Source organism: Parasteatoda tepidariorum, chromosome 9, assembly GCF_982258835.1.
Source record: "Parasteatoda tepidariorum strain Cologne lab strain chromosome 9, Ptep-v5.0, whole genome shotgun sequence".
NCBI lineage: Eukaryota > Metazoa > Arthropoda > Arachnida > Araneae > Theridiidae > Parasteatoda > Parasteatoda tepidariorum.
The window spans coordinates 96124933-96245780 of NC_141763.1; the positions used below are offsets into that span (position 1 = coordinate 96124933).

The 120848-nt window shown below is 30.1% G+C and overlaps 5 protein-coding genes across 11 annotated transcripts; 3 read left to right on the forward strand and 2 right to left on the reverse strand.

Moving 5' to 3' along the window:
- Nucleotides 1–238: 238 nt before the first annotated feature.
- LOC107447833 (ADP-dependent glucokinase) lies at nt 239–14966 on the reverse strand. Its single transcript, XM_016062868.4, has 5 exons — nt 14220–14966; nt 11140–11430; nt 8311–8447; nt 5369–5639; nt 239–1631 (listed from the first exon to the last, which is right to left on the reverse strand). Exons 1-5 carry the CDS (start codon nt 14630–14632, stop codon nt 1235–1237), a joined length of 1509 nt encoding a protein of 502 aa, XP_015918354.2. The 5' UTR covers nt 14633–14966; the 3' UTR covers nt 239–1234.
- Nucleotides 14967–15025: 59 nt separating this feature from the next.
- Nucleotides 15026–61144, forward strand: Oseg1 (intraflagellar transport protein Oseg1). Its single transcript, XM_043055293.3, has 29 exons — nt 15026–15223; nt 18421–18648; nt 18972–19048; nt 20847–20980; nt 22807–22886; nt 24769–24847; nt 27415–27606; nt 28077–28215; nt 28697–28755; nt 28846–28983; nt 31213–31350; nt 32849–33013; nt 34245–34364; nt 35581–35699; nt 37714–37867; nt 37947–38102; nt 40179–40348; nt 43935–44106; nt 46305–46407; nt 49011–49157; nt 50725–50828; nt 50956–51056; nt 51710–51875; nt 53051–53162; nt 54154–54279; nt 56359–56429; nt 58152–58316; nt 60523–60656; nt 60991–61144. The coding sequence occupies exons 1-28, from the start codon at nt 15165–15167 to the stop codon at nt 60619–60621; spliced, it is 3573 nt and encodes a 1190-aa protein (XP_042911227.1). The 5' UTR covers nt 15026–15164; the 3' UTR covers nt 60622–60656; nt 60991–61144.
- Nucleotides 58191–119332, reverse strand: LOC107447799 (uncharacterized). 4 transcript variants are annotated; one of them, XM_087152437.1, is made up of 5 exons: nt 118639–118771; nt 114572–114802; nt 109326–109553; nt 106998–107228; nt 58191–58306 (listed from the first exon to the last, which is right to left on the reverse strand). In XM_087152437.1, exons 1-5 carry the CDS (start codon nt 118754–118756, stop codon nt 58275–58277), a joined length of 840 nt encoding a protein of 279 aa, XP_087008563.1. In that variant the 5' UTR covers nt 118757–118771; the 3' UTR covers nt 58191–58274. The 4 variants fall into 4 exon arrangements, with proteins under 4 accessions (XP_087008563.1, XP_015918313.3, XP_087008562.1 ...); XM_016062827.4 differs by lacking the exons at nt 58191–58306; nt 118639–118771 and adding exons at nt 103763–103887; nt 119185–119332; XM_087152436.1 differs by lacking the exon at nt 58191–58306 and adding an exon at nt 103763–103887 and having other exon boundaries at nt 114575–114802.
- LOC147804373 (THAP domain-containing protein 1-like) lies at nt 62665–64445 on the forward strand. The gene is made up of 2 exons (XM_087152439.1): nt 62665–62878; nt 64051–64445. The coding sequence occupies exons 1-2, from the start codon at nt 62808–62810 to the stop codon at nt 64388–64390; spliced, it is 411 nt and encodes a 136-aa protein (XP_087008565.1). The 5' UTR covers nt 62665–62807; the 3' UTR covers nt 64391–64445.
- Nucleotides 86903–101745, forward strand: LOC107447700 (uncharacterized). 4 transcript variants are annotated; one of them, XM_087152438.1, is made up of 2 exons: nt 86903–87027; nt 101145–101745. In XM_087152438.1, the coding sequence occupies exons 1-2, from the start codon at nt 86998–87000 to the stop codon at nt 101568–101570; spliced, it is 456 nt and encodes a 151-aa protein (XP_087008564.1). In that variant the 5' UTR covers nt 86903–86997; the 3' UTR covers nt 101571–101745. The 4 variants fall into 4 exon arrangements, 1 of the variants encoding a protein (XP_087008564.1); XR_006226346.2 differs by lacking the exon at nt 86903–87027 and adding an exon at nt 87079–87218; XR_006226347.3 differs by lacking the exon at nt 86903–87027 and adding an exon at nt 87161–87294 and having other exon boundaries at nt 101145–101586.
- Nucleotides 119333–120848: the final 1516 nt, after the last annotated feature.

Here is a 120848-nt window from a genome sequence, read left to right on the forward strand (position 1 = left end):
AAAAAAATAAAAAGAAAGAAATGCTTCCCAAACAATTTACACCAGAAATTGCATGAATATTTAAATCTCAACAAGACATAAGAATATCAAGAGGGGGAAAAATTGTATAAAAGCTAAAACAAAAACTAGTCAAACATGTTTTTTTTCAACCTAATGATTTTAAAACAGGGTTGTCAATCACTGGTAACATTTATCGGATGACGGCATTTAACTTTTTAACACAAGATTTTTTTTAAAAAAAAAGGAAAAATAAATAGCTGATAGTCCTTCGAAAGCGTAGCAAATTTAACTTCAGTTAGTATAATGATGAGAAGTTGAGCATAGCTACGAGAATACTCAATTATTATAAGGATTATTTTGAAAGTTATATCTCCAGTATTCATTATCTTCTTAATATATATCTGTAAAAGGTCCCCAAAATAATAAGAAATCGCATTCGAATCCAGTTTGTTTGATTAACTGATTACCGTGCGTGGTGACAAAATGGAACAACAAAAAGTGGACACGTTAGCATTAAAAAAAATGGGGACCTTTCTGTATTCACATGAACAGCAATCTGTTTCAAATGTTGTAAATTTGTTGTTACCAACGGAAAATAAGAGTGTATCCAAACTGAAATTCCCAAATATTTAAAAGAAAGAAATGTGTTTATTCACATTTTCTCCCTTTTTTCTTAGCATCATAAATATTTTTACAGTAATTTCATAATTTTTTCAAAGAAAATTTTTCATATTTATTATAAATTTATTAATTTAAGAATACTTACTTCTTAATTAAGAATACTTACTTACTTCTTTCTATTCTTTTTCAAATCATTATTTGATATTTTGTGTTCACCCGCATTCAATGTTTTCACACAACTATCATTTGTAATGAATACTACCATGAAAGACAATTGTTTGGGGTTCTAATGTAACATGTTTCTAAAACTAAAATGCAGGCAGTAACTGTTAGGAATTAAAATATGCCAAAACAATGAGAAATCTTCAGCAATTGACAACCCCTTACAAAAATAAATAGAATTCTCGTCAATGGCAGAAATAAATTGGTAACAAAAATCAATTAAAAAATATACATATTTAGCTACTATTTGAAACAAAATGTTTGACTAGAGTTTTGAAAAATTAAAAATTGGCCAGTAGTTAATTTTTTCTTATTGGAATAAAAATAGGAATGTAGCAAATACTTTCAAAATATAAAAAAAAGTTAATCTATACATATATATTATTTACAATTAAATTTGCAACACAAGCCCAGACGAAGAGATGTTGTCACCCCCTCCTCCAGTTTGCAAAACATCTGTACAGACTAAAACAGGTGCAATACACACCGTGTAATTATTTTCATCCCAGCAAGACACAGGATCCTTTGGATCAAAAGGAATACGGCGTGAACCCGGTTTTGAGCTGGTGGTGAAGGCGTCGTCCATCAGTAACTTAGCCTTGTTAACATCAATAGTGTCTGAGCCACAGGTATGACGGTTTGCTGTGAGTGCTGCCTTAGCCGCTGCTGCTTTGATATTTTTCCAAGGTGAGTTCTTTTGAACCATAAAGGCTTGGAATGCAAGTGTGTGGACATGAAGTCTTGTTAATTTACGATGACCCTGATTCATTGACCCTTCTTGAAGTACCCTGAAAATTATTTTAAAAAATTATAATAGAGTAATAAAAAGTTAAGAAAACACTCGTTTATAAATAAGTTTAAAAGAATTTTTTTGTGCAAATTTATAAAGAAGGTGGGGGAAAAGTACCGAAACATAAATTTCTAAAGAAACTTCGCAAAATAATACTTCATGTAGGAAAATATTACACTAAAAAATTTTTTTAATGCAAATTTATAATCAAGTTGAAAAAATATTATTGATTTATAAATTTATGGAGAAGTTCAGTAAAATATTATGTTGTACAGAAGATTAAAAAGAATTAAATTCTAGAAAAAATAAAGCACAAGACCTCTTAAAATATATATTTAAATTTTTTTTGCATGACATAAGGAAGTTTGGTGTCGCGACCTAGGCCCATAGGGCTCATACACCAAAATGTGATGTCCCGCGGTGGCGCAGCAACCCCGCACAGCACAGGCAACCAAGCAATTTGCGGACACAAGGGAAGCCCCCGAGTCTCACACGATGAAATGCACCATAGTTTTGTCAATGAGCAGAGGAGGCCAAGAAGCCCCAGTCAAAACCCGGAGGCATTTGCATGACATAAAGCAGAATTAAGCCAATAAAAATAAATAAATAGGTAGTAATAAGCCAGTAATTTAATAAAATATTTCCCTCTGTAATGCATTTTTTTTTAACATAATTAGTTTGAAAAAATAATATAATAAAAAATGTGAGTCATTTAAAGTAGAAATTACAAATAGATCTGCGATGCAACAAAGTGCTTTGTACCTTTGGAAACCGTATGCTTCAGATGAGGTATTTTCAAAGATACTACACCTAGAAAATACCCAAGCTAAAAATAATAATAATAATTTTTTGAAGGCACTAAATTGAGAAAATACATACTGAAGAAGTATTAAGACAGAAACAGAAGTTCTCAGTCTGAATGCCATGCATAAAAATATTCAATGTAAAATTGTGATGATTAAAAACTTCTTAAACTTTTCCATTACAAAGGTATAAAATATTAATACCTTTTATAATTGTTTTAAAGCAGGGTTTCCACTATGGAAGTATTTTTCGCAAAATGCAAAAAATCTTTTCAAAAATGTAAAAATGAAACATTTTTTCACTTTTTCGTTATAGAATTTTTCCAAATTCTATTTTTTTTTCTTTAAAAGAAAATAGGTTTTTGTGAAAAAATTATGACTAGAACATCATAAAAAAATTCAGAATCAAATGAGTCGCAACGAGATGAAGTAAAGCGATCATCAAAGATAGGAATAGAAATCCGTTTTGCCATGAAGAAAGGGAGGAAATAAAGGCCTTTGTTTCTTTGCACATTCTACTAGTTGAGGTACCCAAAATCGTATTTATAAACCTAGAGGCATTTCAGCATTCTTTCTGATTTTAACTTTTCAACTAAATAATTTTTGAATCAGCTTAAACCCTGTTTTCAACAAAATTCAAACTTAATTAAAAGAAAAGTATTTTATTTGATTATATCAGACACAGAAATTGTTTCAAAAAAATAAAAAAATGCTGAAACTAAATGACACACACACACACACACAAAAGAAGTCATGAAAAAGGTTCATTGCTTTCAAATTAATAATATGTGGACAAATTAAAGTAAATAAAAACATTGTAATAATACAGTAAATTAAAATATAAACATTGAATACATTATTTTATAAGTTTAAAAGATTGCAGCAGATTAGAAAACATCCCCTACAAAAAACTTAATGTATATGCAGTACAGTAAGATATGGGTCTTTATAACATACTTAATTGTCCCTAAATACTCTCACCACACCCCTAAATACTGATTTATGAATTGAAAAAAATAATGTAAGTTTAAAAATGTGGTTTTTTGAAATTTTATTACATTGAAACTATTTGTTTGATTTAGTTCAGATTTTGAATTTTATCATGTAATACAGTTAAGATACTTTCAGATTTGTATACCTTACAATCAAAATTTTTAAATCATTACTTAATAAAATAATAAGTAATTAATTACAGTGAAACCTCTCGGAGCGAACACTGCCACAGTAAAATGGTTGTAGCTTTCTTAACTACCAAAATTAATGAGCGGTTAATAATTATTGACGTTGAATGATGCATTCAATAATTTTCATTAACTCAAAAACAGTTTTCACTTCCCTGCTTCTTTATCTTCCCTGCTTCATTTTTTTTAAAAAAAAACTTTTATTTCCCAAAGAATAATCCACACATGTAGTATTATTTCTTTTGTTCCTGAGTGGCCGACTGGTATTTATCATTGGTATGCCTAAAACTAGAAATGGGTAAATACCAATTTTTTTGCATCAGTTCCTAAGTAATTATCAACTGATTATCAGTTACAAGAACATGACACTTTTTGTATCAGATATAAATCAATCTTAAATTTAGGTTTAAATGAATAGAAGGGCTAAAAAATATAAGCCCAACTTCTATCATTAAATACAGTCTAACCCCGCTATAAAAATCACGGGATATAATGAACACTCGGTTATAGCGAACGTTTTTGATGGTCTCTTTCTCACTGTTATTTAACTAAATGTTATTTAATACGCTTATAACGAACAGCTAAGAAACTGGTAGTTCATTTATAGTTCAAACGAATTTCAGATTGTCAAGTATTTGAATCAATGTTACAAAATGTCTAGTTTATGTAATAAGTTCAAAAGTATATAATTATAAATTTTAATTAAAAATGAAGTAATGCACATTATAAGGAGTGCTTTAAACGAGTCATTTCAGTGAAAGGAATGATGCCTTAAGTTCCAAAACTAGCATGGGAGAGCGAATAAGCTGCACAGAAATTACAAGTTTTAAATGCAACCTCCATTGAAAATGATAAATAATCAAATGTTTCAAAAATTGAATCAAAACGATAAACATTTAAAAATTACAAAAATGATATAGATAAGTATCAAAACATTTGTTATAAGGTGACTACCGCTTCGTTATATGGGAAATTTTTCTAATGTCTTTCTAAGGAATGTTTCTATGTTATTGGAAGAAATTCACTGTAAGGAAATTACGTTATAAAGAGACTTTATATATTTAGCTAGTTAATAATTCATGAAGAAGATTTGTACTATCGTAATCACTATTTTCAACAATACTGCAGCAATATGCCACAATATATTTTTTCAAAGATTTTGGATAGAACAAACCATTGTTTAAAATGCACTTATAGCTGAGTCCAGACAGTTCGTTATAGTGAGGTCCGACTGTATAACTTTTGATTTGCTTAAAATTCAGACTATCTTTAAGGACACCCTTTTCACTCCAATAAGGAAAGAAGTTAATTTTGACATAAATTCTAGACATACTGTAAAATTGTAGAAACAAAATAAAAAATGCATAAAAAATTTAATGCAATATATTTCTTAAAGTAAGTTTTTTTCTGAGATCTTAATCTAATTAATCAGTATGTAGTGTAAAAAAAAATCAAAAAAGAAATGAAATCCACTCATGAGAAATAATGGTTCAGGGAAAATATTCAATCAATGATTCTACAGAGCTTACTTAACTTAAATAATATATCAGTCATAAAAAAATCTGTGTCATAAAATGGCAGTAATTTACAAATTTAACTTCAGTTTTAAATTTCACTGCTCAAAAATTAATAAATTAGAAAAATTAATCTTCATTTTTTTTATTTTTATAATACTGTATGCTAATGTATCATTAAGTTTTTTACCAAATTAATGCAAAGGTAGTGAACAAAGAAATAAAATGAAATCTTACTTATAAACTTTTCTCATTTCATCTAAAATGTCAGCAATTCTTGGACGAGAATCAGCCAAGAGGCTAATGTTTCCATATTCAATCATTTGATATAAGTTGGGAAGTTCTTGTTCATTCATGCCCAAAGAATCTGCATAAGGTATGACATTTTCAACCAAGTTCCTCAGGAGATTCTCATCACTAAAAGAAGCCATCTCAAAATGAATCCTCCTCTCATCAGGTTGGCTTTTCATCAGTTCTTGAACTTTCTGCAATCGATCTCTTTGCTTACCTGCAATATGACATTTCTGAATAATTGAACTTTAATCAACATTTTCTTGTAAATTTTGTTAAGTTATGATAAACGACTGATTTAAATTTTTCATTTCTTAATTTTTTTTATTCCTTTTACCTTTTTTTTTATGAGATTGTAGGTAGGTAGGTACTTAATTTATGCCACACTAGAGCTGCACAATGGGCTATTGGCAACGTCCCTGAGAATGATCTGAAGACACGCCACCGCAATTTTAATCCCCGGAAGAGGGTGGCACCCCTGCTATGGTAGCAGAGTTTTATCTGACCTCGATTAAGGGGACCAACAAAATTGTCTGATTAAATAAGGTGTTTTCTTAAGAAAAGTACATGCTAATTGAGTAATCTAACATAGTAAACTGTTTTTAAATAGATTAAGATGATGATTAAATAAATATACAATCAAAATTTGAAATTATATTTAAATTTAATCATAAAGGATCTTTACTTTCTTTCTTCGTGTTTGAAGTAGTTTTACAAGAAAAGGTACTCATTAGCTTATGATCTTAACTTAAATTTTTTTGTAGACTATTTCTTTTTAAGAATTCTTCAAAATTTGTGACATCAAACTGATAAATTTCACTCAATCAGAAGTGAATATTATTATATGATATCTGAAACCATGTTACCTAATAAAACAATCATATTGAAAACTGTATAAGTGAGCGACTGTTACTAATGAATGATTCTAAAATCAGCTCACAACATGAAATACTTCTCTGAAATATGTTACGAAGACAGTGGAATCACGGTGGCTCATTGGTTAAGGCACTGAACTGCCATTGTGATGGACAAAAATACATTAAAAAATTATACTCCGGTTTTGAGTTGTCAATTTTGATAATGCATGTCCAGTGAACTAACTGGGTTACGATCTGCAGCTTCGGCTTGAAGCCCACCCAACCTGTGTGTAATGCTAACCACATTATCACAATCTTGCTGTTGCTTATGAAATTGTGGAGCCTTAACCTCCATAAGCCCTGTATCATAACAAGTTATTAATGATGATGCTTTACTGTTTTGCTTTGCAAAGACAGTAGTAATGCCTACCTTTAGTAACCTGGCCTCATTGAATTCTTAAAAAAGGGTAGTTTTTGCTATACAGGATGAAATCTTAATCATATTAACGAACTCACGGTTAGGTAACTAATCTATAATCAAAAGTCATGAACGAAGGTTAGTGTTGCCATTCCCATCTTAAATTCCTCCACACAAAACTTCATCCTTCTCCTTACTCCATTACGTTTTTTTTTCTTTTTTAAACGAAAAGATTCACTTTTACGTAAAATTCAATTTTTTTTAAAAAAACAGTAAAAAATTTTTTAAAAAAATTATGAGTAGCAGTCTTGAAGGAATTTTATAACTGTCATTGAACTGCCGACACAATTTTTGGGTTTTTGACTACTAATGTTCAACTTTGCAGTCTTGTAATTTTGAACCCAATCCAGAAGACAAGGACACTCCTAGATTAAGTTTTGGGAGAAATTTGCCTTCGTGGAGCACTTTTTTTATGGAACTTATCTGCATTTGTGTTACATGGAGATGAAAGCCTCACACGGTTAGCCTGTGACAAGGGGACTCTAAACCATGATCCGTCTACCTCTGAGGATATTTTATGCAAGCACTGTGGTCGGTGCGAGCCGGGTGCAGTATTCGTATCAACCAGCTATCGCTGGGATTCGAACCCAGTTCACCTCATTAGAAGGTGAATGCTCTCTCCCCTGTGCTTCCCTTCAAGGAATTGAAAACAGTTAATTTAGATGTAAAGTAATGTCCATATCTGCTTATGAGAGGGACCGTATTGGAGAGGGGGTTAATGCGAGATGTTTATCCTGAAGAAGTGTTTGCAAGGTGCAGTCTTTCAGAATAAGCCAACCACTTTTTAAAATATATCTTGTTACTTCATAGTTGAAATGGATGGGGGTGATAAAAGGTGAATGATAAAAGCAAGAAATGGCATGGTTGCTCACAAAAAATTATAAAAGGAAAAAGCAATAGAAACTTAAGTATAGAGGCAGGGCGGAATACATTTCCATGCAATGCAAGAGTAGAACAAAACTGCAATCATTTACAAGCATATCAACAGTGATATGAGCTCTTGAGTCCTGCATATCAATGGTAAGAATAGGAAAGAGATAAATAAAACAGGAAATAGTGAAAAACATTTTCTTAATTGAAAATCTAGTTTTGAAATGTAAGTAAAACAAACTACTTGTAATTATTTTTATTCATAATTTTTTTTTACTACTATTCATCTTTCTCATTTTCAATATTTCTTTTGGTGGGTTGCGTCATAAAAAGAAAAAAATATTCCGATTCAGGGCAATTATTTATATTCAGGGGTCTGTCTAGGTTTTTCTGAGAGGTACCTATCTTGTGAAAATTTAGACATAATTTGTGAAAAATTAAAAATTATATTTAAAAATCAACACAAAAATATGGATTTATCGTTTCTTAAGGGATACAAAAATAAAATTTTAAGAAAAAGTATTTTGTGAAACTACCGTTTTTCCTAAAGTTGAATTTGTGAAACTACCGTTTTACCAAAAATTTAATTTGGGAAGGTACCGCTAAATGGTAGTAAATTCAGCCTGCACAGACCCCTGATATTACATGAAAAAGTATTCATATTTAGGCATAAAAATACTCACTCTCTGGCATAGGAAAGTTATCCATCATTTGTAAGCCTCCAATCACTAGAACATCAGGTTTGAACTTTTCAACTTCCTTCACAAAAGAACCCAAAGATGACAACTGCGGATTTTGATGATCATTGTGAACAATAAATCTGAAGTGTTAAAAAATATTATCAAACATGTTGCTCAAAGTTGAATAACTCAAATAACATGTAACATGTGGAAATAGGAAATGAATTGAAAAAGAACAAGAAAATTGATTTCACATTTTTTAAAATAATCCATAATCAGCAATTTAAATTTTTTCAATAATTAGAAGATCTTCTAATATAATTAGAATAATAGATACTCTGAGAATAATTAGATACTCTGCTGTTTATTGTTCGCTAATGCATATTTTTACACATTCTCTGTTCCCCTACATATTTACAATGCATAAACACATTTGCATTTAATACTGCCACTACAAATTTCCTGTTGCCCTTTTAAATTTGCATAAAGGAAAGAAAAAAAAAACATTAAAATTTTAAAAGTAATTAACTGTGAATTTAGTTCTTAATATGAAAAAAGTTTAAAAGTTTTTCATTTTATCTTCATTTAAAATAGTATGTGGTCGGAAAAAAAATCATAAAACTTTTCTGTTTGTAGTTCTATTTTTACGTCAAAAAACATGAAAAACTGTCAATATGAACCATTTAAATACTCCATAACTAATTCGAAATTTAAACATACTGACACAAATTATAATTACCAGATATAAAAGTACATGTCTTCAATTTCAAAACGATCATAATTCTCCTGTTAATAGTTTACACTCAGCAAAAGAAAGGAAGAAAATTTAACATAAAATAACTCAAAAACTATCAATAAAACCCATCAATAAAATCTTTAAACCTTTCTAAAGTAATGAAAATTTCACATTATGTAATCGAATAGTTTTTAAGTCATAATAGTGAGAATTGAAAGTGCTTTTAACCTACTAGCTTAAATTTTTTTAAAAAAACAATGTCTATCGGTAAGTAGGAACATCTAAAAGTAATACAGCAGAAGCTAGGGATAAAACAAAGGTTAACTCGGTCAGCACCGGAATATGACATGGAAACAGCACACACAAGATTATTGGAGTTCCATTGGCACACTATAGTTCACTCACTTATGAATTAAGCTAAACTATGCTAACCTGGCAAAGGTTTTTGAAGCTATTATTCACTTTAAATTTCGCTGTTTCTTTAGACACTCATTCTCGAAAACAAATTCAGATGTTAATTTTTTAGAATTATAAGCAATTATACCAAATCTTTAAGACAGAAAACAGATATGCCAGGTACTTCAACCAATACTATCTGATATTGCAAATTCCATCAAAAATCGGAAGAATCTCATGACTCATTGCAGTAGAAAGTAAGATTGTGAATGAACAATTTTTATTCTTTTTCTGTCTCAGTAGGACTTAAGACAGAAAATGACTTAATTCCACTAGCCGAGGAAGAGTGTCACAGAACACAGTCTGCTTTTTATCCTTAATCCACTTTGCATTAAGTTAATGGCAATTACTAACACATAAAAAAAAAACCATTGAAATGTACTTAAGGAAAGTATATGCTAATTTTTATTAATGAGATGCAAAGCAATAACTCTGAAGACCTCTTGCTCCATTGCTGAAAAAATTAAAACGAAAGGCTTTAATGTAAATGAAACCTCTAATTTGACCAATAACGTCAGTAGATTGATGCTTTTGAGGTTATTATGCAAAAAACATGTTAAAAAAAGGCACGTTATTTGTGTTGCAAAATTAGTATGATTGTGGTAAAACTTGAGTATAATTAAAACTTGACTGAGAATCAATAATTTGGCACTGTAAATCAGACAGTAATCTTTACTTCCAAACTAGTTAATTTAGTTCCAGTAGAATTGATAATTTTTTTGTTGATGAGTTGGGAAAAAAATGCATTGCTTAATATAATAATGTAAAATCCAGGGAAGTGCAATAAATAATAATAATAAAATAATACATTTTTTAATTGTTACACTATATACCTCTCTGTTGGTGCATGATTGCATAATGTAAACTAATACTGATTCAATGATTGCTGATTGCTTTTACCCCATACGATCAAGTAATCATCTAGTAATAACTAACAACAAATACTTATTAGATTTATATAAATACTGCTGATAAAAACATTTGTATTTAACATTAACTCCTTATTATTGAATTTTTCTATAAATAAAGAAAAAATAAATTATTTAGCCAGTGATATTTTATAAAAGTAAAATATTCCCACAACAGCCCGTTGTGAGTCAAGACATTTAAAGCTTTAGGTGATTACAATATCTAAACTCTTAACCTGCAATATCTAAAACATTATACAATATCTAAAGCCTTTAGAAGATGATTGTGACAAAGTGGTCAACAGTGCACACAGGTCAGCTTTACTTTCCAAAAACACTTGTACCCATCAATCTGATGATGAGTGGGCTAGAGTTCTTCACAATGGCGTTTAAGTACCTTAAACATCCAGCCATTGCCACTCAAAGATACATGCAGCAGATCATAGTTTGATATTATGCATAGATAGCCAAATACAAAATATTCAGTGCATTCATAATTCAATGCACTAGTAGATTAATAAAAAGATTTAAGTTAAATTTTTAATTCCTTAAGAAAACTAATTTATAAAGAAAAACATAAATATTTGGCCAGCAATAGGTTCCTTAAACCACATAAAATTCTAGATATGGGACCAAACAGTTAATGTTCAGTGCATTCACAATTTAAAGTGTAATTCATAATTTAATGCCAAAACATTCATAAAAGGGATGCAAATAAAATGTTTTACTAACCGATTAGCTCTAGGGGGGACAAATGAACCCCATTTTTGTCCAGATGGATACTCCAGCAACAAATGGATGTCATCTTCTTCAACTATTGGTCCTGAAATCTGAATTCCAGGAGGAAATTCTTTCTGCAAGGACTGTGAGACTTGGGCACCTAATAAAATATTTTTCCAGCCTTCCTTTGAAAATCTTTTAGCCATCACAGGAGCATTTCCTCCAATGAAATACCTGGCGCTTGGAGCCTCTCTAGCAAACTTTACTAATTCAGCAAAAAAAGAAGAGTTGGATATAAATCTCCTAAAAATAAGAAAACATTTTTAATCCAGGAATTATAATTAAAATAAAAGAAATTAAAGAAAACAATAATACATATAAAAATTACATTGCAATATTAACGACGATTGATTGCCATTGGTTCAACCTTTATGGTTGAACCAATGGCAAAATGCTCAATAATACTGGGGAACAAATCTTTGTTTTCAGTTGCATGAGATTTTTCAACCTATCTTATATATTTTTATATTGTTGATTTGAAATCTGCAATTGGTTTTTCTTTCTAAGTTACAGTTTTTTTTATTTTGATGGCACTTTTTTTTGTCTATTTCATAATAGTTTTAAAATGTTACACATAAGAGGAGGATACATAAATGTTGCAAGAAACTTCTAGAGGAGTTAAAGCACACCATCGGGATTGAAACTGAATAGCAACCCACGCCCGGGAATGTTGTCATACACTACTTCCTTAATATGTACAGTCTCTTTGTGTACTTCTGAACAGATCATAATACAGAAGCGTCTTTAGCCGTGTATGACAAAATTTACGCACATGGGTTTTTATGCAATTTTAACACAAGTGATCTGCCCTAAAGTCACTAGAAGTTTGTTGCAACATTTAGGCGACCCCTATTATATATAACGTTTTTAAACTTGTACATTTTGACAAAAATACACTAAAAATGCCACTAAAAAAATCAGTAGCTTCAAGAGCAAAACTAATTTCAGATTTGAAATTCTCATAACCGAATTGGCAATAGCAAGTATTTAAAAAAATGCAACCAAAAATTTGTTCCCCAGTGTCAGATAAAGTTGGATCATAGTCAGATGAAAGTTTTTTCTAAAAATTTTGATCTATACAATTTTTCTGATTTTATTAAGTCACTGAGTTTGTAATTTAATTTATTTACAGTAATTTTGCAGTTTGTTACAATTTTTTTTAAAAAAAAATTAGATTCTGCATCCTGCTTTCAAATTTGTTCCTTAGTGTAATTATAAACTCACAGTCCATCATCCTCTTCCAATGATAAATTAGATTTTCAGAAATATGTGGATAATACCAAAGAGGCTTAGACAAAGCAAATAAAAAAAAAACCAAGAGCTTTTAGATATAAAAACGAAAAAATACAAACAAGATTTCTACACAACCTTGACGAAATATGATCGCGCTTGCAAAGAAACCTTTTTTAGAAATTGAACAAACAAATCTATCCTATAAAAGAAGTAGCCCTAACTAACAGTAACAGTTTTTTTTTTTTTTTCCTCTTCAAGTTAGTGTAGAAAAACTATTCTCAGCTTTGAAGTAAAATCAAATTGAATCCACAATCCTCTATCAAAGATCTAGCTGAATCTAAATGATTTTTTTCAGAAATTATTAATGCCAGTTTTATCCATTTCAAAATAAATGCCAAAATAAGTATAATCTGTAATGTCATCAATTTTTTTTCCTGTAGCATCTATTGTTTTTTTTACATTAAAAAAAAAAAAAGAACAAATATGCTGTAACACATGAATATATGTTCTTTTTTATATATGAGGGAGTTTTTAAGTCTTAAATTCCATTGGTCAGATTTTTCATTTCCCTACATACTCCACAGCTATGACAAAAACAGATTAATGGCAAACAAGAAATTAAATAAATCGATACAGAATAGGGCAAATTTAAAGGATTATATTCTGAGCCACTTCCAGGCAAGTCACTATACCTTCAGTTTTAAATTACGGCAAATATAAGTAGAAGTACCAGACAGTTGCTGTAACGTGATTGACATCTAATACAGAAATGTTCCCTTGAACTTTATTATGCATGAATTTAATGTGTTTTTTTAATTAGTTTTTAGACATATTAGTTGGTGTAAGATTAAAACATCTTATTTATTAGGATCTTCAAAAATGTAACAAAAAATGATATAAAAAAATCGATTAGGTGAAAAATCACAGATAAGAGGAAGAATCTCAAATCTGTGATTTTAGTTTAATAAATAAGTTTTATACAGTAAAAGTTTATATAGTTTAATACAATAAGAAGATCTACAAAATACAATTTCATAAACTGAATTTTTCTTAAACCTCACTAACTTTAAGAGATGTAAATAATAAAATTTGCATTTAAGAAACTTTAAGATAGAACAAAGATAGAAATTTTAAGAACTAAGCAAGAACTATAAACTTTTAATATTATTTGTTTAATTATTTGTAAAGAAATTAAAATTTCAAAAGCTAAACAAACCGAAATTGATTTATTTGTTTTACACTAAGTTTTAATGCGGTAGAAATTTTTTTCTGTAAATAATAAAAATTTAAGTGCATATTTTAAATTTTTAAGTATTTGTATCTAAAAATAACTTTAAAGCATTTTAAAAACCGATCTATTCCAGACATATATTGACATACTTAGTAGGAAAGTTTAAGAAAAGTGAAATGATCTATAAAACACGTATTTCCATAAAATGCAAAGTCTGATCTTTCAAGCTTTGCATTATAAGAACCTTCTTCTGTAGGTAATTAATTATTTTCTTTTTAAATAAACCCACAATCAGATGTCTCTCTAATTTTTGGTAATTTTATCAGGTTCTCTCAGAAATCAGGTTAATTGACTTAAAAGTGAGATTAGCAATAAGAAATCGCGATGTAAGTAATACAAAAATGGATGATTATATAGATTCTGTAAGAGATTCAGGGCAGAGTATCCAATCCAAGGGCCCCCATTATACACTGCAAAATAATTTTTCAATATAGAAATAGCATGTTATAAGAGAAATTATATAATATAAACAATTATAACAATACAGTAATATAACAATTATTCTTACTCTGCTGCTGCACCAAAACGATAAAAGTACGCAAAGACTTTTAAAAATTGTTCTTTTGTGGAAATAGAATAATAGTGTTCAGGATTGTCTGGAGCGCTGTCGAATATAACTTCATTACTTTGAACGATGATATCCTGACAAGAACCGAATCCTAGGGCAACTTTGATGTTAGGATTAACGGCAACTGAGCTTTCTTCACGAAGTAATGATGTGAGTGTTTTCTCCAACACTTGAGAATTATTTTCCAATTTATATCTGTTGTATATATAAGCTAAAACAATGACAGCGATTGTGACGACGGCACCGACAGAAACTTTGTTTGTAATCGATGTCATACGTTTATTCATTTTACCATTTAAAAATCGACGGTCCTTTCCACGATCTTTCCTCTTCTTATTACGAGCTATAACCATCTTGAAGCAATTTCTAGTTTCAGATTCACGCTAATATCATCTGCGAATACACGTCATATCCAGCTCAAAGCAACTTTAATGAGATGAGGAATAACTTATCAAAATTTGCCGACAGACGACGTAATTTTGTTTACATGCATGCCTCCTCCGAACACTTAATTCAGATCTCTTCGTTTGGAGAAATTCTCATGAACATAAATAAGTTTTGCGGAATATTTTAAATTTGAGTCATCAATGCCCCTAAAAATTTTTAAGATAAATAAATAGTTTTTCTGATTTATTTCATTCACTCACCCGAGCTGGTAACTCTTTAAAAATGACAAAGTTTCACAGAGAAAAAAATTTACCTACGTACAAAGCTTAAAGCAAAAACTAATTTTTATTCAAAGTTCGTTTTACCTACTTAATTTTTAAAATTGTTTACAAACATTAAATGACAATGGTGGAGAATGCTTACCATTTTTATTTATAGCTGAATATATGATATTACCTTAATAAATTTTGGTATATTCGTCTCTTATGAAAAATAAAAATGCGCTCTGCTTTACTTTGGGAATCTGATCTTCTAGATAAGGAAGGACATCCGGAATGGTATTTTATCATGAATGTCTTAGTACCTATTTCATGAAGTCGACACTTTAACAGTGAATAGAAAAGATATAATTCTGCTTTATGTGCGATTCCGTTTTATTCAATTGAATTTTGTCAAATTAAATTAGATAAAACTAAATAGAACTGATATTACAGATTTGTCGAATAAACTAACAATAATCGATAGAGCCATAAAACTCTCCTGCTAAGATATCATTGATTTAACTTTTCTGCTTTTATGAAAACTTAAGGCTTGTATTTCGTTTTCAGATTGGAGTAAAAATAATCAATCACCGGTGTAATTAACCGGTGTTTCTTTTTTTAATTAGAAACTTATCAAATTCCCCTTGCACTTATTTTTGTTATGATAACGAACAAAATATAGGGTGACCCGGGGTAATTCACGATCACTCTGTTTCTGGGGTAAATAATGATCACCTGAGTTTTATTTAAAAAAATAATTTTTTTTTCAAATTTGAGACATGGACAAGAATGCTTGTTCACTTTACTAAAGTATAACTACATTTACTTAATAACAGTTTTTTGTTTAATCTAGCCAAATAAATATCTTCTAAAATGCTTTCTGTATTTTCCATTTCAAAGATAGGTTTCGAAATGTGCACATTTCTGCAAAGATCCCCCTCCTTCTCTTAATAATAAATATTTTCAGTTACTTTCTTTTTCTTTGATATAAAAATAGAGTAGGCTTTTGCTTAATTATTTCACATCTACTGTAAACATTATAATTGATTATAGGAAACTATATCAAATGTTGCCCCCTACAGATGGGGTAATTATTGATCACTGGGGTAATTCCTGATCATTGTCATTTCTTTTTATAAATAGTATAAAAAATAGCTAATAAATAGTCAATTGTCTTTTCTTAAATAACAGTTCATATTTATTAAGTGGAACAACTATAAAATATATTTTAACTATAATTACAAAATTTGTTTTTAACTGTATACAAGAAAAATGTGTTCTGATATGCACCATTTCTAGCTTGTCTTACCTTGCTTCTATCTTAAATTTATGTGTGTACATTGCTAGAATAATTTTTAAGTTGATAAATTAACCTAATATAAATATGGTGAGAAATTATAAGCTTAAAAAGGATACTAAGCTTCTAAAAGCAAAAATAGTGAATTTCTTTTAATGATTGAAAATGAAAATTTCAGTGTGAGAGCAGCTGCCAGAACTGAAGTGTTAATCTTTATTCCTGATTTTAAATAAACAGTTTTATTAGCTGCTTAAACATATCTTTTTGGTTTATTTGTTAGATCTTAATGTCTTATTTGTTAATTACCATTGTATAATTATTTTTAAACTGCCCATTTACTATAAAAACTGGTGATCAGTAATTACCCCAGAAATGATCAGGATTTACCCCAGAATTGATCAAGAGAAGGGGTAATTCCTGATCACTAAAAATTTAAAATCTTTTAAATTCTAATTAGATTTTCAAACAAAAGAAGGTAGCATAGGACTCATCTCATATAGCCTCAAACTTCCAGAAAATATTAAAATTCTATCTTGAATAGTTTTTTCACAAAATAGATGTTTGCATTTTTTGATCAGGAATTACCCCAGGTCACCCTACGACTTTTTTTTTCTGTTACGTTTGCAATACCTTAAATCTTTGAGAAAATTGTAAATAAATATTTTAGTATGTGTTTTACCAATTTTTGAATGAAGGATGTAGAAAACTTATTGACAAACATAGGACTGGGCGATGTAAGAAATTCCCCCCCCCCCTGAAATATAAACTGATAGATATTGTGATACAGAGATGTATTACTATGTAACATATGTTCAAATGTTGTTTAATATCGACGTAATAATACACAGCTAACGCAAAGTTTAAGAAGTCTCACTGAAAATATTCTTTAAGAAACCTAAATTCTTGAAGAAGAAAAAAAAAGGTAATAAGAAGCAATACATTGTGTTCTATATTCTGATGCTGATCCATGCATGAAACCAGGGCCGGATTAAATGGCCCTAGGCCATTCAAATTTTTGGGGCGCTTAGATAAAAAAAATTTCTGGTATATTTTTTATTTATTCAAATATAAAAGTATTTATATATCTTTTCATTTAAGAAAGCATATTTAAAATCAATAAATTAAATTTTACTTTATTTTATTAGCTTAGAACTAAAAATAATCATAACATTTTGAAAAATCATTGTTTTTCTTCATTGTTTATTTTCAAAAAATCAAAATCAAAAAATCAAAAATCATTGTTTATTTTCAAAAAATCATTTTAAGAGGGCCCCAGGCCATGGCCTAATCCGTAATCCAGGCCTGCATGAAACCATGACTTCTGATTCAATTTGCTCTTCGCCATTCAACATCACAATACATTCCTAACTAGACAAAATTAAAATCCTCTTAGTCGGCATGGTAACAGCATTCGTAGACAAAAATCTTAATGAGCTAAATCACCATACTGTTAAATCATGAGTATTTTCTTACATCGGTGACTTAAATCAGAGCTCTGATGCATTGCGAGAAAGCAATAGCCGATGTATTGGAGTGACGAAGTGTCCTTTAAATCAATATTTCACTATATAACAGCGTAGAGCCGTCGTGGCTTTGGGGAGGGAGTGCTTACCTTCCAACAAGGTGACTTGAATCTTTAGAATTCTGCAACCGGCTTGCGCTAACCACAATGCTAAGGTAAAAATATCCTCAGTTGTAGATGGATCATGGGTTAGAGTCCCCTTGCTGTCAGGCTAATTGTGGGAGGTTTTCGTAATTTTCTTCTGCATGTAAATCCGATGCGGGTTAATTTTATCAAAAAGTCCAACACGAAAGCAAATTTTTTTCCAATACTTGATCCAAGACTTCCTTTGTCTTCTGTATTCAAAATTACCGAATTGTACATTGGTAGTCATAAATCCAAAATTGGGTTGGCTATTCAAAGGCGTTTATAAAATATAGTAATATAAGTCAGCCAGTCCTAGACACTCAAATTAATTTAAAAAGGAGGAAAGAATTTATGAAACATTGACCTTTTATTTCTTATCACAATATTTCATTCCCATTATTCAACAATTCATTTCTTATCACATGGGGGAGGGCAGTGTGTTAACTTTAAAATTTTCAAAGATTCTATTGGGCTCGAGTTATCTCCAACTGACTGTACTGATAGTTTTTTTGAAAAAAAGTCATGTGATGAATTTCTTCTTTCTTTTAGCGTGTATGATATTGCACTTAAACCGGATGCATCAATGTTAATCATTGCTACTGGAACTAAGTTATTGGCATATGATACAGATGGAAAACTTTTGCAGTCCTTAAAAGGTCACTCAGATGTTGTGTACAGCGTCTGTTTCTCCAAAGACGGACAACGCTTTGCTTCAGGTGGTGCTGACAAACAAGTGATCATATGGACATCCAAACTGGAAGGAATTCTAAGATATTCGTAAGGAAAACAGAATTTGAAATTGAAGAACTTTGGAGTTAAAAGTGATAACCCACATTTTTTTACAGATAAAAGCAGATATAGATAGAACTTTTTATGTAATATATCTTATCTCTTGACAGAGATTCCAACTCCTCTTGGAATAGATTTCTGGAATATTAAATATATGATTACACTTTTAAAAGAGGGATATCACTTTTACACATAAGGTCTTATTAAATTTTCTTATTTTTGTGATTTCATCCCACTTTCTTCCCCTTCTTCTAACTCAACAATGAAATGTAAATTTCTATACAAACTGAACATGTTTATTTCTTTTTTAGTCACCATGATGCTGTCCAAAGTCTTTCTTACAATCCTGTATCTGATCAATTAGCTAGCTGTGCCTGTACTGATTTCGGTTTGTTTTTTACTTCTTAATTAATTTTGTGCATTATTTTTTTCTAAGTTATTTTAATGAAAGTTTTTTGCTGATTTTTAGAGGTACACCTGAAAAAAATAGATTTTTTTTTCTTCTTAATTTCAAATAAAGAAAACAAAGCACTTCATCATCAGGATTAGTGCTACGGTAGCATTTTTCTCTAATTGCAAAAAGTCTTATCTAAATGGCTAAGATAAACACATCTTTGCTTTTCTGTTAAAGCATTTTATCAAATTCTAATTTTTTTTAAAAATAAACAAGCTTTGCCATGCAAATGATCATAAAAATATCATGATAAAACAAGTAAGATCGAGCTGAAGCATAGCAATCAACAAAGATGAAGATAATATCAATTTCGCCATGAAGAAAGGAAAAAAATGAATTAAGAACCTGATTTCTTCTCTTTATTTTCTGCTGTAAGGAACAAATTGGCAAAAAAAAATGAATATTTTTTTAATTATGGAGAGAAATACAGGACTTTATTGCTTAAGTCAGACACTAGATTCCATTGGCTATATTTCAACGACATCATGAAGTTAGATTTTTTTTTTCACAGCTCGCATGTTTTATGTTTTTCTGAAAATGCTGCACGTTTTCTTGTACTTGTTTTTCTTTGCTTCTATCCATGCACTCATGTCAATCTGATGTCTTTAAAACATGAGTATAGGTTATCGTAAGGTATATTTCCAATTAGTAAATAATGAAGTTACCAGAAATGTATTGTCCTTTAATTTTGAATTTATTGAGCTGGGTTAATCAAACATGTTTCAAAGTAAGCATTTCCTTACACTCTTTAGTTGAAACTACAGATGTAAACAAATAAACTAAGTTGGTTGGGTATTCTGAAAAGGATGTCATAAGTTACTCATAAAGATCACCCGTCTTCTTTTTTTTACGCCTACTTATTTATGGGTTTTGAATTTTGGATAGATGTTCAAAGAAAAAGTATATTCTTGGCCAGTTCAGAGATGGTCTTAGATTCGGAAATATAAAGTAATAAAACTAATTCTGTATTTAATGTTTTTTTTTCCTGTTTTTATCTGACTTTTGATGATAGAGTTCAATAACCTTTAAACAAATGTCAAAAATAAGGGCATCACTTAATCAGATGGGGAGCATAAACAAACTAATTATGCATTGTAGTTGTCAGGTACACAAAACAAAATTATATCAAGGTTACAAAAAATATATAAACAAATAATAAATCTAATTTAAGTAAAATAAGCAGACGAGAAAAAATTATATTTCAACTAATTTGATGTACAGTACGGCTCTGTATTTAAACAACTTATCATTAACATTTTAACTTACACAGAGAAACTTATCTCAACTTTTAATACATCATTTTGCAGATAAAGATTTGTTCTGACGTCAGAGGCCACATGTGGGGTATGGGAGGTCTTCAAGTACCCGAATGAGTTTGATCAGGAGGAAAAAAGCACCGGAAAATGGAAAGTCAAGTTATAGCTAAATGCGGGGTTTTTAAAAGAAACCCATAGTACTCGGGTTTCACTTAACAGATTTGAATTAAACTTCAAATCTATGTTAATTAGATGTGGGGCCAAAATTCTGTTGAAACAATTTTCCTAACTTTCGTTAATAGAGGGCTCTGTGCTACTAAAACTGTATGTAGATTATGCATATTGTTGACTGTCAAGGTATGCATATTGAGCCCACAGCTCTGTAAATTAATGAAATTTTTTATTATTCTTTGAACTGTTTTCTTAATACTGTGTTAACTTTAGCCATTTGTTATCTAATTATCTGTAATCAACAGGGCTCTGGTCTCCTGAACAGAAAAGTGTTTCAAAACATAGGATCAATGCTCGCATTACTAGTTGCAGTTGGACGTCTGATGGATTGCTTTTAGCTTTGGGACTTACATCAGGTGTCATATCACTGAGAGGACGGGTGAGAGTTTTCTCTGGTTTAAATACACTAAGTAAACACCTAAAAGGTAATTTGCTTAATTTTTTGTAAATGTGAGGAATGCTTACTTAAGACAGTAATTTCCATTTAGGGGCTGTTCAAATATTATGTAAACACCTAAAGGAGGTGTGCTTATTTTTGCTATTATTTTCTTTGAAGATGATTGCATTGCTTATGTGAGACAATAAATTTCCTTTGTTTTCGAAATTCCTTTAAAATGCAAAAAATAGCAAAAAAATCTGGTAAAAAATTACTCATGGAAAAATTTAAATAAAAGTTAAATATTGGGGTAGGAAAAGCTGAGAGCTCCAAGGAAAAAAAAAGTTGAACTTGTAAATTTTGTTTTCTGCAAAGTTACATCTTTTATTTGTCATTAATTCAACAATTCTAGAAATTAGAACATTTACAGTAAAAAGTTAAAGTGAAAAATAACAGCATTACCATTGTAAGCATGAAAGGGGAATTTTGAAATCTACCATTTTGTTAAAAAGATGAGGGAGAGTCCAAAATTGTCAAAAACTACCTATTTGAATGGCCTATTATTTATGGTGAAAAATCCTTTGTAAGATGCAGGGTTAATTTGGGAAGAAAAATAATGCAGTGAAACTAGTCTTATTTAAGCATGATGAGGATAAGTTTGCAATAATTACTAAGTAATAACGATAAGTTAATTTTACTGACTGGAAGAGGTCTCCAAAATCACCATAAATACATGCAAGATTTAATTATTTTTAGTTCTCATAATTTAGTCATATATTAAATCACTTGTTACAACTTATTATTTTTGTTATGTAGTCAAAGTTTCTCCACCTAAACACCCATTTAATTAGGTATTTTTCATTTTGTTTAACATTAAAATAATAACAAATTAAACAATAATAATTTTAATAAATTTTTAGGCTATAATATCAGTGACTCATTATGTTTTTAACTGTGTGATTCTTAAAGAGTTAAAGCAAATGATTGTATGTTATGTGATACTAAATAAATTTTTTTACTGAGAATGTAATCTTGATAGTTAGGGTATATGTAGAACTCCTAACAAATCTATATGTACAATGTCATGTTTAATAAAGTTCAAATTATTTGAAATATAAATTAACGTATCATTTAACCCTTTCTTATCAAATTAATTTTTATATGAAAAAGTTTTTTCTTTTCACTATTGCAAAAGCGTAAACAAAAGTGAACTGAAATATTTTTTTTAATTTTTTTATTTTAAGTACCATTTTATTTTTTTAAAGTAAGTAATTGATTTCAAATTTTTGTTAGAAAGATAATTTTTTCTATATTTTAATAAATAAAAAAACCAATATGTTAAAAACCAATTTCTATCAAATGACAATTTTTTATAAAAAGGTTAGTTAGTTAAAAAATTACCATAATAACCAAAATGAAAAAATAAAAAAACATTTACAGAAAATGTAACTTTTGTACATAGTTTCATAACTATGTTTATTTTAGTTTAACTTCATGCTAAGTAAAATGCTCAAAATATTTTTAATACAGAGTTATTACTACTTAATAATTTAGAAAAATACATCTGACTTTTAGTTATATAGTTAATTTTATTTACTAGTATAAATAAAATATGTGCCACTGCTAAAAGGGCTCCTCCATAATTTTCTACAGATAAATTTTTTTTATTGCTTTAATACCTGAAAAGGTGTCTTAATACCTTAAAACTATGTACCTAAAAATATTTAACCTGAAAATGCCCAATCCTTATCAATAGTTAACTATGAATTTATACTGCATGTTTCAAGTGACATTCTTCATAAAAGTACTTAAATTTTTTTAATTTTCAGAATGGAGATGAGAAGGTGAAAATTGAGCGACCTGGTGGCTCAGCATCGCAAGTTTGGGGTGTGAGTTGGTGTCCTGTTAAGTAAGTGTGAATATTTTGAGATTTAATTTTTTTCTTCATATTTATCACAAAAAAATTTTGAGTTATGTGTTTTTTATCTACCTTAGTTTTATATTAAGTGATCTATTAATGAATACAGGGATGAGATTTTTCCGCTTTTTAGCGGATTTCCGCTTTTTTCACTTTTATCTCTTCAATTTCAGCTTTTTTATCAAAAATTCAGATTTTTCTAAAAATTTCACTTTTTTTAATAAGTATTCTGCTTTTTCAGAAAATTCACCGATTTTCAAAGAGAAACAAAAAATTCAAACTACATAGCTACCAATCCTTTCTCATTTTTACTTATTTTAGCTATATTCTCCCCTTTTACTCGCAGCAGATAAGATTTTCCGAATTTTTTACCCGCCCTCCAGATAGATCCGATTTTTGTAGTTCAAACGACACTGCTTCTGACAAGCCTTTTAGAGGTCCCAAGCCTGGAATCTGCTAATATCTCGATCTTATTCACACGATAATATCAAACATAGGTTTTCATATTTGCGTGTTGCGATTCTTATTCACGCAATTTGAATATTATACGTTGCAATTCTTATTTACGAGATTTAATACTCCGATATTGTGATTCGTATTTACGCCTTTTTAAAAACCTATGTAGCGATTCGTATTCACGCAAGTTTAAAATTCAATGTCTTGATTTGCTCATGGGGTTTATAATATCAAACATTGATTTTCGTATTTATACGTACGTGATTTTAAAATAAGGCATTCGGGTTCGCATTCACGCATTCTAAAAATTCATAATTCTTATTTATGCAATCTAAAAAATATGCATCATGATTCGTATTTACGCGATCTAAAAATTATGAATCGTGATTTGTATTTACGCATTTTAAAAATTCTATATCCCAGTTTGTATTTTCTCATTTTCAAAATCGTATGTCTAGTTTCATATTCATGTGATTTCAAAATCCATAATTGTTATTCATATTCATGCAATTTTAAGATCAACTATCGCGATTCTTGTAAGAAGTAAATTATTATTTTTTAATTAGTTACTATAAAGGTGACTGTTTTTCCAACGACGATTATTAGTATATGTAAGTGTTACAACATCAGAGAAACTGGAAGGGAATATATTCAAAACTTACAGTCTGTGCTTGCAAAGAAGAAAAAATAGGATTTGTCACAAGATGTTTGAAGATGGACTAACGACTAAATATAGCAAACATAAAAGATATAGCAAACAAAAGCAATCACTTAAAAAGGGTATTCAATTGGTAATTTTTATTTTCACTAAATGTTAAGTACCAAAGTAATCATTTATATAATAATAGATTAGTACACAATTGTATGTCAACACATTATTTATTACCTTAAACTGTCTGGAATTTATTATTAAAAGGTTGCGCTTGTGTAAAATGTACTATCGTGGAAATTCAGCTTTTTTGCCTTTTGGCTAATCTCATCCCTGTGAATAGTTCGAGTCATTCAAAATTGAATTATTTGTTATTTTAAATTTGTTTTTATTATTTAGTTTTAAATTGAAAAAAATTGCAGAATGCTTTTAAAGGCTAGAAACTAGACATTTGAATTAATATGTAGTAACTAAAGAAGTAACGAATAGTAATTTGGCCGTATAGCTGGATTTCAAATATTCAGCCAAAAAAATAGCCAGAATAACAACAATTTTTTTAAAAGCATTAATAAATTTATTATTTTTTTTATATAGAAATAAATTTAGTCATTATAGAAAAATGATCAAAACTTAGCTGTAATGTGAAATAATATTTCCTATATTGTAATAAATAATGTTGCATACTAAGTATGTAAGCATAAGTACATAATGAGTGTTTTTAGTGTGATATTTGATAATTCATACAATTTGTTTCAATATTTTTTGAAGGGATAACAATGGCGATGAATTGCTGGCTGTTGTAGACTGGAGTCCGTCTTTATCGTTTTACAATACAGCTGGAAAACAAGTAATCTGATTTCATGTTTATTCACATTCACTTGATATTTATCAAATTTTTTTAGAAAAGCAACTCTAATAGCTTGAAGAGTCTATGTTCCAATATGTTACCTACTATGAAGATAGATTAAATCAAGTATATTGGATTAATATAGTGTTATTATTTGTATAACACTTTGAGTAACTGTTTTAGTTCTTCCCTTTCAAGATCATTTGGAAATTTCTTCATGCTTAATGTCTTTCAATTTTAAAGTTTTTAATTCCCAAAAATGAACTATGTTATTTAAGATAAATGATTATTATTTTGGTAATAATACTATGTTTATTGTTAATAGGTAAAAGGTAATAATATAATGATTATTTTGAAAATATATGGTTATTAAAGGCTGCGATATTGATAACATTTGCGATTTTTTTTAGAATTTTTGGGCTGTCTTTCTAAGAAAATATTTTATATTTTTTTAATATTATAATCAGTATTTCTACATTATGTTTTTCTTTTCTTTAGTCTTTTGTTGTTTTAGCATTTAACATTTATTTAAAGCTTTTTAAAAATTGTTTCTGAATTTCTCTTAATACTTTTATTTTAATACAATTGTATGTAAGTTTAGGGAAGAAATAATATTTCATGTTAAAAATTTTGTTAAATTTCAAGCATAATTTTTGAAATTTTTACTGAGATTTTTTGAGGTTTTTAAATAATCAAAATCTAGTCTCTAAATGTAATTTTGATGCTAAATAAGAAAAACATGCTGGTTTTTAATTTAAATTTTGTGCAATTGTAGTTGAAAGCATATATGAAAGTAGTCAGTACCAATACAAATGGAACCAATACAGTATGTAGTCAGTACCAATACAAATGGAACCTGGACGGGGAAAAAATTCTATAATCATGTTTTGTTTTTATTATTAAATGAGATAAGAAATATTATTATTAATATTAGATTATAAATAATAATAAATTATAAATAATAATAAATTTTTAATAGTAATAAATAGTAAAAATTATATAGAAGAAATAATAAATAATATTTTTTTCAAAACACTTTCTTGTAGTAAATGAGTTATTGTAATTTTGCAAAAAATTTTTTAATTCATGCAATCATTTTCAAAGACATTAGGAAAAGTGAAAATAAAATTAAGGAGGCCAATTTTTTTTAATTATTATTATATTGATTCAACTATTTGAATTGTATTTTACAAATTCTCGCTAACATCATATTTTGGAATTTAAGAATCAAAGAGGAGATTTAATTTTAAAAATGGATATGTTTATTCAAAGAAAGTATGGGTTGGTGACAGACTTTTCTTTTCAGCGAACTTTTCAACGATTTTTCTTTTCATAGAACTAAGCTATTGATATGTTTAGTATGTTACAGAATTACTGTCTTAAATCTATGTTTTTAAAATCTTCATAAAAGTGTATGTATGTATGTATGTGTATATATATATATATAAAGGTTAGAAAATACTAATAAAATTTTTCCTGATACTCTTATTTTTATTTGTTATTTTGGTGTTGACTTCTTAATAGCATCAAAGACTGTGCTTCTGGTGTTTAGATTGTTTTTAAATTAGTAAATATTGATGTATAGTTTCTGTTTTAATTTAAATAGTCATGTTATGAAAACTTTATTAATGCCATGGCTATGTAGATAATTGATTTTATTATTACTTATTCAGGGTGCGTAGCGTTTGTAAAAAGTACTTAAAGGTGCTTTTTTGGGGATTTCATTTTTAAAAGCTTTTAAAGGTGCTTTTTTCAGCTGGTGTTTTTAAAAAGTGCTTTTCTTCCCACAAATATTTTTTTTTTCTTCAGTGATATCTGGTGGATCCCATACATTTCACGAAAAATGGGGTGTTTGCTACGTAATCATTCATGCGGACTTCATGTCGTACCCACGTTATGGCTTGTGCGTGCGCGCACACTTAAAACCGAAACCCGAGTGCTCCAATTCGGATAGAGAATATCAGATCCTTATGAAATGTTTTTCTTTTTAATTTAATTTTATTCTTGTTTATTTTATTTTACTTCTAACTCTTTTTTGACGTAGGGGGTAAGGGTACTTTTGTTCTGAGTTCAGGGTCAAGTTGAATTCACTCGGTGATGTGAGAAAGTACTGATTGTTTTGATTTACGTCCGTTTCTTTTTGGGTTTTTTTTTAACGCTAAAACTCCTTATAAAAAGTTTTTGTTTTTCAATAATATCATTGATTGAATATGAGTTTTTTGAGTGCTTGAAAAGTTTTTAAAAAGTGCTTATTTTTGATTCAAAGATTTGGCTACGCACCCTGTTATTAATTTTTATTTATAGCATTTCAATATATGTATATCCTCATAAAAATATTTTTTATGGAAACTGAATAGTTTCCAATCTGACTGCCTTTTCAATGGTACATAATCATGTTTTTAAAACTTGAATTATGTATTTTCCTATCGTTATTATTTTTTTATTTTTTTTTTTTTAATATTGATATTTTAATGTTCTTTTGTTTTTTATTATATTTATTTACTTTAAATTTATAGAATATGATCTATCATTGTTTTTCTATGAGCTCTAAAGGATTGTTATTACAGGTGGGTCGTGAGAGAGCATTGGGATTTGATCCTCTCAGGATATCTTTTTTCTCCAATGGCGAATACTTACTGATTTGTGGAACCAATAAAAAGTGTTCACTCTACACTAAAGAAGGCGTTTTTTGTGGTGTCATATCTGAACAGAAGTCTTGGATATGGTGCTGTGCCACCAAAGAAGACACGAATTATGTGGTGAGATCAGTATTCATTTTTCTATCCTTAATCGGTAAATTTAATATTTTATAAGTTATTCTGACAAACACTTTAAAATTATATATGCCTCTAAAAATTAACCATGTGTCTATTTTCTGTTTCAAATATTTAGATTTCGAATGTATAAATAATATTTCCTCCATTACTTTTTTTTTATTTAATAAAAAAACTTTTTTATTTTTTAATGTTTTATTTTAAAAAATAAATTTCATTCTTGACTGAATTTTGAGTCATATAAAGTACATATTGTTAGGTTAAATGTAATAGAAAAATTTATTTTTTCATGCAACAAGTATGTTTATTTAATTAACTTGAAAAATACAAATTTTTAGTTATTTAAGTAAACATTTTGTAATTAAATATGTTTTTGATTTTTCTACTTTGAGTATGTAAATTCCGTCTAATAATTGTTTTTAAAAAAATGTGTTTATTTTAAAATTTATTTATAGGCTATTGGCAGTCAGGATGGTATTGCAGCATATTATGAAATTGGCTTTTCAACAGTACATGGGTTATATGAAGATAGATATGCATACAGAGAAAACATGACCGATGTTGTTGTCCAGCACCTAATTACTGATGACAAAGGTTTATGTAAATCATATTTGTTAATAATAACTCTATTATTTATGATCATTATCTGTTATGTGGATCTTAATGATTAATGCCTATGCTAATGATTTACCCTATTCATTTAATGAGGATACAAATCAAATTATTTTTTAAATCAATTAATGCATTATTAAATTATTATTTTGGTAATAGAGTTAATTCTTTGAAAGTGATAAAATTATTCAATTTTTGTGTTGGGAACAATCTGCACCTTAACATCAAAATCCAATCAAATTTGTGTTTTCTGAAGCCTTACTGTTTGAGACATGAATTATGTTTTGCTAATTTTGCTTAAAATTTACAAAAACTGATTTCTTTAAATGGGTGATGTTATTCATGATTCTCTACCTAATATTTTTATTTGAGGAATTTTATTATTAATTGTGTAGTTTTTTTTTTTTTCTTGTTGCATAAGTTTTATTGTTAACTAATGCATGAAATTCTTCCCCAAATGCAGTTGTTGTCAAGTGTCGAGAACTTGTGAAAAAGTTGGCCATTTATAAAAGACGTCTAGCTGTAAGAAAAAATTTTATTTTGGAAAGTTTTTCTATCAATTTTTAGGGGGAAAAAATTCAACGATTTTAATTATTTCTTATATTTTTGCAGATTCAAATGCCTGAACGAATAAACATTTATGAAGTTTCCGAAAGCAATGATATGCACTATAAAGTTAAAGAAAAAATTAATATAAAAGTGGAATGCACTTTATTAGTGGTTTGTGCAAAACATATTGTGCTGTGCGAAGTAAGTTGTTCATTTAATGCAACCCTCAATTTAAAGAGATTTCATAGTTGTGATTTGATTGGATAGAGTGCTATCCAGTCAACATACTGCAGCCTGTTAAATAAAAAAGTTGATCAAAAAATTCCATTTATTTTGAATAGTTTTTAGAACATATTTTTACGAAAAAGTATTTTATAAAAAATTATTGCCATTTTTTAAAATCGGTAAATTGTAGTCCTGTAACATTAATTGTTCTGCAAAATTTATAAGAAATTTTTTTTAATATTTCGTTAAAATTGGATTTTAATCCTTATAGCATTGTGGATTTGAGCAAGAATATGTAGATTCTAGCCATGTACAGTGCACTAAATAAAAGTGGAACACCATAAATTATTTTTCTATCCATTTATTTATTTTCATTCATGCACTAATATACTATTTGACTTGAAGAGTAGACCATCTTTTAAGTTAAGAATTCAAAAGACACAAAAATTTGCTTTTTTTTTTCAATAAATATATTTCATCATATTCTAATTTTTGAACCTTAAAATATAGGAAGTTATAATCTAAAAATATTGTACCTAATAGCTTATTCTAAAGCTGGATGGCTAGAAGGACCTCTTTATGTTAATTTTACAAATTTCATGATATTTCTAAAACTACCTTCATAATTTTATGGTAAAAAAACAAGTTATTAAAACAGGATATATTTCAGAAAACATATATTTTTGTGTTTAATTCCATGACTTAAAATCTTACTAATTAATTAGCGTATTTAATGTCTATCCCAAAAGCCATCATAATTGCATTTTAATGCATGAAAATCTGATCTTTAAATCAATTTTATTTCCATGTTCTGTTTTTGTGTTTTGCTTATTGGTTTGCTCAAGAAGACAAACAGATTAAATGGTGAAAAAATCAAACAATTAGAGGATAAGTTCCCAAATTTTTTGTTTGAATTCCTGTTCTGTACATATCTTTATTATTGGTTTGCTCAAAAAGGCAAACAGATTAAATGGTGAGAAAATCAAATAATTAGAGTTCCCAATTTTTTCTTTCTTGGATCACTGCTCATTTAACAAAACAAAAAATTTGCAATGCTTCCTAATAATAAAAGTTTTAGTTTTAATAATAATTTACAAATAAAGAAAAAAATTTCCCATTTTTAATTTTTTAACATTTTTGCTTTGCTACAGTTCTATAATCATACCTTTAGGCCAGCAGTCCCCAATTTTATCAGCTACTGAACCCTAAATAATCATTGTTTTGGCGAAACCCCAACTTTATAAATGTATTTATTAAAATAATTGTGAACGTTGTGACCTATAAAAGACTATTTTTAAAATATTTAATTAGAGGAATGAAGATTTTTCCTCATTTTATCTTTAATAATCTAAAATTAGGTTTTATATCCAACAGTCAGATTTTCAGTTCTTGTGCTGTATCTAGTCTAGTTATGAATTTGTTTTTGGTGTATGTATAAGCTTTAAATCAATTGCTTATTAAATAAATCATTTGCATTCAGCAAATATTTTTTGTAAATTTGTTTGAAAGAATATCTTTATTTGGAACTTCACATAATTTTGAATGCTTATTTGAGTAGTAGTCATTTGTAGCCTTTATAATAAAATTCTATTGATTTTCTTTTTGATCAAAATTTTAACAATTTATCTAAGCCCATTAATGTCCATGGTTCATCTTTGAGAACCATTCTAAAAATGAACCATATGCTCATTTTTTTTTTTTATTATAAAACTGATATAAGTCAATTTTAAATACTTTTATCAAAGGCAGTACATTTTGTATGGTTGGTATATAATGTAAACTTTTTTTTTTAATTTCAGTAAAATTAAAAAAGTAGTTTTTTTAATGTCTGCAAGAAAGAAATTAAGTTTTTTATATACTTATTAAATAAATCACTTTGATTCAGCAATTTTTTTTTTTTTTTTTTTTTTTTTTTTTTGTAAATTTGTTTGAAGGAATATTTTTTTTTGGGACCTCACGTAAATAGAATCATATTAGATTTCTGTCAGTTCCATTTTGTCTCAAAATGTTTTAAATATTTTCCATCTTTTTATAAATAAATCAAAAGTTTTCATGTGATTTTTTTTTTTGTATACTTTTCCAGTTGATTTTTCAAAATCCTCTTATTAATATTTTTAAAAATATTGTAAAATGTTAACATGAGGTATTAATGGTTTAAGGATAAAAGGTATGTATAATCATATCTATAATTTTATTAATTTTTAGGAAAAGATCCTACAGTGTTTGTCATTCCAAGGTGTTCTTGAGAAAGAATGGGTTATGAATTCACTCATTCGATACATTAAAGTGATTGGTGGCCCACCTGGAAGTGAGTGTTTGCTGATTGGTCTGAAAAATGGACAGGTAAGAACACCATTAGTTATTTTTTTGTTCCTGTCTGAACGCTTGTAAATTAAGCAAAGACTTTTGATACTTTCAAAAATATACTCTGTGGGAAATAAATTGTACCAAAATGTGGAGCAAAATTGTATACATTATACTCTCGATATCACAAAGTTGAAGAGACGCTAAAAAAATTTCGAGATAGCAAGTTTAAAACTAAATATGCTCTAAAAAGTAGATAAATAATTTCTAAAATATTTCTCTAAGAAGTAGAGTAATGAAACATAAGAATAACTACTAATAAATATAAAAGTAATGATAGTTGACTATAAGTCTAAATGCAGCAATTATAATTTTATCTTTAAAAGTAAGATGAAATAATTATGAAATAGAAGAAAATTGAATTACATTAAATGTACATTGCGATTTTTCCAAAAAAATTCATTTTCTGTTTTGAAAAAAATTTGACGTAACAAATTTTTGAGAAGATACCCTTTGACATAGGAATTGAAATTAACATTAGGATATATAAGGCCAAGGGTGAAAATATTTTTTTGACTTAACAAGGTTTTTGAGAAATCGAAGTTTGAAATATCAAGAAAAAATTGTACTTGCCAATTTAGCTTTGTTTGCTTCTTAATTAAAGCCTCAAAGAGTCTATATGTTTTGAGCACTTGAAAAATGCCCCATTTCTAAAACAACAATATATGTAGATTAACCAATTGTCTTGAAAACAAGTGCTTTATTTTAAGTGTTCAAAACTTTATTTTCACTTTATGAAACTAATGAAGTTTCTATTGATAAATGCAGTAAGTGTTTATCGAAAGTGATTGATGGTTTTAAAAAGTGATTAACAAGGAGCATTTGTTTTAATTGAAGCTGTACTAAAAGTAATCAGTAATTGTAAGAGTAATCATTATTAAACTTTTAATAGTGCATGTCTTACTGATATGAGGTCATAGACAAATTTGGGTTTATGAAGATGAGGCTGCAGATTTACTCTGTAAATTCTGGTACCGGGGACAAAATTAGGGCATTTTGCTGATGGCCACTGACTAGTTGCAGCATTTTTAACAGCGACCACTTTTTAAGACATTTTTAAAAATTTTAGAATGATTAAGAAATTGCTGATATTAGTAATGTGAGCCAATAGTATTCCTTTAAGCAAGATTGGCTGTATTTATTTTTTTAAAACTATACTTCTCATAAAAAAAATTTAACACTGTATCCTTTGTGAAAAAATTATTCATATGTTTTTATGAGGTTAAAAAATTATTAAACTGATACCACAATTGCTAATGTTTTGGAATATATTAAGGAAGATATAATGCATGAAAAGTTTTACTTTATTTTTATGAAGAAACATTTATTTGATATAAATTATTCTCTTATTGTGGGAGTTGTAGTTATTTTTTTTTAACTCAGAAGCCTTTTAGTATCCTACTTTAATTTTGATTGTATAATTTGTGGTGTATTTTTGAAAAATTTTATTTGAATTTTTTTAAATGTGTTTTTATAGATTGTGAAAATATTTGTTGATAATGCTCTACCTGTAGAAGTTCTCAAAATCAATTCCTCAGTTAGATGCTTAGATCTCAGTGCAAAACGAAAGAAACTTGCTGTTGTTGATGAAAACAACGTCTGCAGTGTTTATGATCTCACTAACAATAGTCTAATATATAAAGTAAGTACAAAAAAGTATACAGTCAACCTCCTTTAACCTGTAAACAACATTAGCCTCCAAAAAAATGGCCAGATATTCGTGTAACTGAACGTCTCTCAATTTGCAATAGGAGAAATTTCTAAGTCGTCATTTTCAAGCAGCGACCATTTGTTGCTAATGGGAATTCTGCTTTAGAATGCCTCTTTTTTTCTTTTTTTTTTTTGTCTCTAACTCGCAAAATATTTAACGGGTTGTAACTAAACATATTTTTCCTCAACAGTTGTTGCATTCCAATCATTGTAAAAGAAGAAACAAATTTTAACAGTCATACAATTCCTCCTACTACAGACCATCTGCATCTTTCATAGGTGGTCTGTATGAATATCTTGAATTTTGTTCCAGTACTCACAATAAGGAGAGATTCTTAAAAAAAATTTGTCAGTCAGCTTTGATTTTATGCAATTTAGAGAAATCACTCAACGCTCCTGCATGCTCGATACTCGTAACTAGTGCATGTATTAAACCCATATTTGATAGCCGATTTCATTTTCTCTTTAAATTCTAGCCGCTGTTAGAAATAACTGAAGGAGGAGTTGAGTATAAATGAATAGTCAAAACACAAATGATAATCGCAAGCACACTTTAATGTAAATTATTTATATTAAAATGTAAAATCAAAATTATTGAAGACAGTAGAAAAATAAGTGCTCTAAAATTAGTTTCACTACATAACTATTGATAAATACAAATTAATGACATTTTAAATGAAAAGGGATCATTATTGAAACAGTATTTTAATAGATCGAATCTACTGTTCATGATTTTTTTTTTAGCAATCAATTTCTCGATAGCTACTAACAACGACCACCTCTTACACCAGTCACGTAGACTCTATCCTGCAAGGGACAGTTATTAGAAGTTTTTACTATATATTACTAGACTAATGATTATTCTCATGAAAAAACTTAATTTGCTAATATGTCTAAGATCTGAGTTTTATTTTATAGCTCAAATATTGTACTTGAAGTACAAATTACCATATTACTAATGTTTTCATGAACAAATTTTTTTAAAACTCAAATATTGTACTAAGTATTATAACTGTTAATGATTTTAATAAACAAGTCGTTTATTTGCTCTGATATTATACTTGAAGTATAGAATAACTTAAATTGTTTATATTTATAGGAAGCAAGTTATTTTTTGACTCAAATATTATACTGAAGTATAAAATAACTTAATTCACTTATAGGAACCAAACGCCAACAGTGTTGCTTGGAATAATCACAATGAAGACATTCTATGTTTTACTGGTGCTGGTCTCATAAACATTAAAGTTGAAAATTTTAGCATTCAGCAACAAAAGTTTCAGGTATTTTATAAATTTTCTCATTATAAATTACTGTTGATATTACCTATATTTATAGATATTTATACCTATTCCTAATTATATAATTCCAAAAAGTACTGTTAAATAAGTTTACACACAAAATCTTGACTCATTAGCTGAGTGGCACACATATAAATAAAAAGATTTTAAAAGTATATACATTTTATTTACAAGTAATTAAGATAATATTTAACCACTTCCCTGACTATCTTAAGTTAACTTGGGTTTGTATTTATTGCAAATATTTATTATTCCGATAAAGCTCCGACGTAGCTGAATTTATCAGTGCATTTTGTTTTATCACTTTTTTACTCGGCCAGAAGCAAAAAAAATTATTTGCTACGTTGGAAGTTTGTCAAGTTATGTTTGGAAGTTTTGCTTATGGATTGTCGGATTGCACACGTGTTTTGTGCGATTGTATATACGATGGTTGCTGAATTTTCATAGAAAAAAAGAGTTAAAAAAATGTAGTATCATTTCACTGGGGTTTAGAAAGTATCACTTTGTATTGCCCCTTGTTTTAAAAACTATCATACAAAGACTAATATTTAACTTTTTTCATTTGGGATAGTAAACTGATGGTAAATTAAATGTTTTTAGACATAAAAAATTTTAAAATTAAAACTTAAAACTTGTGTATTATGATTTATTTTCATTCCTTGTATTGATTAATAGAATTAAAAAATATGTCGATTTTTGCCAAAAAAATTGGTAAGGAAGCGATTAAAGAGAGACAAACATGTAATGGCAAGTCTACTTTAAACTACATAATAATTATATCATTAGTTTCTAGTGAAATTCGCTTCAACATTTTATGCTTAGGTTAACCTTAAAAATAGCATTTCAGAATAAATGTGGCCAGAAAACTTTAGATGGAAAGCTATAGTAAGTTTAATTATAACATGTCGACCAGCTTTACTATTTCACCCACATGGTTTCTCAATTCTGATTGGCTGTTTTGTGCATTACTAACCTCAAGTCTTCTGTGATTGGCTTTATGTAATCATTCCACTCTCTTTTATTATAATAAAAATAAATAGAACGGAAAATGTTTTACTACTTAGATACAGAAGCCTACTGTTGCATACATTATTTTATAGCATCAAATTTGAATCTATAATTCTATAACTACCATTTATAATTTTTTTTACTTGCATTAAAATTCTCATGGGTGTGTCATTTTTTATGTTTTGTTTAGGGATTTGTGATTGGCTTTTGCGGAGGTAAAGTTTTCTGTTTGCATATCAATGCAATTTCCACTATTGATATTCCTTTGTCAGCATCTATGTACCAATACATCGAGAAAAAAATGTTCAAGTAAGTGAAACATTATCAATGCCCGCATGTTTATTTTGTAGGAAAAATATGCTGTTACTGATTTATAAATATTTTGCTCACACAAGTAAATTTAACAATAAACAAATGTTTACATGCCATTAGATTCTTTCCTAGATCAGCTTAGATAAATGGAATTACAAATTACTACCCTACAAACGTATTTGATGTCCAGTTTTGACCTATGCATACGAAATTTAGACTCTGCCAAAGAAAGAAGAGGCTAATATTGCTTCTGTGAAAGAACGATCTTCTGAACTGCTTTTTGCCGAGTAAAAAAGGGCAATTTCAACAGAAGAACAAATGCAGAAGTTTTCAAAATTTACAAAGACATTGATGTTGTAAAGTTAAGCAGAATATTCGCAGGACACATTTGTCATTTAAATACAACTAACCCAACACTTGGATTTTCAAACCAATTGGTAGCAGAACTATAGGACGTCCAAACCTTTGATAGCTTCGATATGCAATAATGCAGATTTTAAAACAATCATGGTATTGTACCATCAATAAGGAGAACAGCATGGAGAGCTGTTCTTGAGGAGGCCAAGGCCCACCACACCCTGGACAGTTATGCCAATACTGAAGATTATGAAATAAATTGAATTCTTAAATTACTTTTGTCAGAATGGGGGTAAGTAGATGTTCCCCCCATTTTCTGATAATAATAAATATAGTTCAAAGTCGAAGACAACATGAGTAAATCACAAATAAAGTACAGAAACGAGCATACTATAGTTTCTTTCCTATAATCAAGAACTTTTCTCACTGTCTAAATTCTAAATGATTTATTTGAAGGTTTACGGTGTTTAGAGACGGAGGAAAATTCTTGTTTATAGGAAAGAAACCAAAGGATGTCCACTTCTGTGCTTTATTCATGTTGTTTTTTTGCTTTAGTCTACATAGCACAAAGTATACTCCACCCTCTTCTTAGAAATGTATTTCATTTGTAGCAAATATTAATATCTAAAACAATGTGTGGTTTAATTCTACATTCTTAATACTGAATGTCTGATCAAACTGCACCGTTTGCCAATCATATCTTTATGGTTCAGAATCTACTGGCATGTAATGAGCTCAGTAGTCTCTGAGCCAGAAAAGTTCACATACAGTTTGGTGGTTGGGGAACATGATGCAGAGCCCAAGTAACTTCTATCACCATTTACCCTCTGATGTAAATTGTTGTAGTGTGTGCCAGTATTGGCTTTGAAGTATCATTGTTAAAGACATGATAAAAGCTCTTAAACATCATATACTATCTGATGTTTATCATGTATGTAAGAGCTTACTTAAGGATAAAGAACAGAATATTCATATTACATTCCTCACTTAATTTCTTAAACCTTAAAAAATAATAGTAAAAATAAAAATAAGTAAATAAAAGAGGGTGGGCCGGGAAATTTTAAAAAAAGTTTAAAAATCATCCCCTTATTTAAAGAAATAATTTAGATAAAAAATGAGCTTGATTGTTTGCTTATTTATTTTTTATCTAAGTCAAAAGGTATTGCCAACTACATGTTACATAAATTGCTTTAATTACTTATTTTGGTAACAAAGTTGACAATAATTCAGATTATATATAAAAAAAACTTCTGAAACTTCAGGCAGTTTGCAATAGTATTTATAAAAATCCTAAAAATAGTGCCTGATTTTTATTTATTTTTAATTTTTGACAGAAATTTTTTGCTTACTTGTAAATTAACAAACATTAAGCATTAGCCTATCTCCTTTTTTTCAACACAGTATAACTTTTATTTGGCAAATCTTTACATGTAATCTAAATGGATGATTTTGAACAAGCTGAAAATTGAAATTTTCCAATAAAAATATCTTAGTTTTATTGTCTAGAAGTGTTTTAAAATAAATTTTTGTATTAATGCATTTGGAAATAATTTTAATGAGATTATTTTTAGTTTAATTTTCTTTGAAGTGAAAAATATTAAAACTGTGATTAAATTAAATACTTGAAATGCTAAAAATAGCTTTACTTTTTTAGGAAAGCTTATCAGGTGTCATGTCTTGGAGTTACTGATAGTGATTGGCGTGCTTTAGCTGAGGCTGCCATACAAAATCTGGACTTGGAAGTTGCTCGTAAAGCATATATTCGAATAAAAGATTTGTCATTTCTGAAACTGATTAAATCTCTTGAGGTATCCTATTATGAATTAATCCAACATGAAACAAGTTTCAAATGACATTATTTTGCTGAGCAAATGTTTTTATTTGCAGGCATTAAAGAAAAATGAAAATGAATACGCTTTACTCGGTGATGTTTATGCGTGCCTCGGAAAATACAATTTGGCTGCAAAGTCTTACGAGAAAGCGAACACTGCTGGGAAGGCTTTAATGATGTACATAGACTTAAGAATGTTTGACAAAGCACAGGTATCTATAGACATCTTTTATTTATATTTGTATAGTTTCTTTTTAAATATCAGCATGTTTAATTGAAGGTTGCAGGTACATTGTTCCCACAATTATCTCCTAGTAGATTGTTAAAGTCAAGATCATTCACTGGCAGCAGCCAGTGAATGATTTTAATCAGACTGCGAAGGTACCGAGGGTGTATAGTATCATTCCTTGTTAACCTTCCTTGTTACTGTTCAACATGTGCGCAAAGTACTCAACTTTGCTTTTCTAATTTTGAAATATTGATTCATACTTCTTCAAAGCTCTGAAATGAATAAAAGTATTGTTTCATCATCATAGTTGACCAGACAGCCCAATGTGAGCCAATGCCTTCCTCTGAAAATTTCTCTATAATGACTTCCGATTTACTGCTTCCAATTCTCATATCCAAATTTTGTTTTCGAAATTGTTTTCATGAAGTCATCCAGGGTTTTTCTTCGAAGGATTTTGTAACAAGAAGTTTTTAGACGATAGAGGTGTCAACCCTATGCCCGATCTGGAGGGCAAGTCTCCTGATATAATCACCTGGTTATGCCCCTAGACACTGGGTACCCATTTTAGTCACCTTTTACCACATGCACGTGCTGCATTAGGACTATTATTTCACATGCGGCCAAAATGTTGTTCCACAATTCTTGAAAAATTGCTGCAAAATATGGGTCAAATTCACCTTCGTTCACAGGACGTTTACTAAATATAACAAATGACAATATAAAAAAAATCATTTTGTGTCTCCTACCCAATCACCTTTTTTTTTGTCCAAATTGCTCCCTGGGGCATTTTATTATCATATTTTTATAAATATGAATTTTAAGTATCACTCTTAATTCTTAAAATTTTCTCTCTTTAGAAGAAATACTTCCAGGGCTGCCATTGGAGACTAAAAAGGCGACTATAACGACTATTTTAAAGCAATAGCAACTATGGCGACTATTTTAGTAGAAATATGAGTAAAAACAACTAATTTGCAATGATTTGCGTAAAATCGGCGACTTTATTAAGCCAAAGCGACAAAAATTAAGAATAGCTTCATGAGTTTTCCCCTTCCCCACTTTTTTTTGCCGTGCTTTCGTTTTATCCTAACTTTATTATTTCTCACTGTCTGATGTCAAAAGCATGACAGACATATTTAACCAATCAGACTGATGGAATTGGAATTCGCACTACATGAATGCTCCTCCTGTTTCAGAAAGCTAATGTAATATCTCTGAGGATTAAGTTTTTTCCCCTCTTTTAATTTGAACGAAGTAGCAAAATTAGAAAAATTGTCTATAATTACACAAAATGTGTTGTTAATTTTTTTAGAGCTATTTAGAATTGAAAGAAAGGTGCATGATGATATTCGTTTTGTCGAGTCGTGATCGTAATTTTTTTTATAAACATTAAAATTTGGAAATGTGTCAGTTATGAAAAATAAGCAAAATAAAATGGAATTAAATTGCAATATTTATTTTTTTAATGTCTAAACTAAGCAGCTGCAAATTGGAACCGAGAAAGGACATTCAAGTTTCAAATTCAACTGTTCTGTAACAGATAAAAATACAACTCCCTGTTTTTATGCGTAGTGCAAAAGAATATATTGTTGGAAAATCCACAAATAAATTTACATTTTTTATAAAATATGAGTATCTAAATGCATGTTATTTGAATTTTATGGTATTACAGCACAAATAATTAAAATTATATTAGAGGAGGATATGATGTTAGCAACTATTTTATATATCTTTGAGACTATTTAGGAGACTTTTATTCATATATGATGCTACTAACGCAACTATTTTTCTTGTTTTCATCCAGTGGCAGCCCTGTACTTCCCATTATTAATATCAAAAGTTTTTTTTAAATAGCTTAAAATTTTCAATAGTTGAAATTTTTCAATATTTGTGTCCACTGTTTAAAAGGCCACCAGATGGCCAGTAATGAAATTTCCTAATTTTGCTCTATACTACATAACACCAGTCCTTCCCATATTCCAGATATTGGTTTTTGCTTGGTATTCGTTTTTTTTCTTTCAATATATCTTCACCCCGTATCTAATTACTTGTGTTTTAGGAATATTTGTCAGCATCCGATGACCTGGAGCAAAAGAAGGCTTTGATCATCAAGAAAGCTGAATGGGCCAAAAGCATAAATGAAGTGAAAGCAGCTGCTGAGATGTTTTTATCTGTTGGAGAGGTGGAAAAGGCTGTTGAATTGGCTGCAGAGTATAATTGGTCTGATATGTAAGTTCTTCTTTTCAATACTCTTTTAAAAAAGTTTCTTAAGTTATGAAATATTTTAATGTGCCTTTTAATAACATTTTATATTATTTGATTATATTGTGATTATATTTGAGATTATTTGTATAGTAGGATTCAAGTACTTATTATAAGTAAGACTTAAGAACATTTTCATATCCTTTTTCCCTGTGCTACTGATATTGTGTTTTAATTGTATAAAAAAAAAAAGAATATCTCTGGCATGAAATGCACGATATAACTTATGTATGCTATTTTTAAAAATAAAAATTGCCTGTTGTCATATATAGACAAAAAAAAAATTCTTTATTTCTTTGGAAAAAATTTTAAATCATTTTCAAACTCTTTAAATTATTTAAGATTATGTTTTTTCTGAAGTTGTTTTAGTATAAAAATTGAAAGTTGATTCTGAAATAATTGGAACAAAATTTACTTTAAATAATCTAAATTTTTAAATGGTTCTGATTATCATTCATTCTAATTGTTCAACCTTAACAGTCAAGTTGTTAGATTTTATTTATTTTTTATAATCAACTTAAGTTCAAATGATCTTTAAATTGAACCAATCTATCTTTTTTTTAGTTTTACATGGTACAAACTTATATTTGGGGTGCAATTTTTTAAAATGACTTTCAAAGTTAAAATAATTTTCAAATGCAATTTATATAATATTTTATAGTTTTTCTAATATATAAAGTGCAGTGGGCAAAAAACGAATGCCCTGAATAACATTTAAACTAATGATCAGATTTTCATATTCTAAGACTCAATCGATTCAAGGACCCAACCATAAATATAATTAATTAATGCGGATATTTTAAGTAACAAAATCAGACACATAAACATACTTTCCTTAAATTAACATACCTTTTTTTGATGAATTTTAATTTCTGACCTTAAAAATATGGGAGGTTGCTGAAGTCTAGGAAATATGATCCCAATAGTTTAGACAGAAGAACGGTTGAAAATTTTGACTCCTTAATGTTAATTTTACTTCTTGCACATTTAGATATGTCTCGAAAACTTTTTAAACAAATCAAGACATTTTTGCCAATTTTTAAAATCCATTTATTAAGCGATAACAGAGAATAACCATGCAAAAATATTTTTTATTAATTTTATTTATTATTTTATGTTTCCTTATTTATTAATAGCCAAAAAATTTTAAACTGCTAGGTATACAAATTTGTACATCATTTTAAAATATGTAATTTTGTATTTGAATATGAAATTTGAACAAAATTGGTCGAATAGTTTGTGAGATATCAAATTTTAAATGTTTTTATCACATTTCTAATATTATGCTCTCTCCTAACATCATTTATTCTTTCTTGCTATTTTATTATCTTTAAATTTGTTTTCTATTTTGCTTTTCAAACTCTTTTTCATAAAATGAAATTCTACATTTTAGTGAATAACATGCTATTTTTTTATAATTGTTGTTTTCACCTGCACAGTGTTTTAATATGCTGGAAAATCACATTTTTAAAAAAAATAATAATAATTTGCTATCTAATTATTTTCATCTTTTTCTTCACATGCACTACAGCCCAAATAGGCCTTAGTGTTCCTCTCAATTCTTGTCTTTTCCGATTTAATATATTTATGCTAGTTTTCAAGCAGTAAGCCTTTCGAAGTTCTGATCTTCCTCTTTTATAATATAAGATTGTTCTGCTAGTTTAAGATTGTTATATGGATTGTTAATAGATTTCTTTTTAGTAACACCAATTATCTTCAATTCCTAATTAATTTAAATTATCAATAAGAAGAAACTGAAATGGGAAAATATAGTTAATGATATGAAACTTAATTTGCTTTCAAAAATATGAAGATGGTGATAAAAGTTGACGTGTTTTGAGCGCTCAAAAATAGGTACCCATTCTCAAGACTCATATTTCTCATCTAGCATTTTACCCTGATTTGCCTCTCTTGGCAATTGTATTTTTTCTAGTTTTTTTACTCACCTTTATTTATTTTTCATTTTCTGCTTCACAGGGTTTTTCTACTTTTGTTTTGCACCTTTATTTTTAATTTTTCGTTGGCAATTGTATGTTTCTGTTTCAAATCATTTTTGTTTTTGCCATTCATGTCTGGTAAAAGTTTCAGCTCAAAGTGCCGTATCAGTTGTATTTTCTTACAATCTTAAATATTTAATCTAGTTGAAAATTAGCACTTTTATAAATTGTTTTACAACTATAATGCTTAAAAATTATAAATTTATAATATATTTTATATAACTGATGGGCCCTTTAAGTTAGTCACCACAAGCAAGTAGTACAGTAGAGCGTCGATTATCCGAACCCTTATTATCCGAACGTCCAATTATCCGAACTATGTCCGAATTCGCTTTTTTTCTTCTTCTTCTCTTTTTTAAGTTTAGAATTTTTTTTAACTTATCGACAATTTTTCTAAATTTAGAGGAATAGATAATATCCACTACATCTGAAGACCATATTTAATTTACAACCTTTTTCAGCAGTTTTATTATAGTAGGTAGCCATACATACATGTATTGTTATACAGTTAAACCTACATACCCCTTTAGCCCTCTTCAACTGAAAATTATCATCAAAGAATGCGAGCTTCATTTTGACAATCTACAATTGTTGGAAAGCGGAATGTGTTTATGAATAGATAAGCGCCGAAATTTTATAATTGGGGGATGGGTAGTTGTCACTCATGGTTAATGATTAGTGATTACCGTGCTTGGAATCTTAAATCTTGGAATAAAATTCTTATCAGAAAAACAAACGAAACTGCAGTTTGTGAATCGGTAGATCTTTCGGGTGAAAATATGCCACATTATACAGCAGAAGAAAGAGAAGACTGGCGTCGAGACACTGAAAACGACTCAAGTTTCAAATTTTAAATAATCATGAAATTGTTTCTGAAATTTTGAATGAAAATCGGAACTCCTCAGATTAAGAGGAAGAAGTACGTGATCAAGTTCAAGATCGTGGACCTTCTCATAAGAAGCATGCAATTCATTAGATATTGCAATGAATTGCCTAGAACGTCAAAATGGTGTTGATCCAATTCAGTTGATTTATTTAAGAAGAATAAGGGATATGGCTGCACAAAAAAGAGCATGTTCTTTGAAACGAAAGTCTTTGCTGGATATCTTTTGCAATGGAAAATAAAGAAAAATGTGATAAAAATCAGTAATTGACAAAAAAAATTTTTATAAAAAAGCCGAAATATGATAAAAATGATTCAAATTGAAAAAAAAAGTTTAAAAAAATATATTTAAAAATTGAAAAAAAAAAGTCTTAAACTCGCCAGAGCTATTTTAGATAGTACTGCCAGTCCTAAGCCTAGAAAAAGTGTGAAGGGAAGTTGGTGCATAAATAATAATCATTTGAACTTGGTTTTAAACAACTTTCCAATTATCCGAACATCTCATTATCCGAACCACGTTCGGTCCCGAGCAGTTCGGATAATCGGCGCTCTACTGTACTTCTAATAAATTGCATCCTCTTTGCAAAATTTATTCTTTAATTCATTTTTATTAATATTTTAGAATTTTTTTTTTAATTTCATAGACATTATTTATTTTTCTAATTTTTTATAGGTTGATAAATATAGTGAATAAAGTGGATTTAACTGAACGCAAGACACTGTCCCTCATTGGAAATCATTTGAAGAGATTGCAAGAGTATGGTACTGCTGCTGAAATATTCCATAAAATTGGTGATATACCATCATTAGTTGAAATGAATGTTCAAGCTAAAAATTGGAAAGAGGTAATATATACCATTACTAAACCATTTGCCATTTAAAATTAATGGTAAAAACATTGATTTCACCCTCTAACAGATGGAAAAATAATATAAATTTATTGTACTCAAACTCTGATTGACATTTCTATAAAGAAATCAAAAATTGTGCTTATTAAAAATGCTTTCCATTTTTAAGTCATTAGTCTATAAATTATACAATCATGTGATTCTTCCGCTAATTAGCGGAATTCCGCAAATGAGTAATTAATATTCCGACAACAATTTCTCGGAGTTCTGCTAATCTAAAATTTTTATTTCGTTACTTAGCCACAGTCTCATTAACGAGACTTTTATTCCACCCTTACAGTCACCCTCTTTTTTCTCTTTTCTTCCTGTATTCTCATTCATGAGCCATGATTTTTTTTTACGCAGATTTGTTAGTTTTACTTTATATTATTTTATAACCGTCATTCAACAGCTGACCCAATTTTTGGGTTTACAATTACTAATGTTCAACTCCGTAGCCTTTTAATTTTGTGCCTTCAAAGAGGACTTTTTGATGGAACTAACCCACATTAGCGCTACATGGATAGAAAAACCTTGCATGGTTAGCCTAACAGCAAGGGGACTCTAAACCATGAAGCTACCACTGAAGCTATTTTATGTCAGCCCAGTGGTCAATGAAAGCCTGATGCGGAATTAGTATTGACCAGCTGTCGGTGGGATTTGAACCCGGTTTGGAAGGCAAACGCTCTATCCCCTGAGCCATCACGGCTCTTGTTAGAGTTTGTGTAAGTTTCAAGAACACAAAATTGGAAAAAAAGAATGTAACTACTGAGACAAACACAAATTATATAATTGATAATCAAAAATAATTCCGAAATAACAAACATTTAAAAGATCGTTTGCTAGAGAAAGTACTAAAAAAACTACAGATTGAGAAAAAAATTCAGAAAATTTCTTCCAGCAACCACATGCATACCTACCAAGTCTCCTGTTTTTTAACGAAGACTCCTGTATTTTATGACTATCTCCTGTTTACCTGTATATTCTCAAATTTCCCCGTATTTGTTGAAGAAATTTAAAAAAAAAAAATTTTTGGTGATAAAATAACAACTAATGGCAAAAATACTTCTTTTATTCCTCAATAGATAGTGCCTGAACAGATAGTGCACTGCGGTATGTTGAGTGTTAATAGTTAAAGTATTTATATATAATGGTTCAAAAAATCCTCTTTAGATTAAGATTTATATACATACAGTCGGACCTCTATTTAACAAAGCCACTAAATCCTGATAATAAGTTCGTTATATGGAAAATTCGTTAAATAGAAAATCACCTTTTAAAATACTTAAGCAACGCAAAACAGGTTTTAAAATCATAAACTCTAGAGGTAATTAAAATAGCAATTAATGCACTTTTATCTTGTAAACTAGTATCTACTATTTATTTTATAAATCTTAACCATAAAAGAAATCTGCATGGAAAGCAAGAATTGAGCAAAGCATTAAGCAGAGCACTATCATGATATATACATTTTCAACTAAAAAGAATCTAAATTTATGTATAAAATTACTGTTGCATTTATTAAAAAAGTAATTTTAAACATACATTACCGCGTGCGTTCTTACGTTTAATTGCTACGGATAAAATCCGTTAATTTGAACTGAGTGTTTCATTTCAAATGCAAACAAAAAGGAAAAGGGAATTTACTGCTTTCTGTAAGATAATTTTTAGAAAAAACAGTAAGACATTTCATAAAGCAGTGGCTTTGAAAATTAATTCAAGGTCATTTCCCCCATAAAAGGCGTTAACAAGTTTGAAATGTTAAGAAATATTTTGGAAAATAGGGAAAGTGGATTTCAATGAAAAGTTCGCTAAATAAAAAAATTCACTTTGCTATTTGGAAGTTATTTTAAGAAGAAATTTCCAAAATGTTCTTGGTTCCTCAAAAAAATTCGTAAAATAGAAGTTCGTTAATTAGAAGTCTGACTGTATTTTTTACTTCACTATATGTAAGTGCTTATATTATTTCCAATTTTGAATTTATCTTATCTGATTATATACAATATGATAAGCTTCACTCGTAGCCTGAAAAATGTCGCTAGTAAAATCTCCATTATTTTATTTCATTAATGTTGGCAGATATGCACATGCCTGATTATAGTTTTGTAAACTTTTGTGTTATGCATTTGTCTTTATGAAAGCAATTTAAATTTCAGGCATTTGAATTAGCTAAACAGTATCCTACATTTAAAGAAAGTGTTTACATACCTTATGCAAATTGGTTAGCTGAAAATGACAGATTTGTAGAAGCTCAGAAAGGTGACACATTATTATTAATGTTATTATTTTAATACTTTATTGTTAACCCAATGAATACACATTTTGATGTTTACTAAGTATTTCATTCAATTTTTTTGTCCTTTGTTATTCTACTTCATGGGAATATTTACATTACTATTTAGGAAATACAGTACAGAACCCGTTATCCGGAAATCAGAAAACCGGAAAACCAAAAAACCGGAACGAAATTCGATAAATTTTCCCGCCATTTTTTTAAAAAAAAATTTTTTTTTTCCTCATAAGATTTCAGGATTTTTCTTTCTTTTTTGAAAGATGTTTACCTTACCATCATTTTGGAAATAATCATTAGTGTATTACTTCATCGTTTTTTCTTCTTTTTAAGATTATTTCCAAAAAATTTTTTTAGTTGGGTTTAACAATAAAAAAAACGGCTTTTCAGAAAACCGGAAAAATCAGTTATCCGGAATAACGATGGTCCCGATCGTTCCGGATAATCGGTTCCCTACTGTATTACAAATATTAATGTTATTGGTGTAATATAAGTTTATAACATTAATTCAATATTAAGATAAATGTATTTTTTAATTTTCTTTGATAATCTGACGGTAAGCCATTGAGTATTTGGGTAGCATCTTTCAAAAGAAATTGATTTTCTAAATTTCTGTTAGAACCTTTTTAAAATGGAACAAACTAATGTGGTGCTTTTTTTCCCCTATTATAATTATCCTGTTTAATTTTTATATTAAACAAATTATAATTATGTTCATCTACTACAGGAACTCAATATTTTTCTAATTGGTCTTAATTTTAATTTTTCTAATTAGTCTTAACTTTCTAATGCACATTCAGTTTCAACAGTCTTAGTCAAGAGAATTTAATACTTATTTCTGAAATTATAGCTGTTTTGAAAACAATAGATTTTTTGACTTCTCTTTTCATTAGAAAAACTATGAGGGGGGCTGGATCTGAAAAAATTTGCTGGACCCTGATTAGTTGTTAAATGCTAAGTCCTACAGGTTAGAAAAAATAAAAATTTTCGATGTTAAAAAATTATTTAAACAAATATTTATAATTATTAAACAAAAATGTAGCTCAAAAGAACATTATGATAATTATTTAAATTATAGCTTTTCACAAACTTAATTTATCATATTTAAATGCTTTTGAGCCTATATTTCAGTGATCTTTTGAAAAAGAACACAAAAGTTTAAAATTTTTGCTAAAAAAATTATCTTTTGTATTATGAATTTTAAAAGTATGCTTATTTAAGTTGGAAAGTTAATTCAAAAGATAATTTGAATCAATTTAATATGTCATTTGAAATAGTTTTCTAGTTCCTGAATATTCACTAAAGAATCTTAGTGTCATGAGATGCTTGTGTATGTGGGAGTGTGCTTGTGAGGTAATGATATCTAGTTATTTTCCTTGAGCGATTTTGCATAATTTCAATACTTTTTTTTACAGAAATTGTTTTTTAAAGTTATTTCTAAATCTATTATATTATTGTTGTAAAGCATTTCAAATATAATAATGTAAAGGTAACTTATTTTTTAGTTGATTCTCTTCTACATATTCTTTAAAGGGTGGACAACACAGGGAACTTCTAAAATAAACATCTCTATTAAACCGGTTAAAGCATTTTAAATGCTTATTAGGTTGAAAAGATTATTAAAAAATTATCTCTTGATTTATAAATTCTATAAATTATGCTTATTTAAGTTGAAAGGTAAATTCAAAAGATAATTCAAATCCAAATCTTCTAGTTCATAAATATTCCCTAAAGAATGTTTTTGTACTATTCAACACTTTTTTTTTATAAAAGATATTTTTTAGAATTATTTCTACAGCTAGTATATTATTGTTATTATGCATTACAAATATAGTCTAATGGTAATTTCTTTTTCAGTTGATTCTTTCCTAGATATTCTTTATGAGGTGGAAAATACAATCTTTCTATTTCATGGGTGCACACTCGGGGTGTGAGCATTATTTTTTCCAGGACTTCAGTATTGCTATTAAAGATTTAACACTATGCTCTTTATCAACACTCGTCCACTACTAAAATTTCATCATTTTTCTGTTTGCTGTCACCACAGAAACATTTTCAATTTTTAAATAAATCTTAGAACTACATATGTTTTGAATATGTAATGATTAAAAAAAATTCATATTTTAACATTTAAATTAGCACTTTTGAATTTTGAAATTAAAAGATCATAATTACAATTTTTGAAAAAAAGAATTAATGAAATTAATTTCAAACCTTAATTAGGCATATTAAGCAAATCAGCACGGAAACATATTCACTTTTTAAATAAATACTTGAACTTCATGTGTTTTGAATATGTTATTTAAAAAAAAAATTTGTTTTAATGTTTTAGGATTTAAATCAGTACTTTTACATTTAGAAATTGAAAGGTTATGATTACAATTTTTAAAACGAGAATTAGTAAAATTAATTTAAACCCATTCTTATACATATTACGTAGTTTTTTCACATTGTTTGATTAAAAGGTGAGTGGCATTCAATGCCCAGATCTAACCTAAAGTCATTTATGTACTAAACTATAATGTTAATAACACCATGAAGACATTCATTTTATTTTATTGTTTTGTTTCAGCCTTTTACACTGCTGGGCGACAAGATGAAGCTGTTGGAGTCTTAGAACAACTCACAAAAATAGCTGTTAACGAGAAGAGATTTAAAGAAGCTGGTTACTACTATTGGATATTGTCTATGCAAACCCTCAGAAGTGCCTCCTCCTCTGGTACGCATGTGTCCCAGATGCTTACAAACTAATATATATGTGTGAAACAGCCTGTTCTGGGCCAGGGTATTTCAATGACCGATGCATTAAGTCTCATTTACTATTTCATAGACACAGTGTTTTTTTAATGTCCATTAGAACATCCACACTGAACTGTTCATTCCAATATGGTGACCCAAATTTGGTCAGTTGATTTAGACTAAATCGCAAAGAAGTTATTTAATCCATTATTTCCTTTAACCCCTTAACTGCCGAGTAAAATTAACGTGATTCACTCCCCAGTGCCACCACCGTTTTTCGCTCGAGTGCACTTTCTTACACGGTGTTTTGGTGGGGAAAATGATGCACGCTTTGCAATTTAAAAACAGTTTAATTTTACAAGACAAGAAAAAGGAAAGAAAGAAAATACAAAATTTAAATTAAATAATAAAAATACAATATAAAAGATGTTAAAACTTAGCTGTTGTATGATAAATCCTGAAACATGGTTGGACACATAAACCAACATCACATTCATCGCACTGATAGCGGGATTCACGACGAATTTTTTTTCTTGAACAAACAGCACATTTTTGCGATGCATTTTTCTTTGAAGACGTTGATGGAAAGAATAAAAAGCACCAAATACATACGGGAAACAAAAGCGAAAAAAGAATAAACCCGACCTTACTCAAATAAATACACACAAGCGAATAATACGATATCACTTTTCCATAACATCCTTTACCCATTCCCTCTCCTCCGAAATTAGTAATACATTCGCAAAGCAAACACTTTCAAGGCCATTTTACTGCATTCTAAAGTAGGGGGTGTATTTCTATTTATAGCAGCGCAATGCAAAGCATCGTACTTCGGGAAAGCGTATATATACGCCTGCGGCAGTTAACGCATCGTCTGGCCGAGACGTATATATACGCCCGCGGCAGTTAAGGGGCCCCACAATAATTTAAAATATCTTAAATCTTCTTTGAATGAAGAAACATGATCCCTTTATCCTTTATTACTTGTCCTAGAAGGTTGTAAATTATGGTCAGTTATAATTCATTTCATTTTGTGTTTGAATTTTTTCGTAGCAAACTTTTTAATAATATTTTATGAATTTTATTAAGTAAGGAAAAAGCATTTTCAAACCATGATTATTGAGATCAGAGAGAGCAAGGGAAACATTAAAATTATCACAAAACTGTCAATTTGTATTGCTGTATTTTTTTTTCGTTATTTTGCTCAGAACTGCATTTATTTAATTAATTTGTTTTCATAATTTGTTAATAAATTTGTTTTCAATTAATTTGATCTCGTCTTTGCTCTTTCTTACCTCAATCGATGATGAGTCAGGTTTTTTGTTCCTACTAAGAATATTAATTTGCAACTTATAATTTGCATAGTTTAGTGGATTTTGTTTTACAAGGGCTCTAAATCTATATTAATGGAATAATTACATATTAATGGAATAATATTGCAGAATATTCTAAGTTTAAACTTAATTTATTTGTCATTTTTTTCATGCTAACTAAAAAGTTTAAAAATTCCTGCCATTTTTATATCGAACATTTATTTTCTATTTTAGATTTAAAAGATGATGCAAGCGTTCAAATTGCAATTCGAAAATTTTGGGATCAACAATTTGCTGCCGAAATATATTATGTTTACAGTTATATTTATAATTATTTGGTAAATTAATTTCTAGTTCTAATTATTTGGTTTGGTTTTCTTTATTTTTCATTTTCTATTTTTACTTTCTTATTTTGAGATGATTTCATGTGATGATGATTAAAGTGCATGTTTGTGATATTCTTAGGAGGAGCCTTTCACAATGCAACATACAGAGACCCTGTTTAATATGTCTCGCTATTTATGGTTGGAACTCGTTAAAACTGACTTACCGGGCATATCAAAATTGTATCCTTTTTTTTCTTATTTTCTTTAGATCTGTATTATTTTTTGACTTTTTAACACTTGTTTTAATTTATCATTCTTTTTTTTTATATCTTAATAATTATGCATTTTTAACAAGAGTTGTTTTGTTAAAAACTTTATTTTCAAAACAGAAAAACATTTTTATCTTTTGTAGCATAACAGTGTGACAATTAGTAATAGGTGAAATCAAAAATATTTACAAATCCTTAAAACTATTTACTTCTTAAAAACTTTCATTAGGGGAATGGGAATCTAATTGAAAAGGGAAATATATATATTCTGTTATATTATATATATATATATATATATATATATATATATATATATATATATATATATATTTAAAAAATATCCCAGGGTTGCCAAAACCATCAAATCTTATTGTATCAGATGGCTTGGGCATATTTTTATACATGACTTTTCAAAGATTGTTAAAAAAGTAACATTTGTCTTCTGGATTGGGTTCAAAATTACAAGGCTATGGAGTATGAACTTTTGTAGTTGTAAACCCATTATTAGGCCAACTGTTCAAGAATGGTAAATTAATAAAATAAAATATATTAATGAAAATATATAAATGGATGAAAACTGAATTTTTCTCTTTTGTCAAAATTTTGTGCTTAACCATTTACTAGTCGCATATTTTATGCTGCTGCAAAACAAAGCTGTGCAATGAAGGCATACAAAATGTCTCGCATGGCTTATCAAATGGCAAGTAACTACAAAATTCCAGAAAGATTTCGAGAATCTGTGGAAACAGCGTCATTACATGTTCAGGCCAAACCTTTTACAGATTCAGAGGTAAGCTACCATTATAAGCATTTAAATGTGTGCGTCATTTATTTATGAATTAAAACTTGTGCGTTAAATTTTTTTTTAAATTTCCTGGCCAAAATAACAAGTTGTTAATAAAAATCACACACATATCTTTACCTTGAATGTGTTTTAACCTATCATCAAATAATCTGTTTTATATTACCAATAAGTGATTTTAAAAACGTAACAAAGGGTAGTTATCATATAATTTTCTTGTCATCAGTGTTATTTTATTAAATATTTCTTTTCAATAATTTAATTTGCACTTTGAGTTCAGCAAGCCATTTCTAATTTAAATTAAATTTCTTAAAATGTTAAGATTATAAACATTTTTGAAAATTAATTCAGTAAGATGAATCGTACTTTTTTTTGCATAGAAATTTTTAATTACATTATGAAACTTTTGGGTGCAATTTTAATAAACAATTTTTATTAAGAAATAATTTAAAAAGAATCTCGGCAATCACATATAAATTGTTAATACATTTAACTATCTGTTAATTTACACACTAAATAAGTGAGTTTTAAGTTACTACTGAAAATATTTTAATTAAGATCAGGAAATACTGTTAAAACTTTTAAAATTTCACTCTGGAATTCTCTAAAAATTTAAGTTTATCTGAATTTAAGATAAAAACGGAATCCACTCTGAATTTAAAATGAAAAGTCAAACACAAAAATTTACGTTTTCTTAATAAACATTTCTCTGTTTTTTTATTGTTAAAAAATTCAATTTCAGACCTACGTATTATTTTTCTGAGAATTTTACTCTGAAGAGTAGAGAAAAGTTTAAACCCCTCAATGTTATTTGTGCTCTTTACATATTTCACCATAGCTGCAAAATTCTTGCCCAAATTAAACTGAATTATAAAATTTGAATGTAAATTTCAAATTTGTTTATCCACCGATAATTTCATGAAGCAAATTTATTTTTATAATTACTAAATTTAATAGTCATCTCTAAATTCTATTTAATGTCAAAATTTGATTTAAAAAAGTAGTTCCCAAGAAATTTATTACTTAGAATAATATTAATAAAAAAAATTTAACAATTAAATTTCTTAAAATTTTATAAACTTTTGATATACCTGGTTAATTAAAATAAAGAGTTATTTTGATATTTTTATATGTATTTCACATTTTATCATTATTGATTTTAGGATGTTTTACCAATGTGCTTCAGGTGTTCAACAAGTAATCCTTTAATAAACAAGCAAGGAAACATTTGTTTCAACTGTAAACAACCATTTGTGTATTCTTTTATTTCATTTGGTAAGTTATGGTTATAGATTTGAAATTTATAAGCATATTATTAAGCAAAGCAATAAAAAGTATTCAGTATTAAGTTGTCTACTCACTCAAAAGTAAACCTTAGTGAATTTTGAGTATGTGTAAATTTTTATTGCCTGGCTACAGAAGAGGCTAGTAAACTTTGGAATATGTAAATTAATTTGTTTCTTAATTAACATTTAGAATGCTTTTTAACAGAAGTTTTCTTGTTTTGAACAGTTCATTTTAATATGTTTTATATATTTCCATTTGTATAGTGCAACAAAGCATTTTCATATTACAGTTTTGAATATAAATAAACAGTGTTCAAAAAATAGTGTAAAACCTAATAACTTTTTATCTAAATTGGATTTTAATGTACTAAGACTCAATATTAATGATTTGAGGGCCTTACTTCAAATATTCTAATTAATTAGAGTGGATGATGTTTTCAGTTTCAACCAGACAAGTAAAACATACTTTCTCTAAATAAACATACCTTTTTTTTACAGATGTGGGAACAGTCCAAAATGAGAGATCAGTACACTTCAGTGCCACAAAATAAATAAATATATTTTTTTAAATTTTAATTGCATCTTTTTTCTTGCTCATATTTGTCATTGTTTTGAAATTATATTTTTTCTTAATGTAATATTATTAGCAACCCTTAATGTGTCAGTTTTTTTTTTAATCTATATCATACCAGTTACACAGGAATTGTCAGTATAAGTACAAACAATTATTTTACTATCTCAAAAGTAGCTCTGGATGTTTTCATCTTTCATTTTTGCATCTATATTGCACCAGTCATTCGGGAATTGTTAGTTTAAGTACAAATAATTATTCTACAATCTCGAAAGTAGCTCTAGATATTTTCAACTTTTTTTATTAAACTTTTTTTTGAAAGAATACTTGATTTATATTCTTTCGTAACTTTAAGAGAAAAAACATTTTTTAAAAAAACTCATACTAAAGACAATAATTTTTTTTGCAGAAGTGTTACCTGTTGTGGAGTTTTTCTTGGAGGATGGATTAGAAGATGATGAAGCTTATAAGTTGTTATCAAAAAAGTCACTAAAACAATTTGAAAATAGTTCCTCAGTGATGGAAAGCAATATGAGTGAGTGATAAAATTCTTAAAAATCACACTGTATGATTTGATAACTAGTGTACGCTTCTGAATGAAGAAAGAATGTATGTACAGGGTGGCCATAGAACAAGAAATTTAGGCAACTTAGAAAATTCAGGGAAATGTGAGGGAATTTAATTAAAATACCAACAACAAAAAAATCAGGGAAAATAAAATAATTTTTGTTTCAGATACCTAAAAGTCTGAAAGTTTTTCCCAAAAAATAGGACTTGCAACTTTTTTTTTTACTCTAATGGCAAGTGTTTTGTAACATATATTATAATAATACATAATAAAATAATATAATAACATAATAAAATAATGTAATATAATAAAACATGTTCTATTCGTATGCATATAGTTGAAAAATCAATATTACATTTAGTATCAATTAGCAATATTATTCAATTATTAGCAAAAAAAATTTTGCTGTTTTTAAGCAAGTAGTACTCGTTTACCTTATAAATGATCAAATTTAAGTTCGTTATATTGTAGTAATTAAAATAGTTTAATTTCAATTTAGAATTTTATTTTTAAATGAATTAAAAACCTTATATTGTGTACAATTTTCCTAAGTGCAACTAGTAGTACGCATACTAATAATAGGGAACCTCTATTATATTTTTTAATTATTTTATAATCTTTGTTACTCTAAAGTATTCGTCATTCATGAAACTTTTTTGTCTAAAAATGGCAGGGAATGTCTAAATGGGAAATAAATGCTATCATTGGTTATATAAAGAAACTTTAAAATAATGAGAAAGGTATTTTTCAAAAAGGAAGACATAAATAGAAGAACTTTAAACTCATTAAATTCTCCCATGAAATTAGTGATAAAATGTTTAGATTATTGTTATTTTTAATGAGATGCAAATTTGTTTTCTTGCAAGTACTATTTCCGTTATCAAGCTAAAGTCAACAGACTATTGTCATGTTCCACAGCTTGCTTAAGAAGTTTGTCATTGGAAAGAAATAGAAAACTTAGTAAATTTTTTTTAAATAAATTGGCTAAAATTATTCTTTAAAAATCAAATATATATGTATAAGATTTGTATAAAGTAGTTCTTGTTTACATTATACGTGTTTCGAGTTATTGAATTTAAAATACATATTAACATACTTTAATGCTTATAAAGAAATAAATGCTAAAACTAATTTTTCTCGATTATTTTATTTTTTTATGGCAATAGCAAGAATTACTTCTTTTAAGAAAGTTGTGTATAGATTAAAACTTTTTTTCTTAAGAATTTGAAGTTTTTTGCCGCAAAAACTTTTAATTCTAAAAAATTTTTTTATTTTTTTTTTCTTATAATTTTTTATGTTTATGAAACGAAAATAGGCTATCTAATATTATTTTTTAACCAGGAATAAGTTTAGCATTGCATAAATAAGCGACAATAATGAGCCAAATTTTATAAACAGGAATTTAAAGAGGTTTTACTGTCTTTACTTACTAAAAATCAAGACAATTGATTAGTGATCCTTTGATTAGTAAGTAGAGTCTGATGAATTAAGTTTCATGTAATATAAACCAACCATTAGATAATATATTAAAACATACAATATCTATTTAACATATTCTTTTTTCTTGTATAACTATCTATGTTTCATATATAAATAAAGGTTAGCCAATAAAAAAGTTTGAAATTTCAAAATTTAATAACTCTTAAAAATTTCTAATATAATTTTTTTTTAAATTATATATTTACATATGTTGGCAGCAGGTAACCACTAAAACTAATGTCTAATTTCATTTGAAAACTGCGAAAGACTTCAAGCACCATGTTATACCTGACTTGCTTCAGGGCGTAACATCGTTTTATATTTTAAACCATAAAACTAGGTGTTGGACCACTTCTCATTGAGACTTTGTATGGCTGTTATTAACAGTTTTTGTGTATAATTTATTTTGCTGGTTATCTTTTTAAACTCATTTCATAAGTACTAAATAAAATTCTTATAGATTTAACTGTCAATATGAGTTATTAAATTTTGAAATTGATTATCTTTAATGCTGGATGCTATGTGTATGTATCTATCTTAACATAAAATCTGTAATTTTTTTTCCAGATTCTGAATACCTAAAAATTGAAGATTCTTCTTATGACAATGATATGGGGGAAGATATATTTACTTTCGATGTAAGCCTTCTTTAATCAGCTCTTTTATTAATTTTTTTAATGTATTTTGTGAAAATTCATTAATTTTGTGAATTTATTTTCCTGGCGATTGTATGTTATTTTACTGTTAGAAGTGAGAAACTTTAAGATCTTTAGAAATCATTACAACTGACTAGTATATAAAATGGGTGAAAAAAATTTTTTTTAGAACTGTGATGACTCAGAAGATAGAGCGTTCACCTTCTAATGAGGTGAACGGGTTCGAATCCCAGCGATTGCTGGTCGATATAAATTCCAAATACTTGATCCAGGAGTTTCCTTGGGTTCAAAATGTTGAGTTTAAACCAAATCGGGTCAGCTGTTCAACGACAGTTATGAAATAAAATATTTTTTTGAAAGTTATGAATGGAATTAGAATACTTTGTTATCAATTTTTGTTTAATGCATTTCTTTTCTAAATGTTTTAAAAAGTTTCTTTGAAAAATTTCAACAGAATATATTGACACCATTTATTCCAAAACTGTTCAAAGTTATCTACCATTTATACAAGTTAATAAACAATAACTTGAACAGATATAGTACACTCAAATTTTAAAGCTTGTTTAAGTACTACTAAGCAAATAAATATCAAAACATTTCTGCCTGTAACATCTTCTTGAATTTCAAAGTAAAGACCTTTAAAAATTTCACAAAATTTCTACTATTTGTCACTATTCATCTACTATATTTTGTCCTATCCTTTTTAGGGGTAACTATAGGGTAATTATAATTAGGTATTGACCCCACCCAGCATAAATATCGAAATCAGAGCCTCTAATCATATTTTTTATGTTATTTAATTTTTTAATAACCTTACATCACAAATAAATATGGAACTGAGAAAGAACTATGCCTGAAATAAGGAAGAACTATAACTAAGTTTTATTTTCCTGAATTAACTAACTGAGGAAATTAGGAACTCCTAATTTGCCTACTTTCATAGCTTATTTTAAAATCTCAAAATATAATTGTAGGAAACAATATTGGAAATGGAAATATAAATTTATCGTAGATTAAACCATACACAGATTAAGAAAAAAAACAAGGATTTAATTATAATTTACATATTTAATTGAATAAGCTTTTCTTCTTAGTAAATAAAAATTTACTATTGTCAATGTTAGCAAATCTTGTTTGTATCTTAAATGTATCTAATTTTATAAACCTTAAAAGAAAATTATAACCATTGAATTTTCAATTAAATTCATATCTATCCAGATCAGATATTTATAAATTTTGGATATTTGCCCATGTAAAAACTTTGGGTATTCACTCCAAATTATAACAACCAGGATATAACATCTACAGAGATGACAAAGTTTTTAAAGTTTATCATAGATCTTTTTCTCTAAGATGAGCCAAATAGAAAGAATTTACTTTTAAAATTAATTAATTTTAAATTTATATAAAAATATATAAGATAAAAATTACTATAAAGATACATCTACAGAGATGACAAAGTTTTAATGATTTACCATACATCTTTGTATCTAAAATGAGCCTCTAAAATAGAAAGAAAGCCATTGGATTCAAGTCCGGTGAATATTGTGGTCATTCTTGTGTGGTGGAAGTACCCAATATAACCTTTAAATGACACACCCAACACCTTAAGCTTGAAATAAGAGATGAAAACTTTTTTACCTTAAAATATTTGCCTTTATTGTAAATTTTATTCAAAATTTTTAAAGTTTTGTTTTATTGTAGGCTTCAACCGGTGAGACGGGTCCTTTAATAGTGAACCGTAAAAATCTTGAAGCAATGAATATGTCTGATGTCATCATTTGCAAGTGGCCCAAACCTTTGCGGACACAATACTTCAAAAGTATTTTACCATCCGTCCAAATCCATCGTTGTGAATCCTGTAATAAAGTAAGCTCAATGAGTGATGTCATTAAAGTATGATCTCATTTATAAGCTAGTATAATAAATATACATTCATATAATAAATATGCATTCATGTTTATATTTATTAAAAAGAGGATAAAAAGTATATTAATTTAATTCTTAAATAATAGGAGATATATTATGCTTATTTTAACATAATCAGATTAAGATTTCTGAAACAAAAAAAAGCATTAAATACAATTTTTTCCCTTTTTTTTATTCATTTATTTTTCACTTGAGAATTTTCTGTATTTTTGTTAAAGCTAATAGATTTTTTAATATCTGTAATATACATTGCATTTTTCATTTTCATATTTATTATGTTGCAAGAATGAACCACCTATCTCTTCTATTTTTATGAACAAAATTTATACTATGTTCAAGAAAAAGAGTGTGAAACCTTTGTAAGCAGGCACATAGTAAAATAGTAAATCAGATTTAGTTAGGAATATTTAAACCTCCTATAAGTGGTCCTACTGATGAAAAAAAAATCTTTTTTATTTTTTTATAAAATGCTAGTTTAAAAAAAAATTGTATTAGAAAAAGTTACAGACACCATTACTGCTGTTTTAGAAAATCAAAGAGATGAGTCTAGAGATTTATTTTATGAAACATAAATCATCTTAAACATTCGATTAGTTATAATTTTTTCTAAGTAATGATTTTTTACAAATACAGTCACCAATTTCTGTGTTTAAAAATGTGTAACCTGTCCGAATTTGTTCAAATTTTGATGTAATTTGAGGCATTAAATAGTTTATATTGAGGAATTTTCATATGGAGGAAAACTAATAGTAGTAAAATTATAATTTTTTGCAGCCATGTATTCTTATGACTAAAAATATAAAAATTGTTTGCTACTTTTAAAATTTCAAATTAATTTTGGTGTTAATTAAAATTTTAATATTTTGGGAAGTTTTATACAATTCCAAAAGGTAAGCAAAAAAAGAATTTCCCCTTTTGGACAAAAACAATGTTAAATGCTCTTTTTGAATTTTTTTTTAATTAGGATTGTTTTAATTCTTAATAAACTTACTTTAATAAACTTTCTTTTTCCTTCTTGAAGTAACGTCAGCCTATCTTTCCATATCTTTCATTCATTCGCTGAGAATTATTTTTCAATTTAAATTTTTAAACATATATATGTTATTTAAAATTTTTCTCTGGATTATATTTGGCAATTTAAATACATTTTCTTTTGGAAAAAAATTAAAAGAGGTTTAAATTAAAAAATTGTGGTTTGATTTTACATTAGCCACTGTAATATGAATCTTTATATTTTATTCTGAAGCTTTTAATTTCATTTTATTTCAGATTTTTTCAAATAATTTTAACTTCATTAACTCCTTGCCAACCGCAGGCATGTATGTACACTTCGCTAAGCTGCCAGTGACGCATATATATACGCCTTTCTGAAGTACTCCTTGCCATGTGTTGCTATCAGTAAAATTACTGCTACAGTTTAGGAGTGCAATAGAATGACCTTGAAAGTGTTTTCAAAGGATTTTAAACAAGAGGGGGAGAGAAGGGGAAGTTTCTGGAAAACAAACCACAGCTGGGCAGTTATTGCTTGCGTATTTTATTTATTTTTTCGGAGTAGTATGCGCTTTTTAACTTTCATTTTGCTTCTGTTTTTTATCTCCGTGTACAATAAAAGTTTTTATTTTTTATGCCATTATGTCTGAAAGTGAATTAGATTACTATTTTCCTTCATCTTTGGGGTCAGAAACTTTGGAATATGACATCATTTCAGATTGTGACTAACAGGCAAGCAGTTAATGGCCATGAAAAATTTTAAAAAATAAAATTAATAAAATTATCCAAATAACGCTTTTTTATGTAATTATCCATTTTTATTTTCTGAACATATGTATGTAATTATAAGTTGATTTCCATGTATGTGTCTGCATACTTGATTGCAACAATCTAATCAGCATGGCTAATCATCTTTAGAACCATTTACGGAATGTTTCGAATAAGTTTCCATTATTGCATGCACAAAAAATTTAATTTAAATTAATGCTCTTATTTTCCAATTATTTATATTATAAATATCTAATATAATTATATGACTGATAAAATTTTCATATTTGTTTCAATAGAGAGTTTAAACTTTTTTTAACAAATTTCACTTTCAGTCATTAACATTGCTTCAACTATTGTATTTTTAATTACACGTTCACATTTCTAGCTTTTCCATAGTGATGATTACGAGCTTGAAATACTTAAAAAAGGCTGTTGTCCATTCTGCAGAATTTCAGTGCAAGAAACTGAAGGCAATGAAGACTAGATGCAGATTATTGATGTATTATATTTTTTAAAAAGGTATTGCTGTTTAGGTTTCTACTTGGCAGGCTTGAGGCAATATAGTGATAAGCCACATATTTTTTTCTAAGGTGAAAACAAACTGTTCCTTAATATTGTTTTCTGATTGGTACTATACAGGTAATGGAAGCATCTTACTGCCTACGTGGAAGTGTTAACTGAAACATCCTTTCAAACAGCAATGAAAATGTGGCTTCTCATTAAATTGAAGCCTCAAGCCCTTCATATCAAAACTCTATTCAAACAAAAAATTAAAACTAAATTTCACAAAATTACAAATATTATTTTTTAATTAAAATCTCTATTTCATTAAATCATATCTATTTTTTTTCAGGCATTCGATTGGATATATTGCAAGTATTTTATCCTTAGCAAAAAAAATCATCAAATCATTTATTTATTTTTATATCATTGTATCACAATTGCTTTTGTTATGTATATATGATAAACAAACATTCCGTCCAATAAATTATTTTATGTTATGTTTATTGATGAAGTTTTATTTATTGTATTTATTTTATTTTATTTAATGAAAGTTTAATAAATTAAAAGATCATAATCACTTTTATTATGATCTTTTAATTTTTCTTCTTTTACATTTTGTTGTTGTCAAGCCATGTCTTCATTAACTTTTGTAATTAAAATTAATTTCATATTTATTCATAATTAATATTCAATCCAGTTGGAAAAAAGCTTTTCAAACAGTAGAAACTTCAATGTATAACCTTAATAAACGTAAAGCACCATTAAGTTCGATGAAATCAAATCTAAAAATAATTATTTCTAAGCAAAATTCCTGTCGTTTATTAGTTGAACTTGAAAATTTGTTTAAAACGTATGATTAACGAAGTTTATTTATTGAATAATGAATTAAGCCATTTCATTCGAAGTAATTTTATTCAAATTTCAGAGAAATTTAAGGCTAATTTCTATCTAATCTTTAAACAAATAATGCATATTTATTTATGTAATATGCTATTTATATAACTAATCTGTAATGTCTCACCTTATAAAATTTAAATTTTATTTTTTTTAATCAAAACAAGCATTATTTTTCTAAGAATAGGGTTCATCTCTCACTTCACATCATAAGTTAGATCCAAATCCAAAATGTTTTCATTATTATTGTTTAAATTTATTCAACTATGATGCATCTTTTTTAAATATTTTGTGTTACCTTTTTTTTTAATATTAAATTTTGTCCTCTTAAAATACTTTAAATGTTTATTTTTAATTGTACTGAACATTAAAATATCCTAACTTTTGAGTGTATATAACTACAAAAAAAAAAAGAAAAAAAAATGTGAAATTACAAATATTAAGCATTTTTCAATCAGTAATGTGCTATTTTTACAGCTTATATTATACTGCTGTTGTTCTAAGTTTATAACAAATATCTAAAGTGAGAGTCAATTAAAATAATGCAAAGTTTTGTTTTATTTTTAAATGTTAACATTTGGAAGGGAAAAAACACAAAAAAGAAGTAACTTGAATTAGTTACAATAAAATAAACAAAAACTATTCGAATTTATAAATATAGTCTTATTGGTGGTTTTATGGAAAGATTTAACTCCTGTGGCTTGAAGTGAAAAATGATAATCTGTAAAATCAGAGAATTGGAAGGGGGAAGCTGTAAAGGTGAATTAACATAAAGGAGACCAAATTTCCTTTTCTTTCTATTTTACAAAATTTACATTCGGAAAAAAACATACTTCTCTAAATTTCTCAAAAATCAGTTTTCTTTAGTTTTCGGCTTCAGTGCCAGAAACCGTGATTCTAACAACTTACAAATCCTGCCAAATTGCCAGATTCCATTCGAAATTGTACTCTTGATAAACTTTTTGTGAGATAGGTTGCTTGTATTTTGTCAGCATTTGAAGTGTATCAATCGTCAAAGAAAAAAAAAGAACCAATTTAAACTTTAAACAACAAAATCATAAATGACATCATACAAGATCCCAGATGTTGAACATGAGGAAAAACCTTAGAGGAGTAATTGGAGTAGAGAGCGAGCAACCCTATTCAACCTGCACCAAAGTAAAATCACGTGACTTACGGCAAGCGAGTTTTCTTCGCAGTCGCATTCTAATGTTATTTAAATGGACGTCTAGTTCTTGCATCAGCTATCTCGTTGAATGATTTGAATTAAAGATGGTTTTATCTTGTTGTGCTTATGGATGTAATGAGAGGCAAGTCACCGGAGGTCCTATAACATTTCACAGGTAAGATTTTGCATTATTATTCATTATTTTTACAATAATATTTAAATAACTGTCCATCGTACACGTGTTGTTCACATATTTTACTTAGAAATGTTAATTTTTTAAGCATTTAAACACTATTTAAAAATCTAGAATGCATTATTATAATATGCTAATACTATCTGGCTCAATTTTTTTGTCCTTTTAACTATTTTTATTCCCTTTAAGGCATTTCAATTATAAGTTCTTCTTTTTTCACTTGGCGAATTTGTTTTCTCGCCAAATGACATGTAAACAAACTTTTTAAATAGAATGCGTAGACTTATTTTGTTCATAATTATGTACAGAGATAATTAATTCTTTATTATTTTATGGCGGTATAAATTTATTTATTCTTTGTTTTAAATTTTGATAAGTTGATTTATGATTTTATTTTTGAAAGGAAATTTCAAGCTGTTTTGCTTTGCATGTTAGTGAAATGAATAAATTTCGTTATTAATGGAATTCGTTTTATACAAATTGATTGAATTTTCGCTGTATTATATACGATGAACTGATATTTTCACATTGATAATTAATTTACATCTCATTTAGTCCCATTATGTATTATAAACACTGGTAATTCTTGCTTGGTATTTTTCTAATTTTTAACTGGAATAGTATTTATTCTATTGTAAAGATATTTAATTATTAGGCATATATTTTTAAAATCTATGATATTATGCCATTAAAAGCTAATTTCTGTGTCCAAAATAACATCATTGAATTATTATAAAATAATTTAAAAATCTTTTTTAATGTCTATACATGAAATATAAAACTATGTCATGCATCAAACAATTTTATGTTCAATTTTAAATAATGATAAAATTAATGTTAAATTAATTTTTTTCTGCGTATGTAAATCTACAAGTTAATTATTACAGTTACTTATAATCTTACATTTTAACAAATACATTTTTAGTACAAAAATGTCATAGTGAATTGTTATTTTCATAGCTACTTTTTCTAATGTAAACTATTTCAAGATGAACTCTATTTATGCTATGTAATTTTTTATTCAAGATTTCTTTTATATTTTATTATTCTTTTCTTTGCTCATACTTTTATATAGCTAGTTTTATTTTATTTTTTTACTTATTTTTTTGATAAAAAAATATTTATCCACTGAAACTTAATTGTTTGGTTTCCAGTTTTCCAACGGATGCTGATAGAAAAAAACTGTGGTTGACTAAAATTCGAAGAGATGATTTTACTCCTTCTAAATGCTCAAAAGTTTGCTCAAAACATTTTACTGAGGATTGTTTCGACCGTCAAAAATTTGGAGGCACTTGGTTGACAAAAGATGCAGTTCCTACATTATTTAGCTTCTGTGAGAATAAAGATAAGAAGCGAAAGCCTCCTGTGAAAAGAAAGATATCAGACGTAGCTGCTGTTTCACCCAAAAGTAAGTTTGTTAGGAAATTATCATTTTTATATATTAATGCATTTAGTGCTAAAATTTCAAACCAGAAAGTATTTTGGTTTGCATGATATAAATTTTAGCTGTTTTTCTTTCTTTTTTTGCTTTATATTTATTAGTTTTTTTTTATTGTACAGATAGTGTTATCTAATTTTTATTTAATCTCACTAAGTCAAATTTTTAAGTAATATGTTAAAATTTGAACTTCTATTTAAATATTTGTAAGCTTCTTAGTTCTACTCTCTTGTTTTACCCTTGGGATTAAATTTTCACAGGAGCTTTATAATTTTGGAATTCAAAAGTTTTTTACCCCTTTCCCTAATGCTCAAAAAGTGTGAAATCTGAATACTTGCTTTCATATACTTTTAAATGCAAAAATTCAGTTATGTAACCAAAATGTTAAGTAACTTATTCAATGTTATAAATGCATGTATCACATATATACCCTAAAGGGAGTTAATTCAAATTTTATGTTTGTAAAAAAGGTTAAGATTAGTTTTATTTGTATTATTTTCAGAAAAAAACCCAGAAAAGAAAGCACTTTATTGGTGATTACAATGATGTGGATATGAATTCCCCAACGAAGGCTCGCAAAATGCTGAACACTGTTAAAAAGAAAATAGAAAGTGATTCCAAAAAGATTAAAGCATTAAGTTATAGGCAGAAAAGAGTAGCCTCTCTTAAAAAAATTTTGCAGACCTTAAAGAAAAAGTCATTGATATCCCAATCTTCAAGCAGTGTATTAGAGGTAATTTGTTTCTTGTTTGATACTCTGGGCGATTTCACAAAAATGTCAACCTCAAGTTACCGAGGAGAAAAAGATAACCAACGCTTATAGCAAAATAAAAAAACATAGGTAAACAAGAGTTGTAAATAGAGCACTAACTAATAATGACCCTATTTTGATTGCTTGTCTTACGTGTAAACTTACTTATTACATTTTAATGCAAAATTTTAAATTTTTTACATTAGGAAATTTAGAAATGTCAGTCAGTTATCAGGCTGTCAGTCAGTTACTGGTTTGTTGTAATTACTGCCATTCATTATTCTAGTAATATTTTGGAACTCAAATGCCATATGCTGAAAGCTTATTTAGTGTTCTGTAAAATTTAATGCAACTTTATTTAAAGCTCATTTGAATCTCATATTGAAATAGAATTACTTTTCATGTTGGTTGCATTAATGTCAGTCAGTTACCATGCTTTTAACTATTTCTTTTTAAATTATCCAAAAAGTATTTTGGAATTTCAATGATACCATTGGATTCAGCCAAGAAAAAGACAATAAACCAGAGGGAAAAAACTTTTAAGAGATGTATATTTTGTGTAGTATGTTACATAATACTTATTGTTTTGCTTTGTGTATGTCAGTCAGTTACCTGTGGAATTGCCCCTCTATTCTAATTATTATTTATTTCTGATTGAAAAACTTTTACCCACTTTTTTTGTTTTTTTACTCTTTTTTTAGAAAAGAACTTTTTGACATAGGAAATTTAAATGGACTATGATTGAATTGATTGACAAAAATTGATTTGAATTTAATACTGGTTTTGAAGATCTTATTAATATTTATAAGGTTCTAAACATAAGAATTTTTTTCTGTAAATTACGGTAGCCCAGTAGCCCTTAAACATAGCCAAAGCAAATTACATCCCACAAGTTTTACATTATGCGTGATACATTATCATTTTCTTTAATAATAAATATAACTGAAGTTTATTTTTATTATCGTAATGACCATTTGCAATTTATAATGTTTCATTGTTGCAATTTAACAACACTGTGATTTTATATTGCAGCTGTCTCTACCCGGTCCTGCAGCACAAATTTTTGAAAGGATGCAAAATCCATCAACAACTCTAAAGTTTTCTTCTGAGCTCAGAGCATTTGCTCTCACTTTGCAGTTTTACTCGCCAAAAGCATACAATTTTGTTAGATGCTCTTTTGATAACTGTTTGCTTCACCCCTCCACATTGAAGAAATGGTATCAGTCCATTGATGCCTCTCCTGGCTTTACTGCAGAGTCTTTGGCAGCTATGCAAACAAAAGTTATTGAAGCGAAGATCAGAAATAAGGAAGTCATCTGCTCTTTCAGCCTAGATGAAATGGCTATACGCCGTCATGTAGAATGGGACGGTAAGTCTTATTCAGGATTTATTGATTTGGGCACTGGAGTTGACAATGATCAACTTCCAGAAGCAAAAGAAGCTCTAGTCTTCATGCTAAATTGCATAAATGGAAACTGGAAGCTGCCTTTTGGGTATTTCCTTATTGATGGTTTGCCTGCGAAAGAGAGGGCAAATTTAGTTAGCCGTGGCTTAGAACTAGTACACACAACTGGTGTGAAAGTGACGAATGTGACATTTGATAGTACTGCAGTCAATTTTGCTACCGCGAAATATTTAGGTGCAGATGTTGAGATGCACAATTTAAAAACCTATTTCCCTCATCCTAAAACCAAAGAAAATGTGTACATATATCCAGATCCTAGCCACATGCTAAAACTGATTAGGAATACGCTTGGTTCCATAGGATCAATTTGGCATCCCTCTGGCCTTATATGTTGGAAGTACATAGTTAGATTGGAGCAGCTCCAAAACGAAGAGGGGTTACAAGCTGCAACAAAACTAAAGAGAAGAGAAGGCATATCGAATTTTATCGAGAAAAAATGAAAGTTAGCCTTGCGGCACAAACATTAAGCAATAGTGTTGCAGATGCTATTGAATTTCTCGATAAAGATCTAGAAATGCCAGAATTTGCTGATTCTGAAGCTACTGTTCAGTTCATCAGATTCTTCAATAATCTTTTTGATGTTCTGAACAGTAGAAACCTTCTAGCAAAGGGATTTAAGTCTCCTTTAAGAAAAGAAAATGAAAAGGAATTTTCCAAGTTTTTAGAGGAGGCAGAAATTTACATTGAAGAATTAAAAACAGCTGCAAATGGGATACCCATTCTTCAAAGTAGTAGAAAGACAGGCTTTTTGGGTTTTGTTATTTGCATTCATACTTTGTTATCCATCTATAAAGATGTCACAAAAGTGCCTAACTCCCCCAATGCAGTTCCTGCTAAGCTACAAATTGTCACAAGATCATCTTGAGATGTTCTTCTCGGCAATTCGTAGCAAAGGTGGGTTTAACAATAACCCCACATCTAAGCAGTTTCAAGCTGCTTACAAAAGGCTGCTCTCCCACCACCAGATTAGCAGCTTGAACAGTGCTAACTGCTTGGCTTTGGACAGCACTACAATTTTAAACGTATCTTCTGCACAAAATGCTTATTCAAATTTGATCAACGAAATTGCTACTTCAGAGGAAGATACTTTTAACAGTGACGTAGATGACCTGCCCAATTCTCTACGACTGTCAATATATGTTGCTAATGTAACAGATTACATAGCTGGTTTTGTTTCAAAAAAAGTCGGGCAAAAACTTCATTGTCATCCTTGTCAATCAGCACTAGTTGACACTGATGGACATAGAAATGCCCTTATTTGCAGAAAAAATAGAAATGGGCTAACTCATCCTGCTAGGGATGTCTCGAAAATTTGTAGGCTTGCCGAAAAATATTTTAGAATGGTGCAAGCAACTGGCAAACTACAGAAAAAAAATATTCTAAACTACCTTATTTCTTCCTGCTTAACAGAAATATATGCTGATACTGCTAGTGTTTTTACTTCCTTAGAAGCACATACTTTTGACCAGTCTCCTTTAGAGAATCATAGGATTTTACTAATCAAGTCTATTTTATTTGAGTATTTCAAAATTAGATTGTGTCATTATGCTAAGACAATCACCCAAAAATTACAGCAAAATAGGTGTAGAAGTAACAACACCAAGGAAGTGCTATTTAGAGGGCACTAGAAGCAGTATCAGCATGTAATATCAGTGGAGAAATTTAGATCGCAACGCAACTTTTTTTATGAAATTTTACAGTTATCTCTTTTTTATTTTTAATCAGCATATCTTTATGAAAGTTTTTACAATTAAGTAAAATCAAGATTTTACACTTTCTTCTTATTAATAAATTTTTTAATCAACTATTTAATTTTATACATTAGTTATCTTGTAGTAAGACTCCAAAGATCTATTTTGGATCATCATGTTTATTAATCAATGCTGTTTATTATCAATGAATTTTTTTAACTGATAATTGTCATCATTGAATCTGTACTCTTTGTGTGTTTTTATAGGTAGAATTATTTATTTTTCTTTCGGTATTGTACAGAATTATTTTTTTAAGGATTTATATCTGTGGCACAAAATATCTTTTTTTTTTTTTTTTTGCTGTTATTTTGAAAGATGTGAATTTATTGTAATTAAAATTTTACAGCTGGAAATGTGTGTATGTCCTTTTGATTTTTTCCAAACTAGAGATTTCCAAGAAAAGTTGTGTCCAATCTACTCCAAAACACTCATTTTTCCCTGAGTTCCACAAGGTCTAATAAAAAAAATTAATTTGTATTGAAAAATTGGCTGTGATAGTTATCTTTTAACTATTTTATGTTGCATTAAAAAAACATGTTTCATTACAGTTCTAAGTGGTGTGAAATTATTGCTCCAAACATACCCAAAATGGCAAAACTGATACTCCAAATCCAATGAAATTTGCTACTCCATACTAATAACCTCACTGGTGCACTAGAATTAACCAACTCTAGTGTTTGATACTCAAAATTATTGGTATATATTTCTGAAAGATGCACATTTATATTAACATAATTATCAAAGTTTCTTTTCGTAAACCAATATAATCTTTTCAAACTTTGGAATACATTTTATAAATGAATAAATCTCAATGACCCAAATGACTGCAAACTTTCCTTACATAGTTTTTTTTCTTCTTTTAAATATTGCATTAAAAAAGACTTAAGTAGATATATAATTGATATTTTAAGAAAATTTGGATAGAAAATTAGAATCACTCAATTATGGATAGCATAAAAGTATTCTTTCTTCTGATAGCATAAAGTATCTCTTCATTTGAGGAAGATTGTAAAAATGTGCATATTTACTACAATTCACATTCTATTCAGTAAAACTAGTTAAAAATAATTTTTCATGTGACGTCTAAAAAATTGATTAAAAAAAATTTTATGCGTTATTTTTATGATAATCGATTTTTAAAAAATATAATTTATTGAATTCATTTACATTGGGCAACTTCATTAAGTTGACAATCGTACATCGCATACTTTTTTAAACATTACGATGATAAGATAATAAAAATATTCGGTTGACAATTTATATTTTGAGGAAATTTACAATTACTTTTTAAGATTAAATTGAATTCTTTCTTCTTAGAGCCTAAGGAATTGTTAAAGTGTGTATGTGTATCAATGCATTATATCATTATAAATTTTTAAAAAGTACAATTTTTCTATAATAAATATTTTGCGCAACTTTATGAATTAACAATCATACGGCAAATAAACTGAGACAATCAATCGCCGGTTAAGCTCTCCCGAAAATATCATCATCTTCAGATTCCAAAGGAACAAATCCAAATTGGAAACCACTTGAGGTGATCGATTATCTTGCGCCAAAGTAGCGATTGCTTTCCACTTATGAAAACTGGTTTGGCGAGATTGGGTAAAGTCAGCTGATTTACTTTGGAGCGGCTTTGCGAGTGGCAGTTGAATGGGCTTGCGCTCTCTACCCCTATTCCTACTCTAAGGGAAAAACGAAAAAAAGCAAACGCTTGAAATAGTCATTGATTTGAATTCAGCTCAGTTCGTTTTAACTTTGGTGTAGAAGCTTACAGGTACTCAGGAACTTCGATATTTTATGCTAGTATTATACGGTACTTAAACCTAGTGTGATCGGATACGGTACTTGAACCTGGTATGATCGGATATGGTACTTGAACCTAGTATGATCGGATACGGTACTTGAACCTAGTATGATCGGATACGGTACTTGAACCTAGTATGTTGATTAGGCCACAAACTCATTCAGTCTATAATAATACCTTCGAGATTTTGTAGACCTAATGTTTGCCATTACTATATGGGCTTAATTTTAATGTAGTTGTAGTTTATTTAAGGCCGCACTACACAATGGGTTATTTGCGACAGTCTGGGAAACATCCATGAGGATGATTGGAAGACAATTTTGATCCTCTGCAGAGGGGATGGCTTCGGTAGCCCGACGACCTGGGCTTGAATTTAACGATAAATCTCTTTATGTAAAAAGATCATTTGAGTCGCTACAGCTGTTTTAGGTGTTTAACTTTTACATTTTGTTTTGCTGCGAAAAAACTGTAAGACATAAAAATTTGAGTGTAATAGGGTATATAGAAACATATACAGTGAGTACGATGGAATAAAAAATTTTAACATTCGATAACTAGTTGGAATTGTTAAAATTTTAGCACAACAATAACACGTGAGCTACTTAGCAGACTACAGAAATGCAACTACTTGTTAGGATGGGTGTTAGACTTTTGTAATATGGCCAGTTTATATTTTGTATGCTTAATTATTAACTTTTATTGACACTTTATATTTATTAACATTTATTGGCACTTTTAAATAACCAAGGTAATTATAATACAAGCTTAAGTAGTTCGGTTCATCATCAATAGAGGGCGACACCAAATGCTCACCCCTCCAGGATGATGGTTGAGTCCTGTTGTCTGGACCAATTGGAGAGGACCGCTGTCAGCGCCACCGCCTGCAAACTAAGGCAGAAAAACCATTTTTTCTCTCACTCTGCCCTTTTCTAGCATCTACTGGAGACGTCGATCCTTGGAGGTGTGGTCGCTAGCGACTACCCGATATTAAGCATGCTGTCCCGATAAGTTTATATTTTTCTTTTATTTTTCTTTTTAGCTGCAGCTAAATTAATTTTAATCTATAAATGAAACTAAAATTTAATTGTTAATATTAAGCTAAAGTTAGTGCCAATCATGTATTCTAAAACACTGCTATTAAAGCCATGTGCAATTGTGAAGTTCATTTAAATGTTTTATAATCAAGATGATTTTGTTTTTCTAAAATGAATAAACTTAATGATTTATTTCTTAAACGGATTTTGTTTTATTTTTAACTAAATACTCTTATTTTTCAGCTTAACTTTTCTCATTAGTTGTAATCACGTTTGAATTGCATTCCTTTATGTTGTATCATTATTAGTACAACACTATACGATCAATTATTTTAGTGCGGCCTTTTCGTTAAATTCTTTTTTTCATTTAAACCGATACAACATAAAATGGTGCCGTGACCAGCGGCCCACGCATTAAATTTAATATGTTAGGAAAGTTCTGGTCAGTAAAATTTTTTTTGTATTTGCGGTTTAAATTCTTTGAGAAGTAATTATTTTATTAATTTAAGTAATTGATGAAATTTTCTAATGTCCTTGCTAAGGAACTTAAATTTTATTTTTGATTTTTGCGGTGGATTGATGCCACGTGTTCGTTAATTTCCATGCACATGGTTCGATAGCTTTGTTAATTGTAAGGCCATAGACCCAAATTTTTCCAACTGCTTACCACATTGTTTTATATTGATTGTATTTATTCTGTGTTCTGGTAAAAATTTTGAAAATGATAAGAATTGTTGAAAATGGCGAGCAAAATGCGTGTTATTGTCAAGAACGAAATCTTTTAGCATCTATTTAAGTTATTTATATTTTTAGTAATGATTTTAAATAGTAATTCAATTTTATGATTCACTAAAGAAATTTATTTAGACTTTTTGTAAAATTTGCTTTTAATTATAAAAAATTAGGGACTTAGAATTTTGGAATTGTTGATTTTCAAAATTGAATGTTTTCCTTCGTTAATGTTTAAGAATGTTTATTTTCACAAATTGAGGAGATACTTATCTCATGAAATTTTTTCCTTATTCACTGCAAATTTCTTATGTATTTTCATGATATTTTGGAGGATGTTAAGGTGTATAGACTATTATTGTCGAAAATTTTGAGTTACAATTATTTTTGAGAATTTTTAGCTGTTAATACTATTTAAATTTAAGATAAATTAATTTTTTTTTGCTTATTGCAAACTTAATTCAGTTATGGCTGACGAATTGCGTCCTCAAATGATTGTCACGAACAATTTAGCGGATTTCTTGCCAGTTATCCCAAGTTTTAGTGGAAATTCACCTATTGAAATTTTTTTAGAGAAACTTAATGAAATTGCTGATTACTGCGGTTGGGAGGATAGAGATAAAATTTTAGTCCTTAAACTTAAGTTGACAGGGGAAGCGCTTGAGTTTTTTAATTCTCAAAGAGACATCCGACGAAATAATAATTTTGACGAAGTGGTGGTTGAATTAAGAAATAGATTTAACAATGCGACGTCGATTGCGACATCAATTTCTAGGTTAACATCATCATATCAGCTTCCCACAGAGTCAGTCAGACAGTTCTTCTCACGAATTGAGGGATTATCTTTTAGTTGTGTCCCGGGTGACGCGCGAGATTTTGAGAATTATAGATTGGAGCTTTTGCTGTCAACTGCTAAACAGGGAGTAAAAGGTGAAATTTTGAGAGGGATTATAGCGTCAGGTGCGGATAATTATAATGAATTTAAAAGAAATGCCATAAATTACGTAGACACTATTGCCGTTGCAAGACCCGTGGATGTAGTTAGCGCTATAAGGTCAACACCATCAGACGAAGTTAAGGAGCTTAGATCGATGGTTGAGAGATTAACTCTAAAATTGGAAGAGCGGGAGAATCAATGTCACCAAAATGAAATTAGGCCTAACCGTCAAAATAATTTTTCAGGTACCAGTAGGGAACAGCAGTATAATAGAAGGGCACAAACTTCGCTCCGCGACAATAATCAAAATAATAAAGGAAACTGCTTCCGTTGCGGCAGGCAAGGTCATTTGGCAAGAAACTGCGTTGTTATCATGTGCCAACGATGTGGCAGATTTGGCCACACCACAGACAGGTGTCGCGTAAATTTAAACTAACAAAGGGTGGGAAAACGGTAGTACACGTTTCTCCCTTGGAGACCCCTTTAGTACCGACTTTAAATGTAAATTTTGCAGATCATAGATGGGTATCTTTACCGAAAGTTAATGTTAGTGTAAATAAAGTTGAAATTTCAACCTTAATTGATAGTGGTTCATCCCTTAATTTAATTTCAGAGGAAATTTTACCTAAATTAAACTGTAAGTTAAAAGTTGAAAAATGTTATTTAAACGTTCAAAATTTTACGGGTGGTTTGGTTAAAATCAACAAAATGGTGAAAATTAGATTTTGGATTAAAGATAAATGTTTTAATGAAGATTTTTATGTCACCCCATGCTTAGGATCGTCAGATTATTTCGCTATTTTAGGCACATCTTTTCTTAAAGAGCATAACTTTAAAATTGATTTCGATAACCATTGTTTAGAAAATAAAATTGTGACTACAAAATTTTTGGGTAGTGAAAATGAGAAGGTTGATACTTGTAATGTGTGTATAAGAGAAAACCCTGTAAATTTATATACAAAAAGTAAATGTGTTATTCCACCAAATTCCCAAAAGATTCTTTTAGTTAGAACATGTAGGGAAGTGAAAAATCATTCTGAAGGAATTTTGATTCAGCCTCACCAAAATTTTTTTTCAAAAGGTCTTTTAATAAATAGGACTGTAAACAATAAGTGTCAGGAAAATTCATATCCAATAACTGTAATGAATATTAATAATGAACCATACCATTTAAACAAAAATTCAAAACTTGCTTATTTAGAATGTTTAGAAAAAGTACCAGTTCTAAAATGTAATAGTATTGAACAATCTTTAGAGGATTTTGATAAAAATGAAATTTCATATGACCACCTTAATGAGGAGAATAAAATCAAACTTAAAAATTTTTTGGGTGAATACAAAGATATTTTTGCTTTTGGTCTTAGGGATTTAACGGGTTGCGATACTCTTTTACATAGGGTTGAGTTAACTGATCAAGTGCCTGTTAGGCAAAGACATTATAAAGCTCCTCATCATTTAAAAACTGAATTAAATAATCAAATTGAAGATTTATTAGAGAATGGTATAATTAAAGAAAGTAAATCACCGTATGCCGCTCCTGTAATTTTAGTTAAAAAGAAAGATGGTAGTTATAGGCTGTGTACCGATTTTCGTAAATTAAACTTAAAAACTCTTCCAGATTCATTCCCTATTCCAAACATAACTGAATTAGTTGATAATTTATCAGGTTCTTTCCTTTTTTCGACCATTCATCTCTGTAGTGGTTTTAACCAAATGAAAATTCATCCTAAAGATACGTATAAAACAGCTTTTGCCACAGAAAGCGGTCTTTATGAATGGTGTCGAGTACCATTTGGACTTAAAAACTCCCCTAATTCGTTTCAAAGATTAATGCAAATTGTTTTGTCAGGACTTAATCCTTATCAGATAGGTGTTTATTTAGACGATATTATTATTGCATCCAGGGATAATGTTGAGGAACATTTACATAAACTAAAGCTAGTATTTGAGAGACTTAGAATGCATAATTTAAAGTTAAAACCATCAAAGTGTAAATTTCTTATGACTACTATCAAATATTTAGGATTTAAAGTAAATAATGGAAAAGTTTTTCCCGATGATTCAAATATTTCTGCAATAAACAATTTTAAAATTCCTAAAACTAAGTCTGAGGTTAAATCTTTTCTCGGTGTAGTGGGATTTTATAGGAGATTTATTCCAAATTTTGCAGAGAAAGCTCTCCCACTTACACAATTAACTAAAGAAAAAGCTAATTTTAAATTTGATCAATATGCATTGAATTCATTTAATGAACTTAAAGATTGTCTTAAAACGTTTCCTTGTTTAATACTTCCAAATTTTCAAAATGAGTTTGTTTTGAGTACTGATGCATCTAAATATGCATTAGGTGCTGTGTTATGTCAATATGACCAAGATAAATTTTTGCATCCAATTGCTTATGCCAGTAGAAAATTAAAGGGAGCTGAAGTTAATTATTCAACTGTAGAAAAAGAACTATTAGGAGTAGTGTATGGTGTTTGTTATTTTAAACAATATCTGTTAGGTCGTAAATTTACAATCTATTGTGACCAGGCTAGTCTTTCTCAAACTTTAAAATTAAAAGATCCAACCTCTAGGATAGCTCGATGGGTGATGACCTTGCAGCAATATGACCATCATATAATACACAAGCCAGGAAAATTAAACATAACTGCAGATTATTTAAGCAGAGGAGTTGAGCAAGTTAATAATGTAAACATTACCTCCATTAAACCAATTTTGTTAGAAAAAGTTAAAATAGAACAAAAGTCTGACCCTTTTTGTGTTAAAATTGTGACAAACCTTAATTCAAAAGCTGATATGTCTGAACATAAATTGAAATTCTTTTTAAAGGAGGATATTCTGTATTGTAAACCTAAATTTGACGATTCTGATAGTAAAATGAAAGATAGGTTAGTTATTCCAAAAACTGTTGTACCCGAAATTTTAACTTTATGTCATGACTCACCTACAACGGCTCACCAAGGATTTAGTAAAACTTTAAGGCGTATTAAATTAAATTATTTTTGGAAAGGTATGTATTGTAATATTTTAAACTTTATTAAATCTTGTAATTCTTGTAACGAGCGAAGAGCTCATTTACCAGCAAAATTAGCCCCATTACAGCGAATGCCTATTGCCTCAAAACCTATTGAATATGTAGCTATTGATGCGGTTGGTCCATTACCCTTAACTTATTCTGGAAATAGATATATCCTGGTAATGTCAGATTACTTCACACGTTGGCCAGAAGCTTATGCTACTGCAGATATTAAAAGTGATACGGTTTCTAGAATTTTAGAGCTTTTTATCAGTCGCCATGGTGTACCGAATCATTTAATTTCAGATAGAGGAACAAATTTTTTATCACAGTCAATTTCAACAGTTTATTCTAAATTGGGAATTAAAAAGCATTCCACAAGCCCCTATCATCCTCAAAGTGATGGTGTTGTTGAAAGGTTAAATGGTACACTTATAAATGCCCTGAGTCATTTGGTTAATGAAACCCAGACTGATTGGGATAGACATTTAGAATTTGCCCTAATGGCTCATAGATCAGCTAACCGTGTAACAACAGGTTTTTCACCATCTCGGTTATTGTATGGTCGTGAGATAACATTGCCACACCAGATTTTAACTGAAGAACCTAGACATTCTTATGCCGAGTACAAAGACTATGCCCATGATTTAACACGAAGATTAAAAGACTCTTTTAAAATTGTAAGTGAAAGTTTAGTAACTGCAGCACAAAATCAGGAAAGATATAGAAATCAAGTTGCTAAAAATAAGGAATTAAAAGTAAATGATTTAGTATTTTTACATGAGCCCACAAACAAGCCAGGTTTATCTAAGAAATTATCGAAACCAAATAAAGGTCCTTTTGTGATTACAAAGATTTTATCCCCTGTTAATGTGGAAATTCAATTAAAAAGTAATAACAAAGTCATTAAAAGAGTCCATATAGATAGAGTTAAACGGGTGGAAAAACGTCACGATGATATTCAGAATTATTCCGTTTTAGATGGAAATTTGAATCTTCCGGGTAGTTCCCTGGGGAGGGACGATGTACTGCCAAAATCTAATCAATTTCCACGTAAACAAAGAAGGTATTTTTTAATAACACCTCGACCGCAGCAACAGCAAAGATACAATCTAAGACCTAGAAGATAAAGTTTTTAATAATTTCAATTATTTAATTTAAAGGAAAATTTGATAATATATGTTAAAGGAAAATCTAAATTAAATTAAGTTCTAAAAAAATTTTTTTTGTTTATATATAGAAACAACCTTTTAATGTTTTTCCTTGAATCGAAATGTTTTTGTTATTAGTACAAATGTTTTGTTGGTACAAATGTTTGATTGTTGGGGTAGCAGTTGCGGTTGTTCCCTTGTTTACAAACTGTACTGTATTATCATTTTTTTCTGTGTTTGGTTGTGATGGAGTTTTGGGTTGAGTGAAAAATTTTAAATTTTTTTGAAATGTGTTCTAAATGTGTTGCCAAGTATAGTGAGAATTGTGACAAGTATAGTGTTCAGCCAAAATGTGTGTTCCTTGTTATAAACTTTTGAAGGATGAGATTAGTGTATATGAACTTTCAAGTTGAAAAACTTTCAAGTGTTTTAGTACCTTGTGAAACTGTGCGGTGAGGGTGTGTGTGGTCAGTCCGGTTTATTGCTGCCGAATGTCAACAAAAGTTCAGAGTTGTAAGTCTGATCCTACCAAGCTTGGACAGCCTGCTTTCATTTCTGCCAGTAACATCCTAGCCAATAACTTCTTCAGTAGCCAGGCAGAAAGGGCCCTCTGCCGTCTCTGAGGTTGTTAAAGACGTGGAGACCATCACCACAACAGGCATGAGCAGACCAGTTGCCATTATTCCAGTCTCAGCGGTTGGTTCCTGCGAGTCAAACCTTATGAATCGCATCAACCTGGCACATACACCTATAACCATTACAGTGTAACACATACTTTAAAGCCATTACCGTTGGTTGACAGTTGAAAAACAGCATCAGTTTAGGAAAAACTAGTTTGTGGAACAGTTGGCTATGTGGTTTTGGAAACCGAAGAAAATTGTAGTGTGGCTGAAAGGCAGTTTGGTAAGAAATTTTGTTATGAGAGTGTTCAACCTACTAAACTCTATTGCAACCAAAGTTTTGTTCCCTTACTTTCCGTCTGGAATTTTAGTTTTTCAAAAAATTAAATGGTAAATGGATTTTGTCAAGCAATTGGTTGCTTGTTTCTTTAAAAAAAAAAAAAAAATCTTCGATTTTTTTTTCTTCCTTGCCCGGATGGAATGTTAGGATGGGTGTTAGACTTTTGTAATATGGCCAGTTTATATTTTGTATGCTTAATTATTAACTTTTATTGGCACTTTATATTTATTAACATTTATTGGCACTTTTAAATAACCAAGGTAATTATAATACAAGCTTAAGTAGTTCGGTTCATCATCAATAGAGGGCGACACCAAATGCTCACCCCTCCAGGATGATGGTTGAGTCCTGTTGTCTGGACCAATTGGAGAGGACCGCTGTCAGCGCCACCGCCTGCAAACTAAGGCAGAAAAACCATTTTTTCTCTCACTCTGCCCTTTTCTAGCATCTACTGGAGACGTCGATCCTTGGAGGTGTGGTCGCTAGCGACTACCCGATATTAAGCATGCTGTCCCGATAAGTTTATATTTTTCTTTTATTTTTCTTTTTAGCTGCAGCTAAATTAATTTTAATCTATAAATGAAACTAAAATTTAATTGTTAATATTAAGCTAAAGTTAGTGCCAATCATGTATTCTAAAACACTGCTATTAAAGCCATGTGCAATTGTGAAGTTCATTTAAATGTTTTATAATCAAGATGATTTTGTTTTTCTAAAATGAATAAACTTAATGATTTATTTCTTAAACGGATTTTGTTTTATTTTTAACTAAATACTCTTATTTTTCAGCTTAACTTTTCTCATTAGTTGTAATCACGTTTGAATTGCATTCCTTTATGTTGTATCATTATTAGTACAACACTATACGATCAATTATTTTAGTGCGGCCTTTTCGTTAAATTCTTTTTTTCATTTAAACCGATACAACATAAAATGGTGCCGTGACCAGCGGCCCACGCATTAAATTTAATATGTTAGGAAAGTTCTGGTCAGTAAAATTTTTTTTGTATTTGCGGTTTAAATTCTTTGAGAAGTAATTATTTTATTAATTTAAGTAATTGATGAAATTTTCTAATGTCCTTGCTAAGGAACTTAAATTTTATTTTTGATTTTTGCGGTGGATTGATGCCACGTGTTCGTTAATTTCCATGCACATGGTTCGATAGCTTTGTTAATTGTAAGGCCATAGACCCAAATTTTTCCAACTGCTTACCACATTGTTTTATATTGATTGTATTTATTCTGTGTTCTGGTAAAAATTTTGAAAATGATAAGAATTGTTGAAAATGGCGAGCAAAATGCGTGTTATTGTCAAGAACGAAATCTTTTAGCATCTATTTAAGTTATTTATATTTTTAGTAATGATTTTAAATAGTAATTCAATTTTATGATTCACTAAAGAAATTTATTTAGACTTTTTGTAAAATTTGCTTTTAATTATAAAAAATTAGGGACTTAGAATTTTGGAATTGTTGATTTTCAAAATTGAATGTTTTCCTTCGTTAATGTTTAAGAATGTTTATTTTCACAAATTGAGGAGATACTTATCTCATGAAATTTTTTCCTTATTCACTGCAAATTTCTTATGTATTTTCATGATATTTTGGAGGATGTTAAGGTGTATAGACTATTATTGTCGAAAATTTTGAGTTACAATTATTTTTGAGAATTTTTAGCTGTTAATACTATTTAAATTTAAGATAAATTAATTTTTTTTTGCTTATTGCAAACTTAATTCAGTTATGGCTGACGAATTGCGTCCTCAAATGATTGTCACGAACAATTTAGCGGATTTCTTGCCAGTTATCCCAAGTTTTAGTGGAAATTCACCTATTGAAATTTTTTTAGAGAAACTTAATGAAATTGCTGATTACTGCGGTTGGGAGGATAGAGATAAAATTTTAGTCCTTAAACTTAAGTTGACAGGGGAAGCGCTTGAGTTTTTTAATTCTCAAAGAGACATCCGACGAAATAATAATTTTGACGAAGTGGTGGTTGAATTAAGAAATAGATTTAACAATGCGACGTCGATTGCGACATCAATTTCTAGGTTAACATCATCATATCAGCTTCCCACAGAGTCAGTCAGACAGTTCTTCTCACGAATTGAGGGATTATCTTTTAGTTGTGTCCCGGGTGACGCGCGAGATTTTGAGAATTATAGATTGGAGCTTTTGCTGTCAACTGCTAAACAGGGAGTAAAAGGTGAAATTTTGAGAGGGATTATAGCGTCAGGTGCGGATAATTATAATGAATTTAAAAGAAATGCCATAAATTACGTAGACACTATTGCCGTTGCAAGACCCGTGGATGTAGTTAGCGCTATAAGGTCAACACCATCAGACGAAGTTAAGGAGCTTAGATCGATGGTTGAGAGATTAACTCTAAAATTGGAAGAGCGGGAGAATCAATGTCACCAAAATGAAATTAGGCCTAACCGTCAAAATAATTTTTCAGGTACCAGTAGGGAACAGCAGTATAATAGAAGGGCACAAACTTCGCTCCGCGACAATAATCAAAATAATAAAGGAAACTGCTTCCGTTGCGGCAGGCAAGGTCATTTGGCAAGAAACTGCGTTGTTATCATGTGCCAACGATGTGGCAGATTTGGCCACACCACAGACAGGTGTCGCGTAAATTTAAACTAACAAAGGGTGGGAAAACGGTAGTACACGTTTCTCCCTTGGAGACCCCTTTAGTACCGACTTTAAATGTAAATTTTGCAGATCATAGATGGGTATCTTTACCGAAAGTTAATGTTAGTGTAAATAAAGTTGAAATTTCAACCTTAATTGATAGTGGTTCATCCCTTAATTTAATTTCAGAGGAAATTTTACCTAAATTAAACTGTAAGTTAAAAGTTGAAAAATGTTATTTAAACGTTCAAAATTTTACGGGTGGTTTGGTTAAAATCAACAAAATGGTGAAAATTAGATTTTGGATTAAAGATAAATGTTTTAATGAAGATTTTTATGTCACCCCATGCTTAGGATCGTCAGATTATTTCGCTATTTTAGGCACATCTTTTCTTAAAGAGCATAACTTTAAAATTGATTTCGATAACCATTGTTTAGAAAATAAAATTGTGACTACAAAATTTTTGGGTAGTGAAAATGAGAAGGTTGATACTTGTAATGTGTGTATAAGAGAAAACCCTGTAAATTTATATACAAAAAGTAAATGTGTTATTCCACCAAATTCCCAAAAGATTCTTTTAGTTAGAACATGTAGGGAAGTGAAAAATCATTCTGAAGGAATTTTGATTCAGCCTCACCAAAATTTTTTTTCAAAAGGTCTTTTAATAAATAGGACTGTAAACAATAAGTGTCAGGAAAATTCATATCCAATAACTGTAATGAATATTAATAATGAACCATACCATTTAAACAAAAATTCAAAACTTGCTTATTTAGAATGTTTAGAAAAAGTACCAGTTCTAAAATGTAATAGTATTGAACAATCTTTAGAGGATTTTGATAAAAATGAAATTTCATATGACCACCTTAATGAGGAGAATAAAATCAAACTTAAAAATTTTTTGGGTGAATACAAAGATATTTTTGCTTTTGGTCTTAGGGATTTAACGGGTTGCGATACTCTTTTACATAGGGTTGAGTTAACTGATCAAGTGCCTGTTAGGCAAAGACATTATAAAGCTCCTCATCATTTAAAAACTGAATTAAATAATCAAATTGAAGATTTATTAGAGAATGGTATAATTAAAGAAAGTAAATCACCGTATGCCGCTCCTGTAATTTTAGTTAAAAAGAAAGATGGTAGTTATAGGCTGTGTACCGATTTTCGTAAATTAAACTTAAAAACTCTTCCAGATTCATTCCCTATTCCAAACATAACTGAATTAGTTGATAATTTATCAGGTTCTTTCCTTTTTTCGACCATTCATCTCTGTAGTGGTTTTAACCAAATGAAAATTCATCCTAAAGATACGTATAAAACAGCTTTTGCCACAGAAAGCGGTCTTTATGAATGGTGTCGAGTACCATTTGGACTTAAAAACTCCCCTAATTCGTTTCAAAGATTAATGCAAATTGTTTTGTCAGGACTTAATCCTTATCAGATAGGTGTTTATTTAGACGATATTATTATTGCATCCAGGGATAATGTTGAGGAACATTTACATAAACTAAAGCTAGTATTTGAGAGACTTAGAATGCATAATTTAAAGTTAAAACCATCAAAGTGTAAATTTCTTATGACTACTATCAAATATTTAGGATTTAAAGTAAATAATGGAAAAGTTTTTCCCGATGATTCAAATATTTCTGCAATAAACAATTTTAAAATTCCTAAAACTAAGTCTGAGGTTAAATCTTTTCTCGGTGTAGTGGGATTTTATAGGAGATTTATTCCAAATTTTGCAGAGAAAGCTCTCCCACTTACACAATTAACTAAAGAAAAAGCTAATTTTAAATTTGATCAATATGCATTGAATTCATTTAATGAACTTAAAGATTGTCTTAAAACGTTTCCTTGTTTAATACTTCCAAATTTTCAAAATGAGTTTGTTTTGAGTACTGATGCATCTAAATATGCATTAGGTGCTGTGTTATGTCAATATGACCAAGATAAATTTTTGCATCCAATTGCTTATGCCAGTAGAAAATTAAAGGGAGCTGAAGTTAATTATTCAACTGTAGAAAAAGAACTATTAGGAGTAGTGTATGGTGTTTGTTATTTTAAACAATATCTGTTAGGTCGTAAATTTACAATCTATTGTGACCAGGCTAGTCTTTCTCAAACTTTAAAATTAAAAGATCCAACCTCTAGGATAGCTCGATGGGTGATGACCTTGCAGCAATATGACCATCATATAATACACAAGCCAGGAAAATTAAACATAACTGCAGATTATTTAAGCAGAGGAGTTGAGCAAGTTAATAATGTAAACATTACCTCCATTAAACCAATTTTGTTAGAAAAAGTTAAAATAGAACAAAAGTCTGACCCTTTTTGTGTTAAAATTGTGACAAACCTTAATTCAAAAGCTGATATGTCTGAACATAAATTGAAATTCTTTTTAAAGGAGGATATTCTGTATTGTAAACCTAAATTTGACGATTCTGATAGTAAAATGAAAGATAGGTTAGTTATTCCAAAAACTGTTGTACCCGAAATTTTAACTTTATGTCATGACTCACCTACAACGGCTCACCAAGGATTTAGTAAAACTTTAAGGCGTATTAAATTAAATTATTTTTGGAAAGGTATGTATTGTAATATTTTAAACTTTATTAAATCTTGTAATTCTTGTAACGAGCGAAGAGCTCATTTACCAGCAAAATTAGCCCCATTACAGCGAATGCCTATTGCCTCAAAACCTATTGAATATGTAGCTATTGATGCGGTTGGTCCATTACCCTTAACTTATTCTGGAAATAGATATATCCTGGTAATGTCAGATTACTTCACACGTTGGCCAGAAGCTTATGCTACTGCAGATATTAAAAGTGATACGGTTTCTAGAATTTTAGAGCTTTTTATCAGTCGCCATGGTGTACCGAATCATTTAATTTCAGATAGAGGAACAAATTTTTTATCACAGTCAATTTCAACAGTTTATTCTAAATTGGGAATTAAAAAGCATTCCACAAGCCCCTATCATCCTCAAAGTGATGGTGTTGTTGAAAGGTTAAATGGTACACTTATAAATGCCCTGAGTCATTTGGTTAATGAAACCCAGACTGATTGGGATAGACATTTAGAATTTGCCCTAATGGCTCATAGATCAGCTAACCGTGTAACAACAGGTTTTTCACCATCTCGGTTATTGTATGGTCGTGAGATAACATTGCCACACCAGATTTTAACTGAAGAACCTAGACATTCTTATGCCGAGTACAAAGACTATGCCCATGATTTAACACGAAGATTAAAAGACTCTTTTAAAATTGTAAGTGAAAGTTTAGTAACTGCAGCACAAAATCAGGAAAGATATAGAAATCAAGTTGCTAAAAATAAGGAATTAAAAGTAAATGATTTAGTATTTTTACATGAGCCCACAAACAAGCCAGGTTTATCTAAGAAATTATCGAAACCAAATAAAGGTCCTTTTGTGATTACAAAGATTTTATCCCCTGTTAATGTGGAAATTCAATTAAAAAGTAATAACAAAGTCATTAAAAGAGTCCATATAGATAGAGTTAAACGGGTGGAAAAACGTCACGATGATATTCAGAATTATTCCGTTTTAGATGGAAATTTGAATCTTCCGGGTAGTTCCCTGGGGAGGGACGATGTACTGCCAAAATCTAATCAATTTCCACGTAAACAAAGAAGGTATTTTTTAATAACACCTCGACCGCAGCAACAGCAAAGATACAATCTAAGACCTAGAAGATAAAGTTTTTAATAATTTCAATTATTTAATTTAAAGGAAAATTTGATAATATATGTTAAAGGAAAATCTAAATTAAATTAAGTTCTAAAAAAATTTTTTTTGTTTATATATAGAAACAACCTTTTAATGTTTTTCCTTGAATCGAAATGTTTTTGTTATTAGTACAAATGTTTTGTTGGTACAAATGTTTGATTGTTGGGGTAGCAGTTGCGGTTGTTCCCTTGTTTACAAACTGTACTGTATTATCATTTTTTTCTGTGTTTGGTTGTGATGGAGTTTTGGGTTGAGTGAAAAATTTTAAATTTTTTTGAAATGTGTTCTAAATGTGTTGCCAAGTATAGTGAGAATTGTGACAAGTATAGTGTTCAGCCAAAATGTGTGTTCCTTGTTATAAACTTTTGAAGGATGAGATTAGTGTATATGAACTTTCAAGTTGAAAAACTTTCAAGTGTTTTAGTACCTTGTGAAACTGTGCGGTGAGGGTGTGTGTGGTCAGTCCGGTTTATTGCTGCCGAATGTCAACAAAAGTTCAGAGTTGTAAGTCTGATCCTACCAAGCTTGGACAGCCTGCTTTCATTTCTGCCAGTAACATCCTAGCCAATAACTTCTTCAGTAGCCAGGCAGAAAGGGCCCTCTGCCGTCTCTGAGGTTGTTAAAGACGTGGAGACCATCACCACAACAGGCATGAGCAGACCAGTTGCCATTATTCCAGTCTCAGCGGTTGGTTCCTGCGAGTCAAACCTTATGAATCGCATCAACCTGGCACATACACCTATAACCATTACAGTGTAACACATACTTTAAAGCCATTACCGTTGGTTGACAGTTGAAAAACAGCATCAGTTTAGGAAAAACTAGTTTGTGGAACAGTTGGCTATGTGGTTTTGGAAACCGAAGAAAATTGTAGTGTGGCTGAAAGGCAGTTTGGTAAGAAATTTTGTTATGAGAGTGTTCAACCTACTAAACTCTATTGCAACCAAAGTTTTGTTCCCTTACTTTCCGTCTGGAATTTTAGTTTTTCAAAAAATTAAATGGTAAATGGATTTTGTCAAGCAATTGGTTGCTTGTTTCTTTAAAAAAAAAAAAAAAATCTTCGATTTTTTTTTCTTCCTTGCCCGGATGGAATGTTAGGATGGGTGTTAGACTTTTGTAATATGGCCAGTTTATATTTTGTATGCTTAATTATTAACTTTTATTGGCACTTTATATTTATTAACATTTATTGGCACTTTTAAATAACCAAGGTAATTATAATACAAGCTTAAGTAGTTCGGTTCATCATCAATAGAGGGCGACACCAAATGCTCACCCCTCCAGGATGATGGTTGAGTCCTGTTGTCTGGACCAATTGGAGAGGACCGCTGTCAGCGCCACCGCCTGCAAACTAAGGCAGAAAAACCATTTTTTCTCTCACTCTGCCCTTTTCTAGCATCTACTGGAGTCGTCGATCCTTGGAGGTGTGGTCGCTAGCGACTACCCGATATTAAGCATGCTGTCCCGATAAGTTTATATTTTTCTTTTATTTTTCTTTTTAGCTGCAGCTAAATTAATTTTAATCTATAAATGAAACTAAAATTTAATTGTTAATATTAAGCTAAAGTTAGTGCCAATCATGTATTCTAAAACACTGCTATTAAAGCCATGTGCAATTGTGAAGTTCATTTAAATGTTTTATAATCAAGATGATTTTGTTTTTCTAAAATGAATAAACTTAATGATTTATTTCTTAAACGGATTTTGTTTTATTTTTAACTAAATACTCTTATTTTTCAGCTTAACTTTTCTCATTAGTTGTAATCACGTTTGAATTGCATTCCTTTATGTTGTATCATTATTAGTACAACACTATACGATCAATTATTTTAGTGCGGCCTTTTCGTTAAATTCTTTTTTTCATTTAAACCGATACAACATACTGAAATGTTGTTGTTAATTTACGTCGCACTAGAGCTGCACAATGGGCTATTGGCGACGGTCTGGGAAACATCCCGGAGGATGATCCGAAGACATGCCATCACAATTTTGATCCTCTGCGGAGGGGATGGCACTCCCGCTTCGGTAGCCCGACGACCTGCGCGCGAAGTCGAGCACTTTACGGTAGCACAGTTTAACGAGGACCAATACCGCACACCCTCGGTCCCTACGCAGAGTGATCCAAGTGGTCACCCACCCGCACACTGACAACAGCCAGTGATGCTTGACTTCGGTGATCTGCTGGGAACCGTGTCTTAACGATCAGTCCACTGCGGGACTCGGAATTACGTACATTTGCAAGCAGCTTGTGTGCTCAATTTAGGCTTATAAACCTTTGTCAAATGGAAGAACGGATAACCCAATACAGAGAAGGACAGCCAAGAAGATACATTTAAGGTAACAGCGGGATTCGAACCCGCTTCATCCACGTTTATGCTTAAAGAGGAGTAGGACAATTTGTTTTTCCCACCAGAATTTTGTTTTTTTAACATAAACTTGCTCTTTTTTGCTAAAGTCGAAATTTAAAAAAAGGAATTGGTTGCCATAAAACTATCAAGATTTATAAAAATTGGTGTTTTTTTTATCTCATTTAGCCGAAGCAGAAAAAAAAACGGTTTTGATAGGATTATAAGTTATGTGTCGATCGACTGAAATGTGTTGGGAGTTTTGCAGATAGCCTGATATATTTGAAAATGGCAATGTTAGACATAAAAAGAAACAAAATTAAATGCCGAGAATGTCAAATAGCTGCATTCAAGTACGCACCTGATTTTTTTTTAATTACAACAGCAATTTGTGCGGCCCCCGAGTTTGCATATAAACCTCAGTGTTCACAAAAACTGTCCTCGGCAGTAGTGAAATCGAAGTGAGTGTCCTACTTCTGTTGTGAAAAGGTTTTTAAAAAATATATGATTTACTACCCCTGGTGATGTTGCTGAGCTACTTAAGGTGAGTCAGTCTTCATATTTGTTTCTATAGAAATTGTAGACCACGGGGTAAGGCCGTTCCAAGCTAATTTTCAAGTGTAAGTAAAAATATTTTTGCCACCCTCCACCATTAAAAATAATAAATATGTACAGAGTATAAAAAATGCTGCTTATAATTTTAAAAATAAGTCAAAAACTGCAGTTTTTAAAAAAATGCTGTACAAACTAATTATATAATGTACTTTATTCTGAGTTCTGCAGAGCGAAATAATGAAATTATTGAGCTCTGTAGTAATTACAAAGATATAAATACGTTCAGAATGCTTGATGATCGGATCTTCAAGTTCTTTTTTTTTGTGTATATATAAAAAAGGCAATGAACATCTGATCCAATTTTGAGTTTTCGACCACCAATGCTTAACTCTGTAGTCTTGTAATTTTGAGCTCAACCCAGAAGACAAAGGAGCTATTGGATTAAGCATCGGAAGAAACTAGCCTTTTTGGAGAACTTTGTGATGGAACTAACCCGCATTTGCGTTACGTGAAGATAAAAACCGCGGAAACTTTTTTACGGTTAGCCCGACAGCAAGGGGACTCTAACCCATGATCCGTCTACCACTACCGGGGATTTCTTACGTCAGTACTGTGGTCGGTGTGATCCTGATGTAGAATTGATATCGTGAGCTATCGCTGGGATTCAAACCTGGGTCAACTCATTTGAAGGTGACCGCTTAATGTTAATTTGAATTCCTATGTCGTAGAGTTTATTCTCAAAACCTTGTTATGTCGAATTTTTTCGAAAAAATCACAAAGTCAGTTTATTGTAAACCAATTCTTTTCTCTTTTATGCATAATTATTTTTGTTTACTTTTAAAAATAAAATGATTATTGTTATATTTAGACTTATATTCAACTATCATTAAATTCATATTTAATAGTAGTTATTCGTATGTTTCATGACTCTACTTTTTTGAGTCATATTTTAGAATATATTTTTCTACTTTTTAGTTCTGACCTTGTTATCTCGAAAACTAGCTATCTCGAACTATCTTTTAACAATCTTTTTTTAACGCCCCTTAACTTTGAAATATCGAGAGTATACTGTAATTCAGTATTATTATTCAGTTCATTTGCAAAATTTATTTGAAATTTCAACATTTCTATAAGAAACTAAATATTTTTGGATTCATTTTTAAAAACTTCAATTAACTGAATGAATATCCTTTTCTTTAAAATTGAATTTGTTGCTACACATTATAGAATCCCTTTAGTTAGTCCTTAACAGCGTTATTTATAACATACTTAACTGGAAACAAATGCATTCATCCGTAGTTTGTTCTATAATTCATAAATGCAGAGTTCGACAGTTATTTTGCATTGAAATATTCTTTTCCCTATAATTTCAATTTCTTTTAATATTTTTTCCTTTATATATATATATATATATATATATATATATATATATATATATAGAGAGAGAGAGAGAGAGAGAGAGAGATAGGAACATGGTATCAATAAATTTATTGTATAAATTAGTTTTAAATAAGAACTCAAAAATTATTTATTCGAAATGTTTCATAACAAGTGTTTAGTTCGCCGAATATGTCTAGTTTATGTATAAAATTGGTATACTCAAATTGTGATTCCATTTTAAATTTTTAAAAGAAAAATTGGCCGATCAGTATCGCCCACAAACGCTGTGCAAAGCGTGGAGGTAGCTTTTCCGAATCCCGCTGTTATCCTGGATGTATCTTCCTGCTGTAATTCTCTGTATTGTGCTATCTGTCCTTCTATTTGCCAAAGGTTTATAAGCCTAAATTGAACATACAATAAATAACGAAAGAAAATTTTAACAGGTTTATTCTGTTATAATTAAGCTTGAAGAACATTTTCGAAACGATATCATACTATAAGTAAGAGTTTCATTATCGTTTGCGTGAATTTTCTTCTGACATTTCCATCCGCTTTCTATATAAATTTGAAAAAAAAAATAAGTCAAATTTAATGGTGCAAAAGTTAAGATTGGTGGTTTATGTCATATTACATGGCAGTTAAAATAAAATTTTTAAAAAAATGAGCATTAATTTTCGAAAAAATGTAATTCCAACAGATAATATGCAATTTCAATAGACAATTAATAGTAATCCAATAAGCAATATTTAATTCAAATAAACAATAAATAACAAAAGAAAATTTTAACTGGTTTATTTTGTTATAATTAAGTTTGGAGAACATTTTCAAAACGATATCGCACTACAAGTAAGCATTTTATTATCGTTTGCGTAAATTTTTTTCTGACATTTCCATTCCCTTTCTATATAAAATTGAAAAAAAGGAAGTCAAATTTAATCGTGCAAAAGTTAAGATAGGTGGTTTATGTCATATTACATTGCAGTTGGGTATAATATAGCCTACGTCACAGGTTGTGTTGTTCCTACTAAATTTAACCCATGAACGGTATTTTCTGCGAGCCTAACTTCAAGCCACAAATAAACAAACGAAGTGTTCGATCGTTTAAATAGCTGCTCGCCAGATTTTATTGCATTATAAAGAAAAGTTATTGAAACTAAACTCAACTAAATAAACAACAACAACTAAAACAAATAACAACAACTACTAATAACAATAACTAAATAAACAACAACTAAATTCCATTCGTTTAGCATTGCGTCATATGTTGTTTCTACTAAATCGAAGTAGTTGTGTTTTTTTCATATTATACCCAGTTAAGATAAAAATTTTAAAAAAATTAGCATTAATTTTCAAAAAAAAGTATTAGCAGTTTTTTTAATAACTTGTACTGAGGTTTAAAGACCTAATTTGCCTTAAGTTGTTGACATTATATTTTATTAAAAATATCTTATTAAAGGTATAAAATGATCGAATTTTTTATTACAATGTCAAACTAAGGTTTTCTATATCTATATTGTTGAAAATAATACTAGTATTAGTCCTTATTTTACACAAATTATGCCTAGGCTTCTTTAAAATTCGCGATCGCAACGAACTATAGGGGGCGTTGTTGTGTGAGCCGCTTACCTGCGATTTCTATATGAACCGTCATTCAGTTACTCTGGAGACGTCGTTAACGTAGCGTGTAGCATTGCAACGTTCCTTCTTTATTGTGGCTAATTAAATTTAAAAAAGAAAAATGCTTGATATTCTTTCTTCTGCAAACGAAAACTAAATGGTATCTCTTTTTATTAGAGAAGGAATATCCAAAACGCATCGGAAAAATATTTGTACATTAACAGAAAAAATATGTATATTTCTTATAAGAGTTAAAACCTAATTTCCCGAGAAATAGTATTACTAAATTTAATGATATAACATGAAAGGCCCATTTAAACTTTACATTCTATAGTTTTAAGAATCATATTACTTCAAAAATTAAAATGAACAAAAAGTATACATAAGCCTCATAATTTTATGAAATTTAATTTTGTAAGCAAAGTTTTTTGACAACAATTTTTATCAAAAAATTTCAAGTTTCAATAAAAATCATTATTTAGAAACTAAGAAACGTAAAATAAAGAATGCTGACGAAACAAAAACAAAAAAAAACAATTCTTTTTTGTCGCCATTTTTAGTGCTACGAAAATTCGTCTTTGGGATTTGCCAAAAACAAAACAAGAAGCAATTTTATTTTTTCAGGAGGGAAATATTTTACCGAAAAAACGAAAATGTACCAATTCCCACAACATAAAACTTTATCTTGGTAAACGTACGTTTTGGAAATGTTATTTCATTTGGAATCTTATTTATCAGAGTTCATATGGCGATATGATTGTTTTGAATCTATGCTAAACTCTATATCGGCTCATTTTCCACCGAAATCCGATTGACTATTTTGATTTTAAATAAAGTGTTTTATTTCATGAATTGTCGCAAAAATTTTAAGTGTAGATTGGCGGCACTTAAAAACCGCCAAATCTGTAGCGGCGGTAGCGTTAATAAGTAAGTACCGAATTTTTATTCCATACTTTTCTGAATCATATTACTTCAAACATTGGAATATACAAGAAGTATACATAAACACATAATGTTATACCATTTAATTTTTCAGAAAAAGTATTTTGAGAACAATTTTTATCAAAAAATTATAAACTAAAAAACGGAAAATAAAGAATTCTTAGGATAAAAAAACGATTTTAAGAATTCTTTACATTGAAATAAAAACTTTCATATTGTTTCTTTTTTTATTATTCTTATAGTTCTTAACCAGACGTAAAAAACCATTCTGTAGAGAACCAACATCAAATGAAAAAAAAAATATTTACAAGCAAATTTTTTATTGTAAAAATCATTGCACTTACCTGATTTATAATTCCCGGAGAATTCCAAAATGATAAGTTCCTTGTTTGAAAACTTTATTCTCAAATAATATATGCATAGTTTATCCCTTCATTACTTTTAGATAACATACTACACAGTAAAATTTTATAATTGATATGAATTTGAATATGTAGCTAAAAACAGAATAGCTGAATTCTAGTTGAAATTATTCCTTCAAAACAAAATAATAATTACCAAGAAAACGATTCAAATTTATTAATAATCAGCACAAATGAATCTATTTCAAGTAGTTCGGATGATTCTTTATTGTTGTTTTACGAATAATAGATACAGAAATATATACTGTTCTATAAAGAAGAACAATATTCTATAACTACATATTATACAGTTCTGTGCATATTCTGAATTCTTATTTATTCATTGGAATGACGAAAGCAATGCTGATTTCACTTTAATTTGTAATGAATTGAAGACAGAAAAAATTATTTTACCGTAATGCACACAATCTGTAACAGCAAGTTATCATGAAATTGGAAGTTATGTTGTTGGTAATAGAAAGGTAAAAATTATCCAGAAATTGTTCTTCAAATGCTTGGCGTGTTCTGCTTCAATGTTTGGCATGTTCTGATTAGTTTTTTCAAGAAGTTCTACCTTTTCCTTAGGGAAATTTTGCTTCTTATTTGCTGCTAATGAAATGGCGTCCGTCGTTGCCAATGGTTTTGTGGGAACTAATGTCCGATATTTTCAGTCTCCCGCTAGATGGCGTACTCGAGCGTTGCGATCGCGAATTGCATCTAGTAAATAAATCATGATATTCGCGATCGCAACGTACTATAGGAGGCGTTGTTGTGTAGTTGAAATTTATCATTCAAAATGAAAAAATACTTTTCAAGAAAACGATAAAAATGTATTAATTATCAACACAAATGATACTATTTCAAGAAATTCGGATGATTCTTTTCTGTTGTTTTTCGAATTATATAGATACAGAAATATATACTATTCTATAGAGAAGAATATTCTATAACTGTTACCGTCCTTTACGTTCTGAAATCACATTTATTCATTGGAATGAAATAAGCAATGTTGATTTCACTCCAATTTGTAATGAATTGAAAACAAAAAAAATATATTTTACCGTATTACATACATCTGTAATTTTGCTTTTTATTTGCTTCTAAAATATGGCGTCGTACTCTGCTAATGATTCTGATAAAACTTAAAACTAAATGAAAACTTTAAAAAAAATTAAAAAAATGGTGCATGGAGTCCCTCCGCGCGGAAGAAGTTAAACTTCGCAACCTGCGACGTTAATTGTAGGAGAATCAGCAGTCGTAGAAGGATCACTAGTTCTATTCAACGACACTTTTTCCTGTTCCACTCGCTTCCGTGCTCTGTAATCACGGTGATATTGTTCATTTTTCCCTCGTGGACCTCTTGGACCAGTGGAAGTGCTTGTGGTTGCCTCATCGTCTCGCCCTGGAAAATGTATTTGTATTAATAATGGGGGAAAATATACTTGAGGGTGCCCCTTGGCGAAATTGGCGACTTATGTTTGGCGTTATTCCTGTTTGAGCGGGACATCGTGGTAACAGGAATGGCGGCCAAAACATAATGATATTTCAATAAAACATTGGAAAATTTCAACAAAACATCGGCAAAACTTGCAATGAACCCAATATAAGCAAAATTAATAAACCCAATAAAAGGGATTTTGAATCGAAGCAAAAATTAATGGAGTAGGAGCCGAAGGAAAAGGAAAAAAACAACTCACTTCTTTATTAAGCTTGAATATTCTCAGATTTAGGTGCACAGAATTATCTAATAACAGTTAGATACTGTCTAAACTTATCATGAATAGAATCTGTGCACCTCCATCGACAAATAAATTAGACGAAATACGAATCGAAAACGGCGTCTGCACTAGCGGTGACATTTTTTTCTTAAATCCTTTTTTATGACTGCCCACATACCTTCGATCTTATAGACCAGATTCAAAAGTAATCTTACCAGCCGGTATCCAACGTAGAACTAACGGACCTCTGAAATTACATGTACCGTTGAACATTTAAAAATAACGTTAAAATCTAAACCAATGAGAATCACGATTGGGTTTCAACATCGCCCAACTTGGCGATCAACCGCAATCACAACTTGGCGAGAATCAAGGGGCACCCTCAAGTATAGTCTACCCTAATAATGTATGTGAATGCGTCATAATGTAATTTCAGAACCTAACAATCAATTGATATTCACAAGAGACGTACCTTGACATAACCTTAAATCCGTCGCATTGTCCGTGTGATTGTTTTCACTCATTTTTTACAATTTTTATCCACTAAATTTGAAAATAAAAAATGCTACCCTATTAAATTATATGTGTATCAAAACAAACTAAAAAAATATTTAAAGAAAAACAATACTTTTATGATTTTTATTATTTTTATGCTAGTGAGAACCAAAACAATATCGAAATGAATGAGGGAAAACTGAATCCTACCACGTGATTTCCCGGCCAATAAAAATGTATCGTTAAACTATTAACGCAACCTTGTTGGAAGTTGCATAAGAAGTATAACTTCAATAAAAGCCTGAAAATAACCTATACGCTAGAGGGAGTAGTTAAGCGTTGCGAACTAATAAAAGTTATTAATAAAATTTGTCGTCTGGTTAAAAATAAGTACGATTTTTCAGTTTTGTAGTTTATTAGTAAAATGGTTTTTAAGCTGACAATGGCAACAAATCGATTTGGCAAACGAAATTTAAAATCTGAAAAACTTCAAGCATATGTTAATAGTTTGAAAAACTTAGTCTTTAGAAAAGCACTATTTAAATGTAAGTTAATTTTACTTATAAATTTTTCATCTTAATTATTATTGTTATTTTTATATGAAGGATAGATAGCATATAAACGCATTATTTTTTCCACTAAATGTATGACAAATAGTAGTCATTATGTATAAATTATGTTCCAAAAAGAGTATTAAGGTAATGGATGAAAAAATATTAAATAGTTATCACGATGGTTATCAACGAAATTTCTTTACTTGTTTATGCAAAGAAGCATAATTTATAATAATTCATTGACTGCAGTTTTTAAATTAATTATTTGGTACTATTCCTTTTTGAGGGGCCATAAAAAAAGTGCCAAAATATTATTGAAATCGATGTTTAATTAATTGAAGTTATAGGAAGAACTCTTGGCATTGTGGTTATATATAGCAGATACTGTGTTGATAGGAACTTAACATGCTATAAAATAAGTGTTTAAAATGGTAGATACTGTGAGAATAGGTTATGGCTCCTCTTTGCGAATTATTACCATTTAAATAACTATGAGATTTATTATTGCGTGGTGATTCATAGCTTATTGTTATGTATACATGTGCATTTATGTGTTTTACATTATGTTATATTCTTGTATTTCGGCGTATTTGATCCATAGTCTTACAATTTTAAAATCAACCTAAGAAAAGGAACACCTGGTTCAAGCAGTTGGACAGCCTTGTACTCGTGGAAGACTTTTCGAATTGAAGACTTGCATTTGCATTACATGGAAGGAAAAAACACCAAAACCTCCCACAATTAGCTTATTGTAAGGGCTATTACCCCTAACCTATTATCCGTTAACAAGCGTGTTTTTTTTTTTTTTTTTTTTTAGGCCGCGCTATGGTTGGTGCTAGCCGTGAGTATAGTCGTACATTGCAATTTAAAACGAATATAGCGATTACAAACAGCTATAACTATTTAATGAAAAGAAATTATCGATTAAATTATCATGGAATGCAGATGGAACTTCAAAATTTCTTTACGTAAGGCGCAGTGAAGCGGAATCCTGCTCATGCGCTAGTTCATTAGTGAAAATGGCGAGTCCCGTGCAGAAAGCATTCTGCGTGTTAGAATTTAGCAATTGTCATCCTGTTATCACAGTGGAGAGAAGATTTCGTCAGCTTTACAATCAAGAACCTCCAAATGGGAACAACGTAAGCAGATGGCATAGGATGTTTGTGCAAAGGGAAAAGTAGCGGAAGGCCACGTGTTTCAGCGGAAAACGTTGAAAGAATTCGCCTCACATATTAACGAAGCCCACGAAAATCGACGTAAAAAGGAAGTAGCCACAAACAACGATATGGCGTGTTCTCAGACAGAGGCTGCAACTGAGACCGTACAGAATTCAACGTGTGCAGCAATTGAAGCAGGAAGACTTCGGCAACCGTATGAATTACGCTACGTTTAATCTGAGAAGCATGGAGGATGAAACAATGGCCAATCGTCTCATTTTTAGCGATGAAGCAAAGTTCCACATAAGTGGTAAGGTTAACATGCACACATGGACCGATCAAGACAAATTCAGACCCAAGGCCCACCAAATTTTCCGGGCCCCTTACAAAATACTTCGAAATTAAATTACTGAAGAGTAGTCCTAATAATGAAAAAGAATCTATTGAACTGCATGATTCAAGAGAAACATTCTAAGAAATTTTGAAAGCAGACTATTGAAGATAATTTTTCTAAGATAAAGTTTTATGTATTAACGCAAAACATAAAACAACAAAGCAATCTTGTGTAAAAATAAAAATAGTTTGGTGACCACAAACAATTGAAATCAGTGATTTTTGCTAAAAGTCACTGATCAGCTGAATTATTTTTTATTGTAAGTTGTAATTATTATTATTTTTCTTTTTTTAGTACTTAAACCAACACAAAGCTAGCCGACTTTTTATTAGATTTAAGGATAAGTTCATCATGTATGCTAAGATATTAAAGTTATTAATTATAATTTTTACTAAAAAATATCCAAAAGAGGAAAAATTATAGCTACTCATAGAAAATTAAAAACACGTTTAAATAATAATTCATATAAATATAACACTTTTAAAAGAATTAAAATTCATATTCAGTGCATTCAATTTAGCCGTTGATGTAAAAATTGCACCAATTCAACATCAGCTGTACTTTCGAATTTGATTAGTGCAATGTTTACACGAGTTTGGTTTATCACAGTATAAAGAAAATTTGAAATTAAAAAGAGGCATTTTTTGAGAAAAACTGGGTTTTTTTTTTCAGTATTTAAAAAGATAGTAATATTGTGAACTTTTTACTAATTTTTGAGGCCTTAAGAAAGTATGGGCCCTAGGCCCGTGCCTATTGGGCCTAGGTGATAATCAGGCCCTGCATGCACAGCTGTCGAATATGCGGTACGGAGAAGCCTTCCACTTTAATTGTACCTGAACGTGACTCAGTGTAAATTTTATCGATAAAGTCTTTTTCTTTCAATACTTATACCCGTTTGTAATCGCTATATTCATTTTGAATTACCTTGTATATGTATAAGAATTTTATAATTTTATTTTATAACCGTCGTTGAACAGCCGACCTACTTTCTTATGGGTTTACGACTACTAATGTTGAACTCCTTAGCCTTGCTATTTTGAACCCAATCCAGAAGACAAGGGAACTCCTGGATCGAGTATTGGGAGAAATTTGCATTCGTGGAGGATTTTTAGATGGAGCTAACCCGCATTTGCGTTGCATGGAGAGGAAGACCACGAGAACCTCCCATGGTTAGCCTGACGACAAGGGGACTCTAACCCATGATCCGTCTACCACTGAGGATATTTTACGTCAGCACTGTGGTCGGTGCAAACCGGGTGCGGAATTCGTATCGACTGGGATACGAACCCGGTTCGCCTTATCAGAAGGCGACCGCTCTATTCCCTAAACCATCGCGGCTCTGTATAAGAATTTGATTTGAACCTGTGTCATTTCTTGGCAGGTAAGTGCTCCATACCATAGGTAATCCCGGTTCCTGTATTTCTTATTAATTGCAGCGCTCTTAATATATTTTAGAATCCTTGTCAGAAATAAGGTAAAGAGCCGTGATGGCTCAGGGGAAAGAGTGTTCGCTTTCCAATGAGGTGAATAGGGTTCGAATAACATTCGATACGAATTCCGCACCCGTCTCGTTCCGACCACGGTGCTAACTTCAATTATCCTCAGTGGTAGGACAGATCATCGGTTTGAGTCCCCTTGTTGTCAGTCCAACTGTGGGTGGTTATCGTAGTTTTCCACTCCACGTAACGCAAATGCGGGTTTTGTTCCATCAAAAGTCTCCCAATGCTTGATCCAAGAGTTCCTTTGTCTTCTGGATTGGATTCAAAATGACAAGGCTATGGAGTTGAACATTGGTAATCGTAAAACCAAAATTGGATCGGCTGTTCAACAGCGGTCATAAAAGTAAATACATTTAAAGCTTTGTACATTAGATATCGCTGATTAAAATTTAGACGTAGGAAAAAATGAATAGAAGTATGACTAATCACTACTGAGAATATATAGCACAAAAGGGATAAAAATAAAAGAGAGAAAAAAGGAGAAAAATTAAAAAAACTTAATAAGTTTTATTAACTGCGCTTAAGCTCATAAAATAAGTTAAAATTTGGAGAAAACATGTAAAAAAAATAAAGATTAAGGAAAAGAAAAGAGAAAATATTATTAAAATAAAATATTATAAAAAATATTAAAACAATTTTTTATTTATTAGAAAAATGTGTTCTATTTTCGTTTCAATTTTTTTGAGAGCTCCTCACACTTTGGTATTGATATATTTTGCTTTGGCTATATTGAAACAATATTACTAACTTTTTGCGAATATAATCGTGAGAGCTGATGAAGAAATTATATATTTTCTTTATTTTGCTTTCCGGTTTTTTAGTAAGTTTTTTTTTTCAATAAATAAGAAATTGTTTAAATATTTTATTTTAATAATTTCTTCTTCTTCTCTTATCATTAATCTTTATTATTTTCCATGTTTTCTCTAAATTTTAACATGAAAAAAAGATTTTTTCTTTCAGTTCATCAATATTTATTAGCAAAAAGTAATATTTCTAGCTGTACCCTATAAACACACAGCCTCATACTCACGCAGATTCACACGAAGTAATTCACACAAATTAAAATGTTGACAAAATTGCCAAAAACTCTGAAAGCTTTGGTTTTTAAATATCTACCACTTTATTCACTATGACAGCGCTCGAATACTCCCCCCCCCCCGCTTTCCTCTCCTCAGTTGTATAGGAATGTACAGCGTGCCAAAAAAGTGGACCACCCTGAATAACTTTTGATTTAATGATCGGATCTTCAAGTTCTAGAACTTACTCTTAATGGTTCGAGTGGTGACCTCAAATATAATGATTAATAAGTACAAACGATACTTTAAGCTGCGAAATCAACCACAAAAACGTACTTTTTCTCAATAAACACATCTTTTTTTAACGGATTCAGATTTCTGACCAGCGAAAAATGTAGCAGGCAGCAATAATCTGGAAAATATGGTTCCCGCAGATTGGTCAGGAGAATGATGGTTAACATTAAAGGGTCCATAGTTTGGACCCTTAATGCTAATTTTACATTTTGCGTGTTTCGCTACAACTGGAGAACTTTTTAAGAGAATTGAAGAATTTTTGCGCACAATTATAAAATGTAATTATTCAAAGATAAGTCCATGAAGAAAAAATAATTTTTAAATTTTATTTATTAACTGTTAGGTCAAGTTTAGCCTATCTAAAACCAGCGCTGTCTATGCTTATTCTGAAAATGGTGGAAAACGTGAATATGGAGAAAAGCCACAGTTTTGTGAAAATAAAAAGCGTTTGTAGTCCAATTTTTTAATATTTGAAAACTTTCTCCAAAGCTGCATTACTTGGGCTCATAAAAATTTTCAAAAACTGAGAATAAGGCCGTGATTTTGATAATTTTCCTCTAGGTGGAAAAATGTCACCAAATCGGTGATTTTTAAGAAAGTTTAATAGCTTTTAAAATGTTTAAGTTATTCGCCGGTCCTAAAGCCCAGATAATTCTTCACTGCAAGATTATATATCTTGCAGTGAAAATTATCGTACATAGAATTACTTATGCTACCCGCAGAATTTGAGAAGATCAGAAGCATCTCATATGGAGATGTGATGAGTGCTCTTCATGGACAAGTTCCGCTCTTCCACATATAATCTAACAATAATGGGATAAACATCTGTAAAGAACTCTGAATAATTTGGGCATGAAAATGAACGACCCCTTCAGCAGAGGCGGAGTGATGGACAGGATCATTTCTCCTATCTACATTATCGGGAATGGGATCTTATGGTTCAGTCATATGAGAAAGAAATTCTCAGAACTATCGTCCTATATTACGTTACAGCAAGGGATATGAATTCACTTAATTATATCGTACCAAACCCTATCGTGCTCATCTATGGATGATTGACCGTGTAAAGCTAAGCACAGATGGGTTAAAATTCGTTGTTAAACTTCCCGGTTACTACTACCGACTGATTTTCATGCCTATAGGCATAAAACTATCTATACCTAAAGGCAAGCTTATAAGCTCGGAAAAGCACGCCATTCAATATTACGCGTTCTTTCAACTTACCTTTCAACGAAACAAGTAACAAATAAATTAAGAAGTCTCAGCTAGTATGGTATGATGTTACAATAAATTACAAATGGCAATATTTTGCAGAATTATAGCCAAATAAGGGATATCACTCAAAATATGGCAAACCTTACACTTTATTTATGTTGTGTTAATTTTCTTATACTTGTTTTATGCTCACGACTTGTTAGAATTTATCAATTGCAGAGAACTCGTCTGATTGGTAAAATTTCGACTAAATTAGAACAAAAGTCACAGGAATAAAACTTCCTAGAAAATTAAGATAATATGTAAAGAATGTGTGTAAAGAATGTTTACACATCGCTTCGTAAGTAAATATAAGCGAAGAGATACACCGGTTTTCTAAATTTCGTCCCGTATTAGGAATCTTGTTATTGTTCACATTCAGTCAACTATCCATGTGACAATATTCTTTCTGAAAGCCGTGGTGGCTTAGGGGATAGAGCATCCGCCTTCCAATGAGGTAAACCGGGTTCGAATCCCAGTGTTGGCTGGTCGATACGAATTCCGCTCCCTGCTCGCACCGGCCACTATACTAACGTAAAATATCCTCAGTTGTAGACGGATCATGGGTTAGAGTCCCTTTGCTGTCAGGCTGACCGGGGGAAGTTTAGTGGTTTTTATCTTCATGTAGTGCAAATGCAGGTTAATTCGATTCGTGGATAAGGATCCAGGAGTTCCCTTGTCTTCTGGATTGGGTTCAAAATTACACGGCTGCGGAGTTGAACTTTAGTAGCCAAAATCTCAAAATTTTGTCAGCTGTTCAATGACTGTTATTAAAAAAGAAAAATTCCTTTTGATGAATGGATTGGCCAGCATATGAAATCAATAGACCAGCAAACTCTGCTCCCTAGCCTCGCTCTCCCCTTCCACTTCGATTATTATGAAATCATTACACACTTTATCAAAAACTCATTTCATCTTAGAAATCACTTTTTTTTTTTGCTTGCTTCTCTGGTATGCATGATATATTCATTTTTTGTTTATTAACAAACATCGTCAATAAAATTTCTAATATCTAACATCTTGCATCAGTTACTAAAACATTTCCTCATAACCACAGTTTATATTCCATAACCATAAATACCTTGATTTCTAACATTTTGCAACTCTGTCTGCAATGATATACAATTTAAATGAATAAGTAACATTAGTTCTTATTCCATAGTACCGTTATTTTTCTTTGCTATTCTGTTTCAGATCATTGGTATTCAAACCATGGAAACCAACAGATATTTTCTGCGAAACAGGAATCACTATAACTTGAGACCTAGAAAGAAGAAAAGAAACCCCCGGGTCAGCAACATCGTGAAAAGAAGTCGTCGAAACAGAAAGAAATGTCCAGCAATCCGAGTGACCGATCTCTTGACCTCAAGGACTGACGAGTGTCCCATTTGCCTGGACATAATATTGGCGGCTCAAAATTCTCAATTATTGACATGTGGTCACAGCTTCCACAGGACATGCATTACGACTTGGTTCAGGCAGAACTTATCCTGTCCTGTATGTCGTCAGCGACCTGGTATCACTTCGTTGAAAGTATTGTTCCCCTTTGTGAAATTTTCTCAAACTTTCGCTCTGTGGCTGTGGCATACTGTTCAAAGGTCTTTGAACAGAAATACGTAAAAATAAAAAATTATTTTTATTTTCTTTTATTCTATGTTATGAAGATCATGCCAGTCAATTGATTCTGAAAAATCATATTAGTGTAAATGAATTATTGTTTGCTTTTGTTAAATAGTTTTGTTATTGTTTTTCTTAATGCCAAAAATAAAGTCTATATCATTCATAGAACAAAAAATGCGAATTAATTTTTTAAATGTTTGCATCATGCAAATTAATTTTAAGGAGTAGACAAATCACTACTGAGAAAGGCGAGTTTAGTTGTAAAATGGAAAGGGCTATTAGGAAAGACGTGAATAGATATCAGAAACGCCATGCAATTTTCTAGCAATCCAGCTGGCTTTGATACTTTTAATTACCTTCCTCAATAATAATTGGTCATATTTCGATAAATCTTTTGATTTACTCTTCCCTTTGAATAATTATTTACAAAAACCTGTCAAGCATATAATTTAGAATTTATTATTGAAAATAAATCAAAGAATACACATTTAGAGTGGTGATTACGCAACATCATATATTTTCAAGGTAAAAAAGTGGATATCATTTATTTATCTTCATTGGTAACTTTCATCAGCTTTTTTTAGAAGAGAGTCAACCTAAATTAGCGTATTTATTGGGGTGCATCGCGTCGATGCGTCGTGTGTACGATTAGTCGTGAGGATAATTTTATTCGGTTTCGATAAAATCTATCTATTTACGAAGACAAAACAAAGATTTCAACAAAGATTAACAAAATATTTAATTTGCCACAGTTCAAATATTACGAAAGCACGTAAGGGAGGACTTATGACTTTGCTCATACCCTTCCACCCCCTTGTTACATACAAGGGGGGGGGATATGAAAGATAGCGCAAGATACTAAAATCTGATTTTAATTTTTTTTAAGGCAAAAAAAATGTAGGGCTAGTTAATGACGTCTAGCATAATTTATTGAAAAAAAGATGTACACTGCACCGAAAAAAAAAAAAAGAAGAAAAAATCTGACCACCCTGAATAATTTTTGATCTATTGAACGGATATTCATGTTTGAGGGTGAGACTTCAAGTATCTTAATTAGTGCAGACGATATTTTAAGTCACAAAAATCAGACTGAAAAAATAGTTCCTGAGAAATCTAATTTTAAGTATCTGACTTTTTCGAAATTCATTTACTCAGGAACTATTCGACCGATTTCTCTCAGATTTTGTATTTTTCCATGTAAAATTACATAATTTAAAATGGTGTCAAAACTTGCATACTTTGCAATTCAAAATTTTTTCAACCATTATTGAATAAAAAATTATAAATATTTACTAAAAGTTATTTTTGGCATGGAATTATCTTTGGATTTATCAACGAATTTTATAATTGTGTGCAAAAACTTTTCAATTCGCTTAAGAAGTTCTCGAGATATAGAGAAATACCCAAAAATTAAAATCAACGTCACGGGTTCTAAACTTAGGAGCACTTTTCTGACCAAACTATTTGGACCATATTTCCCAGATTGCAGCAACCTCCTATATTCTGGATGTCATTTGTTTAAAAATAATTTTGTAATAATAATTTTTTCATTAATTTTAAAAAATATAATTAATTAAAAAGTAATAAGAAAAAAATTATATTTGTAAGGAAAGCAAATTTTTGCATTGCAAGATGATTCCATCCTTATTCGAAATTGCGTTGTTTAAAGCTACTATTTCAAATAGAAATAGTTGTTCGGATTTTAATTTTTTTTCTTGGTTAGTTTATTATCAAAATTTCACAAAACGTTTTATTATCATTTATAAACTATTTCGTAGTATTCGTTTAATTACCTAAAGCCTTAGGCCACAGCGTCATATAAAAATAAAACATTAGTAGAATATTAATGATAATAAAGTGTAAATTTCAGAATATTGAACTACATTAATGGCTTTATATGAATTTTTAAATGAATGTAGGCTAAACGGGAAAAGTTGCCCCGGCCCCTTGAGGACGTCCCGCACAGGTTAAATTGCAAATTTCACTATATTGAACTACGCTAATGGTGGACAGGTTTGTTGATAAAATTCTTCTAATTTTAAGTTACTATATATTCAATTTACTGTTACAAATATGCATAAATAATTCTCTCAAATGTTGAAAGAATTATTATTGTTTATAAAACATGCAAGTATATAGTTAATGAATTTTTCAACAGATAAAGCTCAGACTAAAGGGGGAAAAAAGGCCAGTTTTGTTTTATTTCATAAATTTTATTATTATCTTTTATTATTCGGCAATTGTTTTCTTTTAGCCTTCTGCAACCTGTTATCTAGTTGTATTCTTTCCGTCGCAATATTCATGTTTCCATTTATTTCTGAAAAAGATAATAAAAACGATTTCAGTATTAAGATCTTAAATATTTCGTAATATTTCATTTAAAGAAAGTATAGTTTTCTTAGAAAAATAGAAGTTAAGAAAACAATGAATATTTCAGCTTCGATAGATATATTGTTTTTTTGATTTCTACTTTTTCTAACAAAACAATATTGTCTTTAATATTGCAGTTTCATAACTATATTTTTAAATATTCAATGGGAGAATGATGCAATGAATAAGGAACATAGCAATGGGAGAAGAATGCAAAGTTATTAAAATGGTAAATAGGAATCTACAAAGTAAAAGGGAGGAATTAGTAATTAATAGGAATATCGTATATAATCACTTAACCGACAAATCATATCACTGACACGATTATTTAGTCAACATCTCTCTTCACCGACACGATCAATTCGTCGAAAGCTCACTTCACCGACACGATCTATTTGACGTTAACTCATTTCACTGCCTCTATCACTTCACCGACATAATCATTTCGCCGACTGCTCTCTTCACCAACACTAATCATTTCGTCGACTGCTCTCATCACCGACGCGATCATTTCTCCGAAAGTTCACTTCATTGTCTCGATCACTTCGACAAAAACTCATTTCACCGACTCGTCCACTTCACCCTGAGTGCCAAATGCCTTCGCTTTCGGTCGGATGATTTAGAAGTCTATAAACGTTAACTCATAATATATATATATATATATATATATATATATATATATATATATATATATATATATATACATATATATATATATATATATATATATACATATATATATATATACATATATATATATATATATATATATATATATATATATATATATATATATATATATATATATATATATATATATATATATATATATATATATATATATATATACATATATATATATATACATATATATATACATATACATATATATATACATATACATATATATATACATATATATATACATATATATATATATACATATATATATACATATATATATATATACATATATATATACATATATATATATATATATATATATATATATATATATATATATATATATATATATATATATATATATATATATATATATATATATATATATATATATATATATATATATATATATATATAACATAAGAAGCTTCAATTTAACAAAAAAATCGACGCACCAAGAAGTAATCATCCGATTGCTTTGAAATTTCGTATGCATTAGTGTTTTGAACAGATATGGCTGGAATGATGCCGACTGGGGACGTATAGTCTTTAGCGACGAATCCCGCTTCCAACTGTGTCCTGACGATCATCGAAGACGTGTTTGGAGACGCACAGGGCAGAGGGGGGATCCTGCCTTCACTATTGCACGCCACACCGGCTCTCAACAAGGCATTATGGTCGGGGTGCCATTTCCTTTGACAGCCGGACCCCTTTGGTCGTCATTAGAGGTACACTTACTGCACAGCGGTTCGTCGACGACATCCTAAGACCTGCTTTACTACCGTTACTTTTGCAGCGCCCTGGGCTGGTTTTTCAGCAGGACAATGCCAGACCACATACGGCACGTGTTGCTATAAACTGTCTGCAAGCTTGTCAAACTCTTCCTTGGCCTGCCAGATCACCAGATCTCTCTCCCATCGAGCATATCTGGGATATGATGGGAAGGCGATTGCATCTGGCACGGAATGTTGATGACCTCGTTCGACAATTGGATCGAATCTGGCAGGAAATACCGCAAGAAACCATCCGGGAGCTTTATCGGTCTATGCCACGCCGTGTGGCAGCTTGTATCCAGGCCAGAGGCGGGTCAGCACCTTATTGAACTTGTTACTGTAACTCTGCAATAAATTATTCAATTGTTCTGAAATTTTAATCATTTACTATTCTGTACATTGTCTTCCTATCCACCAATTTTCGTTTCAATCGGACAACTCCTTCTTGGAGCGTCGATTTTTTTGTTATAGAGTATATATATATATATATATATATATATATATATATATATATATATATATATATATATATATATATATAAGGACATTCTAACTTTTTTTTAACTAAGTATATTATTTTAAAGAATTGAAACGCATTTTTCCGAAAATAAAAACTAGTGCCGTATTGGCTGATTGGCTGAAATGAACCATCTTTGTATTGCTAATTTCCCCGGCTAATTTCATTCTTAGCGTTAATAAACCGAAAGACTTTCGGCAAAATATTGAAAATGCCAAAAGTTCAAATTAATATTTCACAAAATTGTGTTTAAAGCCATAGAAATTATTTTCGTTATTCTCCATCTAGTGTTTGTTCAACAAAAATTAATAATAAATTTGAAGACAAAATAGAGTGCGCAAAAAAAAGAAGGAAAAAAAAAAGATTACCCTGAATAACTTTTGGTCTAATAATAGGATATTTACTTTCTAGGATTCAATATTAATGGTTCGAAAGGATAACCTCAAATATGCTAGTTAATTATTGCAAACGATATTTTAAATTACAAAATCAGACACAAAAACGTACTTTTTCTGAATAAACATAATTTCTTTTCGACGGATTCGAATTTTTGACATTTAATATAAAAATTCTAGAGTTATGGTTAAATACGCAAAAAGTAAGATAATTAACATTAAAGGGTCCAGTTTTGGACCATGTTTCCCATATTGTGATTAGTGGCTACCCCCTATATTTCAGGAGTTGGCAATTTGAATCATCCGTCAAAAAAAAAGTTATGTTTATTCAGAAAAAGTACGTTTTTGTTTCTGATTTCGTAACCTAAAATATCATCTGTACTAATTTTATTAGCATATTTCAGGTCATCCTCCCCAACGATTAAGATTGAACCCTACAACGTGAAGATCCGATCATTAGATCAAAAGTAATAAAGTTTTGTACAGTCATAAAACTTTAATAAGTTTAAACTTATTGTGAAAAATGTAAAGGTTCAATAGCATACTGTGTTTGCAATAGCTACTTATAAATAACCCTTACCTAATATATATCTTCGTTTTTAGTACCCTTACGCGCTCTGGTGATTGTATTTCATCTGTTTACTGTCAATTTTCTGTAATATTGATTGTTATTATAATCAAAACTTACCACAATTATTTTCGTCTGTTCTGTCAGAGCAATCATAATCACCGTCACACACATAATCTTTTGACACACATCTATACACGTCACACATTATTTGGCGCTCACTGTCACAAGTGTTTTTTCCGCAGTCATGCTCATCTCTGCCGTCTCTACAGTCACGGTCACCGTCACATCTGAAATTGGAGTGAATGCATTGTTGGCCACCGCAGTGGAAACCCCTACAGCGCCTCCTAGCTAAAACAAACAGAAACGTATTTTAATGGCATATCATTATAGATTAAATTCATAAATTAATTACTCAAGGATGTAAATAAGCTTTAATTACATTAGAATAAGTGAATATTTAGTTAGTAGGGTGTACTGTTTAATGGTATGTTAGGGAAGATCTTGCAAATAAGTCCCGATGACTCTTAAATCACATGCAAAAATGGGAAACATTAGTAATTACAATTGGTTCATTAAAAAGGTCGAGGGAAAAATATGGTTCTCACAGTTCGGTTTAAGGAAAAACTTAAAATGTTAATTCTTGCATATTTACGATCTAAATATAGAAATGAAAGAGGTGGATGTGAACAATAAAGTGCGAGGAAGCACTTAGTTTTGAGACTAAATTTAGAAGAATAATTTAGATGAAGAAATAACATAAAAAGATTGGTTAAAACATTTTACGTTACACGAACACGCACACCCACACATACAATACACACTCCTAGAAGAGAGAAAGCCTCAGCACGGATCAATTTAGTAGTCCGACGTAACAAACATAAACTGCGCAGTAAATGAAAAATAAGAAAACTGCGTTCGGGCTACTAAGGTATTGCAGTGGAGGTAAATACGAAAGATATCATTACGTTTGGACTACTAAAGGATCAAATTATATAAACCCGTGCTGAGGACTTCTCTTTTCTAGAATTTATTGGAATAAATCGCATTTGTTTTAGGGGTTGAGGAAATCTTAGCGTAACTAATTTGTGACACTGTGCTCACGCTGATATTATACTGTTGTGACACTGGGGTTCAATAAATGGCACAATATAAACTTGGAGGATAATTAACCGTGGAAGGACATCAGTGCCTTTCCTCTGGGAGGCCAAAACAAATAAAATAGCTATCTTAGATGTGCTTACGTAATAATATTGAATTAGTATTTCCCTCGTCTTCTTTATTATGTGTTAAAAATAACTACTTGTATGGATATTTTCAAGGCAAATATCATTTGAAAATATGAAAACCTAACCAAACGTAAACCGATTCATAGATTAGAATCATGCAAAAATATATTTCCAGTAATTAAAAAAACTGTTGTATTTTTTCAATGAAAAGTAATTCATGTCTATTTATTCAACGGCATGTGACCATTTTTTAGAGATTCCCTCTTGCTATATTTGCATTGAATCTACCATGTTTAGTTTCGATTGAAAAGTCGTTATTAATTATCACAATTTCTTAGCCGCCAACACATTTTAGGGCATAAGGCTAAGACAAAAGGCTTTGGCATACTTAGCAACATTTTATTACAATAAATAGCCAAATCATGTTTTCCTTGGTGAAGTGTATTCTATATGTCACTTGCATTTATGATTTTACAACGGAAGGTTAGAACAATACCTCCTAGAAAAGAGAAAGCCTCAGCATGGGTCACCATAAACAAGAAATTTGATCCTTTAGTAGCCTGAACTTAGGGACATCTTTCTTATTTTTCATTTATTGTACAGTTTATGTCCGTTAAGTCGGACTATTAAATTGATCCGTGCTGAGGCCTTCTTCCTTCTAGGAGGTGTTGGTTAGGCTCTGTTGGGATATGTCCATTAACTTTCCGAGTTGCACTTTCCTTTCCGCCATTGTAAATTTGTATTTCTGAAACTTTTCTTCTTTTTTTAAAAAAAATATTTAGCCTCTCGAACCAGAAATTTTTGTTATAATAATAAATAAAAGTTCATAGTTATTAATAACGATTTTCATTGTATTTTATTTTCAGTTAATTTTGAATGCAAATTTAATTATTATTCTGTAATTATATACAGCAAGTTTCGTTATAGGAGTTCATCCAAATCTACAAAAACTGAAATACTGTCACCCTTGTACCAATCACCTATATATTTATCGGTTTTTATATTAGGTTAAACAACTGAGTATAATTCATTTGTAAGTATTAATCAGCATCTTCTACTCTCTGTACTTAAGCAATTGCTTTTCAATCCATCAAGGCTTGAAGTTCGATAAATAACGGTGTCATATTTAATAATAATGGTTTTATTTAATAATATTTAATAATAAACATAATATAAGCACTGATTTGTGAGATAGAATATAATAAAGAAAACAAATTACTGCAATTTTCTTCATCTGAAAGATCTTCGCATTGAGATATACCATCGCAGACTTGCTGTTTCCGAACGTGTTGACCGTTTCTGCACCTGTGGTAGAGGCCTCTCTCGTAGACGCAGTCGTTTTCATCCGTTCCATCTGAGCAGTCTCTGTCACCATCACACACCCATCTACCGGGAATACATTCTCCATCACTGCATTTGTACTGATCTGATCGACAAGTGTAGTTATCTGATGGGGAAAAAAATGCTTTATACCATCTTACTAATACATTGAATGCCATTCATCTATGAGTAAGATGGTATGTATTATGTGGTCTGTAGTTGCTTCACGAAGAAAAAAAATTCTTTGTACCATCTTACTAATACATTGAATGTCATTCATCTATGAGTAAGATGGTATGTATAATGTGGTCTGTAGTTGCTTCATGAAGGAGAAAAAATGCTTTATACCATCTTACTAATACAATGAATGTCATTCATCTATGAGTAAGATGGTATGTATTATGTGGTCTGTAGTTGCTTCATGAAGAAGAAAAAAGAATGCTTTATACCATCTTACTAATCCATTGAATGCCATTCATCTATGAGTAAGATGGTATGTATTATGTGGTCTGTAGTTGCTTCACGAAGAAAAAAAATTCTTTGTACCATCTTACTAATACAATGAATGTCATTCATCTATGAGTAAGATGGTATGTATAATGCGGTCTGTAGTTGCTTCATGAGGGGAAAAAATATCTCATACCATCTTACTAATACAATGAATGTCATTCATCTATGAGTAAGATGGTATGTATTATGTGGTCTGTAGTTGCTTCATGAAGAAAAAAAAATGCTTGTGATAACGCTTAAGTTTCAGCGTAAACAAGGCCCGATTTGACATAAAGTCTGAGAGGCCCAGACCTAGAGCTTCCACACTTCTGAGCCCGCCTAAATGTTTCAATTTTTTCTCCTTGTGTAATTTTCAAATTATTCTGATGTCAATAATATTCTGGAATTAGACCAGTTCCTCTGTCACTAATAAAGGCTTATTACGAAAATAATTAGGCGTAAGCTGGAAATAGTTCTAAAAGTCATAACTATGGCCCTATATGGATATCTGCCTCCTCCCCCAAGGGGACAAACCTCACTATATGATTTCATATAGTGAGATTTGTTACGTTTTTTTCTGTCATTGCTATGCAACTACTTAAAGTATTAAATCCTATGTATTCATTTCGGCTAATCGCATGTGTTCAAAACCAAATCGATAGGACTAACATTTAAGAATTTATAAAAATTATAAAAGTTTTATGTATAAAAAGTACAAATTTTGTACTTATACATGTATTTAGGTTTCTGGCATAGCTATCTAAACAAGAGAGGTATTGCTTTTTATTTATTCTCTTACTCTGAATGCAATGAAACCAAAAGAAAGTCGATAAAGGTAAACATTCCGAAGCAATAATGATCATATGCACAAAAAAAAAGCAAAATATTTTACTTTTTATATTCCTAACTTCCCTTCATACTCTTAACTCTCATAACTTCTAAATTGTTAGTCCTATAGACTTCGTAGAGTTTTTGGAGCTTTTAAAGCTGTTTCATTAATTATATATTTTTATTTTCTAATACTTACTATCAATTTCATGATGTTACTATTAACTATATATTTATCTCTATTATACTCTTTATAAATTGAATAAGCTTCTCAAAGTTACGCGGTTTTCCTACTCTCCAAACATTTATTCTCCCGTTATCATGGTATCTACAAATTGTGATTTTTCTTCTCGCCAGAATATTCCCATTTCTTACTAAAACGCACCGCTTTGTGGGAAAAAGTAATATTTTTAGTAACCAAGGAAACAGAAAGGGAAAATGGGTGAGAGCGGAAAATTCGTTAGACCTTGAGACGACCATTTTATTTACAAAGAATATGGATGGTTGACTGAATGTAAACAATAACAAGCTACCTAAAAGCGGAAGAAATTTAGCAAACTTCCGGTGTATTCCTCCGCTTATCTTATTGCTTCTGGGGCGATGTATGAACAGGCTTAATATTCCGAGAAGTTTTATTATTGTAATTTGTGAATAAATTTAAGCATAATTTTACCATTCTTAAGAATTTCCTATAAGTTACGAATTCTAACTGGTTGTGAGTCTAAAGGAAATTTAAGAAAATTAATTTTAGAACATAAATAAAGTGTAAGGTTTGCCATCTTTTGAGTGTTATGCCTTGTTTGACTATATTTATGTAAAATATCACCGTTTGATATTTTTAGAATTGCATGCTTGTGAAGTGTTTCGAATTCATTTGTTGTTTGCTTTGTTGAAGTTTAATTTGAAAGAATGCGTTATATTTTAAACACTATTAGTATAATAGTATTTGTTGTCATCCCTTTTCAAGTTTAAGCTTAAAAATCAATCGGAAGTAGCAACCTGGAAGTCTTAAGACGAATATTAACCCGTAGTGCCATCTGTGCTTAGTTTTACAAGCTCAACCATTCATAGTATGGTTCATAGTTTGTCTATTGAAAGAACTCCCCACACCAGATAGTCTAAGGCTGTCTGCTGCTATGGAAAAATCGCATTTCCAAGAGAGAAGCTCTTATACCCCATTTTTTTTCCTTTCTCTCGCCGATCGAAAAACCCACCTTCGCAACCATATTCACCGCCACTGCTCCAGACGAAGACTTCTTTCTATAGACAAACAGTAACTTCTGTCTAACTCCATTTTTGTTTTGCCATCCCTGTCATTGTTACTGATGAAGGTGGACCCATGTGACAACGAAACCGGTACAGGTTTCAATTGAAATTAGATCAAAAGATATTTTTAAGCGTTGTTTTTAATGAAATTTGAACTATACCTTCTTTTTCTTCTTTATTTTTAATTTTTTTTCTAATAATTTTGATAAATAAATGTAGTGATTTGTGGAGTAAGGGAGGAAAAAATACAATTGTGGCGTCACTGCTGTATCTATCATTATTTCTTGTGAGCGAACTGAAGTGGTCCCTATCTTCACAGTATAAAAGTTGGGACACGAATTTGATACTTGCTTTTCTGTGTATTCTTCTTTAAACAGCGGTATGTTTCGAGAACACGCTGGGTGTGTAGAATCTGTTTTGTTTAGCTTAAATAAATGTTTTCTTTAGATATTTGCACGAGTCTTATTTCCTGAACACAGGTTAATTCCAGAATTTGTGTCTAGATAAAACTACAACTATAATTAATTTAACAATTAGACTTAACAAATTTAATAAAGAAAGAAAATAAGTATAACAGCTAAATCGATAGCGGAGAACTGCCTACATGCAGAGTTTCAGAACAAAGACAGGCTAAATTAAATAGTTCTGAAATCAATTAAATATTCTGGGACTTTTCCCTTGCAGACAATCTGGCACCTTTCAACGAGGAAGTAGATGGTTTCGGGGATGATGATCAATAACTACTACATATATATAATTAGGTTTCTATTTAATCCTATTGAAGATATTACCATCGTTTTTTTCTTTAGCTATTATGTATTTCTCTATTTGTTATAATGATATATTTTAATCAATAAACATTTTTAAATTATATACATAATATGTTTAAACATTTATGTAGAGTAATAAAAACTATTTTGGATAAAAACCTAATATTCTTTGAAAACCAAAACTGAATCTGCAGTTTGTCTAAAGTGAGAACTCCCCCTGCCACAAAATCTGACGATGTCTGCTGCTATGGAAACAAGAATAGTGCATTTCAGGGAGGGTAGCTTCTCTTTACTCTAGGACTAACACAGTAGACCAAAGAAAAATATTCCCTCTCTCTCTCCCATCCGAGCCAAAACCTGTCCTAAACAATGACCCCACACCCCTACTTGGAATAGTTATACCTCATTACCATAGTCACAGCCACGGGTCCAGAGGAATGGCTAGGGGAGTTCTTACTTTAGACCAGGGGTCGCCAAACTTTTTTGATCATCGACCCCTATATAATTTTTCGAAATCTCCATCGACCCCCACGAAAGTAATTTTCTATTAATTAAAATAAAACTCTATTAGATACTGTGTACATTTATTTTATGATTTTGAACATTTATTAAAGTAATAGTACATTGTGTAACAATAGTTTTATGAAAAATATATTAGTATTGAAATTTAAATACCTTATTATTAAATAATAAGTAATCATGCATAAGTAGATACAATAAGTAAAGTAACTAAGGTGCTTCTTGATCAATGAGATGGATGTGCCTGGTGTTTTTTTTTTGCAAGGTTCGCTATATAGGGTTCAAAATTGGTCAATTTTGTAATTTTCTTTAAAAAAATACAAAGTGTGCTATAGTTTTGTCGCGGGCTGTACTAATCCATATTATTAATGCTTACCTTCTTTTTTGTGCATTGATAATTAAAACTGATATCTAAACCAAACGAATGGTTTAATCGAAACAATAACTAATTATCCAAAACTATAAAAGTTTTAATAATGACACTGCAAATATTCAACACAGTTTTCAAAGATGGCTGAAACTGCATATGATATTTGCATTTGTAACGTAAATGCTCGTCACACGTGACATTTGGACAAGTGCACATATGCATATGACTTATAAACTGCCCTGAGTTCGTGCCACTGCGCGGTGGTACGTAAATACTTGTTTCACCCCAATAAATATACGTTTATTAATTTATGTTTCATAAAGAAACTTATATTGAGTCAATTATTAAAAAAAATTCACAAATTTTGCATACTTAATTAGGTATGTGTGATTTGCATATTGAGAACTGTTTTTTTTCTCGATCCACAATCGACCCTTCCGATTCGGATCGACCCCCATTCGCCCCCCTGTCTCAGATCGACCCCCGCTTTTGTTAAATAGACCCCTGGGGGTCTATATAGACCACTTTGGCGACCTCTGCTTTAGACAAACGATGTGTGCAGCTCATGCAAAGCTCAAGAACAATGATAAATACTGTCACTAGTCGAGAATAGCCACATGATTCTACCGACTTGAATACAATGGATTTTTCCGTTTGGTTTATATTGGAAACAAAAAGTCTTTCATAAATCTTATAGGACTGCATTAAATATGATAGAATTATTTCTAGTCAAATTATAAATGAATGAATTGCATTTACCCTTACATTATTTTTTGCTTCACAAACATGGCGACTCAATCGGCAAATTACACAATTACAAATTAGTTTGACAATTTCGCTTTTATCATTGGGGTGGCCTTCATCCCTATAACGCATAAGTACAAAGAAAATTCAAAATATTACCACAGTTGATTTCATCTGTTCCGTTATTGCAATCAAGGTAACCATCACAAAGGAATGAGTTCGCAAAGCAATTGATGCCACATATGAAATATTGTTCTTGGTTGCACCATGTCATGTAATCTCTGTAATCCTCCGTTGAATTGTCGATGCTGTTGGAGATATCGCACGTAAAATAGACGTGAAAGCACGTGTTTCTGTCGTGGCACAACACTCCCTTGCACGAAGAGACATCTGAAATTTAAAAAAAAAATGGAGGGAACTACAATGGGATGCCTGCAAGTGACGTAGAATGGGTATTTCGATTCTCATTGGTTATTGAAATTAAGCATTTGTTTACAGTAGCAACTGTTCTTTTCGAGTAAGCCAAGTCTCTCAATTATCAATTCTCTTAAGTGACACATTCTATATTCTTTCACAGAGATTTTAATTTCTTCATTATAAATTTTTTGCTTAACACAAGGATAGGCACGAAGCCTTGCAGAACATAAACAAACTATGCATCGAAGTTGCCATGTACACAAAGCGAAAATATACCACGGTTACAATAAAATATATGAGCAAATAATAAATATAAGTCAAGTGAAAGACGTTGCCGAGATAGAATTATACTTTAAAGAATTCGATGAGTGATACGGCGTTCAATTTAATTAATTTCACTTTAATTAACATTCCAATTTATGATAAGAAATTTAGCTCGACTTAAACACGCCATCTTGTTTATAAACAATCAGCTGGCACTGAGATCATTTTTTTTTATTTCCAATGAGCTGAACAATCAGTCTTGCCGATGAGCAGACCTAGTGCGTTCTCCAGAAGTGGTATCCATTCTTTCAGGACCACCACAATGGGTGAGATACCGTTGTCCACGTTAATTTGGATGTCTAGTTTCTGCCACACTAGATGGCAGCACCGAGACTCCATTTAGATGATAAAGTGCACTAGGAATTTAATTTTACCGGAAGTGCCAAAGAGCCAATAAGGCACTCCAGGGATCTTTTACATGCCGCATAATCATACGACATGGCCGCTCTGAGATCATAGGTCACGTATCTGTGTAACAGTGATCCTCTTTTACTCGAGTTGCAAGTACCTAACTGAAACTCGAGAAGAGGTGAATCAGATTGTAATTGGATTACCTCTAAGCAACGTCACGCATATGTGTGGAACCTGATGGTTGATTTCCGAATTGGCAAATGCCCCGATTTACTAACATCACTTGCACGCATCCAATTTGCTTTGTCCTTTCCAGAAATGTATAAATAAATTGGTAATATGTTTTGCTTTCATTTCATCATAAACGGTTTTTCCTCACTTCTATATACTGTTTTTGAAAGCTCTGTCTTTACAGAAAGAATATCTTTATTTTATAAAAATCGTTGAACAGTCGGCCCAATTTTGAGTTTATGTCTATTAATGTTCAACTCTGTAGCCTTGTAATTTTGAACCCAATCCAGAAGACAAGGGAACTACTGGATCAAATATTTTGTGAAATTTGCCTTCGTGGAGGACATTTTGATTAAACTAATCCGAATTTGTGTTACATGGAAAAGAAAACCACGAAAACCTACCTCGATTAGCCTGACGACAGGAACAGTCTAACCCGTAATCCGTCTAAAACTAAGGATATTCTACGTCAGTCCTGTGGTGGGTACGTTGCCACGTGCGGAATTTGTATCAACCACCCATCGCTGGGTTTCGAACACGGATCACCTCATTGAGAAACGAGCCATCTATACCCTAAGCCACCACGGAGCGAAATAGCGTTTTAAAGTTTCCAATTTCACAACTCGATTCTTAAGTCTCAGGGCAGTTCAAGACTTTTAGGTTAAGTTTAGCATAATTTAGCCGTGGCCCTTTACGCCAATTCTAAAAAAGGCACAAAACGTTAACGCTAAAAACCTCAGTTATGTGACAGTAAAGAGCGTTCGTGATCTAATTTTTTAAAAGTTATTCTAACGCTGCATTATCTAAGCTCATAAAAATTTGGTAAAAAAAAGAGATTTTGAAAATTTTCTTCTAAGTGTATAAGCCGCTTTTAAAAAAGTTTAATAACTTTTAAAATATAGTATATGTTAGTTGTCCGTTCTAAGCTCAGATAATTATTTACTGTACTTATGATTTAAAATTCTAGCTTCACCTCAAGTGCAAAGCACTTAAGAAGAAAAAAAAGTTAAATATTCATTAAAGATAATCTGAACCTTAGTCAAAATCATTTGAAAACACGAATTGTTTAGTATATTCCCGTACTATAACGCCGTCCGTTTTATTGTTTATCTTCCCTTTTGTTAACATATTTGGTATGAATTTAATTTTTTAGAATTTTCACTTGTTTTTATAGCTTATTTTTTCCATATGTTTATTTTAAAACGAGTTACTTTCTTATTTTAGAAAAAATGTTCATAAGTTTGCGTCACTATGGCTACCGTTATCAGGAATGATCCCTAATATAGTGAATGACGAAAAGGCGAGTTAGAGAGAGAAGTCAGCGTAATGACAACCACTTTTTTTTTAGTTAAATTTGAGCTAAGTTTCTCTATACATAAGTTAGAATGTTAATTAACGATTAGCTAATTAAATATAGAGCCGTATCGTACATCGAATTAGTTGAATTATAATTCTTTCTCGTCAATTTTTTTTTTCTTACTTCACTTAGATTTATTATTTGTTTATGTATTTTATTGTAACCGTGACATATTTTTGCTTTTTGTGTGTCTGGCAACTTCATTGCATAATTAGTTTGTTTATGATCCACAGGGCTCTGCCTTTGGTCAAGTCTCTGTGTAAATATGTCGTGAAAGAATTGAAATCTTTGTGAAAGAATCTTTGTGAAAGAATTTAGAATGTGTCACGTAAGAGAATTGATACTTGACGGGTTTGGCTTACTCGAAATAGAATGGAAAGAACAGTTGCTAATTTAAACAAATACCACACTACGTCACTTGCAGGTATTGGATACTTCCAACTCGAGAAGAAATGACGTGATTATGCCTAACATGTGATTTAAATCTATGATATATGATTTGATTATCCCTAACCATGTGATTTTTTTAATTGGATATAAGCGACATCACGCTTAAGTATCGAACCTGATTGGCTTCTGTATCGACAAATATCACGATTTACCCACGATGACGTTCTTTGCAGGTATATACAATTGACGGGTATTTAAAAACTAAAATATTAATTATCCTTATTACACAACTAAAAGCCTACGTATGCAGACATGAACATGAAATGACGAACTTTTATTTCTGTAGATGTTTAATAGCATAGAAGAAAATAAATTGACGCCATTTAGTATTCGAATGAAACTAATCAATTGGCGATATCCAAAGTATGGTAACATTGGCGCTTTCGAACTCGAAACTAATTCAAAAATAGTGTAATGGTGTGCTTGGTTAACGATTCCTCCATTATTGGTGTTTAGATTTGACATCTCTCTTAAAAGTCTACATAAACATTTAATCTGGTGATAACTTAAAATAAAATGTTCCTTAACACACTCCTTTGAATTGTTCAACTCAAATCGAAGACATTCAATACCACGCTTTTAAAGGTGCATAAAATAAATAGTTTCAGTTATAATTCAGTTCTTTACGCAAATTGTAATGTTTCCTTACCAAACTCAAAACTCACTTTAAAAAAACACCCTCCAGAATAATTTGAAAACGCGGCTTAGAATTATGTTGCAAATATTCTTTTAAATTGTCAATGGTTAATTTTGCCCACGGCTTGCACCGACAAAGTGCTGATGTAAAATATCCGCAGTGCTAGACGAAACATGGGTTAGAGTCCTCTGGTCGTTAGGCTAACCGTGGGAGATTTTCCTCTCCATGTAACGCAAATGTAGATTAGTTCCATCATAAATTCCTCCATGAAGGCAATTTTCTCCCCAATACTTGATCTAGGAAATCCCTTGCCTTCTGGAATGAGTTCAAAATTACTCTAGAGAACGGAGTTGAACATTAATAGTCGTAAACTCATAATTGGGTTGGCTGTTCAACGACGGTGACAAAATTGTCTAATGTAGAGCCGAGGTGGCTCAGGTGAGGGGATAGAGCACTCACCTCCTAATGAAGTGACCAGAGTTCGAATCCCAGTGATGGCTGGACGATAAGAATTCCGCACACGCTTTGCACCGACCACAGTGTTGACGTAAAATATACTCAGTGGTAGATGAATCATGGATTAGAGTCCCCTTACCATCGGGCTAACCGTGGCAGGTATTCGTGGTTTTTCTCGCTATGTAACGCAAATATGGGTTAATTTCCTCAAGAAAGTTCTCAACAAAGACTAGTTTCTCCCAATACTTGATCCAGGAGTTCCCATGTCTTCTGGATTGAGTTCAAAATTACAAGGCCACGGATTTGAATATTGGTAGTCGTGAACTCAAAATTGGGTTGGCTGTTCAACGACGATTATAAAATAAAATATTAAATTGTAAATGTTAAATTTTCGAATGATTCAATAAAAAGAAAATTTGATATTTTTTCGGGGGGGGGGACAAACTAAATACATTCTTACGAACATTAAATGACTAAGATCTAAACATAGGTTCCCATTTGAAATGGAAATAATCAAAAAACTATATCCGCATGTAAAAAATGACTCACCACTCACTGAATCGTCAGCTTTGAAAGGTGCAACTAATAAACTAAACAGGAGAATAACAAATATCATAATGAACATTTTTTCCAATAAAATGTTTCGCAGTATGTTTTAAAATAGAATGATCTGATAAATAATCACGTGGTATGAAGAGGAAGCCATGGTGTATGATTATTTCCGCTGTTTAGAAACTGGAGAAAGTAATTATTTCCGGATTTTTTTTTTATTACGGCGTTACTCAATGAAACTTAGTTCTCCGAATTAAATTATTACTTTAATAGCGCATAGTATATGTTTTTTTTTCAACATTTCGAATTAACTTCTGTAAAAGTTTTTTTTTAAAAAAATCGAATTCACCACTTTTACTTGATTTGAAACTTTCCGTAAAGTGACTGCGAACACTCGTACCAATGAGACTGATATACCCAGTGTTTGGTAACGATACGTCTTCATATATATGTAAACTGTTTTTAATGATGAAACTAACCCGCAATTGCGTTACATAGAGAAAACCACGAAAATCTCCCACGGTTAGCCTAACGTCAAGGAGACTCTAACCCATGAAATATCTACCACTGAGGATATTTTCCGTCTGCTCTGAGGTCGATGTTAACAGGGTGAGAAATTCGTATCGACCAGCCATCGTTGGGATTAAAATCCGGGACACATCATTGGGAGGTGAGCTACCACCATGGCTGGCTCCCCCCTTCATATCAAATCTTTTTCAAAAATAAAGGTTCCAAAAAGTACATACACTAAGAGAATGCCAGTCAATATTAAAGAACCGAAAATGCATGAAAGCACGAATCACTTATGAGGAAGACGAAATAAAAAACATCTAAAATTCATCTGCTGAAATTTGAAAGAGATTCTAATAGTCAGCTTTCGACCACTCAACTCTTAACAAAATACTGGAACCATATTTTTTAAGGGACGGAAATCCAAATACGTCAACAACAAAAAATAATAATCTATGTTTAGTCAAAAAAAAACATTGTGATTTATAATATCGTCTGTACTAATCCATCAGTATAGTCAGGATTAGGTCTTCGAATTAATAACACCGCATCTTGACATTTGAAGAGCTAATCATAACATCATAAGTCATTGAAAGTGTTCCGTAGACCAATAGTTTCCAAATGGTGTTCGCGAAACCTAAGAATTCCGTGGAAGAGACATGATTTCAAATCAGCAAACATTAATAGAAAAGGTAAACACCACTACAGCTATCCAAGTTTTCATCCCTTAATGTTAATTTTACTTTATGCGTATTTCGTTATAGCTCAAGAACTTAATAAGCGAATTGAAAACAAACAAAAATATTCACACAATTATAAAATTCGTTTATTCAAAGATAATTCGATGCAAAATTTTTTTTAGTGAATAGTTATTATTTTTTGTTACATTATTTAATAATGGTTTTAGAAAAAATTTTGAACTGTACAGCATATAAATTTTTACATAATTTTAAAGAATATAATTTTACAAGGCAAAATACAAAATTTGAGCAAAATAGGTCGAATAGTTCCCGAGAAATCAAATTTTAAACATATGACTTTCTTATGCTTATTTTTAGCATGGAATAAAACGAATTTTATAATTGTGTGCAATTATTTTTTCAATTCGCTAAAAAAATTCTCGCGATATAGCGAAATACGCAAAAGGTAAA

Coding starts and splice junctions, on each gene's coding strand:
- LOC107447799 (XM_087152435.1), bottom strand. CDS start 118,756: ATGATTCATCTACCACTGAGTATATTTTACGTCAACACTGTGGTCGGT. Junction 109,554..114,571: donor AACAGATGAAATCAACTGTG/GTAATATTTTGA, acceptor TTTCCCCATCAG/ATAACTACACTTGTCGATCA. Junction 103,888..106,997: donor AACAGACGAAAATAATTGTG/GTAAGTTTTGAT, acceptor TATCTTTTTCAG/AAATAAATGGAAACATGAAT.
- LOC107447833 (XM_016062868.4), bottom strand. CDS start 14,632: ATGGTTATAGCTCGTAATAAGAAGAGGAAAGATCGTGGAAAGGACCGT. Junction 8,448..11,139: donor GTCCCCCCTAGAGCTAATCG/GTTAGTAAAACA, acceptor TTAACACTTCAG/ATTTATTGTTCACAATGATC. Junction 5,640..8,310: donor TAACTTTCCTATGCCAGAGA/GTGAGTATTTTT, acceptor GTCATATTGCAG/GTAAGCAAAGAGATCGATTG.
- Oseg1 (XM_043055293.3), top strand. CDS start 15,165: ATGCGCTCTGCTTTACTTTGGGAATCTGATCTTCTAGATAAGGAAGGA. Junction 28,984..31,212: donor AACATATTGTGCTGTGCGAA/GTAAGTTGTTCA, acceptor ATTAATTTTTAG/GAAAAGATCCTACAGTGTTT. Junction 51,057..51,709: donor TTACCGGGCATATCAAAATT/GTATCCTTTTTT, acceptor ACCATTTACTAG/TCGCATATTTTATGCTGCTG.
- LOC107447700 (XM_087152438.1), top strand. CDS start 86,998: ATGCCGAGAATGTCAAATAGCTGCATTCAA. Junction 87,028..101,144: donor TGTCAAATAGCTGCATTCAA/GTACGCACCTGA, acceptor ATTCTGTTTCAG/ATCATTGGTATTCAAACCAT.
- LOC147804373 (XM_087152439.1), top strand. CDS start 62,808: ATGGTTTTATCTTGTTGTGCTTATGGATGTAATGAGAGGCAAGTCACC. Junction 62,879..64,050: donor GGTCCTATAACATTTCACAG/GTAAGATTTTGC, acceptor TTTGGTTTCCAG/TTTTCCAACGGATGCTGATA.